Here is a 144,179-nt window from a genome sequence, read left to right on the forward strand (position 1 = left end):
AGGAAGAAGCCACTGCTCCAAAACCACCATAATAAAGCCAGACTACGGTTTGCATCTGCACATGGGTAAAAAGATCATACTTTTTGGAGAAATATCCTCTGGTCTGATGAAACAAAAATAGAACTGTTTGGCCATAATGACCATCATTATGTTTGTAGGAAAAAGGGGGTCGCTTGCAAGCCGAAGAACACCATCCCACCCATGAAGCACGGGGGTGGCAGCATCATGTTGTGGGGGTGCTTTGCTGCAGGACGGACTGGTGTACCTCACAAAATAGATGGCATAATGAGGATGGAAAATTATGTGGATATATTGAAGCAACATCACAGGAAGGCAAAAAAGATCAAAGACAACAACCACCCGAGCCACTGCCTGTTCACACCGCTACCATCCAGAAGGTGAGGTCAGTAAAGGTGCATCATAGCTGGGAGCGAGAGACTGAAGAACAGCTTCTATCTCAAGGCCATCAGACTGCTAAACAGCAATCACTAACTCAGAGAGGTTGCTGCCTACATGGGGACCCAATCACTGGCCACTTTAACAAATGGATCACTAGTCACTTTGATCAATGCCACTTTAAATAATGCCACTTTAATAATGTTTACATATCTTACATTACTCATATCATATGTATTTTATACCATCTATTGCACCTTGCCTATGCCGCTCGGCCATCGCTCATCCATATTATTATATGTACATATTCTCATTCACCCCTTTTAGATTTGTGTGTATTAGGTAATTGTTGGGGAATTGTTAGATATTACTGCACTGTCGGAGCCAGAAGCACAAGCATTTCGCTACACTCGCATTAACATTTGCTAACCATGTGTATGTGACCAATAAGATTTGATTTGAACTAACATTACATTTACGTTTTAGTAATTTAGCAGACGCTCTTATCTAGAGCGATTTACAGGAGCAATTAGTGTTAAGTGCCTCGCTCAAGGGCACATCTGCTCAGGGATTCAAACCAGGGACTTTTTGGTTACTGGTCCAATGCTCTTAAGCGCTAGGCTACATGCCACCTTCATTAGATGTAAGAAGTGCTTTATAAATACATTTGATTTATTGATTAGGGAGGGGAAACACAAAACTGACCTCAGATCAGTGTAAAAGGCAACTTCATCCTGCTTCTCCTTGTGTTTCTTTGGCAAAGAACAGCAGGACAATTCACTTTTATTATTATTTTTTTTACATTTTAGTCATTTAGAGCGACTTATAGTAGTGAATGCATCCATTTCATCCATTTGTACTGGCCCCCCATGGGAATCGAACCGACAACCCTGGCGTTGCACACACCATGCTGGCATTGCAAACACCATGCTCTACCAACTGAGCCACAGGGAAGGCCTAGCTGACAAAGCATTCACTTTAAGTTTCCTTTTTTGAGTATCCCTCCCCCGGTCCCCCTGCTCTTTGGTGTATCTATCTCACCACTTCTCCCCCCTGAGTACTTTGGAGTAGGATGAAGTTGACACTGGTCTAAGGTCAGTATGGTTAGCATTTGGGCAGAGCAAGGTAAACTAATCTGATTCGAGATCTGTTTATAGAGGAAACCTAAAAACTCACATCTCCCCACTTCCCTCTCACACAGAGCTCAAATTTAGGTGAGCTGTGGTCATTTCCCATTTGGAGATAAACTAGATTAGAAGACTGATTGAACATTACACCAAGGATGAGGTCTCAGTCATACATGCCCAAGGGCAGGCTATTCACAATGGTATGATATTGCTGATGTTGAGACAGTTTGCTTCTGTATTATCTTCTGACCTGTTATGAAGAGAGAAGGGGATATGGCCTCGATCACTGTGCATGCGAATAGGGCTCCTCAGACCCATGCCTATGGCAACTGATCTGGGATCAGTTCTACCTATTAAAGTTCTCACTATTGCCATTGTAGGCTAAAAAGCAAGTCGGATCCTGTTACAGGTATTGAAGGCAAGAAGCAACCACAAGACCTAGGGACCCTGGCATGTTGGTGCTGCTTTGCCCCTTGATGGTCAGTGGTTATAGATGTGCTTGGTCCCCCTGGCGTGTTGAAGGGCGCATGCCCACTGCGGTGACGCCGCAGCTCCATGTGTGTTGAGAAGCGCATTATTTGGCAACAGAGGCGGTAGCGTGGAGGGCAGAAAAAATACAGGGTATACCCTGAATAAAAAATAAATACATTGAATAATCGGAGCAGATTGTCACCATAAATACTAGTGGCCCTGTCTCTCGGCTGTGTGGCGTACAATTTGAGGTTGTTGTACCCAAAATTCGAATTCTTATTCCATATGAATCTCTAGTCTTACCTTAACTCTGTGTCCTTGATTCCTCAACCTCTTTCACAAAACGCAGGTTCCTCCCCTCGGACCTTCTCCTCCAATGTGTTTTGAGAAGGAGGTTGAGGAATCAAGGACACAAGGAATCAAGGAAAGACATTTGAGATTTACCTCATAGTTGTGCTACCACTGGGACACTGAAGAAGTGGGTAGAAGTACCCCCATACTGAAACAGGGTCATATAATATCATCCCCTAGTGGATTGAGAATTGGGCCAGTAACCCCAGAAACCCGCAGCGAAAGGTCGCTGGTTCGAATACCCGAGCCGTCAAGGTGAAACATCTTCCGTAATACTATGGCTACAGTTGTGGGGGCATAAACTGATCCTACATCTGTAGTTAGAGGCATCTTCTACCTCGAGCGGACATGAGCCAGTTACTGAGATCAGTCCTTCAGAGACTTGTCACATCATTCTCTGACTTGCAGGTAGAAAGTGCACTTCACCGCAGGTCTAGGATCTAAATCTTAACTGTTAGGGAGATGACAAGATATCTGAACCTGTATCAGAGTGTAGAGGCCACTTCTACCCCCTCAGACAGCTCCACTGAAAGGGCAGGAGAAAAACACAAATACCCCCACATAGAATCTGCTTCATCTCAATGCACATGTTTACCCCCCCAATGGTTTTTGAAAGAATAGATTGAAAAGAGGTGAGCTTGGGAAGAGAGGAATAGAGAGAGAAGGAGGAGGGGGGAGATATTCCAAGGCAATGCTGCGAGCGTGATACTAGCCACTGATACTTATTAGGTAATAGGTGTCTTAGCAAAGCTATGAGGAGGAAGCCACTTCCTGCCAAATAGTGAGTGGGGCTGATCGGGACTGGGACAGCTACTTTGTGCTTTGTTATAGTACTTAATGGGAATCATGTTGTTACTGGTGGCCATTACCTCATGCAGGGAGAGTAGAGAAGCCACAGTCCTGACCAGACCACAGTGAAAGAAACGCAGTGTGAATCTGAAATTAGGACGTGGTTCTTTGTTCTCATCGATTGATCATTATAATGTGTTGTGGTTGATGAATATTTAGCAGAGAGCATTCATTCACATTTTCACGTCTTTATGAAAGCCGCATAATGAATGTGGTCTGTTTTCTCACTAATGCTTACTGTAAATAGAAGAAAAACAGAGTGAGTTAGAGAGTGTGAGGGAGTCAGGGAACGTAAGGGGACTTATAAAAGGGAGCCATAGCATGAACAAACTTACATCACAAGCACAACACTTCCATTGTAGTACTACATTTACAAACTTACAAGTGTATGGGAAATAAAGTTGTACGACAGGGCAGCAGGTAGCTTAGCGGTTAAGGGCGTTGGGACAGTAACCGAACGGTCACTGGTCCGAATCTGTCGATGTGCCCTTGAGCAAGCCATTTAACGCTAATCGCTCCTGTAAGTCGCTCTGGATAAGATTATCTGCTAAATGACAAAACATGTAATGACACGATAGTGCTAGGAGGAGGGCTGAGAGTGTTAAAGAAACCCAGTTGCTGTCTGAAGAGAGTGGTATTCAGTCTTCGATGGATGGGTCGCTTCTCCGACTGCAGTAGGTAGTTTCTCACAGAGACCAGAACAAAGAAGCAACCTGAATGTCTGCAGTAGTCTTCTATATTAATATCCTACTCTTTGCTCCACTTCCTGGGGGGCTGTAGGCTTTTGTCTCTGCCTAATGCTACATAGATAAATCCCACCATTAAGTACTCTACGCAAACGGAGCAACGGAGTGTCATATATGGTTCATTACAGAATTTGAGCTGGACAAAAGTACATAAATTGTATGCTCCGTCACTGGGGTGGGCACAAAAGCATGGCACACACAATTGCCTCAAGGACTATAATGCTGGTTGTTCACAGGAAAGGAAAGACCAGGCAAACAGAGATGGCAGAGTGGAGAGGTCTGACATCATTCAGGCAAAGGGAGAACGGCCCCATTCACTGCATTATAAACAAGCAACAGGGCTTTTCTCTGACACTAGCAGACACAGGAACCTGTGAAGAGATGATAGAGATGTGTGTAGTAACTTAGGGCCAAAGATAAGACTTCCCTGCAGCTTACAGGATATATCAGGGGCCTTTTGTGCTCCAGGTATGAGTTACCCATAGGCACAGCCTAATCTATAACTAACATTACATTTACGTTTGAGTCATTTAGCAGACGCTCTTATCCAGAGCGATTCACAGGAGCAACTAGGGTTAAGTGCCTTGCTCAAGGGCACACAGATTGTTCACCTAGTCGGCTCAGGGATTCAAACCAGCAACCTTTTGGTTACAGGTCCAACGCTCTTAAGCGCTAGGCTACCTGACGCCTTCATTAAGGAGGGGAAACACAAAACTGACCTCAGATCAGTGTTTATGGCAACTTCATCCTGCTCCTCCTTTTGTGTCTTTTGGGATAAACAGCAGGACAGTTAGCTGATAAAGCATTCACTTTGAATTTCCCTTTTTGAGTATCCCTCCCCCGGTCCCCCTGCTCTTTGGTGTATCTATCTCACCACTTCTCCCCCCTGAGTACTTTGGAGTAGGATGAAGTTGACACTGGTCTAAGGTCAGTATGGTTAGCATTTGGGCAGAGCAAGGTAAACTAATCTGATCCAATATCTGTTTGTAGAGGAAACCTAAAAACTCACATCTCCCCACTTCCCTCTCACACAGAGCATGCATTTAGGTGAGCTGTGGTCATTTCCCATTTGGAGATAAACTAGATTAGAAGACTGATTGAACATTACACCAAGGATGAGGTCTCAGTCATACATGCCCAAGGGCAGGCTATTCACAATGGTATGATATTTCTGATGTTGTGACAGTTTGCTTCTGTATTATCTTCTGACCTGTTATGAAGAGAGAAGGGGATATGGCCTCGGTCACTGTGCATGCGAATAGGGCTCCTCAGACCCATGCCTATGGCAACTGATCTGGGATCAGTTCTACCTATTAAAGTTCTTACTATGGCCATTGTAGGCTAAAAAGCAAGTCGGATCCTGTTACAGGTATTGAAGGCAAGAAGCAACCACAAGACCTAGGGACCCTGGCATGTTGGTGCTGCTTTGCCCCTTGATGGTCAGTGGTTATAGATGTGTTGGCGTGTTGAAGGGCGCATGCCCACTGCGGTGACGCCGCAGCTCCATGTGTGTTGAGAAGCGCATTATTTGGCAACAGAGGCGGTAGCGGGGAGGGCAGAACAGATACAGGGTATACCCTGGATTAAAAAAAAATAAAAATACATCGAATAATTGCAGCAGATTGTCACCCTAAATACCTTGGACGAAGCGCAGTCGACGGATCGCTGTCGAATCGACCGAGTAAGTTGATTGAGGTGTTCCGAAGTTTTTTTGGGGGAAGTGGATTAAGGGAAGCCTTTTATTTGGACTTATCGAGAGCCAGCTCCTCTTCCTCCACCTATCTGTGACGATAGAGAAACTGATGGGCTGTTGAAAAGTAGCACTTCTCCGCAGAATGAAAGCGCTACGGTTGGGTACGGGCTTCATACAAGTTGCATCTCCAGGCTTTATTGTTATGCCCACACATAGTTTGACAATATGTCGTATTTTAATTTCACTTCGCCAATCTAATTTTAGAATGGGATCGATCGAACAGAGACTGTCAATCTGGATTGTCGAGTGTCTGGTCGTGGACTGGGAGTTCAAATTATTTTTAGAGCAGCACTTCGTTACATGGCTGGTTACTTAGTTATCTTTTTTGTCAACCCAGGTAGATGGCTTGCCAGTGCGAATATTCATTATCACGAACTACTTAACACGTGTAATACGTTATACTATTATTTAAATAGAGAGCGAATACGTTTAGCCAATTTTGGAGTTGACGTTTTCCTCTGGCCACATTCTCCTGAACGAAGGCAAGCTAGCCCTAGCTAACGTTCTAGTAGCTACTTGTTTCTTTACGCCTGCTTCGTTCGGTTAGTAACTTACTTGATTGGCTTGATCGGAGGTCCGGGTACCCGGTTGTTTATTTTCTAATACAAAAAACGTCGCTAACACAGCTCAATTTGAGCTTTTCATGTAACTTAAATGCACCACGTTGTGGTTTCGTGAACTGCGTGTTGGTGTTTCACTTTTTTGGGGCAAATAAATAACTGGACAGACAGGTACTGGTAGCTAGTAACGTTAAGTTAGCAAGGTGGCCCAATAATAATTCATTGGCATTGTTCATGCTAGCTGGCTGCTAGGTTATTTTCATGGTTGCGTGATGTATAAACATGTTGTGGTCGAGCGTGACGCCGGTCGGAATACAGCGTGGGCTTTAGTTTTTAAAGGGAGACTTTGGATGGTTTATGTGGGTTTAACCGTGGCGTAATGGTGGACGGGGTTTGAGCCCCTGCCCTAGTCGTGGCACTTAACCCTACAGGCTGCCAGTGTTCTACTGTATCAAAATAGTCCTTGGTAATCTTCCTACTTCTGCAACGACCATAGTCTTCCTCCTCTTAAAGCTGAACGCACACACATTTACACAAACTCACACACACTTTCTCTCCTGCCTAGCGGTATGAGTCGGCTGATGCAGTGCAAAAGTATCTGAACCAGTCACTGTACTGTAAGGCATGCACAGATTCAGTGAGTTGTGATCGGTTGTCAGTGACCGGTTCCTATACACCTCAGCTGTGTCCAGTTTTCTTTCGGCTGCTCGGAAAGTGCTTTTTTTATGTGCTTTTTTGTTCGCTTATGTCAGTTTTGGGCTCACTTTGGTTGGTGAACTATAGGCCAATCATGCAGAGGATTCTTGTAGCCAGAGAGTGTCAACTAAGAGTAGCCTCTGGTATGGGTCCTTAGTTTTTCCTGTTCAGATCACATAGTCAGGAAATACTCAGGCCCCTAGTTATGTGTAACCAAGTAGTACGCTACAGGTTCCTGTTTTTAACAATTAGCATATGAAAATGGTTTGCATGATAAGGCTATCTGCCTGCTGTACTGCTAACTGGTTTATCTTAGGGGTTCTAGAGTAATATAAAAGAAAGGTTCTGGAATGGTCAATCATTTGTTCGTCAGAGCAATAGCTTTGGGGGTTCTTTGCAATGTGTTATCACATGGTTGCATGAATAAGCACCCTAATGGAGGCAGAGATCTGTATACAATGACAAGATGCTCATGTTTCCGTCCCAACAATGGGAGTTGTTGTCTCAAAGGCAGGCGACAAGCAGGTTCAAAATAAGCCCATAGAAACGCATTGGGCTTATTTTGGACAGATTTTGGCGAGAGTCCAACCTCTTGCTTTGCCTCTTCCTCTCTGACGGGGGCTTCTTTAATCAAGAGGACCTTATAGAAAAGGGGGATATGCAACTTAAATGTGTCTTCCGCATTTAACCCAACCCCTCTGAATCAGAGAGGTGCGGGGGGCTGCTATAATCGGCATCCACGTCTTCGGGGCCCAGGGGACAGTGGGTTAACTGCCTTGCTCAAGGGCAGAACGATACATTTTTACCTTGTCAGCTCGAGATTCGATCCAGCAACCTTTCGGTTACTGGCCCAACGCTCTAACCACTAGGCTATTCACTATAATTATAGTTGTCCTCACATTGCCAGTGAGACATTCTGGGCACATTGTAATATGGACTTGGATGGAGAGTAGCAGAGTAAAGACTTTGTATCACCTGGCAGGCCTAAACAGGCTGACGTTTCAGGCAGTCTTTTCAAAGCGCTATTACACTAAAAGGGCATCATCAATTTCACAGTATTATTCCAACCTCATAGTCTGGAAATATATATCAAACACAGGACAATCACGTTTTTGACTGCACTGGGTCTTTATCAAGTTAGGAGCACAACATAACATTTCATATTTTTTCAATTAATTTAGATATAGCCTATGGGCATTTTCATGTAAAAGGACCCATGATCACCAAAATGTGAAGTTCATAGGAGCATATCAAAATGTGTGTAAAATGAATGCCAAGAGTATATATTTTTGGGAAATGAAGGCTTAGATACTTATTTTTAAGATGGAAAATGGTTGAAAAATGTAAGTAAAGGCTTTGATTTCTGAAGAAACCGATGGAAAAGGGTCTTAGAAAACATCTACCAGAAAAAGTCTTCAGAAATACATCAAAACACAATGTTGATAAAGACCCCTGCCACCTATTATCAACACTTTTTATATTTCGTTTTGGATAACATTTTTGCATTTCCAAAAACCCACTTATCTTTAAGATATTTTCTAATTTCTCTCCCTCATGAGGAGGGAGAATAATGAAAGTTCACAGAAGTATAAAGTTATGGTAGACTTATCAATTAGTTATAGTGATTTTACCAATATAAATTTTGTTTATGAAGTGATTAAAACTCATAATTCCCTTGTTGGGTCACCTGCTACTGTCCTCACTTCCATACTGTTATGTTCAGTTCATAACTTTTTTTCTTTGTCTTTCTGTCGTCTGGTGTTCAAACCAAGAGTGTTAAACCAGTCTGAGTCTGGAGTCGAGTCTGGACTCTCGCGCTCTCATTCATATATATATATATATATATATATATATATATATATATATATATACTCAGCAAAAAAAGAAACCTCTCACTGTCAACTGCATTTATTTTCAGCAAACTTAACATGTGTAAATATTTGTATGAACATAGGATTCAACAACTGAGAAACAAACTGAACAAGTTCCATAGACATGTGACTAACAGAAATGAAATAATGTGTCCCTGAACAAAGTGGGGGTCAAAAGCAAAAGTAACAGTCAGTATCTGGTGTGGCCACCAGCTGCATTAAGTACTGCAGTGCATCTCCCCCTCATGGACTGCACCAGATTTGCCAGTTCTTGCTGTGAGATGTTACCCCACTCTTTCACCAAGGCACCTGCAAGTTTCCAGACTTTTCTGGGGGTAATGGCCCAAGCCCTCATCCCCCGATCCAACAGGTCCCAGATGTGCTCAATGGGATTGAGATCCGGGCTCTTCACTGGCCATGGCAGAACACTGACATTCCTGTCTTGCAGGAAATCACGCACAGAACGAGCACTATGGCTGGTGGCATTGTCATGCTGGAGGGTCATGTCAGGATGAGCCTGCAGGAAGGGTACCACATGAGGGAGGAGGATGTCTTCCCTGTAACATTGAGATTGCCTGCAATGACAACAAGCTCAGTCTGATGATGCTGTGACACGCTGCCCCAGACCATGACGGACCCTCCACCTCCAAATCGATCCCACTCCAGAGTACAGGCCTCGGTGTAACACTCATTCCTTTGACGAAAAACGCGAATCCGACCATCACCCCTGGTGAGACAAAACTGCGACTCGTCAGTGAAGTGCACTTTTTGCCAGTCCTGTCTGGTCCGGCGACGGTGGGTTTGTGCCCAAAGGCAACGTTGTTGCCGGTGATGTCTGGTGAGGACCTTCCTTGCAACAGGCCTACAAGCCCTCAGTCCAGCCTCTCGCGGACAGTCTGAGCACTGATGGAAGGATTGTGCGTTCCTGGTGTAACTCGGGCAGTTGTTGTTGCCATCCTGTACCTGTCCCGCAGGTGTGATGTTCGGATGTACCGATCGTGTGCAGGTGTTGTTACACGTGGTCTGACACTGCGAGAACGATCAGCTGTCCGTCCTGTCTCCCTGTAGCGCTGTTTATGGTGTCTCACAGTACAGACATTGCAATTTATTGCCCTGGCCACATCTGCAGTCCTCATGCCTCCTTGCAGCATGCCTAAAGCACGTTCACGCAGATGAGCAGGGACCCTGGGCATCTTTCTGTTGGTGTTTTTCAGAGTCAGTAGAAAGGCCTCTTGAGTGTCCTAAGTTTTCATAACTGTGACCTTAATTGGCTACCGTCTGTAAGCTGTTAGTGTCTTAATAACCGTTCCACAGGTGCATGTTCATTAATTGTTAAAGGTTAATTGAACAAGCATGGAACACAGTGTTTAAACCCTTTACAATGAAGATCTGTGAAGTTATTTAGATGTTTATGAATTAACTTTGAAAGACAGAGTCCTGATAAAGGGATGTTTCTTTTTTTTGCTGAGTTTATATACACGGTACGAGTCTAAAGTTTGGACACACCTACTCATTCCAGGGTTTTTCTTAAATTTTTACTATTTTCTACATTTTAGAATAATAGTGAAAACATCAAAACTATGACATAACATATATGGAATCATGTAGTAGGCAAAGTGTTAAACAAATAAAAATATATTGTATATTCTTCAAATTAGCCACTCTTTGCCTTGACAGCTTTGCACACTCTTGGCATTCTCTCATGAGGAAGTCACCTGGAATGCATTTCAATTAACAAGTGTGTCTTGTTAAGTTCATTTGTGGAATTTCTTTATTTCCTTAATGCGTTTGAGCCAATCAGTTGTGTTGTACGGGTGGTATACAGAACATAGCCCTATTTGGTAAAAGACCAAGTCCATATTATGGCAAGAACAGCTCAATTAAGCAAAGAGAAACGGCAGTCCATCATTACTTTAAGACATGAAGGTCAGTCAATCTGGAACATTTCAAGAACTTTGAAAGTTTCTTCAAGTGCAGTCACAAAAACCATCAAGCGCTATGATGAAACTGGCTCTCATGAGGACCGCCACTGGAAAGGAAGACCCAGCGTCACCTGTGCTGTAGAGGATAAGTTCATTAGAGTTACCAGCCTCAGAAATTGCAGCCTAAATAAATGCTTTAAAGAGTTCAAGTAACAGACACATCTCAACATCAACTGTTCAGAAGAGACTGTGAATCAGGCCTTCATGGTTGAATTGCTGCAAAGAAACCACTACTAATGGACACCAATAATAATACGAGACTGTAGTAGGCCAAGAAACATGAGCAATGGAGATTAGACCAGAGGAAATCTGTCCTTTGGTCTGATGAGTCCAAATTTGAGATTTTTGGTTCCAAGTGCTGTGTCTATGAGATGCAGAGTAGGTGAACGGATGATCTCCGCATGTGTGGTTCCCACCTTGAAGCATGGAGGAGGTGCTTTGCTGGTGACACTGTTTGTGATTTTATTTAGAATTCAAGGCACACTTAATTAATAACCTCTTACATCTAGACGTTGTCCACGTATTCTAAGTCAGAGCCGTCCAGAGTACTGATGCTGGACGGGCGAGCAGGTGCGGGCAGTGATCGATTGAATAGCATGCATTTAGTTTTACCTGCGTTTAAGAGCAGTTGGAGGCCACGGAAGGAGAGTTGTATGGCATTGAAGCTCGTCTGGAGGTTAGTTAACACAGTGTCCATATATTCCAGCCTCTGACATTGCTCGTTCGGATATTTCTTAATTTCAGTAGAGCACAGTGCAGTACAGCACAGAAGGGTAGACTTTAGTACTTGTACTTACTGTATTGTACTGTACTCTACTCTACTCACGGTACAGTATGGTGCTGTACTGGTCTGTACTCAATACTGTGCTATCCAAACATCAATGATGGGTTTGGATTTGGTCCAGTCAATCTGTGGACGTTAACATCCAGGCCAGGGTGGACTGACCAAATGTCAACTATATTTCAACTCGGTTGGTACTCAGTGGGTGAGGATGCTGGTTACACTAAATGTAAAGAGAGGAGGCTCATGGGTAGGTGTCAGTAAGACCCAGGAGAGATGACACACAAGCATACACTACCGTTCAAAAGTTCGGGTCACTTAGAAATGTCTTTGTTTTCCATGAAAACATACATGAAATGAGTTGCAAAATTAATAGGAAATATAGTCAAGACATTGACAAGGTTATAAATAATGATTTTTAATTGAAATAATAATTGTGTCCTTCAAACTTTGCTATCATCAAAGAATCCTCCATTTGCAGAAATTACAGCCTTGCAGACCTTCGGCATTCTTAGTTGTCAATTTGTTGAGATAATCTGAAGAGATCACTCCATGCTTTCTGAAGCACCTCCCACAAATTGGATAGGCCTGATGGGCACTTCTTATCCTCTTACATCTAGACGTTCCGCTAGCGGAACACCGCTCCAATATCCAATGATTGGGCGTGGCGCGAAATACAAACTCCTCGAAAATTCTAAAACTTCCATTTTTCAAACATGACTATTTTACAGCATTTTAAAGACAAGACTCTCCTTTATCTAACCACACTGTCCGATTTCAAAAAGGCTTTACAACGAAAGCAAAACATTAGATTATGTCAGGAGAGTACCCAGCCAGAAATAATCAGACACCCATTTTTCAAGCTAGCATATAATGTCACAAAAAACAAAACCACAGCTAAATGCAGCACTAACCTTTGATGATCTTCATCAGATGACACTCCTAGGACATTATGTTATACAATACATGCATGTTTTGTTCAATCAAGTTCATATTTATATCAAAAACCAGCTTTTTACATTAGCATGTGACGTTCAGAACTAGCATTCCCACCGAACACTTCCGGTGAATTTACTAAATTACTCACGGTAAACGTTCACAAAAAACATAACAATTATTTTAAGAATTATAGATACAGAACTCCTTTATGCAATCGCGGTGTCCGATTTTAAAATAGCTTTTCGGTGAAAGCACATTTTGCAATATTCTGAGTAGATAGCTCGCCATCACGGGCTAGCTATTTTGACACCCACCAAGTTTGGTACTCACCAAACTCAGATTTACTATAAGAAAAATTGGATTACCTTTGCTGTTCTTCGTCAGAATGCACTCCCAGGACTTCTACTTCAACAACAAATGTTGGTTTGGTTCCAAATAATCCATAGTTATATCCAAATAGCGGAGTTTTGTTCGTGCGTTCAAGACACTATCCGAAGGGTGACGCGCGGACGCGTATCGTGACAAAATATTCCATTACCGTACTTCGAAGCATGTCAAACGCTGTTTAAAATCAATTTTTATGCGATTTTTCTCGTAAAATACCGATAATATTCCGACCGGGAGTCGTTGTTTTCATTCAAAGACTGATAATCTAAAAGGGGCCTTCACGTGCACGCGCGCGCCCGTCTCAATGTTCTCAGATCGACCACTATCCAAATGCGCTACTGTTTTTCAGCCATGGGCTGCAAAGTCATCATTCAACGTTGTGGCGCCTTCTGAGAGCCTATGGGAGCCTTAGAAAGTGTCACGTTACAGCAGAGATCCTTTGTTTTGGATAGAGATGACAAAGAAGGCCAAGAAATGGTCAGACAGGGTACTTCCTGTACAGAATCTTCTCAGGTTTTGGCCTGCCATTTGAGTTCTGTTATACTCACAGACACCATTCAAACAGTTTTAGAAACTTTGGAGTGTTTCTATCCAAAGCTACTAATTATATGCATATTCTAGTTTCTGGGCAGGAGTAATAACCAGATTAAATCGGGTACGTTTTTTATCCGGCCGTGAAAATACTGCCCCCTATCCATAACAAGTTAACCAGCATGACCACCACAGCATTCTGCATCCCATACGCCATCCCATCTGGTTTGCGCTTAGTCCCACTATCATTTGTTTTTCAACAGGACAATGACCCAACACACCTCCAGGCTGTGTACGGGCTATTTGACCATGAAGGAGAGCGATGGAGTGCTGCATCAGATTATCATTTTTTTTCACCTTTATTTAACCAGGTAGGCAAGTTGAGAACAAGTTCTCATTTATAATTACGACCTGGCCAAGATAAAGCAAAGCAGTTCGACATATACAACAACACAGAGTTACACATGGAGTAAAACAAACACAGTCAATAATACAGTAGAAAAATAAGTCTATATACAATGTCAGCAAATGAGGTGAGATAAGGGAGGTAAAGGCAAAAAAAAGGCCATGGTGGCGAAGTAAATACAATATAGCAAGTAAAATACTGGAATGGTAGATTTGCAGTGGAAGAAAGGGCAAAGTAGAAATAATGGGGTGCAAAGGAGCAAAATACATACGTACATACAGTAGGGGAAGAGGTAGTTGTTTGGGCTAGATTATAGATGGGCTATGTACAGGTGCAGTAATCTGTGAGCAGCTCTGACAGCTGGTGCTTAAAGCTAGTGAGGGAGATAAGTGTTTCCAGTTTCAGAGATTTTTGTAGTTCGTTCCAGTCATTGGCAGCAGAGAACTGGAAGGAGAGGCGGCCGAAGGAGGAATTGGCTTTGGGGGTGACCAGAGAGATATACCTGCTGGAGCGTGTGCTACAGGTGGGTGCTGCTATGGTGACCAGCAAGCTGAGATAAGGGGGGACTTTACCTAGCAGTGTCTTGTAGATGACCTGGAGCCAGTGGGTTTGGCGACGAGTATGAAGCGAGGGCCAGCCAACAAGAGCGTACAGGTCGCAGTGGTGAGTAGTATATGGGGCTTTGATGACAAAACAGATGGCACTGTGATGGACTGCATCCAATTTATTGAGTAGGGTATTGGAGGCTATTTTGTAAATGACATCGCCGAAGTCGAGGATCGGTGGGATGGTCAGTTTTACGAGGGTATGTTTGGCAGCATGAGTGAAGGATGATTTGTTGCGAAATAGGAAGCCAATTCTAGATTTAACTTTGGATTGGAGATGCTTGATGTGAGTCTGGAAGGAGAGTTTACAGTCTAACCAGACACCTAGGTATTTGTAGTTGTCCACATATTCTAAGTCAGAACCGTCCAGAGTAGTGATGCTGGACGGGCGGGAAGGTGCAGGCAGCGATCGGTTGAAGAGCATGCATTTAGTTTTACTTGTATTTAAGAGCAGTTGGAGGCCACGGAAGGAGAGTTGTATGGCATTGAAGCTTATCTGGAGGGTTGTTAACACAGTGTCCAAAGAAGGGCCAGAAGTATACAGAATGGTGTCATCTGCGTAGAGGTGGATCAGAGACTCACCAGCAGCAAGAGCGACGTCATTGATGTATTCAGAGAAGAGAGTCGGCCCAAGAATTGAACCCTGTGGCACCCCCATAGAGACTGCCAGAGGTCCGGACAACAGGCCCTTTGATTTGACACACTGAACTCTATCAGAGAAGTAGTTGGTGAACCAGGTGAGGCAATCATTTGAGAAACCAAGGCTATTGAGTCTGCCGATGAGGATGTGGTGATTGACAGAGTCGAAAGCCTTGGCCAGGTCAATGAATACGGCTGCACAGTATTGTTTCTTATCGATGGCAGTTAAGATATCGTTTAGGACCTGAGGTGCACCCATGACCAGCTCTGAAACCAGATTGCATAGCGGAGAAGGTGCGGTGGGATTTGAAATGGTCGGTAATCTGTTTGTTGACTTGGCTTTTGAAGACCTTAGAAAGGCAGGGTAGGATAGATATAGATCTGTAGCAGTTTGGGTCAAGAGTGTCCCCCCCTTTGAAGAGGGGGATGACCGCAGCTGCTTTCCAATCTTTGGGAATCTCAGACGACACAAAAGAGAGGTTGAACAGGCTAGTAATAGGGGTTGCAACAATTTCGGCAGATCATTTTAGAAAGAAAGGGTCCAGATTGTCGAGCCCGGCTGATTTGTAGGGGTCCAGATTTTGCAGCTCTTTCAGAACTTCAGCTGACTGGATTTGGGGGAAGGAGAAATGGGGAAGGCTTGGGCGAGTTGCTGTGGGGGGTGCAGTGCTGTTGACCGAGGTAGGGGTAGCCAGGTGGAAAGCATGGCCAGCCGTAGAGAAATGCTTATTGGAATTCTCAATTATAGTGGATTTATCGGCGGTAACAGTGTTTCCTAGCCTCAAAGCAGTGGGCAGCTGAGAGGAGGTGCTCTTATTCTCAATTATAGTGGATTTATCAGCGGTAACAGTGTTTCCTAGCCTCAAAGCAGTGGGCAGCTGAGAGGAGGTGCTCTTATTCTCCATGGACTTTACAGTGTCCCAGAACTTTTTTGAGTTTGTGTTGCAGGAAGCAAATTTCTGCTTGAAAAAGCTAGCCTTGGCTTTTCTAACTGCCTGTGTATATTGGTTTCTAACTTCCCTGAAAAGTTGCATATCACGGGGGCTGTTCGATGCTAATTCAGGATGTTTTTGTGTTGGTTAAGGGCAGTCAGGTCTGCAGAGAACCAAGGGTTATATCTGTTCCTGGTTCTAAATTTCTTGAATGGGGCATGCTTATTTAAGATGGTGAGGAAGGCATTTAAAAATAATAACCAGGCATCCTCTACTGACGGGATGAGGTCAATATCCTTCCAGGATACCCGGGCCAGGGCGATTAGAAAGGCCTGCTTGCTGAAGTGTTTCAGGGAGCGTTTGACAGTGATGAGTGGAGGTCGTTTGACCGCTGACCCATTACGGATGCAGGCAATGAGGCAGTGATCGCTGAGATCTTGGTTGAAAACAGCAGAGGTGTATTTAGAGGACAAGTTGGTTAGGATGATATATCTTTGAGGGTGCCCGTGTTCACGGCTTTGGTGTGGTACCTGGTAGGTTCATTGATAATTTGTGTGAGATTGAGGGCATCAAGCTTAGATTGTAGGATGGCTGGAGTGTTAAGCATGTCCCAGTTTAGGTCACCTAGCAACACGAGCTCTGAAGATAGATGGGGGGCAATCAGTTCACATATGGTGTCCAGAGCACAGCTGGTGGCAGAGGGTGGTCTATGGCAGAGGGTGGTCTGTAGCAGGCGGCAACGGTGAGAGACTTGTTTTTAGAGAGGTGGAATTTTAAAAGTAGAAGTTCAAATTCTTTGGGTACAGACCTGGATAGTAGGACAGAACTCTGCAGGCTATCTCTGCAGTAGATTGCAACACCGCCCCCTTTGGCTGTTCTATCTCGTCTGAAAATGTTGTCGTTTGGAATGGAGATTTCAGAGTTTTTGATGGTCTTCCTAAGCCAGGATTCAGACACGGCTAGGACATCCGGGTTGGCGGAGTGTGCTAAAGCAGTGAATAAAACAAACTTAGGGAGGAGGCTTCTAATGTTAACATGCATGAAACCAAGGCTATTACGGTTACATAAGTCATCAAAAGAGCGCCTGGGGAATAGGAGTGGAGCTAGGCACTGTAGGGCCTGGATTCACCTCTACATCGCCAGAGGAACAGATGAGGAGTAGGATAAGGGTACGGCTAAAAGCTATGAGAATTGGTCGTCAAGGACGTCCGGAACAGAGAGTAAACGGAGCAGGTTTCTGGGGGCGATAAAATAGCTTCAAGGTATAATGTACAGACAAAGGTATGGTAGGATGTGAATACAGTGATGGTAAACCTAGATATTGAGTGATGATGAGAGAGATATTGTCTCTAGAAACATCATTGAAACCAGGTGATGTCATCGCATGTGTGGGTGGTGGAACTGAAAGGTTGGATAAGGTATAGTGAGCAGGGCTAGAGGCTCTACAGTGAAATAAGCCAATAAACACTAACCAGAACAGCAATGGACAAGGCATATTGACATTAAGGAGAGGCATGCTTAGCCGAGTGATCATAAGGGTCCAGTGAGTAGTGAGGATTGGTTGGGGTCACGGCGATTCAGACAGCTAGCCGGGCCATGGGTAGCAAGCAGGCAGAAGATGGAGGGAGGTCTGTTTTTAGCCACCTCGTGCGTTTCCGTCGGTAGATTAGTGGGGTTCCGTGTGGTATAGGGGATCAATCCAATTGGCAAAATAGTTATAGTTATAGTGGCCCAAGAAAATTGTCCGATAGACCTATTCAGATAGCAGCCGATAAGACAGCTAACGATTAGCGGGCTGCAGATGGTCGTACAGGTTACGTCGCGACGGTGGGGCCAGTTGGATAACTCCCTCGCACAGATAACATCGGTAGTCCAGTTGTGAAGGCCCGGTGGGGCTCAGCATTGGCAGTAAAACGGGTCCGGATAGGTGATTGTTGCCCAGGAGTGGCTGATGGAACTCTTCAGCTGGCTAGCTCCGGAATAATGGATGTTTGCTCCAGGACCGACATTAGCCAATAGACACTCGGATAGTAGCTAGCTAGCTACAAGATGCAGGTGTAAATGTCCAGAGCTTGCGGTAGAAATCCGGGGATATGGAGAGAAAATAGATCCAGTATGCTCTGGTCTGAGTCGCGTTGTACAAAACTGCCGATAGCTTTTCGAGCTAAAGGATAGCTGATGACCACCAACCGTGGTTAGCTGAATACTAACGTTAGCCAGTGAACTGGCTAGCTTCTGTTGAGGATTTCAGATTTGAGGTAAATAATACTTTTTTTTTTTTTAATTGGTGAGGCGGGTTTCAGGGGAGAGTTTTGAAGTTGAGTTTTTAGAAAAAAAATATATTAAAAAGATATGCGAAGAAAATATGTAAATATATATACACGGGACACGACAAGGACAAAGGATGTCTGACTGCTATGCCATCTTGGATTGCCATCTGACCTCCACATTCACCTGACCTCAACTCAATTGAGATGGTTTGGGATGAGTTGGACTGCAGAGTGAAGGAAAAGCAGCCACAGGTGCTCAGCATATGTGGGAATTCCTTCTAGACTGTTGGAAAAGCATTCCAGGTGAAGCTGGTTGAGAGCATGCCAAGAGTGTGCAAAGCTGTCATCAAGGCAATGGGTGGCTACTTTGAAGAATCTCAAATATAAAATATATGTTCATTTAACACTTTTTTGGTTACTACATGGTTCCATATGTGTTATTTCATAGTGTTGATGTCTTCACTATTATTCTACAATGTAGAAAATAGTACAAATAAAGGAAAAACCATGGAATGAGTAGTTGTGTCCAAACTTTTGACTGTGTGTGTGTACATACACTAACGTTCAAAAGTTTGTTGTCACTTATTAATGTTCTTATTGTTTTGAAAGAAAAGCAAAAACAATATTTAGCCATTAAAATATCAAATTGATCAGAATTACAGTGTAGACATTGTTAATGTTGTAAATGACTATTGTCGTTGAAAACGGCAGATTTCTTTTTAATGGAATATCTACATTGGTTTACAGATGCCCATTATCAGCAACCAATACTCCCATGTTCCAATGGCATGTTGTTACCTAATCCAAGTTTATCATTTTAAAAGGCTAATTGAACATTAGAAAACCCTTTTGCAATTATGTTGGCACAGCTGAAAAGAAGCAAAAAACCTGGCTTTCTTTAGACTAGGTAAGTATCTGGAGCATCAGCATTTGTGGGTTCGATTACAGGCTCAAAATGGCCAGAAACAAAGACCTTTCTTCTGAAACTCATCAGTCTATTCTTGTTCTGAGAAATGAAGGCTATTCCATGTGAGAAATTGCCAAGAAACTGAAGATCTCGTACAACACTGTGTACTGTTCCCTTCCCAGAACAGCGCAAACTGGTTCTAACCAGAATAGAAAGAGGAGTGGGAGGCCCCGGTGCACAACTGAGCAAGAGGACAAGTACATTAGTGTCTAGTTTGAGAAACAGACGCCTCACAAGTCTTCAACTGGCAGCTTCATTAAATAGTACCCGCAAAACACCAGTCTCAACGTCAACAGTGAAGAAGCGACTTCGAGATGCTGGCCTTCTAGACAGAGTTGCAAAGAAAAAGCCATATCTCAGACTAGCCAATAAAAATAAAAGATTAAGATGCGCAAAAGAACACCGACACTGGACAGAGGAAGATTGGGAAAAAGTGTTATCGACAGACGAATCTAAGTTTGATGTGTTCGGATCACAAAGAAGAACATTCGTGAATTCAGAAAAAATGAAAAGATGCTGAAGGAGTGCGTGACGCCATCTGTCTAGCATGGTGGAGGCAATGTGATGGTCTGGGGTTGCTTTGGTGGTGGTAAAGTGGGAGATTTGAACAGGGTAAAAGGGATCTTGAAGAAGGAAGGCTATCACTCCATTTTGCAACGCCATGCCAAACCCTGTGGACGGTGCTTAATTGGAGCCAATTTCCTCCTACAACAGAACAATGATCCAAAGCACAGCGCCAAACTATGCAAGAACTATTTAGGGAAGAATCACCGGATCTCAACCCTATTGAGCTGTTGTGGGAGCAGCTTGACCGTATGGTACTTAACTTGTTATGGATAGGGGGCAGTATTTTCACGGCCGGATAAAAAAACGTACCCGATTTAATCTGGTTATTACTCCTGCCCAGAAACTAGAATATGCATATAATTAGTAGCTTTGGATAGAAACACTCAAGTTTCTAAAACTGTTTGAATGGTGTCTGTGAGTATAACAGAACTCAAATGGCAGGCCAAAACCTGAGAAGATTCTGTACAGGAAGTACCCTGTCTGACCATTTCTTGGCCTTCTTTGTCATCTCTATCCAAAACAAAGGATCTCTGCTGTAACGTGACACTTTCTAAGGCTCCCATAGGCTCTCAGAAGGCGCCACAACGTTGAATGATGACTTTGCAGCCCATGGCTGAAAAACAGTAGCGCATTTGGATAGTGGTCGATCTGAGAACAATGAGACGGGTGCGCGCGTGCACGTGAAGAGTCCATTTTAGATTATCAGTCTTTGAATGAAAACAACGACTCCCGGTCGGAATATTATCGGTATTTTACGAGAAAAATCGCATAAAAATTGATTTTAAACAGCGTTTGACATGCTTCGAAGTACGGTAATGGAATTTTTTGTCACGATACGCGTCCGCGCGTCACCCTTCGTTACCCTTCGGATAGTGTCTTGAACGCACGAACAAAACTCCGCTATTTGGATATAACTATGGATTATTTGGAACCAAACCAACATTTGTTGTTGAAGTAGAAGTCCTGGGAGTGCATTCTGACGAAGAACAGCAAAGGTAATCCAATTTTTCTTATAGTAAATCTGAGTTTGGTGAGTACCAAACTTGGTGGGTGTCAAAATAGCTAGCCCGTGATGGCGAGCTATCTACTCAGAATATTGCAAAATGTGCTTTCACCGAAAAGCTATTTTAAAATCGGACACCGCGATTGCATAAAGGAGTTCTATATCTATAATTCTTAAAATAATTATGTTTTTTGTGAACGTTTACCGTGAGTAATTTAGTAAATTCACCGGAAGTGTTCGGTGGGAATGCTAGTTCTGAACGTCACATGCTAATGTAAAAAGCTGGTTTTTGATATAAATATGAACTTGATTGAACAAAACATGCATGTATTGTATAACATAATGTCCTAGGAGTGTCATCTGATGAAGATCATCAAAGGTTAGTGCTGCATTTAGCTGTGGTTTTGTTTTTTATGACATTATATGCTAGCTTGAAAAATGGGTGTCTGATTATTTCTGGCTGGGTACTCTCCTGACATAATCTAATGTTTTGCTTTCGTTGTAAAGCCTTTTTGAAATCGGACAGTGTGGTTAGATAAAGGAGAGTCTTGTCTTTAAAATGCTGTAAAATAGTCATGTTTGAAAAATGGAAGTTTTAGAATTTTCGAGGAGTTTGTATTTCGCGCCACGCCCAATCATTGGATATTGGAGCGGTGTTCCGCTAGCGGAACGTCTAGATGTAAGAGGATAAGAAGTGCCCATCAGGCCTATCCAATTTGTGGGAGGTGCTTCAGAAAGCATGGAGTGATCTCTTCAGATTATCTCAACAAATTGACAACTAAGAATGCCGAAGGTCTGCAAGGCTGTAATTTCTGCAAATGGAGGATTCTTTGATGATAGCAAAGTTTGAAGGACACAATTATTATTTCAATTAAAAATCATTATTTATAACCTTGTCAATGTCTTGACTATATTTCCTATTAATTTTGCAACTCATTTCATGTATGTTTTCATGGAAAACAAAGACATTTCTAAGTGACCCGAACTTTTGAACGGTAGTGTATGCTTGTGTGTCATCTCTCCTGGGTCTTACTGACACCTACCCATGAGCCTCCTCTCTTTACATTTAGTGTAACCAGCATCCTCACCCACTGAGTACCAACCGAGTTGAAATATAGTTGACATTTGGTCAGTCCACCCTGGCCTGGATGTTAACGTCCACAGATTGACTGGACCAAATCCAAACCCATCATTGATGTTTGGATAGCACAGTATTGAGTACAGACCAGTACAGCACCATACTGTACCGTGAGTAGAGTAGAGTACAGTACAATACAGTAAGTACAAGTACTAAAGTCTACCCTTCTGTGCTGTACTGCACTGTGCTCTACTGAAATTAAGAAATATCCGAACGAGCAATGTCAGAGGCTGGAATATATGGACACTGTGTTAACTAACCTCCAGACGAGCTTCAATGCCATACAACTCTCCTTCCGTGGCCTCCAACTGCTCTTAAACGCAGGTAAAACTAAATGCATGCTATTCAATCGATCACTGCCCGCACCTGCTCGCCCGTCCAGCATCAGTACTCTGGACGGCTCTGACTTAGAATACGTGGACAACTACAAATACCTGGGTGTCTGGTTAGACTGTAAACTCTCCTTCCAGACTCACATTAAGCATCTCCAATCCAAAATGAAATCTAGAATCGGCTTCCTATTTCGCAACAAACCGTCCTTCACTCATGCTGCCAAACACACCCTCGTAAAACTGACCATCCTACCGATCCTTGACTTCGGTGATGTCATCTATAAAATACCCCCCAACACTCTACTCAACAAACTGGATGCAGTCTATCACAGTGCCATCCGTTTTGTCACCAAAGCCCCATACACTACCCACCATTGCGACCTGTACGCTCTCGTTGGTTGGCCCTCGCTTCATACTCGTCGCCAAACCCACTGGCTACAGGTTATCTACAAGTCTCTGCTAGGTAAGGCCCCGCCTTATCTCAGCTCACTGGTCACCATAGCAGCACCCACTCGTAGCACGAGCTCCAGCAGGTATATCTCACTGGTCACCCCCAAAGCCAATTCCTCCTTTGGTCGTCTTTCCTTCCAGTTCTCTGCTGCCAATGACTGGAACGAACTGCAAAAATCTCTGAAGCTGGAGACTCATATCTCCCTCACTAGCTTTAAGCACCAGCTGTCAGAGCAGCTCACAGATCAGTACACCTGTACATAGCCCATCTGTAAACAGCCCATCTATCTACCTACCTCATCCCCATACTGTATTTATTTATTTATCTTGATCCTTTGCACCCCAGTATCTCTACTTGCACATTCATCTTCTGCACATCTACCATTCCAGTGTTTTAATTGCTATATTGTAATTACTTTTCCACCATGGCCTATTTATTGCCTTAACTTACCTCATTTGCTCTCACTGTATATAGACTTTTTTGGTTTTCTTTTCTTGTACTGTATTATTGACTGCATGTTTGTTTAGTCCATGTGTAACTCTGTGTTGTTGTATGTGTCAAATTGCTACGCTTTATCTTGGCCAAGTCGCAGTTGCAAATGAGAACTTGTTCTCAACTAGACTACCTGGTTAAATAATGGTGAAATTAAAAAATTAAAAAAGAAAAAAGAAATATATGTACATATGATATATACTGCTCAAAAAAATAAAGGGAACACTTAAACAACACAATGTAACTCCAAGTCAATCACACTTCTGTGAAATCAAACTGTCCACTTAGGAAGCAACACTGATTGACAATAAATTTCACATGCTGTTGTGCAAATGGAACAGACAACAGGTGGAAATTATAGGCAATTAGCAAGACACCCCCAATAAAGGAGTGGTTCTGCAGGTGGTAACCACAGACCACTTCTCAGTTCCTATGCTTCCTGGCTGATGTTTTGGTCACTTTTGAATGCTGGCGGTGCTTTCACTCTAGTGGTAGCATGAGACGGAGTCTACAACCCACACAAGTGGCTCAGGTAGTGCAGCTCATACAGGATGGCACATCAATGCGAGCTGTGGCAAGAAGGTTTGCTGTGTCTGTCAGTGTAGTGTCCAGAGCATGGAGGCGCTACCAGGAGACAGGCCAGTACATCAGGAGATGTGGAGGAGGCCGTAGGAGGGCAACAACCCAGCAGCAGGACCGCTACCTCCGCCTTTGTGCATGGAGGAGCAGGAGAAGCACTGCCAGAGCCCTGCAAAATGACCTCCAGCAGGCCACAAATGTGCATGTGTCTGCTCAAACGGTCAGAAACAGACTCCATGAGGGTGGTATGAGGGCCCGACGTCCACAGGTGGGGGTTGTGCTTACAGCCCAACACCGTGCAGGACGTTTGGCATTTGCCAGAGAACACCAAGATTGCCAAATTCGCCACTGGCGCCCTGTGCTCTTCACAGATGAATGCAGGTTCACACTGAGCACGTGACAGACGTGACAGAGTCTGGAGACGCCGTGGAGAACGTTCTGCTGCCTGCAACATCCTCCAGCATGACTGGTTTGGCGGTGGGTCAGTCATGGTGTGGGGTGGCATTTCTTTGGGGGGCCGCACAGCCCTCCATGTGCTCGCCAGAGGTAGCCTGACTGCCATTAGGTACCGAGATGAGATCCTCAGACCCCTTGTGAGACCATATGCTGGTGCGGTTGGCCCTGGGTTCCTCCTAATGCAAGACAATGCTAGACCTCATGTGGCTGGAGTGTGTCAGCAGTTCCTGCAAGAGGAAGGCATTGATGCTATGGATTGGCCCGCCCCGCCCGTTCCCCAGACCTGAATCCAATTGAGCACATCTGGTACATCATGTCTCGCTCCATCCACCAACGCCACGTTGCACCACAGACTGTCCAGGAGTTGGCGGATGCTTTAGTCCATGTCTGGGAGGAGATCCCTCAGGAGACCATCCGCCACCTCATCAGGAGCATGCCCAGGCATTGTAGGGAGGTCATACAGGCATGTGGAGGCCACACACACTACTGAGCCTCATTTTGACTTGTTTTAAGGACATTACATCAAAGTTGGATCAGCCTGTAGTGTGGTTTTCCACTTTAATTTTGAGTGTGACTCCAAATCCAGACCTCCATGGGTTGATAAATTGGATTTCCATTGATTATTTTGGTGTGATTTTGTTGTCAGCACATTCAACTATGTAAAGAAAAAAGTATTTAATAAGATTGTTTCTTTCATTCAGATCTAGGATGTGTTGTTTAAGTGTTCCCTTTATTTTTTTGAGCAATATATATATATATATATATGTGTGTGTGTGTGTGTGTGTGTGTGTGTGTGTGTGTGTGTGTGTGTGTGTGTGTGTGTGTGTGTATATATATATATGTGTGTATGTATATGTGTGTATATATATGTGTGTATATATATATAGTAGATATATATATATATAGATATATTATATATGTGTGTGTGTATATATATATATATATATATATATATATATATATATATATATATAGTGGTGTGTTTTGTATGTAACATTATTAAAGTGACCAGTGTTCAATGACTAGAATACAGTGTATATACCTTGCGTTTGAAAAGTATTTAGACCAATTGAGATTTTCCACATTTTGTTATGTTACAGCCTTATTCTAAAATTGATTAAATTGTTCAGGGGAAAAAACTATCTACACACAATACCCTATGATGATGAAGCAAAAACAGTTTCATAAATTTTGGCAAATTTATTAAAAAGAAAAAACTGAAGGGCTTCCCGGGTGGTGCTTGAGGCATCACTACAGTCCCGGGTTTGATCCCAGGCTGTGTCACATTGCATTTCCTTGTCCCATTGTGCTCTAGCGACTCCTTGTGGCGGGCCGGGCACCTGCAAGCTTACTTCAGTCGCCAGCTGGATGGTGTTTCCTCCGACATGTTGGTGTGGCTGGGTTCCGGGTTAAGCGAGCAGTGTGTCAATTAGCAGTGGGGCCTATATTGTGCTATAGCTTGCAAAATAAACAAATGTGACTCTGGGTGACAAGATAAGGAAGACTGTTTTTTCCAACATTAGTACTGTTTTCCTCAAAACATTTATTCAAATCAAAGGAAATTTTATGTCACATGCGCTGAATACAACAGGTGTAGACCTTACAGTGAAACGCTTACTTAGAAGTCCTTAACCAACAATGCAGTTTTAAGAAAAATAAGTGTAAAGTTAAAATTTAAAATACCAAATAGTTAAAGAGCAACAGTAAAATAACAGTAGCGAGGCAATATACAGGGGGTAGCGATACCGAGTCAATGTGCGGGGGCACAGGTTAGTCGAGGTAATATGTACAGTTGAAGTCGGAAGTTTACATACACCTTAGCCAAATTCATTTAAACTCAGTTTTTGACAATTCCTGACATTTAATCCTAGCAAAAATTCCCTGTCTTAGGTCAGTTAGAATCACGCTTTATTTTAAGGATGTAAAATGTCAGAATAATAGTAGAGAATTTTTTATTTCAGCTTTTATTTCTTTCATCACGTCCCCAGTGGGTCAGAAGTTTACATACACTCAATTTGTATTTGGTAGCATTGATTTTAAATTATTTAACTTGGGTCAAACGTTTCAGGTAGCCTTCCACAAGCTTCCCCCAATAAGTTGGGTGAATTTTGGCCCATTCCTCCTGACAGAGCTGGTGTAACCAAGTCAGGTTTGTAGGCCTCCTTGCTCGCACACGCTTTTTCAGTTCTGCCCACACATTTTCTATAAGATTGAGGTCAGGGCTTTGTGATGGTCACTCCAATACCTTGATTTTGTTGTCCTTACGCCATTTTGCTAGAACTTTGGAAGTATGCTTGGGGTCATTGTCTATTTGGAAGACCCATTTGTGACCAATCTTTAACTTCCTGACTGATGTCTTGAGATGTTGCTTCAATATATCCACATAATGTTCCATCCTCATGATGCCATCTATTTTGTGAGGTGCACCAGTCCCTCCTGCAGGAAAGCACCCCCACAACATGATGCTGCCACCCCCGTGCTTCAAGTTTGGGATGGTATTCTTCGGCTTGCAGGCCTCCCCCTTTTTCCTTCAAACATAACGATGGTCATTATGGCCAAGCAGTTCTATTTTTGTTTCATCAGACCAGAGGACATTTCTCCAAAAAGTATGATCTTTGTCCCCATGTGCAGTTGCAAACCATAGTCTGGCTTTTTTATGGTGGTTTTGGAGCAGTGGCTTCTTCCTTGCTGAGCGGCCTTTCAGGTTATGTTGATATTGGACTCATTTTACTGTGGATATAGATACTTTTGTATCTATATCCTCCAGCATCTTCACAAGGTCATTTTCTGTTGTTTTGGGATTGATTTGCACTTTTCGCACCAAAGTACGTTCATCTCTAGGAGACAGAACGCGTCTCCTTCTTGAGCAGTATGACGGCTGCGTGGTCCAATGGTGTTTATACTTGTGTACTATTGTTTGTACAGGTGAACGTGGTACCTTCAGGCGTTTGGAAATTGCTCCTAAGGATGAACCAGATTTGTGGAGGTCTACAATTTTTTTTTCTGATGTCTTGGCTGATTTCTTTTGATTTTCCCATGATGTCAAGCAAAGATGCAGTGAGTTTGAAGGTAGGCCTTGAAATACATCCACAGGTACACATCCAATTGACCCAAATCAGTTAGCCTAATAGAAGCTTCTAAAGCCATGACATTATTTTTTGGAATTTTTCAAGTTGTTTAAAGGCACAGTCAACTTAGTGTATGTAAACTTCTGACCCACTGAAATTGTGATACAATGAATTAGAAGTGAAATATTCTGTCTGTAAACAATTGTTTGAAAAATTACGTGTGTCATGCACAAAGTAGATGTCCTAACTGACTTCCCAAAGCTGTAGTTTGTTAACAAGAAATTTGTGGAGTGGTTGAAAAACTAGTTTTAATGACTCCAATCTATGTGTATGTAACCTTCCGACTTCAACTGTAGGTAGAGTTAAAGTGACTATGCATAGATAATAACCGAGAGTAGCAGCAGCGTAAAAGAGTGAGTGGGAGGGCAAATGCAAATAATCTGGATAGCCATTTGATTAATTGTTCAGTAGTTTTATGGCTTAGGGGTAGAAGCTGTTAAGGAGTGCCTTGGACCTAGAATTGGTGCTCTGGTACTGCTTGCCGTGCGGTAGCAGAGAGAGTCTGGAGTCTTTGATAATTTTTAGGGCCTTCCTCTGACACCGCCCGGTATAGAGGTCCTGGATGGCAGGAAACTTGGCCCCAGTGATGTACTGGGCCGTACGCACTACCCTCTCTAGTGCCTTGAGGTCGGAGGCTAAGCAGTTGCCATACCAGGCAGTGATGCAACCAGTCAGGATGCTCTCGATGGTGCAGCTATAGAACCTTTTAAGGATCTGAGCACACATGCCAAGTCTTTTCAGTCTACTGAGGGGGGATAGGCTTTGTCGTGCCCTCTTCACGACTGCCTTGGTGTGTTTGGACCATGTTAGTTTGTTGGTGATGTCAACACCAAGGAACTTGAAGCTCTCAACCTGCTCCACGACAGCCCAGTCGATGAAAATGGGGGCGTGTTCGGTCGTCATTTTCCTGTTGTCCACACTGCCAGGTCTCTGACCACCTCCCTATAGGCTGTCTCATCGTTGTCGGTGATCAAGCCTACCACTGTTGTGTCGTCTGCAAACTTAATGATGGTGTTGGAGTCATGCCTGGCCATGCAGTCATGGGTGAACAGGGAGTGCAGGAGGGGACTAAGCACGCACCCCTGAGGGGCCCCCCTGTTATGGATTAGCATGGCAGATGTGTTGTTACCTACCCTTTTCACCTGGGGCCAGCCCGTCAGGAAGTCCAGGATCCAGTTGCAGAGGGAGGTGTTTAGTCCCCGGGTCCTTAGCTTCGTGATGAGCTTTGAGGGCACTATGGTGTTGAATGCTGAGCTGTAGTCAATGAATAGCATTCTCACATAGGTGTTCCTTTTGTCCAGGTGGGAAAGGGCAGTGTGGAGTGCAATAGAGATTGCATCATCTGTGGATCTGTTGGGGTTGTATAGAAATTGGAGTGGGTCTAGAGTTTCTGGGATAATGGTGTTGATGTGAGCCATGACCAGCCTTTCAAAGCACTTTATGGCTACAGACGTGAGTGCTACGGGTCGGCACTCATTTAGGCAGGTTACCTTAGTCCCTGTGCCCAAGAACACTATGTTGGTCTGCTTGAAACATGTTGGTATTACAGACCCAGTCAGGAACAGGTTGAAAATGTCAGTGAAGACACTTGCCTGATGGTCAGCGCATGCTCGGAGTACACGTCCTGGTAATCCATCTGGCCCCCCGGCCTTACATTGAGGGAAAAAAGTATTTGATCCCCTGCTTATTTTGTACGTTTGCCCACTGACAAAGAAATGATCAGTCCATCATTTTAATGATAGGTTTATTTGAACAGTGAGAGACAGAATAACAACAATTGATTTGCATTTTAATGAGGGGAAATAAGTATTTGACCCCTCTGCAAAACATGACTTAGTATTTGGTGGCAAAACCCTTGTTGGCAATCACAGAGGTCAGACGTTTCATGTAGTTGGCCACCAGGTTTGCACACATCTCAGGAGGGATTTTGTCCCACTCCTCTTTGCAGATCTTCTCCAAGTCATTAAGGTTTCGAGGCTGACGTTTGGCAACTCGAACCTTCAGCTCCCTCCACAGATTTTCTATGGGATTAAGGTCTGGAGACTGGCTAGGCCACTCCAGGACCTTAATGTGCTTCTTCTTGAGCCACTCCTTTGTTGCCTTGGCCGTGTGTTTTGGGTCATTGTCATGCTGGAATACCCATCCACGACCCATTTTCAATGCCCTGGCTGAGGGAAGGAGGTTCTCACCCAAGATTTGACGGTACATGGCCCCGTCCATCATCCCTTTGATGCGGTGAAGTTGTCCTTTCCCCTTAGCAGAAAAACACCCCCAAAACATAATGTTTCCACCTCCATGTTTGACGGTGGGGATGGTGTTCTTGGTGTCATAGGCAGCATTCCTCCTCCTCCAAACACGGCGTGTTGAGTCGATGCCAAAGAGCTCCATTTTGGTCTCATCTGACCACAACACTTTCACCCAGTTGTCCTCTGAATCATTCAGATGTTCATTGGCAAACTTCAGACGGGCATGTATATGTGCTTTCTTGAACAGGGGGACCTTGCGAGCACTGCAGGATTTCAGTCCTTCACGGCGTAGTGTGTTACCAATTGTTTTCTTGGTGACAATGGTCCCATCTGCCTTGAGATCATTGACAAGATCCTCCTGTGTAGTTCTGGGCTGATTCCTCACCGTTCTCATGATCATTGCAACTCCACGAGGTGAGATCTTGCATGGAGCCCCAGGCCGAGGGAGATTGACAGTTCTTTTGTGTTTCTTCCATTTGCGAATAATCGCACCAACTGTTGTCACCTTCTCACCAAGCTGCTTGGCGATGGTCTTGTAGCCCATTCCAGCCTTGTGTAGGTCTACAATCTTGTCCCTGACATCCTTGGAGAGCTCTTTGGTCTTGGCCATGGTGGAGAGTTTGGAATCTGATTGATTGATTGATTGCTTCTATGGACAGGTGTCTTTTATACAGGTAACAAGCTGAGATTAGGAGCACTGCCTTTAAGAGTGTGCTCCTAATCTCAGCTCGTTACCTGTATAAAAGACAACTGGGAGCCAGAAATCTTTCTGATTGAGAAGGGGTCAAATACTTATTTCCCTCATTAAAATGCAAATCAATTTATAACATTTTTGACATGTGTTTTTCTGGATTTTCTTGTTGTTATTCTGTCTCTCACTGTTCAAATAAACCTACCATTAAAATTATAGACTGATCATTTCTTTGTCAGTGGGTAAATGTACAAAATCAGCAGGGGATCAAATACTTTTTTCCCTCATTGTATGAATGATGAATGTTGACCTGTTTAAAGGTCTTACTCAGATCGGCTATGGAGAGCGTGACCACATAGTCGTCCGGAACAGCTGATGCTCTCATGTATGCCTCTCATGCATGCTTCAGTTTTGCTTGCCTCAACGCGAGCATAGAAGTAATTTAGCTGGTCTGGTAGGCTCGTGTCACTGGGCAGCTCAGTCTGTTATAGTTTGTAAATCCTGCCACATCCGACTAGCGTCTTCTTCTGAGGGCATAGCGGGATTTTTTTTTTAGAAGCGTCCGGGTTAGAGTCTCGCTCCTTGAAAGCGGCAGCTTTCATTGTGGATGTTGCATGTAATCCATGGCTTCTGGTTGGGGTATGTATGTACAGTCACTGTGGGGACGATGTCATCGATGCACTTATTGATGAAGCCAGTAACTGATGTGGTGTACTCCTTAATTTCATCAGAAGAATCCCGGATCATATTCCAGTCTGTGCTAGCAAAACAGTCCTGTATGAAGCATTGCTTCATCTGACCACTTCCTTATTGACCGAGTCACTGGTGCTTCCTGCTTTAGTTTTTGCTTGTAAGCAGGAATCAGGAGGATAGTAATATGGTCAGATTTGCCAAATGGTGGGAGAGCTTTGTACGTGTCTCTGTGTGAAGTAAAGGTGGTCTGGAGTTCCCTCTGGTTGCACATTTTAACATACTGGTAGAAATTAGGCAAAACGGATTTAAATTCCCCGGCCACTAGGAGCACCGCTTCTGGATGAGTGTTTTCCTGTTTGCTTATGGCCGTATCCACCTCATTGAATGCCAGCATCGGTTTGTGGTGGTAAATAGACAGCTACTAAGAATATAGATGAAATCGCTCTTGGTGAATAGTGTGGTCTACAGGTTATCATGAGATATTCTACTTTAGGTGAGCAAAAGCTCGAGACTTCCTTAGATTTTGTGCACCAGCTGTTGTTTGCAAATATTAATCGACCGCCTTCCCTTGTCTTACCAGAGGACACTGTTCTCTCTTGGCGAAAAGCTTAAAACATGCCAGCTGTATGTTATTCATGTCGTTGTTCAGCCACGACTTGAAGAAACATAAGACATTACAGTTTTTAATGTCCCGTTGGTAGGATATACGTGATCGTAGTTCGTCTATCATATTTTCCATGGATTGTACTTTGGCTAATAGGACCGATTAAATAAAGGAGTGGCAGTTAGCCTAGTGGTTAGAGCATTGGGCCAGTAATTGAAAGGTTGCTGGATCGAATCCCCGAGCTGACAAGGTACAAATCTGTCATTCTGCCCCTGAACAAGGCAGTTAACCCACTGTTCCCCGGTAGGCCATCATTGTAAATAAGAATTTGTTCTTAACTGACTTGCAAAGTTAAATAAAGGTTAAATATAAAAAAAAATTATAATAAAGGGAGATTACCCGCTCGCCGTCGGTTCCTTACAAGGCACCCAGACCTTTGCCCCCGATGTCTCTTTCTCCTATGAATGATGGGTATGAGGGCCCTGTCGGGCGTCTGAAGTAAATTCCTCCAGTACTGGGTGAGTAATCGCTGTCCTGATATCTAGAAGCTCTTTTCGGTCGTAAGACACCAGTTACACCAATGAGAAGTCCCACATTTGCATCAATACTGTTTGACCATTGCTGATGCGATCTTGATTTCCTTTGTGATGAGATTTTTGCTATGAGTGTATACATCTGGAAGTTCGAAGACCACATACCTCAAGTCCATTTGTTTTGTAACAGCCCACTGGTTTCCTCTGTCCCATTGTTTTTAACAGAATGCCCGTTCTCTTTCTCCTGATGTTGAGATCTGACAAGCTTCTCTGTACAGAATATTGCTGAGCTGCCGGTATATAAAAACTCATAGGTCTGTATGATTTTGTTTTTCTTTAGAATGTTTGATTTGCACAGGCACGATGGCGAGACTACAGCCTTCGTTGCCGACCCCAGTGTGGCCACTTGTGGAAAGAGAAACCATAGCATTGCACACAGTGTCCTCTGTTGTCTCTCCAGCTGACTCTGGAAGCTTTCAACCCTATCCTCTAGTGTGTGTAGCACACTGGGGTGTTTTTTTCCCCCTCACAAATATCACATGTTAATTTCCTCGTGCAATCTTTAATCAAGCATCCAAAGCAAATGCCTTTAGACCTCAGAAACTCTACCTTTTCTTTATGTGGCTTTAACATCCTTTTACATGCTACCTTAGTGTTGTTGCCAGAACAGAACATGCATGCTTTCTGCAGTGCAACTTTCTGACTTGCTTCCTTTTCACTTTGATGAGGTTTCTCTTTTTCAGTCACAGGAGTGACCAAGTGTAGCATAGCTTCCTGACTTCAGCTGAAGCTTTGGTTTGAGAGTTTGGGTTTTGGAGTTCTATTCCCAGTGAAAGGGTCTTGGATATCTGCCTCTCAATGAAAAGCACAAGGCGTCTGAAACAAGCTCGTTGGTTAGTTCATTCTTGAATATCACAGGCTACAGATCTCAAGTTTGAATGGTCATTTTAAAATGATTATTCTCATGTTTGAGGTGCTATTCATTTCATCCATAAATCCAATATGTTGTATAGCATTGCAGCATCCTTGCAAGAAAAGTGCGTATGCGTGAAGAGCTGACTTGCCTAGTTAAATTAAATAAATACAATTACCATCCTCAGTTTCAATGGCAGACCAGCCCAAATCTTTCTCCATGTAAGCAGTTGATATTCTCATTTCACTTCCAAAATGCTGTTCTAATAGCCTCCTAGCTTCCCTGTAACACACCCCAGCTTCCATATGATGACAGCTGCAGACCAGTTCTCTTGCTTGACCATTTGTATATTGCTCAAAGAAATAAAGCTTGACTTGACAGCTTTGCGGTCTATACTGTGCTCAAAGGCTCTTATGAATGACTGGAATTTCTCTGACAGGAAGTAGTGACAACCTTTGCTGCTTGACAATGAGTTCAGTCACTTTGCTTTGTCTGTGTAGAACAGCAGCAAATATAACCTGCTCAGAATTGTTTGGCATATTGGTGCCACCTGTTGGCAATGAAGATATATGCTGGTGGCTACTCCTAGGCCATACATCTTGACTGCGCTTTGGGTTCAGGCGAGGACTAGTGTACATTTCATCATCCTCTGGTGAGTTCTCCACAGAAGACGGATTGACCTTTTCCAGGGTTCTAAGAGGCCTCATTATTCTGGACTCCTCATGATATAAATTCATGCAAATCCTTTTGTGTCTTTGGTCCCATTTGTAAGGAATCTTCATGTTCTTCCAGAACTTTTACTTTGGCATTAGATGCTGCTATTTGGGCTTGCATTTCCAGGTTTTCCTTTTTGGCGTTTAGCTCAGCTAGTATTTCTGCTTCTGAGTGCTTCTGCCTTGGCCAAGAGAGCAGCTCTTGTCCTACTTGAAGTTGTGGAGGAAGTCTTTGAGGATCTCCTAGAGTTTTTTGACGCACTGTCATCAGCATCTATTTCAGGGTGATGTTCAGTGATCAGAGATTTTGCATAACCAACCCATTTATCCATACATTCATCAAACCTTATCATTTTTGGGTCAAACCAATCCATTTGATCCCCACCCGTCATCATCCGATAATAGAGCTTGAACGGATTTATGAAGCTGTATTTTTGTTTAAACATTTTTAAATTGATTTAACCTTTATTTAATCAGGAAGGGCTCATTGAGATTTGAAATCTCTTTTTCAAGAGCGTCCTGGCCAAGATAAGCAGCACCAAGTCATTACACAATTACAGACAGACAACATGAAAAACTACCGGTAATCTAGTAAAAAAAACTATAGAATTCACAAGAGTATAACAATAAAACAGCAAATTGAAAAACTTTGACAGGTCAGGGAATCAGCCTCAAAATCCTTCATCAATGATTTAAAAACACCAATCGGGACAAGTTCTTCCAGTTTAAAAGTATTTTATAAGGCATTCCAAGCTGATGGCGCGGAGTACATAAAAGCCCTTTTTACCAAGTTCAGTTCGGACATTTGGAACAGTTAGCAGGATAAAGTCCTGCGAACGAAGAAAGTACCCACCACATTTCTGAACAACAGAAAGGCCCAAATAAAATGGTACTTAACCCTAAATGGCTTTGTAAATAAATGTATACCAGTGACTGAGCCTACGATTGACTAGAGAAGGCCAGCCAACCCTGGTATATAAAGTGCAGTGGTGCGTAAGGGTTTTGCAGTTTAAAATAAATCTCAATGGGTGTCAATTGATCTCAAACACTGAGCGGAAGCATTCATATATAAAATATCCCCATAGTCTAGTATAGGCATAAATGTAGTTGATACTAGCCTCCTTCTGGCTTCAAAAGAAAAATAGGCCTTATTCCTAAAATAAAATCCCAACTTCAGATTTTAAAAATGTGTAAGTTGTTGAATATGCAATTTAAGAGGCCGTCATCAATTAAAATTCCAAGGTATATATGAGGTTACAGTCTCAATCTCATTGCCCTGACAGGTAGTAATAGGTGAAAGGTTCAGAGGTCTATTTCTTGCTTTAGAAAACACAATTAGTTTAGTTTTGTCATTATTGAGGATCAGCTTCAATTGACACAAGGTATGTTGAAGAGTATAGACGAGGCACAACAATAAATAACAGTATCATCAGCATAAAAGTGAAGTTGCGCATTTTGCAAAATGTTGTCTAAATTATTTATATAAATTCTGAATAAGAGGGGACCAAGTACAGAGCCCTGGGGCACACCATTACAGACAGACAATTTAACTGACATGTGCCCATCAAATTGAGTGCATTGAGTTCTATCAGACAGATAGCTAGCAAACCATGCAACTGCATGCTCCGAAATACCTACACTCGACAATCTCTGCCTCAGTATAGAATGAACAACTGTATCAAACGCCTTAGAGAGATCATTAATTCATTCAGTATACTTTTAAACCCATCTGCAAGAAAGTCACTTAGTCAACCTTGTCTTTATAAACCATGAGCGCATTTACAGTATATCACAAAAGTGAGTACACCCCTCACATTTTTGTAAATATTTGAGTATATCTTTTCATGTGATAACACTGAAGAAATTACACTTTGCTACAATGTAAAGTAGTGAGTGTACAGCTTGTATAACAGTGTACATTTGCTGTCCCCTCAAAATAACTCAACATACAGCCATTAATGTCTAAACCGCTGGCAACAAAAGTGAGTGCACCCCTAAGTGAAAATGTCCAAATTGGCAATTAAGGTCACAGTTATGAAAACTGAGGACACTCGAGGCCTTTCTACTGACTCTGAAAAACACCAAAAGAAAGATGTCCAGGGTCCCTGCTCATCTGCGTGAACGTGCCTTAGGCATGCTGCAACGAGGCATGAGGACTGCAGATGTGGCAAGGGCAATAAATTGCAATGTCCGTACTGTGAGACGCCTAAGACAGTGGTACAGGGAGACAGGGCGGACAGCTGATCGTCCTCGCAGTGGCAAACCACGTGTAACAACACCTGCACCGGATTGGTACAGCCGAACATCACACCTGCGGGACAGGTACAGGATGGCAACAACAACTGCCCGAGTTACACCAGGAATGCACAATCCTTCCATCAGTGCTCAGACTGCACGCAATAGGCTGAGATAGGCTGGACTGAGGGCTTGTAGACCTGTTGCAAGGCAGGTCCTCACCAGACATCACCGGCAACAACTTCGCCTATGGGCACAAACCCACCGTCGCCGGACCAGACAGGACTGGCAAAAGTGCTCTTCACTGACGAGTCGCGGTTTTGTCTCACCAGGGGTGATGGTCGGATTTGCTTTTAGTGTCGAAGGACTGAGTGTTACAACGAGGCCTGTACTCTGGAGCGGGATCGATTTTGGAGGTGGAGGGTCCGTCATGGTCTGGGGTGGTGTGTCACAGCATCATTGGACTGAGCTAGTTGTCATTGCAGGCAATCTCAACTCTGTGCGTTACAGGAAAGACATTCTTCTCCCTCATATGGTACCTTTCCTACAGACTCATCCTGACATGACCCTCCAGCATGACAATGCCACCAGCCAGACTGCTCGTTCTGTGCGTGATTTTCTGCAAGACAGGGATGTCAGTGTTCTGCCATGGCCAGCGAAGAGCCGGATCTCAATCCCATTGAGCACATCTGGGACCTGTTGGATTGGAGGGTGAGGGCTAGGGCCATTCCCCCCAGAAATGTCCTGGAACTTGCAGGTGCCTTGGTGGAAGAGTGTGGTAACATCTCACAGCAAGAACTGGCAAATCTGGTGCAGTCCATGAGGAGGACATGCACTGCTATACTTAATGCAGGTGGTGGCCACACCAGATACTGACTGTTTCTTTTGATTTTGACTCCCCCCTTTGTTCAGGGACACATTATTCCATTTCTGTTAGTCACATGGCTGTGGAACTTGTTCAGTTTATGTCTCAGTTGTTGAATCTGTTATGTTCATACAAATATTTACACATGTTAAGTTTGCTGAAATGTTACACAGTTGTCAGTGAGAGGGCATTTATTTTTTTGCTGAGTTTACTTGTCTATTTATGGAAAATCACATGATTAACTCTTTGGTCCTATCACAGTTAATTTACTTACTAATGGCACTGCCTACTCCAGAACAGGCGTTTTTTAAATCATATGAGCAAAAACTATTTCATTTTATTTGGAATGCTGAGCCAGACAAAATTTAACGTGCCTATTTATATAATGAATATGAGTTTGAGGGGGCTAAAGTGATTAAATATTAAAGCTTTAAACCTCGCACAAAGCTTCACTCATACATAAGTCATACTTAAACCCAAAATGGTTCTCCAGTAGATTATTAATCCTTTGTTCAAAAATTGCCTTTTTGCCTTTATACAGATTACAACTTCTCATTTCCAACTAATTGAAAATGAAATTTTGTTTAAAGTATCGCCCTTTCTTAAACAAGCCATTCAAAGCTGGTTACAATTTCAGTTTTATCCCCCAGAATAGAGAACAAATATTACAACAAATGTTATGGTTAAACTCAAATATACTGATTTAATAAAAATAATGTGAAATGTCAGAATAATAGTAGAGAGAATGATTTATTTCAGCTTTTATTTCTTTCATCACATTCCCAGTGGATCAGAAGTTTACATACACTCAATTAGTATTTGGTAGCATTGCCTTTAAATTGTTTAACGTGCGTCAAACGTTTTGGGTAGCCTTCCACAAGCTTCCCACAATAAGTTGGGTGAATTTGGCCCATTCCTCCTGAGAGAGCTGGTGTAGCCAAGTCAGGTTTGTAGGCCTCCTTGCTCGCACACGCTTTTTCAGTTCTGCCCACAAAATTTCTATAGGATTGAGGTCAGGGCTTTGTGATGGTCACTCCAATACCTTGACTTTGTTGTCCTTAAGCCATTTTGCCACAACTTTGGAAGTATGCTTGGGGTCATTGTCCATTTGGAAGACCAATTTGCAGCCAAGCTTTAACTTCCTGACTGATGTCTTGAGATATTGCTTCAATATATCCACATAATGTTCCATCCTCATGATGCCATCTATTTTGTGAAGTGCACCAGTCCCTCCTGCAGTAAAGCACCCACACAATATGAGGCTGCCACCCCCGTGCTTCACGGTTGGGATGGTGTTCTTTGGCTTGCAAGCCTCCCCCTTTTTCCTCCAAACATAACAATGGTCATTATTGCCAAACAGTTCTATTTTTGTTTCATCAGACCAGAGGACATTTCTCCATAAAGTACGATCTTTGTCCCCATGTGCAGTTGCAAACCATAGTCTGGCTTTTTTATGGTGGTTTTGGAGCAGTGGCTTCTTCCTTGCTGAGCGGCCTTTCAGGTTATGTCGATTATAGGACCCGTTTTACTGTGGATATAGATACTTTTGTACCTGTTTCCTCCGGCATATTCATGAGGTCCTTTACTGTTGTTCTGGGATTGATTTGCACTTTTCGCACCAAAGTATGTTCATCTCTAGGAGACAGAACGCGTCTCTTTCCTGAGCGGTATGACGACTGCGTGGTCCCATGGTGTTTATACTTTTATACTATGTTTGTACTGATGAATGTGGTACCTTCAGGCGTTTGGAAATTGCTCCCAAGGATGAACCAGACTTGTGGAGGTCTACAATTTTTTTCTGAGGTCTTTGCTGATTTCTTTTGATTTTCCCATGATGTCAAGCAAGAGGCACTGAGTTTGAAGGTAGGCCTTTAAATACATCCCCAGGTACACCTCCAATTGACTCAAATGATGTCAATTAGCCTCAGAAGATCAGAAGATTCTAAAGCTATGACATCATTTCCTTGAATTTCCCAAGCTGTTTAAAGGCACAGTCGACTTCTGACCCACTGGAATTGTGATACAGTAAATTATAAATTAAATAATCTGTCTGTAAACAGTTGTTGGAAAAATTACTTGTGTCATGCACAAAGTAGATGTCCTAACCGACTTGCCAAAACTATAGTTTGTTAACAAGAAATTTGTGGAGTGGTTTAAAAACGAGTTTTAATGACTCCAACCTAAGTATATGTAATCTTCCAACTTCAACTGTATCTTGTTTCTTGTCACAAGTTCTGGAATGGTTAAAAAATCACAACATGCATTTAAAATGAACCTTACAAATAGCAATGTTGGGTAATTTGGAAAGCCATAGTCAGTCCATAAATTATATAATTAAACTCATAGGGAAGGTTTTCATGTTTAGCTCATAATCTGTGGATACTGTACGATTTTAGAAAGATTATGTAAAACATCACAGCACAATTGAAAAATATATGGCACATGGAAACCGAACGAGGGTGGTCTATGGTGATAGGTGGGATGGGCTGAGGGTTGGGATTAGAGAGCTTATGTTTGGTAAAGTATTATTGTTATGTGACTGCTTTATATAAAAGTACTATGTATGCAAAATGTATGTACATATATGTAGCAAAAAAAGCAGTAAAAAATCTAAAAGATATTTCTCCTCCGAAGTGGGGGTTGGTGGAGGGGTTAATAATACAAATAATAAATAAACAGCATTTGCAAAAATGTATTTATTACATGTAGTTATCAAACCCGTAAACACACAATCTATTTATCGCTAGCTTTTACGATCACAAGCCCTTTGTTCATTCATACATCCCGCGTTGGCATTCCATTATTTGATGCGCTCCGTGCGCTTTGTTTCACAATAGCCATTTGCTGGCGTGCGAAATCTATAGAGCATACATTTTCCAACTTGATGTAGTGGCTTCCAAGTCTAAATTAGCCACTGCCATAACAATAGTTGATTTAAGTTTTAACGCACCTTTTTGTTCCTTTGTTCTCCTTTACATCCAGGGTTCCGTAGTTTGCCACATGTCTTCATTCATATATAAATTAAACTTTCAAGAACAATGCAATGTCTTTTGTACATCAGTGTGTTATGTGTAAAGGATAATATGAAATGTAGTGGTTGGAAATTGTGTAGCCTCCAACCATTGCTAGTACCCCCCAGCTTCCCAAACTACCTCCCTTATATTGACTTTTGCTTCCCAGTAGAGTGGGCCGGTTCAAGAGGTGGCTCAGGTAAATGGCTCTGGTAAATAAGTGACCATAATATGGGATGCTCATCTAAATAATAATGCATATCCTTCAAATTAATCATAAATTATAAGTCTTCTTTGAAGGGCCTTTTGACTCCTGCAATCTATGTTTCCATATTTCCAAGTTCTATTCTTGAAGATCAAGGGGTATTCAATCAGTTGGAATGACTGGAAATCAGATTTTTTTTTAATGTAAAGATATAGCCTAATCGAATTAATAGGCTTATCTGTAGTAGAAAGCAATATGTTAGGAAAAAGCCAGAACTGAGCAATTCCCAGCTGCAAAGTCATAATGGGTATATTGTAAAAATTCTGAAAACAAAAATGTGCTTTTTGGTATCAATTTAAGGTTAGGGTTAAGCATTAGGGTTAACAGTGGGGTTAAGGTTAGGTTTTAAAAAATCTGATTTTATGACTTGGGGCAGCGCAAGCTAGTGACCATGATGAAAAACACTAACCTGCGCCTCTTCAGGGGAAACTAATTTAAAAGTAACTTAAAGTAATCAGATTATGTTACTGAGTTTGGGTAATCCAAAATTTACGTTACTGATTTCAATTTTGGACAGGTAACTAGTAACTCTAACAGATTACGTTTATAAAGTAACCTACCCAACCCTGCCATTATGTACATTTTATAATGCAAATGTGATGATGCCAGCAATTCAAATTCTAGACTCTGTGTAGTTTGCTTGCAGCATATAGAGAGATGCTCAAGTAAACCATTGAATTGCACAGTTCTGAAAAATCCTATCTGTCAGCTATCAGTGTAGAATGTTGAAGTAGCTTAGAGGGAGGTACTGTAGCTCATCAATGCTCAATGACACCATACAGTCACAGGACTGACTAAAGGCGTCTCCATGCTTCCCAATCGAATGAGTTTGTGCATATACAGTGGATTTAAAAAGTCTACACACCCCTGTTAAAATGCCAGGTTTTTGTTATGTAAAATAATGAGACAAAGATGACCATGTCAGAACTTTTTCCACCTTTTAATGTGACCTATAACGTGAACAATTCAATTGAAAAACAAACTGAAATCTTTGAGGGGGAAAAATAAAAAATAAAAACCTTACAATAACCTGGTTGCATAAGTGTGCACACCCTCTTATAACTGGGGATGTGGCTGTGTTCAGAATTAACCAATCACATTCAAACTCATGTTAAATAGAAGTCATTACACACCTGCCATCATTTAAAGTGACTCTGATTAATCACAAATAAAGTTCAGCTGTTCTAGTAGGATTTTCCTGACATTTTCTTAGTTGCATCTCAGAGCAAAAGCCATGGTCCGCAGAGAGCTTCCAAAGCATCAGAGGGATCTCATTGTTGAAAGATATCAGTCAGGAGAAGGGTACAAAAGAATTTCCAAAGCATTACATATACCATGGAACACAGTGAAGACAGTCATCATCAAGTGGAGAAAATATGGCACCCCAGAGACATTACCAAGAACTGAATGTCCCTCCAAAATTTTTGAAAAGACGAGAAGAAAACTGGTCAGGGAGGCTTCCAAGAGGCCTACAGCAACAAAGGAACTGCAGGAATTTCTGGCAAGTACTGGCTGTGTGCTACATGTGACAACAATCTCCCATTTTCTTCATATGAATGGGGTAGGGTGACAAGACGGAAGCCTTTTCTTACAATGAAAAACATCCAAGCCCGGCTGAAGTTTGCAAAAACAAACATCAAGTCCCCCAAAAGCACGTGGGAAAATGTGTTATGGTCTGATGAAACCAAGGTTGAACTTTTTGGCCATAATTCCGAAAGGTATGTTTGGCGCAAAAACAACACTGCACATCACCCAAAGAACTCCATACCCACAGTGAAGCATGGTGGTGGCAGCATCATGCTTTGGGGCTGTTTTTCTTTAGCTGGAACCGGGGCCTTAGTCAGGGTGGAGGGAATTATGAACAGATCCAAATACCAGGCAATTTTGGCACAAAACCTTCAGGCGTCCGTTAGAAAGCTGAAGATGAAGAGGACGTTCACCTTTCAGCACGACAACGACCCAAAGCACACATCCAAATCCACGAAAACATTGCTTCACCAGAAGAAGATTAACATTTTGCAATGGCCCAGCCAGAGCCCAGACCTGAATCCAATTGAACATCTCTGGGGTGATCTGAAGAGGGCTGTGCACAGGGGATGTCCTCGCAATCTGACAGATTTGGAGCGCTTTTGCAAAGAAGAGTGGGCAAATATTGCCACATCAAGATGTGCCATGCTAATAGACTCCTACCCAAAAAGACTGAGTGCTGTAATAAAATCAAAAGGTGCTTCAACAATGTATTAGTTTAAGGGTGTGCACACTTATGCAACCAGGTTACTGTGAGTTTTTTTTATTATTTTTTATTTTTCCCCCTCAAAGATTCCAGTTTGTTTTTCAATTGAATTGTTCACGTTATAGGTCACATTAAAGGTGGAAAAAGTTCTGACATGATTTATCTCTGTCTCATTATTTTACATCACAAAAACCTGGCATTTTAACAGGGGTGTGTAGACTTTTTATATCCACTGTATTATGACATTTTGTGACGTTTTTGTTTGTTTTGGACTTTGGTATGGGTTTTTTCAGCTATCCGGGCACATTACATTTTTTCTTGAGGCAAGCCAAAGTCTACGCCCCTTCATCGGTGATTGGTCAACAGTAGGGACCCTTCAATCAAGTCTTTCTTGTCATTCAAGGAGATGACTAGTTTTCATCCAAAAAACATGTGATTGTGAAATGCAGCACCAGACATCTTAGTTAGAGGTAAAATTGTGCGACTGAGATCTCCTCCGCAGAAATGTCAAAATTGATGACATTTCTTGAGTTATATTAAATTAATTTGGACTGTTTTGAGGAAGAGTATACTGGGTATGGCATCTCAAAATGGACAAACAGTACTATTGCCACTTTTTTCAAATTTTTCAAGCAAAGGTCTTTTAAGGGAGTATGCGAGCACACTGAAGCATGCTGATGCCTTAAGACTCGGAAGATCTGCCGCTCACACTCAGTACGTAAAACCCCATCTCATCTGTTAGCCAATTAATTAGGCAGAAAGGGTTATTAAGACTGTCTTCATATGTGACAAAAAATGTCTGTCTTTTTGTCTGTCATTATAGGCCTAAAATCTAGTCTGAAAGAGAAGATTAGACATATGGTTTAATACATAGAGAAGGTTCTCAGTCCCCCCCCCCCCCCCCCCCCCCCGGTGTGTTTGTAATTTTTAAAGATCGCATGTGTTTTAGGGGAGCCTTATTTTGGCAAAATGCCAGGCCCAACCATGATTCTAGAGCTATCATAATGTGTGGCTCTGTCTGCATAGATCCATTGAGATGGATCGAATTCCGCAGTGTGGATAGAAAAATATCTTCTCACCAGGGTTAAGGTCTGTATTGGTGAGTAAACAGCAGGCTGAAGACTGATGTGGCTGCAGATGACCGCTGCTGAGATTGAGTTTTTGCTGATTATCTGATCTTGGATAATCAGCAACATCATTGCAAGCATACCTACAGTGAGGGAAAAAAGTATTTGATCCCCTGCTGATTTTGTACGTTTGCCCACTGACAAAGAAATGATCAGTCTATAATTTTAATGGTAGGTTTATTTGAACAGTGAGAAACAGAATAACGACAAAAGAATCCAGAAAAACACATGTCAAAAAAGTTATATAATGATTTGCATTTTAATGAGGGAAATAAGTATTTGACCCCTCTGCAAAACATGACCCTTGTTGGCAATCACGGAGGTCAGACGTTTCTTGAAGTTGGCCACCAGGTTTGCACGCATCTCTGGAGGGATTTTGTCCCACTCCTCTTTGCAGATCTTCTCCAAGTCATTAAGGTTTCGAGACTGACGTTTGTCAACTCGAACCTTCAGCTCCCTCCACAGATTTTCTATGGGATTAAGGTCTGGAGACTGGCTAGGCCACACCGGGACCTTAATGTGCTTCTTCTTGAGCCACTATTTGTTGCCTTGGCCGTGTGTTTTGGGTCATTGTCATGCTGGAATACCCATCCACGACCCATTTTCAATGCCCTGGCTGAGGGAAGGAGGTTCTCACCCAAGATTTGACGGTACATGGCCCCGTCCATCGTCCTTTTGATGTGGTGAAGTTGTCCTGTCCCCTTAGCAGAAAAACACCCCCAAAGCATAATGTTTCCACCTCCATGTTTGACGGTAGGGATGGTGTTCTTGGGGTCATAGGCAGCATTCCTCCTCCTCCAAACACGGCGAGTTGAGTTGATGCCAAAGAGCTCCATTTTGGTCTCATCTGACCACAACACTTTCACCCAGTTGTCCTCTGAATCATTCAGATGTTCATTGGCAAACTTCAGACGGGCATGTATATGTGCTTTCTTGAGCAGGGGGACCTTGCGGGCGCTGCAGGATTTCAGTCCTTCACGGTGTAGTGTGTTACCAATTGTTTTCTTGGTGACTATGGTCCCAGCTGCCTTGAGATCATTGACAAGATCCTCCCGTGTAGTTCTGGGCTGATTCCTCACCGTTCTCATGATCATTGCAACTCCACGAGGTGAGATCTTGCATGGAGCCCCAGGCCGAGGGAGATTGACAGTTCTTTTGTGTTTCTTCCATTTGCGAATAATCGCACTAACTGTTGTCACCTTCTCACCAAGCTGCTTGGCGATGGTCTTGTAGCCCATTCCAGCCTTGTGTAGGTCTACAATCTTGTCCCTGACATCCTTGGAGAGCTCTTTGGTCTTGGCCATGGTGGAGAGTTTGGAATCTGATTGGTTGATAGCTTCTGTGGACAGGTGTCTTTTATACAGGTAACAAGCTGAGATTAGGAGCACTCCCTTTAAGAGTGTGCTCCTAATCTCAGCTCGTTACCTGTATAAAAGACACCTGGGAGCCAGAAATCTTTCTGATTGAGAGGGGGTCAAATACTTATTTCCCTCATTAAAATGCAAATAAATTTATAACATTTTTGACATGTGTTTTTCTGGATTTTTTTGTTGTTATTCTGTCTCTCACTGTTCAAATAAACCTACCATTAAAATTATAGACTGATCATTTTTTTGTCAGTGGGCAAACGTACAAAATCAGTAGGGGATCAAATACTTTTTCCCCTCACTGTACATCTGTATCCAATTGTTGGAATCAACCTGTCAAGTAGCCTTTTTCCTGTTTTCTCCATGTTGTGTGTTGATGATTACCTAAAGTTGATACTTGGATATCATGAAAAAATTATATAGATATGATACTCAATAAAACAAAACTTGCTTTATTTATCTTCAACATCTTGTATACAATTAGGCCTAGTTGGACAGGGATGTACAGAGATTGGGTGAATAGCAGAGTAAACAAAAATAGTATAATTTGGTCAGGATGGACAAGATGTCACGGAGACAAAGGACTGAAATGCCACAAAACAAACAGATGCAGTGATGCAGACGGAGACACTGTGTTAACTCCTATTGGTCGGTGGTGCTTGTGCAGACACCCTCAGCGGAATCGGCAAAAGTATGGTTTTCAGGGAAAAAGGAAGAGACCCTGTAACGCAACTTCTGCTTTTGGACGTGCCTCGCTGTTTACAGTCCCCGGTGAAACATATTGCAGCTAGCGACGGCACATTTGCAAACTGGCTCCCAAAAGTTGTTTCCATCCTGAATTGTGACACTCCATCTTAACTCCTCCTCCACATTTACTGGATTGGTTGAACAATGCAGAAGGTTACCTCCCCCGACCAGTTTTTTTCCCCTCGTCATGACCAGAATGTGGGCGTGTAGTTTCAGGCATTTCATATCAATCAAATTGTATTTGTCACATGTGCTGAATACAACAGTGAAATGCTTACTTACAAGCCCTTATCCAACAATGCAGTTTTAAGAAAAATAAGTGAAGTATTTACTAAAATATAAACTGAAGTAAAAAAAAAAAATATATATATAATATATATATATATATATATATATATATATTTTTTTTTATATATATATTTTTTTTTATATATATATATATAATAAAAAATTGAAGGAAATAGAAAAATAACTTTGGGGTAGAAGCTGTTAACCTCTCTCGGGTATGTGGGACGAAATCGTCCCACCTAGTCAACAGCCAGTGGAATCGAGTGGCGCGAAATACAAAAACCTTAAAAATGCTATAACTTCAATTTCTCAAACATATTACTATTTTACACCATTTTAAAGATAAGACTCTCATTAATCCAACCACATTGTCCGATTTCAAAAAGGCTTTACAGCGAAAGCAAAACATTAGATTATGTCAGGAGAGTACCAAGCCAAAAATAATCACAGCCATTTTTCAAGCTAGCATACATGTCACAAAAACCAAAACCACAGCTAAATGCAGCACTACCCTTTGATGATCTTCATCAGATGACACTCCTAGGACATTATGTTATACAATACATGCATGTTTTGTTCAATCAAGTTCATATTTATATCAAAAAACAGCTTTTTACATTAGCATGTGACGTTCAGAACTAGCATACACACCGAAAACTTCCAGTGAAATTACTAAATTACTCACGATAAACGTTGACAAAATACATAACAATTATTTAAAGAATTATAGATGCAGAACTCCTTTATGCAATCACGGTGTCAGATTTTAAAATAGCTTTTCGGCAAAAGCACATTTTGCAATATTCTTAGTAGATAGCTCGGCCATCAAGGCTAGCTAAACAGACACTCGCCAACATCGAGGCTCAGTAAACTCAGAATTACTAGTAGAAACATTTTATTACCTTTGCTGTTCTTCGTCAGAATGCACTCCCACGACTTCTACCTCAACCACAAATGTTGTTTTGGTTCAAAATAATCCATGGTTATGTTCAAATATCCTCCGTTTTGTTCGTGTGTTCAGGTCCCTATCCGAAGGGTGACGCGCGGACGCATGTCGTGACAAAAAAATTCAAAATATTCCATTACCGTACTTAGAAGCATGTCAAACGCTGTTTAAAATCAATTTTTATGCTATTTTTCTCATAAAATAGCGATAATATTCTAACCGGGCGACGTTGTTTTCGTTCAAAGGCTGAAAGAAAAACATGGCCACTTCTCGGGGCCGCGCATCTCCTGTCTCTGAGCCACCAGCCTGACCACTCACAAACAGCGCTCCTATACGTAGCCCAGAGACAGCAGAGATCTCATTCCACTTTCTGGCGCCTTCAGAGAGCCTATGGGAGCCTTAGAAATTGTCACGTTACAGCAGAGATGCTGTATTTTCGACAGAGATGCCACAGAAGCACAAGAAATGGTCAGAGAGGGCACTTCCTGTATGGAATCATTCAAACAGTTTTATAAACTTTAGAGTGTTTTCTATCCAAATCTACCAATTATATGCATATTCAAAAGAGTAGTAACCAGTTTAAATCGGGTACGTTTTTTATCCGGCCGTGAAAATACTGCCCCCTAGCCCTAAGAAGTTAAGAAGCCTTTTGGACCTAGACTTGGTAGCAGAGAGAACAGTCTATGATTAGGGTGGCTGGAGATTTTGGCAATTTTTGGGGTCTTCCTCTGACCCTGCCTGGTATAGAGGTCCTGGATGGCAGAAAGTTTGGCCCCAGTGAAGTACTGGTCTGTACACACTACCCTCTGTAGTGCCTTGCGGTCGGAGGCCGAGCAGTTGCCATACCAGGCGATGATGCAACTAGTCATCTGATCTAGGGACCCATGCCAAATCTTTTCAGTCTCCTGAGGGGGAATAGGCTTTGTTGTGCCCTCTTCACGACTGTCTTGGTGTGTTTGGACCATGTTAGTTCGTTGGTGATGTCGACACCAAGTATCTTGGAAGGTCTCAACCTGCTCCACTACAGCCCCGTTGATGAGAATGGGGGCATGCTCGGCCCTCCTTTTCCTGTAGTCCACGATTATCTCCTCTGTCTTGATCACATTGAGGGAGAGGTTGCTATCCTGGCACTACACTGCCAGGTCTCTGACCTCTCAGCCTATAGGCTGTCTCATCATTGTCGGTGATCAGGCCTACCACTGTTGTGTCATCGGCAAAATTAATGATGGTGTTGGAGTCGTGTCTGGCCATGCAGCCATGGGTGAACAGGGAGTACAGGAGGGGACTGAGCACGCACCCCCGAGGGGACCTCATGTTGAGATCAACGTGGTGGATGTGTTGTTACCTACCCTTACCACCTGGGGGCGGCCCGTCAGGACATCCAGGATCCAGTTGCAGAGGGAGGTGTTTAGTCCCAGGGTCCTTAGCTTACAGATGAGCTTTGAGGGCACTATGGTGTTGAACACTGAGCTGTAGTCAATGAGATAGCAAAAGCTCAGGTTGCCCAGGCCGGCGGAGATACAATCTTCGGCAAAATCATTCGCAAGGAGATTCCTGCAAAAATATTATTTGAAGATGAAATACATAGGTGTTCCTTTTGTCCAGGTGGGAAAGAGCAGTGTGGAGTGCAATAGAGACTGTTCCCCGGAGCAAAGCAGTTAACCCACTGTTCCCCGGGCCCCGAAGACGTGGATGTCGATTATGGTAGCCCCCCGCACCTCTCTGATTTAGAGGGGTTGGACTAAATGCGGAAGACACATTTCAGTTTAATGCATTCAGTTGTGCAACTGACCAGGTATCCCCCTTTCCCTTTCCTGTGTGTAGCGAAGGGGGAGAGCTTTCTGATGGATCTATCATCTTGGTGGATGTGTGTGAGCTGCCATAGAGATGTAACCTGATACCTGTCTGCCATTAAGTCGTTCAGATCCTGACTTTCCCTGTTAAAAAGCTGAACTGCCCTTGGACCGGCTGCTGATCGGGTCAACTTCCACTACACTCTATGGACAGTGACACTGCACTTTTCACTGTAACAATAGGATCAAGTAGCCTTTAAACCAGGGGTGGGAAAGGAACTAAATATACTTTAAAATGACTGAAATCAAACTGTGTAGGAATGATAATGGACCTACGTTCATAGACAGTCAGGGAGCATCGAAAATGAGTTTAAGACACTAATCTAATCGAAAGTTAGTTTTGCGTTTTCTGCCCTAATAGATGAGTTTAGGATTTGAGGAGGGTGAGCTGATCCTAGACCTGTGCCTTGTAGGCCCTACTGCCTAGTGCCTTCAGAAAAGTTCTACCCAGAGTTGTAGTCTTGACCGCAGCAGACATGAGTGTGCTTCAGTATTTTGGGCGTTTTATTCCTCCCTCCCTCTCTCTTTTTCTTCTTCCCTCATCTTCCCGGCAGACGTGTGTTTTGGAATGCTACCTCCCTCAACCCCCCCTTCTTTCCCCCTTCCTCTCGTCTCTCCCTCACTCCCTATCCCTTATACAAGCGTCTGTTAGTGTAGAAACAGAGTTTCCGTTCCAGCCCTCAAAGGGTTAAAAACTGCTTCAGCCTCTCGCACGCACGCACGCACGCACGCACGCACGCACGCACGCACGCACACACACACACACACACACACACACACACACACACACACAATCACTCGCCAACCGGTTTAGACTGGTTCTTAGAAAAAGTGCTTTGTGTCTCCCTATGAATCCTGGGAAGGGTCATGTGTGCCTCAGTGATGTCAGAGGTTGAAAAAAAAAAAAACTTGAGTCAGCTTTCTTTTATCAGATGAGATGTGTGAGCATGTGTGTGTGGCCCAGGTACAGTAATGAGTGTGGCAGTGTGTGCTGCATATTTGCCGCCATTACTACCCTATTCTGAGAAAAGGAAAAAGGAGGGTGGTGAAAGGGTTAATGTGGCGTTTTTTTTTTTCCGAAGCCGTAGCTTCCTGCCGTGCGTCACTGGGCAGACAAGGGGCCTGAGTAAGTGAGTGTTCTGTTTATTTATGGAGGACAGCAGTGGGACCCCAGTCCACATGTGTGACGCAGGACACTACTCCTTACTGTACTGTCTGTCTGTTTCTTAGTATGACTGTGATTAGTCTCGGAGTACCTCCTACAGCCAGTCTAGTCTTGTCTCAGTCTTGTCAAGTCTCTCAACATCTTGTTTCCTGGCACCTCCTCTGTCTGTCGGTTTCCCTATCTGTGTGTGTGTGTGTGTGTGTGTGTGTGTGTGTGTGTGTGTGTGTGTGTGTGTGTGTGTGTGTGTGTGTGTGTGTGTGTGTGTGTGTGTGTGTGTGTGTGTGTGTGTGTGTGTGTGTGTGTGTGTGTGTGTGTGTGTGTGTGTACAGGAGGTAGGGATTAAGACCCGCTAGCATCTGGGTAGTGGGCACCAAGGTGGTCATGTGTGTTCCAATCACATAGCCATCGGTCCCATTGACAAACAAGGGAGAGGAGAGAGGGAGAACTAGCTACTGTAAGTCTGTCTCCATTCTGTCCCACAGGACAACTTCTGGTGCCCACTTAGCTAGCTTAATAGAGAGGGACTGAATCTGGTGCCCACTTAGCTAGCTTAATAGAGAGGGACTGAATCTGGTGCCCACTTAGCTAGCTTAATAGAGAGGGACTGAATCTGGTGCCCACTTAGCTAGCTTAATAGAGAGGGTCTGAATCTGGTGCCCACTTAGCTAGCTTAATAGAGAGGGACTGACTCTGGCGTTGTTTTTTGCCTCTGTCCGTAGTAAATGCTTCAAGGTCAACTGCGCTTTATCTCTAAAAATGGATTCAAGGTCAGCTATGCCTGACCAAGTTCTATAGACTTTATGTTTTACAACTGATTTGAGGTCAGCTATACCCATCCTGGTCCAAGGCTATATGCTTTACTGTCTATTGACGTCAGCTTTGTCTATTCAAGTGAATGTCTGACCAAGTCTTCTTCTTCTGTCTCTTTGTAGGGGGATGTCTGAGGAGGCTGTTCGCCAGACGCGCAGTCAGAAGAGGGCACTAGGGAGAGAAGTCCCTCTCACTGAGTCTGACCGCAAGAAGCCCAAACTAGACCGGGCAGAGACTGGAGTTCCAGACCAGGATGATGAGAGCTCAACTAAACCGGAACCACAACCCGAAACCACAAAAGATGACCTAGACCAGTTTAAACATGTGGTCAAGCCTGAGAAGGCACCAGAACTATCCAAGTTAAAATTATCGCTAGTGTTACCATCCCAACCAGCAAAGGAGCCAGAGCGGGACCGGGCCTCGAAACGGTCAGATCCGAGCTTAGACTACCGGCCTGAGAGGAATGACCACAGCGACCAGGTCAGGGTGAAGAGTGAGGTGCCTCTAGATGGGCGGAACAGGACCGTGAAGTCGGAACCGATGGTGGCTAGTGGTATGATGGCGACAACGGAGGTGAAGGCTACCATTAAAGTGGAGGTCCAGACAGGAGAGCAGGTGCTGGACATGAGCACCTCTAGAGGGTGAGACCACACACTATTTATTATCCTGAAAACTGATGTGAGATCAGCTCCTTTTACTGTATTTCTAGTACCATTTACTCTATGCCATTCAAAACTGGCTTGAGGTCAGTTTCCCTGACTACTCAAGTAGTTTCAAGAAGGCAGTTAGTTTTAGAAGTCTTTAAAACCTGTTTGGTGTGTGGGGGGGGCATACTGTGAGATCAATGAGAGTACGTTTTTAAGATTTTGTAATTGTAGTCTAAATAGCTTTTATTGAACAGAGTACCTACTATTGGGGGGGGTGCAGTTTTTTTATATTTTTTTTTTCGAAAAAAAACTGTCCTTCAAAACTTCCAGTGTCTGGCCCTCCCTCCATTTCCCCTGTCACCACCTGAACCCTAAAACTCCCCTCCACAAAATGAAGCCTGTGTGTCACAAACCGGTTCCAACCAGCCGTTGCCATGGTTTCCACTGTGGAAGGAAGGGGGGGGGGGGGGGGCGTGAGAGGCAGGGTCACGTGATGATGCCTGAGTGGAGGGTCATGTGACCTGCTTTGGATGAGTGATTAACCCACAGGAAGTGGTAATGGGGCGACACACACACTCTCAAGGTGCTAAGCCCTGAGGAGGAGAAGGCTGCGTATTGTAATGCCCACTTCTGAGGATTGACAATCTGTCTCATTAGAGTTCATCATTTACTCTACATTTAACTTTCATTTTCCAATCTAAACTGGGTTATTCATATCCATAAAGGTTTACAGCAATCCACATTTCATTGATGCTGATCAAACTCAAACAGAATGTCATTAGACTAGCGGCAACTGGCAAGCCCACAAAATATTTTGGACCCACGAACATACAACAGATATAAACTGGTAGCCTTCCAATACAAACACTGCTACTCCTTAACAAATCAAATCAAATGTATTTGTCACGTGCCAAATACAATGGGTGTAGAATTGACCATGAAATGCTTACTTATGAGCCCTTTTCCAACAATGCAGAGTTAAGATTTATGACAATTTGCAACAACAAGAAAAAAGATAGTAACACAATAAAATAACAATAACGAGACTATATACAAGGAGTACTTGTACCGAGTCAATGTGCTGGGGTTATGAGGTAATTGAGGTAATACTGTGTGTACATGTAGGTAGGGGTAAAAGTGACTAGGCAATCAGGATAGATAATAAACAGTAGCAGCAGCGTAATGAATAATGGCGCTGGAGGGGATGGCCGCCGTTTTACGGGCTCCTAACCAACTGTGCTATTTTGTTTGTTTTTTCGCATTGTTTAACTCATTTTGTACATAATGTTGCTGCTACCGGCCCTTATGACTGAAAAGAGCTTCTGGACATCAGAACAGTGATTACTCTCCTCGAACTGGACGAAGATTCTTTCTTTAATGAGTCCGACGTGAAGGATCTACTGCTTCCCGAGACCAGGCCCAAATCCCCGTCATTAGCTTGAAGAAATGACGGGAATACAGGGGGCGGGGTGCCTTGTGAGAATTAATTGGCGAGTGGGTAAACCGCCTTTACCATCCGTTCTAATGTGCAATGTGCAATCACTGGAAAATAAAAGTGGATGATCTTCGATCGGGACTATACTACCAACGGGACATTAAAAACTGTAATATCTTATGTTTCACCGAGTCGTGGCTGAACGACTACACAGAGAATATAGAGCTAGCTAGGTTTTCCGTGCATCGGCAGGACAGAGCAGCTTCGTCTGGAAAGACGAGGGGCAGGAGTGTGTGGCTATTTGTCAATAACAGCTGGTGCGCGATGTCTAATATGGAATAAGTCTTGAGGTATTGCTCGCCTGAGGTAGAGTACCTCATGATAAGCTGTAGTCTACACAATCTACCAAGAGAGTTTTCATCAATATTATTCATAGCCATCGATCTACCACCACAAACCGATACTGGCACTAAGACCGCACTCAACGAGCTGTATAAGGCCATAAGAAAATGCTCATCCAGAAGCGGTGCTCCTAGTGGCCGGGGACTTTAATGCAGGCAAACTTAAATCCGTTTAACCTCATTTCTACCAGCATGTCACGTGCAACCAGAGGAAAAAAACAGAGACGCATACAAAGCTCTCCCTCGCCCTCCATTTGGCAAATCTGACCATGATTCTATCCTCCTGATTCCTGCTTACAAGCAAAACTAAAGCAAGAAATACCAGTGACTCGCTCAATATGGAAGTGGTCAGATGGATGCTACGCTACAGGACTCGTATGCTAGCACAGACTGGAATATGTTCCGGGATTTATCCAATGGCATTGAGGAGTATACTACCTCAGTCACCGGCTTCATCAATAAGTGCATTGACAACGTCGTCCTCACAGTGACCGTACGTACATATCCCAACCAGAAGCCATGGATTACAGGCAACATCTGCACCGAGCTAAAGGCTAGAGCTGCCGCTTATAAGAAATCCCGCTATGCCCTCAGACGAACCATCAAACGGGCAAAGCGTCAATACAGGAATAAGATTGAATCCTACTATACCGGCTCTGACACTCGGCAGCTGTGGCAGGGCTTGCAAACTATTACGGACTACAAAGGGAAACCCAGCTGCGAGCTGCCCAGTGATGCAAGCCTACCAGACCAGCTAAATACCTTTTTTTATGCTCGCTTCTAGGCAAGCAACACTGAAGCATGCATGAGAGCACCAGCTGTTCCAGATAACTGTGTGATCACGCTCTCCGTAGCCGATGTGAGCAAGACCTTTTAAACAGGTTAACATTCACAAGACCGCAGGGCCAGATGGATTACCAGGACTTGTACTCAGAGCATACGCACACCAACTGGCAAGTGTCTTCACTGACATTTTCAACCTCTCCCTGACCGAGTCTAATACCTGTTTCAAGCAGACCACCATAGTCCCTGTCCTCAAGAAAGCGAAGGTAACCTGCCTAAATGACTTCTACCCCGTAGCACTCACGTCGGTAGCCATGAAGTGCTTTGAAAGGCTGGTCATGGCTCATATCAACATCATCATCCCGGTAACCCTAGACCCACTCCAATTCACATACTGCCCCAACAGATCCACAGATGACGCAATCTCTATCGCACTCCATCCACACAGCCCTTTCCCACCTGGACAAAAGGAACACCTATGTGAGAATGCTATTCATTGACTACAGCTCAGCTTCAAAACCATAGTGCCCACCACCCTCTGCACCTGGATCCTGGACTTCCTGACGGGCCACCCCCAGGTGGTAAGGGTAGGCAACAACACATCTGCCATGCTGATCCTCAACACTGGTGCCCTTCAGGGTTGCGTGCTCAGTCCCCTCCTACACTCCCTTTTCACGACTCCAACACCATCATTAAGTTTGCCAATGACACAACAGTGGTAGGCCTGATCACCGACAATGATGAGACAGTATATAGGGAGTAGGTCTGAGACCTGGCAGTGTGGTGCCAGGATAACAACCGCTCCCTCATATGAGCAAGACAAAGGAGCTGATCGTGGACTACAGGAAAAGGAGGGCTGAACAGGCCCCCATTAACATCGACGGGGCTGCAGTGGAGCGGGTCAAGAATTTGAAGTTCCTTGGCGTCCACATCACCAACAAACTATCATGGTCCAAACACACCAAGACAGTCGTGAAGATGGCACATATTTTCACCTTCAGGAGACTGAAAAGATTTGGCACGGGTCCCCAGATCCTCAAAGTTCTACAGCTGCACCACCGAGAGCATCCTGACCGGTTGCATCACCGCCTGGTATGGCAACTGCTCGGCATCTGACTGTAAGGCGCTACAGAGGCTAGTGCGTACGGCCTAGTACATCGCTTGGCCCCAGCTTCCTGACATCCAAGACCTATATACCAGGCGGTGTCAGAGGAAGGCCCAAAATATTTTCAAAGACTCCTGTCAACCAAGTCAAGGACTGTTCTTTCTGCTTTCTCACAGCAAGCAGTACCAGAGCACCAAGTCTTGGTCCAAAAGGCTCCTTAATAGCTTCTACCCCCAAGCCCCATAAGACTGCTGAACAATTAATCAGATGGCCACCTGCACTATTTACATTGACCCCCCCCCCCCCCCCCCCCCCCCCCGTTTTATTATCTATGCATAGTTGCTTTACCCCTACCTACATGTACAAATGACCTTGACTAACCTGTACCCCCGCACAATGACTCTGTACCGGTACCCCCTGTATATAGCCTCCACATTGACTCTGTACCGGTACCCCCTGTATATAACCTCCACATTAACTCTGTACCTTAACACCCTATATATAGCCTCCACATTGACTCTGTACCGGTACCTCCTGTATATAGCCTCCACATTGACCTTGTACCAGTACCCCCTGTATATAGCCTCCACATTGACTCTGTACCAGTACCCCCTGTATATAGCCTCCACATTGACTCTGTACCATAACACCCTGTATATAGCCTCCACATTGACTCTGTACCGTAACACCCAGTATATAGTCTCCACATTGACTCTGTACCGTAACACCCTGTATATAGCCTCCACATTGACTCTGTACCGTAACACCCTGTATATAGCCTCCACATTGACTCTGTACCGTAACACCCTGTATATATCCTTGTTGTTGTTGTTTTGTTACTTTTTATTGAATCTTTTACTTTAGTTTATTTAGTAAATATTTTCTTAACCAACAATGCAGTTCAAGAAGTAGAGAAAACGGCTTGTAAGGTAGCATTTCACGGTATGGTCTAAAACTGGATAATTGATCCTCCTTTCTCAATATCCTCACCTATTCCCCCATCCCAAAAACCTTTTTTTCATTAACACTCAATGACTTGATAATGTGCAACACATACAGTGCATTCAGAAAGTATTCAGACCCCTTCCCTTTTTCCACATTTTGTTACGTTACAGCCTTATTCTAACGTATCAATTTACTTTTTCCTTCATCAATCTACACACAAAATCCAATAAAGAGAAAGTGAAAACAGATCGTTAGTCATTTTTGCACATTTATTAAAAATAAAAAACAGGTACCTTATTTGCATAAGTATTCACACCGTTTTATATGAGACTCGAAATTGAACTCGGGTGCATCCTGTTTCCATTGATCATCCTTTGATGTATCTACAACTTGGAGTCCACCTGTGGTAAATTCTATTGATTGGACCTGATTTGGAAAGGCTATATAAGGTCCCACAGTTGACAGTGCATGTCAGAGCAAAAACCAAGCCATGAAGTCGAAGGAATTGTCTGTAGAGCTCAGAGACAGGATTGTGTTGAGGTACAGATCTGGGGAAGGGTAACAAAACATTCCTGCAGCATTGAAGGTCCCCAAGAACACAGTGGCCTCCATCATTCTAAAAAATGGAAGACGTTTGGAACCCCCAAGACTCTTCCTAGAGCTGGCCGCCCTGCCAAACTGAGCAATCAGAGGAGAAGGGCCTTGGTCAGGGAGGTGACCAAGAACCCGATGGTCACTCTGACAGAGCTCCAGAGTTCCTCTGTGGAGATGGGAGAACTTTTCAGAAGGACAACCATCTCTGCAGCACTCCACCAACCAGGCCTTTATGGTAGAGTGGCCAGATGGAAGCCACTCCTCAGTAAAATGCATATGACAGCCCGCTTGGAGTTTGCCAAAAGACACCTAAAGGACTCTTAGACCATGAGAAACAAGATTCTCTGGTTTGATGAAAACAAGATTGAACTCTTTGGCCTGAATACCAAACATCTCGTCTGGAGGAAACCTGGCACTATCCCTACGGTGAAGCATGGTGGTGGCAGCATCATGCTGTGGGGATGTTTATCAGTGGCAAGGACTGGGAGACTAGTTATGATAGAGAAAAAGATGAATGGCGTAAAGTACAGAGAGATCCTTGATGAAAACCTGTTCCAGAGCGCTCAGGACCAGTGCCAAGTATGTAGCATCATATCCAAGAAGACTCGAGGCTGTAATTTCTGCTAAAGGTGCACCAACAAAGTACTGAGTAAAGGGTCTGAATACTTATGTAATATTTCAGTTTATTTATTTTTATTAATTAGCAAACATTTCTAAAAACCTGTTTTTGCTTTGTCATTATAGGGTATTCTGTGTAGAATTAATCACTCTTTTCTTCTTCGATTAGCACTTTAAAGAGGGAGAAGTGTCCCCTGTCCCCAGACGATGATGTCATTGTCCTGTCGGATAATGACTCCTGCAGTCCGCCGATGAATGGCTTGAACCACCTCAAGGAGCTGGACACAGACCTACTTATGGTTAGTGAAAGAATTATTCCAGTACCCTGCCCTGAACTTTAGTCACTGTTTCTAGCCGGTTACCACCCGGTACTTAATCCTGCACCTTAGAGACTGATGCCTCATAGTCATTGAACACTGGTCCCTTTAATGTTACATCGTTTTTTTACCCACTTCATATGTACAGTGCATTCGGAAAGTATTCAGACCCCTTCCCTTTTTCCACATTTTGTTACGTTCCAGCCTTATTCTAAAATTGATTAAATCGTTTTTTCCCCTCATCAATCTACACACAATACCTCATAATGACAATTTTTGCAAATATATTACAAATAACAAACTGAAATATACCATTTACTTAAGTATTCAGACCCTTTACTAAGTACTTTGTTGAAGCACCTTTGGCAGTGATTATGGCTTTGAGTCTTCTTGGGTATGACACTACAAGCTTGGCACTAGTGATGCACCAATATGACGTTTTTGGCCGATATCCAATATTTTCCTTGCCAAAAAAAATGATACCGATATTTAAACTTTTAGCGGCCTTTTAAGCATTCTAGTACAGTTTAACTAGTTAACGCACACACATGGACACAGCGGTCTAAGGCACTGCATTTCAGTGCAAGAGGCGTCACTACAGTCCCTGGTTCAAATCCCGGTTGTATCACATCCGGCCGTTATTGAGAGTCCCGTAGTGCGGCGCACAATTGGTCCAGCATCGTCCGGGTTTGGCCGGGGTAGACCGTCATTGTAAATAAGAATTTGTTCTTAACTGACTTGCCTAGTTAAATAAAGGTTACACACACACCACACTGACCAAAAGCTATTTTGTTAGGATTTACGTATGTCCCAATTACCAGTAAAACATAATCAAAACCTATTTCTTTCACTTACTTGCTGTGCTGTTTCGTTGTTCATTTGTTCAGTCGTTTCATTCTCAACCAGGTTTTCATCAAACATGTCAAGCAGGGAAGCTCTGTCTGTCCGTGGCGCCTCTTCCTCGGTGCGCACTGTCACTGTGTCCGTTTCCATCTTGTCCAGCTGTGTATGTAACATTTCACGTAAACCCTGTTTCTTGTCTGCATCGAAATAGCGGTCCTTGTACATAGCATCGAGCATGGTTCACAGCCTGTGTCGGCAGTTTTGTTGAGCAGGCGTTTCAATGCCATGACAGAGGGTATCACGTCTGCGGCAGGCACAGTTGATGAGCTTATTTCTCCAGTCAGTTGTTCGAATGGAGCTAACTAGTGTGTTCATGTTTCCAAGTTTCAAACATGTTCTCAAATGCCATTTAAATGGCAGCAGCGGTATGACAACCAGCACATTCATGAGCATGCAATATGACTTTCCTCAGTACGAAATCCTCTACGACCCACTGTGCTGTCAGACTCCGCATGCTCATGGGGCTGATATCACTGGTCCAAGTGTCAGTCGTGATGCTAATAGCAGTGACGCTGTTACTGTGTAACTCCAGTAGGGCAACATCTGAAAAATAGCACACTTGGTCACCCACGACAGAGAATGGTTGATTGTCAAGGGCAATGAATTCCATTATCTTGAAGTTAATGGATTTCGCCATTGAGTTGTCTCGCTGAAATGTTCTTACTCTTTCAAATGACTACTGGACTTGTTGACTGCTCGATCCACACAGCAGACATTGTGGGCTAGGTTAGGAATGCTGTGTTGCATGTGTAGTGCAAAATGTTATGTGGCATCATTACGTCATGTACCTACGTTATTTAGGTCTGCATGTCAGCTTTGACATTGGTTTTGCACATCGCCGTCAACTAGACATCGGGCCGATACCAATGTTGGCATTGTTAGCTAATATTGGCCGATTCCGATATGTTCACCGATATATCGTGCATCCCTACTTGGCACACCTGTATTTGGGGAGTTTCTCCCATTCTTCTCTGCAGATCTTCTCAAGCTCTGTTAGGTTGGTTGGGGAGCGTCGCTGCACAGCTATTTTCAGTTCTCCAGAGATGTTCGATCAGGTTCAAGTCCAGGATCAGGCTGGGCCACTCAAGGACATTTAGAGACTTGTCCCGAAGCCACTCCTGCGTTGTCTTGGCTGTGTGCTTAGGGTTGTTGTTCTGTTGGAATGTGAACCTTCGTCCAGTCTGAGGTCCTGAGCGCTCTGGAGCAGGTTTTCATCAAGGATCTCTCTGTACTTTGCGCCGTTCATCTTTCCCTCGATCCTGACTAGTCTCCCAGTCCCTGCCGCTGAAAAGCATCCCTACAGCATGATGTGCTTCACCATAGGGATGGTGCCAGGTTTCCTCCTGAAGTGATGCTTGGCATTCAGGCCAAAGAGTTCAATCTTGGTTTCATCAGACCAGAGAATCTTGTTACTCATGGTCAGAGTCCTTTTAGGAGCTTTTTGACAAACTCCAAGCGGGCTGTCATATGCATTTTACTGAGGAGTGGCTTCTGTCTGGCCACTCTACCATAAAGGCCTGATTGGTGGAGTGCTGCAGAGATGGTTGTCCTTCTGGAAGGTTCTCCCATCTCCTCATAGGAACTCTGGAGCTCTGTCAGAGTGACCATCGGGTACTTGGTCATCTCGCTGACCAAGGCCCTTCAACCCCCGATTGCTCAATTTGGCCGGGCTGCCAGCTCTAGGAAGAATCTTGGTGGTTACAAACTTCTTCCATTTAAGAATGATGGAGGCCACTGTGTTCTTATGGACCTTCAATGCTGCATAAATGGTACCCTTTCGACTACCTCATGGCTTGATTTTTGCTCTGACATGCACTGTCAACTGTTGGACCTTATATAGACTGGGACCTTATTTTGACAGGTGTGTGTGCCTTTCCAAATCATGTCCAATCATTTGAATGTACCACAGGTGGATTCCGATCAACTTGTAGAAAAATCTCAAGGATAGTTAATGGAAACAGGATGCACCTGAGCTCAATTTCAAGTCTCATAGCAAAGGGTCTGAATACTTATAGAAATAAGGTATTTCTATTTTTATTTTTAATAAATTGGCAGAACTTTCTAGAAACCTGTTTTCACTTTGTCTTTATGGGGTATTGTGTGTAGATTGATGAGGAAAACATTTAATCCATTTTAGAATAAGGTTGTAATGGGAAAAGTCAAGAGGTCTGAACTTTCTGAATGCACTGTATTCTAGATGAGGCTCATGCTATGTAACTACTGCTGTATACACCTTTTCTATTCATACACTGAGACTAAACGTAGTGTAGTAAATGTAAATCCGGGACACTCAAATTAGTATGATATGTTACTTTATGGTATGGTTACATAAGATAGAATGTTACTTAAGGCAAGGTATAACGCGAAGGTCTTGCAACCCAAAGGCTGCGTGTTCGAATCTCGTCACAGACAACTTTTGCATTTTAGGTAATTAACAACTTTGCAACTACTTAATACTTTTTAGCTATTTCTCTCTGTCTGCTGTACTGGCCTTTCTCATGCTGGTCTCGCGCTCTCTCTCTCTCTCTCTGGTCTAATTGGTCTTTATCTGGTCTCTGTGTGTAGAAGACCAGTCCAGAGGACAGGGATCGCATCATAAAGCAGTTGAAAGAGGAGCTGAGGCAGGAGGAGGCCAAGCTGGTGCTGCTGAAGAAACTACGACAGAGCCAGATACAGAAGGACACACTGCAGAAGGTATGGATGCATATAGCCAAGGTGAGTTGTCGTGATGAGGTATCCCTGCCTGTGACATAAAATCAGTGTCACCCTCTGCCCAAGAAGGAATTTGGTTTCCCAAAGCGGAAAACTGGAGTTCAGATCCCAGTTCTCTTGCTCTCTCTCTCACACACACACACACACACACACACACACACACACACACACACACACACACACACACACACACACACACACACACACACACACACACACAAACACAAACACAAACACACACACACACACGCGATACAGAAAAAGCCACACAGGTAAACACAAATACATTCACCCAGATGCATACTTCCTCAAACGTACAAATGGACACACACATACCCAGCTCATTCTATCCATCTCTGTCTTGTTCCACAGCCCTCAGTATTGTTAGGTTCTGCAGCTCCTCCATCTCTGATCCGGGGATCCATTACAGCCAGCAAAGGCTCCCAGCAGGTCAGACATCTCTCTCACACAAACAAGCTTGTATGCACACACAGGTTTTTTATGTTTACCATGTTTCTGTTCATTTCATAATTTACTTTAAGTCCTAAGACTTTATTTCATCCCCAGGTGGGGTCAAGTAGGAGTTCAGGCACAGTCATTCCTCCTCCTCTGGTGAGGGGCGGGCAGCAGATCTCCTCCAAACATGGCTCCCACAACTCCCAGATCATCATGCCACCCCTAGTTAGAGGGGCACAGGTAAGAGAGACCACAATCTACCTGCCAAACTGGTCATCAGATGATATCAATACTCACTACTAATGACTGACTTTTGTGTTTTTGACTACACTCACCTGTTTTTTCTTTTCTCTCTCTCTTTTTGTCTCGGTCTCTCTCATTCCCCCTTATCTCTCCACCCTCCCTCACATATTGCTGCTGTGTCCCTCATCCTCTTCTGTCCCATGAGCATGACTGTCCGATGCTCTCTTCTATATGCACTCTCTCTCTGTCCAATGTTGGCCCTCTTTATCCCTTCCCTGTCCCTCTTCTCCTCCTCGGTCCAATCTTTCCCAATTCTCTCCCCTGACCCCCTTTGTAGCCAATTGCTGTGTCTCCTCAGCAGATCCAGTCTCTCCGGCAGCAGCAACAGCAGCAACTGTCAGGGTCTGGCTCTGGAGGCTCTGGCCCCCCTCCCCTGCTGCTGGCCTCCAGGGCCAACGTACCCGGCACCCAGGCCCAGAGAGGCCTCATGCAGTCTGGCCTCATCAGGGTGGGAAACGTCAACAATACCAGCCTGCTGGTCAACATCTCACAGGTGGGTCAGAGGCAGGGCTCGAATTTATTAGATTTTTTTATCGAATCAAATACAGCCTATATGAATTCTAGCTACTTCTGAATCACATGTTGTGCTCTCACCTAATATGTAACCCTGTAAATAGATTTGTTTATCATAAAAACCTAAAATGTTGATATAAATACCTGTCATTGAAATTAAAAAGTAATTTGTGGAATATTAGGTTTCTACATTATTTAAAAGCACTATTTTCCTATTGAGATGCATTGCATTGTAAATTATACACTGCCTCTTTTAAGAGCATCACGTTTGTGATGATAATAATAACAACTAGATGTTTTTTTCCATTAATGAAAATTGTGACTTCCTTCAGTATTTTTGTGGCAGTGGATGTAATAGCCTGAACATGTGAAAATTGCTTTGGTGTCTCCAGCTTGAACAGTTCAAGAGTTAGGGAAGGGAAAGGGAGATACCTAGTCCTTGACCAACTGAATGCATTCAACTGAAATGTGTCTTCCACATTTAACCCAACCCCTCTGAATCAGAGAGGTGCGGGGGGCTGCCTTAATCTACTGTTGGTGGGAAATTTTTATGCTAATTTATATAGTTATAGTTGATTAACGTTTTAAAGAATTTGAAGTTAGTATAGCCTGAACATGTGCAAGTTGGTTTGGTGTATCTAGCTTGAACGGTTCAGGAGTTACTGTTGGTACGTTACTTTATGCTAATTTATGCAAATGTTTTTGTATGTAGTTGATAGAGATTCGAAAGACCTTGAAGTTAGCATAGCCTGAATGTTTTGAAGATGGTCTTTGTAGCTTAATTGGCCAAGGAGCAGAACCATTTGTATTCCTATGGTTCTCATTCAAACCCACAATGTCTGCTGTGTTTATGCACATTTTAAATGGTTATAGTTCCAAAAGTATATATAAACTCGGCAAAAAAAGAAACGTCCTCTCACTGTCAACTGCGTTTATTTTCAGCAAACTTAACATGTGTAAATATTTGTATGAACATAACAAGATTCAACAACTGAGACATAAACTGAACAAGTTTATGTGACTAATAGAAATGGAATAATGTGTCCCTGAACAAAGGGGGGGGTCAAAATCAAAAGTAACAGTCAGTATCTGGTGTGGCCACCAGCTGCATTAAGTACTGCAGTGCATCTCATGGACTGCACCAGATTTGCCAGTTCTTGCTGTGAGATGTTACCCCACTCTTCCACCAAGGCACCTGCAAGTTCCCGGACATTTCTGGGGGGAATTGCCCTAGCCCAGACGTGCTCAATGGGATTGAGATCCGGGCTCTTCGCTGGCCTTGGCAGAACACTGACATTCCTGTCTTGCAGGAAATCACGCACAGAACGAGCAGTATGGCTGGTGGCATTGTCATGCTGGAGGGTCATGTCAGGATGAGCCTGCAGGAAGGGTACCACATGAGGGAGGAGGATGTCTTCCCTGTAACGCACAGCGTTGAGATTGCCTGCAATGACAACAAGCTCAGTCTGATGATGCTGTGACACACCGCTCCAGACCATGACGGACCCTCCACCTCCAAATTGATGTAACACTCATTCCTTTGACGATAAACGCAAATCCGACCATCACCCCTGGTGAGACAAAACCGTGACTCGTCAGTGAAGAGCACTTTTTTCCAGTCCTGTCTGGTCCAGTGACGGTGGGTTTGTGCCCATAGGCGACATTGTTGCCGGTGATGTCTGGTGAGGACCTGCTTTACAACAGGCCTACAACAGGCCTCTGTCAGCCTATTGAGGACAGTCTGAGCACTGATGGAGGGATTGTGCGTTCCTGGTGTAACTCGGGCAATTGTAGTTGCCATCCTGTACCTGTCCCGCACGTGTGATGTTCGGATGTACCAATCCTGTGCAGGTGTTGTTACACGTGGTCTGCCACTGCGAGGACCATCAGCTGTCCGTCCTGTCTCCCTGTAGCGTTGTCTTAGGCATCTCACAGTACGGACATTGCAATTTATTGCCCTGGCCACATCTGCAGTACTCATGCCTCCTTGCAGCATACCTAACAGGCTGACCACACCACTCACGTTGCAAAATACATTTTGAAATCTATGTTATTTAAATATTGCGCCCGCCAACGAGCGTCTGCGTTGCTAAGGGCTAAAATAGAATTCAGTTATTTTTCTGATGCAGATCGCGCTGCAAGTCCTGCCTCTCCCATCTCCTCATTGGTTTATAGAAGCAGGTACCCACGTGCCATCTCCTCATTGGTTATACCCATGTGGGTGACTGAAAGACGAACGAGGTCAGTGGCGGTAATTCACCTAATTTATGAAAGTTGCCAATCGCAATATAAAGTCAAGAGAAGAAAAGGCCTGGAAGGAAGAGAGATGACTAGAAACGATTTGGTTGACCGTTTTATGTGTTGATTAATTGGCGGAATAGAGGACCTTGTGTATTTCAGGTAAAATAACAACTCAATGTTTATATCCCAGGACAAATTAGCTAGCAACAGCAAGCTAGCTAAATAGGACAAATTAGTTAGCAAGTGCAAGCTAACTAGCTAAATTGCCATAAATGTTTAATGCTTTTCGACCTGTCCCCAAATTAATATAATTGGTTCAGAGTTTGTTTTGATATTTTAACCTGCGTGTCGTGATCGCGTTTGGTGTGGGGGGACAAAATAAATGTATGCCCGATGCCCGATGGCGCACGCGCGCAGCCGGTTTGGGTTCCGTGTAAGGCACGTTCTCGCAGATGAGCAGGGACCCTGGGCATCTTTCTGTTGGTGTTTTTCAGAGTCAGTAGAAAGGCCTCTTTAGTGTCCTAAGTTTTCATTGACTACCGTCTGTAAGCTGTTAGTGTCTTAACGACCGTTCCACGGGTGCATGTTCATTAATTGTTTATGGTTCATTGAACAAGCATGGGAAACAGTGTTTAAACCCTTCACAATGAAGATCTGTGAAGTTATTTGGATTTTTATGAATTATCTTTGAAAGACAGGGATGTTTTTTTTTTTTTGCTGAGTTTACTATCAAAAATCTTTTGACAAGCAATCTAAGTAGCATCTGTATGAACATCTCAATGTTGGTTTGGAGTTGATAGTTTAGATGGTGAAAGAGGAGAGATCTAGAATTTGATTTTTGATTTTTACATTCTAGTCTATGGCCCTTTTTTGCCATTGAAATGCATTGGTATCCATAACAATGGCTCCGTTTGTGCTGCTCAATGACGAGACATGAGAGTGCTGTTAGCTGGCGTTAGCTAGCAAGTTTTCATCACTCTAAACAGTGACAAACAGCTGTAACTTTTGATTGGTAAAAGATAATTATGTTCTGATTCCAGATTTGAATAGCAGTGAAGTAGAACAAGATGCATACATTTTTGTCTAATTTGTTTGGAAAGTGGTCAAATGTCTTTTTAAAAAAAAAAATTATATATATATATAAAAAGTTAGAGGAAATGTAATTGACCTGGTTAGTAAAACAGCTATATGATATATTTGTGTTACAATTTCAGATTTGAATATAAGAGAAGTAGAGGAAGATTTCAAATGCCTTTTGTCTAACTTGTTGGGAAAGTGGTCAAAGTTCTGATTTGTGTCCAAATTTACATTATTGCATTCACAGCGAATGGAATGTTGGAAGTCATGATGTCACAATGGAAGCTTTAGAATATTGAAGAAATCCCATAAAAGTGGATGAAGTTTTTAGTAGTTTAATAAGTATAGATAGTATCAAAAAGTTGTATGCAAGCACACTATTCCAGACCAGTCTGTACATTTTAAAGTTTGAATGGCATTTCTAATTTAAACGCCGTAAGGGGAGTAGTGTTCCTAAGAAAAATAATAATAATAACTACATTGTAATTGTACATGAAGTACAATTGGTGGGACAACTCTTTTAAAAGTGTTTTTGTTGTAATGGAAGAAATTCTAAGTGTTTTAGTTAAGCCAAGCAGTCAGATATTGTCAAAGTTAAATATTGGTAATTGGTCTGATTACTTTGATAGACCACACTGTCAACCTTATTACTTTGGATTGGGGGGCAGTTCAATCACAAAAATGTCTAAACTACCGTTGTTGCGGGTGAAAACTGAAAAATATTCTGTCAGACGGATTATTTAACTTATAATTCAGACGGATTATTTAACTTATAATTCACTGTATCACAATTCCAGTGGTTCAGAAGTGTACATACACTAAGTTGACTGAGCCTTTAAACAGCTTGGAAAATGTCAGAAAATTATATCATGGCTTTAGAAGCTTCTGATAGGCTAATTGACATAATTTGAGTCAATTTGAGTCAATTGGAGGTGGATCTGTGAATGTATTTCAAGGCCTACCTTCAATCTCAGGGCCTCTTTGCTTGACATCATGGGAAAATCAAAAGAAATCAGCCAAGACCTCAGAAAAAATAATTGTAGACCACCACAGGTCTGGTTCATCCTTGGGAGCAATTTCCAAACGCCTGAAGGTACCAAGTTCATCTGTACAAACAAGAGTACACAAGTATAAACACCATGGAACCACGCAGCTATCATACCATTCAGGAAGGAGATGCGTTCTGTCTCCTAGAGTTGAACGTACTTTGGTGCGAAAAGTGCAAATCAATCCCAGAACAACAGCAAAGGACCTTGTGAAGATGATGGAGGAAACAGGTACAAAAATATCCATATCCACAGTAAAATGAGTCCTATATCGACATAACCTGAAAGGCCGCTCAGCAAGAAGGAAGCGACTGCTCCAAAACTGCCATAAAAAAGCCAGACTACGGTTTGCAACTGCGCATGGGGACAAAGATTGTACTTTTTGGAGAAATGTCCTCTGGTCTGATGAAACAATAATATAACTGTTTGGCCATAATGACCATCATTATGTTTGGAGGAAAAAGGGGGAGGCTTGCAAGCCGAAGAACACCATCCCAACTGTGAAGCACGGGGGTGGCAGCATCATGTCGTGTGGGTACTTTGCTGCAGGAGGGACTGGTGCACTTCACAAAATAGATGGCATGATGAAGGATGAAGAATGAAAATTATGTGGATATATTGAAGCAACATTTCAAGACCTCAGTCAGGAAGTTAAAGATTGGTCGCAAATGGGTCTTCCAAATGGACAATGACCCCAAGCATACTTCCAAAGTTGTGGCAAAATGGCTTACGGACAACAAAGTCAAGGTATTGGAGTGGCCATCACAGGACAACAAATCTCTGACCTCAAATTTGTGGGCAGAACTGAAAAAGTGTGTGCGAGCAAGGAGGCCTACAAACCTTACGCAGTTACACCAGCTCTGTCAGGAGGAATGGGCCAAAATTCAGCCAACTTATTGTGGGAAGCTTGTGTAAGGCTACCCAAAACGTTTGACCCAAATTAAGCAATTTAAAGGCAATGCTACCAATACTAATTGAGTATATGTAAACTTCTGACCCACTGGGAATGTGATGAAAGAAATAAAAGCTGAAATAAATCACTCTACTATTATTCTGACATTTCACATTCTTAAAATAAAGTGGTGATCCTAACTCACCTAAGACAGGGAATTTTTACTAGGATTAAATGTCAGGAATTGTAAAAAACTGAGTTTCAATGTATTTGGCTAAGGTGTATGTAAACGTCTGACTTCAACTGTATACTGAGATCATGTGACACTTAGATTGCACACAGGTGAACTTTATTAAACTAATTATGTGACTTCTGAAGGTAATTGGTTGCACCAGATCTTATTTAAGGGCTTCATAGCAAATGGGGTGAATACATATGCACGCACCACTTTGCCATTTTTTTGTTGTTGTTGAATTTTTCGAAACAAGTCATTTTTTCCCCGTTTCACTTCACTAATTTGGACTATTTTGTGTTTGTCCATTACATGATATCCAAATAAAAATCTATTTAAATTACAGGTTGTAATGCATCAAAATTGGAAAAAAGCTAAGGGAATGAATACTTTTGCAAGGCACTGTACTGAAAAGTAAATTTCCTGGAGAAAATGTGTGCTTGCTAGCTTGTTTTGAAATAAGTCATAGTAGTGGTAGTGTCTGCAGTAGTAATGGTGGTGACTGGTTATAGTTATAGTAGTGGTAGTGTCTGCAGTAGTAATGGTGGTGGTTGGTTATAGTTATAGTAGTGGTAGTGTCTGCAGTAGTAATGGTGGTGACTGGTTATAGTTATAGTAGTGGTAGTGTCTGCAGTAGTAATGGTGGTGGTTGGTTATAGTAGTGGTAGTGTCTGCAGTAGTAATGGTGGTGACTGGTTATAGTTATAGTAGTGGTAGTGTCTGCAGTAGTAATGGTGGTGGTTGGTTATAGTTATAGTAGTGGTAGTGTCTGCAGTAGTAATAGTGGTGACTGGTTATAGTAGTGGTAGTGTCTACAGTAGTAATGGTGGTGGTTGGTTATAGTTATAGTAGTGGTAGTGTCTGATGTAGTAATGGTGGTGACTGGTTTTAGTTATAGTAGTGGTAGTGTCTGCAGTAGTAATGGTGGTGACTGGTTATAGTTATAGTAGTGGTAGTGTCTGCAGTAGTAATGGTGGTGACTGGTTATAGTTATAGTAGTGGTAGTGTCTACAGTAGTAATGGTGGTGACTGGTTATAGTTATAGTAGTGGTAGTGTCTACAGTAGTAATGGTGGTGACTGGTTATAGTAGTGGTAGTGTCTACAGTAGTAATGGTGGTGACTGGTTATAGTTATAGTAGTGGTAGTGTCTACAGTAGTAATGGTGGTGACTGGTTATAGTTATAGTAGTGGTAGTGTCTGCAGTAGTAATGGTGGTGACTGGTTATAGTAGTGGTAGTGTCTACAGTAGTAATGGTGGTGACTGGTTATAGTAGTGGTGGTGACTGGTTATAGTTACAGTAGTGGTAGTGTCTACAGTAGTAATGGTGGTGGTTGGTTATAGTTATAGTAGTGGTAGTGTCTGCAGTAGTAATGGTGGTGACTGGTTATAGTTATAGTAGTGGTAGTGTCTGCAGTAGTAATGGTGGTGACTGGTTATAGTTATAGTAGTGGTAGTGTCTGCAGTAGTAATGGTGGTGACTGGTTATAGTAGTGGTAGTGTCTACAGTAGTAATGGTGGTGACTGGTTATAGTAGTGGTGGTGACTGGTTATAGTTATAGTAGTGATAGTGTCTACAGTAGTAATGGTGGTGGTTGGTTATAGTTATAGTAGTGGTAGTGTCTACAGTAGTAATGGTGGTGATTGGTTATAGTTATAGTAGTGGTAGTGTCTACAGTAGTAATGGTGGTGACTGGTTATAGTTATAGTAGTGGTAGTGACTGGTTATAGTTATAGTAGTGGTAGTGTCTGCAGTAGTAATGGAGGTGACTGGTTATAGTTATAGTAGTGGTAGTGTCTGCAGTAGTAATGGTGGTGACTGGTTATAGTTATAGTAGTGGTAGTGTCTACAGTAGTAATGGTGGTGACTGGTTATAGTTATAGTAGTGATGGTGTCTGCAGTAGTAATGGTGGTGGTTGGTTATAGTAGTGGTAGTGTCTGCAGTAGTAATGGTGGTGACTGGTTATAGTTATAATAGTGGTAGTGTCTGCAGTAGTAATGGTGGTGACTGGTTATAGTAGTGGTAGTGTCTGCAGTAGTAATGGTGGTGGTTGGTTATAGTTATAGTAGTGGTAGTGTCTGCAGTCGTAATGGTGGTGGTTGGTTATAGTAGTGGTAGTGTCTACAGTAGTAATGGTGGTGGTTGGTTATAGTAGTGGTAGTGTCTACAGTAGTAATGGTGGTGACTGGTTATAGTTATAGTAGTGGTAGTGTCTACAGTAGTAATGGTGGTGGTTGGTTATAGTAGTGGTAGTGTCTACAGTAGTAATGGTGGTGGTTGGTTATAGTTGTGGTAGTGTCTACAGTAGTAGTGGTAGTGACTGGTTATAGTTATAGTAGTGGTAGTGTCTACAGAATTAATGGTGGTGGTTGGTTATAGTTGTGGTAGTGTCTACAGTAGTAATGGTGGTGGTTGGTTATAGTAGTGGTAGTGTCTACAGTAGTAATGGTGGTGGTTGGTTATAGTTGTGGTAGTGTCTACAGTAGTAGTGGTAGTGACTGGTTATAGTTATAGTAGTTGTAGTGTCTACAGTAGTAATGGTGGTGGTTGGTTATAGTTATAGTAGTGGTAGTGTCTACAGTAGTAATGGTGTTGGTTGGTTAAAGTAGTGGTAGTGTCTGCAGTAGTAATGGTGTGTGACTGGTTATAGTTATAGTAATGGTAGTGTCTACAGTAGTAATGGTAGTGGTTGGTTATAGTTATAATAGTGGTAGTGTCTACAGTAGTAATGGTGGTGACTGGTTATAGTAATGGTGGTGACTGGTTATAGTAGTGGTAGTGTCTGCAGTAGTAATGGTGGTGACTGGTTATAGTAGTGGTAGTGTCTGCAGTAGTAATGGTGGTGACTGGTTATAGTTATAGTAGTGGTAGTGTCTGCAGTAGTAATGGTGGTGGTTGGTTATAGTTATAGTGCTGGTAGTGTCTACAGTACTAATGGTGGTGACTGGTTATAGTAGTGGTAGTGTCTACAGTAGTCATGGTGGTGGTTGGTTATCGTTATAGTAGTGGTAGTGTCTACAGTACTAATGGTGGTGACTGGTTATAGTAATGGTGGTGACTGGTTATAGTAATGGTGGTGACTGGTTATAGTAATGGTGGTGACTGGTTATAGTAATGGTGGTGACTGGTTATAGTAATGGTGGTGACAGGTTATAGTAGTGGTAGTGTCTGCAGTAGTAATGGTGGTGACTGGTTATAGTTATAGTAGTGGTAGTGTCTACAGTAGTCATGGTGGTGGTTGGTTATAGTATTGGGAGTGTCTACAGTACTAATGGTGGTGACTGGTTATAGTAGTGGTAGTGTCTGCAGTAGTAATGGTGGTGGTTGGTTATAGTTATAGTAGTGGTAGTGTCTACAGTAGTAATGGTGGTGGTTGGTTATAGTTATAGTAGTGGTAGTGACTACAGTAGTAATGGTGGTGACTGGTTATAGTTATAGTAGTGGTAGTGTCTACAGTACTAATGGTGGTGACTGGTTATAGTAGTGGTAGTGTCTACAGTACTAATGGTGGTGGTTGGTTATAGTAGTGGTAGTGTCTACAGTACTAATGGTGGTGACTGGTTATAGTAGTGGTAGTGTCTGCTGTAGTAATGGTGGTGGTTGGTTATAGTTATAGTAGTGGTAGTGTCTACAGTAGTAGTGGTTGGTTATAGTAGTTGTAGTGTCTACAGTAGTAATGGTAGTGGTTGGTTATTGTAGTGGTAGTGACTGCAGTAGTAATGGTGGTGACTGGTTATAGTTATAGTAGTGGTTGTGTCTGCAGTAGTAATGGTCGTGACTGGTTATAGTTATAGTAGTGGTAGTGTCTGCAGTAGTAATGGTGGTGACTGGGTATAGTTATAGTAGTGATAGTGTCTGCAGTAGTAATGGTGGTGACTGGTTATAGTTATAGTAGTGGTAGTGTCTACAGTAGTAATGGTGGTGACTGGTTATAGTTATAGTTATAGTAGTGGTAGTGTCATTACATTACATTACATTTAAGTCATTTAGCAGACGCTCTTATCCAGAGCGACTTACAAATTGGTGCATTCACCTTATGATATCTAGTGGAACAACCACTTTACAATAGTGCATCAAATCTTTTAAGGGGGGGGGGGGGTTAGAAGGATTACTTTATCCTATCCTAGGTATTCCTTAAAGAGGTGGGGTTTCAGGTGTCTCCGGAAGGTGGTGACTGACTCCGCTGTCCTGGCGTCGTGAGGGAGCTTGTTCCACCATTGGGGTGCCAGAGCAGCGAACAGTTTTGACTGGGCTGAGCGGGAACTGTGCTTCCTCAGAGGTAGGGGGGCCAGCAGGCCAGAGGTGGATGAACGCAGTGCCCTTGTTTGGGTGTAGGGCCTGAAGGTATGGAGGTGCCGTTCCCTTCACAGCTCCGTAGGCAATCACCATGGTCTTGTAGCGGATGCGAGCTTCAACTGGAAGCCAGTGGAGAAAGCGGAGGAGCGGGGTGACGTGAGAGAACTTGGGAAGGTTGAACACCAGACGGGCTGCGGCGTTCTGGATGAGTTGTAGGGGTTTAATGGCACAGGCAGGGAGCCCAGCCAACAGCGAGTTGCAGTAATCCAGACGGGAGATGACAAGTGCCTGGATTAGGACCTGCGCCGCTTCCTGTGTGAGGCAGGGTCGTACTCTGCGAATGTTGTAGAGCATGAACCTACAGGATCGGGTCACCGCCTTGATGTTAGTGGAGAATGACAGGGTGTTGTCCAGGATCACGCCCAGGTTCTTAGCACTCTGGGAGGAGGACACAAGGGAGTTGTCAACCGTGATGGTGAGATCATGGAACGGGCAGTCCTTCCCCGGGAGGAAGAGCAGCTCCGTCTTGCCGAGGTTTAGCTTGAGCTGGTGATCTGTCATCCACACTGATATGTCTGACAGACATGCAGAGATGCGATTCGCCGCCTGGTTATCAGAAGGGGGAAAGGAGAAGATTAATTGTGTGTCGTCTGCATAGCAATGATAGGAGAGACCATGTGAAGATATGACAGAGCCAAGTGACTTGGTGTATAGCGAGAATAGGAGAGGGCCTAGAACAGAGCCCTGGGGGACACCAGTGGTGAGAGCGCATGGTGCGGAGACAGATTCTCGCCACGCCACCTGGTAGGAGCGACCTGTCAGGTAGGACGCAATCCAAGCGTGGGCCGCGCCGGAGATGCCCAACTCGGAGAGGGTGGAGAGGAGGATCTGATGGTTCACAGTATCAAAGGCAGCAGATAGGTCTAGAAGGATGAGAGCAGAGGAGAGAGAGTTAGCTTTAGCAGTGCGGAGAGCCTCCGTGACACAGAGAAGAGCAGTCTCAGTTGAATGCCCAGTCTTGAAACCTGACTGATTAGGATCAAGAAGGTCATTCTGAGAGAGATAGCAGGAGAGCTGGCCAAGGACGGCACGTTCAAGAGTTTTGGAGAGAAAAGAAAGAAGGGATACTGGTCTGTAGTTGTTGACATCGGAGGGATTGAGTGTAGGTTTTTTCAGAAGGGGTGCAACTCTCGCTCTCTTGAAGACGGAAGGGACGTAGCCAGCGGTCAAGGATGAGTTGATGAGCGAGGTGAGGAAGGGGAGAAGGTCTCCGGAAATGGTCTGGAGAAGAGAGGAGGGGATAGGGTCAAGTGGGCAGGTTGTTGGGCGGTGTGTCCACAGTAGTAATGGTGGTGACTGGTTATAGTTATAGTAATGGTGGTGACTGGTTATAGTAGTGGTAGTGTCTGCAGTAGTAATGGTGGTGACTGGTTATAGTAGTGGTAGTGTCTGCAGTAGTAATGGTGGTGACTGGTTATAGTTGTGGTAGTGTCTGCAGTAGTAATGGTGGTGGTTGGTTATAGTTATAGTGGTGGTAGTGTCTACAGTAGTAATGGTGGTGACTGGTTATAGTTATAGTAATGGTGGTGACTGGTTATAGTAGTGGTAGTGTCTGCAGTAGTAATGGTGGTGACTGGTTATAGTAGTGATAGTGTCTACAGTACTAATGGTGGTGGTTGGTTATAGTAGTGGTAGTGTCTACAGTACTAATGGTGGTGGTTGGTTATAGTAGTGGTAGTGTCTACAGTAGTAATGGTGGTGGTTGGTTATAGTAGTGGTAGTGTCTACAGTAGTAATGGTGGTGGTTGGTTATAGTTATAGTAGTGGTAGTGACTGGTTATAGTAGTGGTAGTGTCTACAGTACTAATGGTGGTCACTGGTTATAGTAGTGGTAGTGTCTACAGTACTAATTGTGGTGACTGGTTATAGTAGTGGTAGTGTCTACAGTACTAATGGTGGTGGTTGGTTATAGTTATAGTAGTGGTAGTGACTGCAGTAGTAATGGTGGTGGTTGGTTATAGTTATAGTAGTGGTAGTGTCTGCAGTAGTAATGGTGGTGGTTGGTTATAGTAGTGGTAGTGTCTGCAGTAGTAATGGTGGTTGGTTATGGTAGCGGTAGTGTCTACAGTAGTAACGGTGGTGACTGGTTATAGTAGTGGTAGTGTCTACAGTAGTAGTGGTTGGTTATAGTAGTGGTAGTGTCTACAGTAGTAATGGTAGTGGTTGGTTATAGTTATAGTAGTGGTTGTGTCTGCAGTAGTAATGGTGGTGACTGGTTATAGTAGTGGTAGTGTCTACAGTAGTAATGGTGGTGGTTGGTTATAGTTACAGTAGTGGTAGTGTCTACAGTAGTAATGGTGGTGACTGGTTATAGTTATAGTAGTGGTAGTGTCTACAGTAGTAATGGTGGTGACTGGTTATAGTAGTGGTAGTGTCTACAGTAGTAATGGTAGTGACTGGTTATAGTTGTGGTAGTGTCTGCAGTAGTAATGGTGGTGGTTGGTTATAGTTATAGTAGTTGTAGTGTCTACAGTAGTAATGGTGGTGACTGGTTATAGTTATAGTAGTGGTAGTGTCTACAGTAGTAATGGTGGTGACTGGTTATAGTTATTGTAGTGATAGTTTCTACAGTAGTAATGGTGGTGACTGGTTATAGTTATAGTAGTGGTAGTGTCTGCAGTAGTAATGGTGGTGACTGGTTATAGTTATAGTAGTTGTAGTGTCTGTAGTAGTAATGGTGGTGACTGGTTATAGTAGTGGTAGTGTCTACAGTAGTAATGGTGGTGGTTGGTTATAGTTATAATAGTGGTAGTGTGCAGTAGTAATGGTGGTGACTGGTTATAGTAGTGGTAGTGTCTGCAGTAGTAATGGTGGTGACTGGTTATAGTAGTGGTAGTGTCTGCAGTAGTAATGGTGGTGACTGGTTATAGTTGTGGTAGTGTCTGCAGTAGTAATGGTGGTGGTTGGTTATAGTTATAGTGGTGGTAGTGTCTACAGTAGTAATGGTGGTGACTGGTTATAGTTATAGTAATGGTGGTGACTGGTTATAGTAGTGGTAGTGTCTGCAGTAGTAATGGTGGTGACTGGTTATAGTAGTGATAGTGTCTACAGTACTAATGGTGGTGGTTGGTTATAGTAGTGGTAGTGTCTACAGTACTAATGGTGGTGGTTGGTTATAGTAGTGGTAGTGTCTACAGTAGTAATGGTGGTGGTTGGTTATAGTAGTGGTAGTGTCTACAGTAGTAATGGTGGTGGTTGGTTATAGTTATAGTAGTGGTAGTGACTGGTTATAGTAGTGGTAGTGTCTACAGTACTAATGGTGGTCACTGGTTATAGTAGTGGTAGTGTCTACAGTACTAATTGTGGTGACTGGTTATAGTAGTGGTAGTGTCTACAGTACTAATGGTGGTGGTTGGTTATAGTTATAGTAGTGGTAGTGACTGCAGTAGTAATGGTGGTGGTTGGTTATAGTTATAGTAGTGGTAGTGTCTGCAGTAGTAATGGTGGTGGTTGGTTATAGTAGTGGTAGTGTCTGCAGTAGTAATGGTGGTTGGTTATGGTAGCGGTAGTGTCTACAGTAGTAACGGTGGTGACTGGTTATAGTAGTGGTAGTGTCTACAGTAGTAGTGGTTGGTTATAGTAGTGGTAGTGTCTACAGTAGTAATGGTAGTGGTTGGTTATAGTTATAGTAGTGGTTGTGTCTGCAGTAGTAATGGTGGTGACTGGTTATAGTAGTGGTAGTGTCTACAGTAGTAATGGTGGTGGTTGGTTATAGTTATAGTAGTGGTAGTGTCTACAGTAGTAATGGTGGTGACTGGTTATAGTTATAGTAGTGGTAGTGTCTACAGTAGTAATGGTGGTGACTGGTTATAGTAGTGGTAGTGTCTACAGTAGTAATGGTGGTTGGTTATGGTAGCGGTAGTGTCTACAGTAGTAACGGTGGTGACTGGTTATAGTAGTGGTAGTGTCTACAGTAGTAGTGGTTGGTTATAGTAGTGGTAGTGTCTACAGTAGTAATGGTAGTGGTTGGTTATAGTTATAGTAGTGGTTGTGTCTGCAGTAGTAATGGTGGTGACTGGTTATAGTAGTGGTAGTGTCTACAGTAGTAATGGTGGTGGTTGGTTATAGTTATAGTAGTGGTAGTGTCTACAGTAGTAATGGTGGTGACTGGTTATAGTTATAGTAGTGGTAGTGTCTACAGTAGTAATGGTGGTGACTGGTTATAGTAGTGGTAGTGTCTACAGTAGTAATGGTAGTGACTGGTTATAGTTGTGGTAGTGTCTGCAGTAGTAATGGTGGTGGTTGGTTATAGTTATAGTAGTTGTAGTGTCTACAGTAGTAATGGTGGTGACTGGTTATAGTTATAGTAGTGGTAGTGTCTACAGTAGTAATGGTGGTGACTGGTTATAGTTATTGTAGTGATAGTTTCTACAGTAGTAATGGTGGTGACTGGTTATAGTTATAGTAGTGGTAGTGTCTGCAGTAGTAATGGTGGTGACTGGTTATAGTTATAGTAGTGGTAGTGTCTGTAGTAGTAATGGTGGTGACTGGTTATAGTAGTGGTAGTGTCTACAGTAGTAATGGTGGTGGTTGGTTATAGTTATAATAGTGGTAGTGTGCAGTAGTAATGGTGGTGACTGGTTATAGTAGTGGTAGTGTCTGCAGTAGTAATGGTGGTGACTGGTTATAGTAGTGGTAGTGTCTGCAGTAGTAATGGTGGTGGTTGGTTATAGTTATAGTGGTGGTAGTGTCTACAGTAGTAATGGTGGTGACTGGTTATAGTTATAGTAATGGTGGTGACTGGTTATAGTAGTGGTAGTGTCTGCAGTAGTAATGGTGGTGACTGGTTATAGTAGTGATAGTGTCTACAGTACTAATGGTGGTGGTTGGTTATAGTAGTGGTAGTGTCTACAGTACTAATGGTGGTGGTTGGTTATAGTAGTGGTAGTGTCTACAGTAGTAATGGTGGTGGTTGGTTATAGTAGTGGTAGTGTCTACAGTAGTAATGGTGGTGGTTGGTTATAGTTATAGTAGTGGTAGTGACTGGTTATAGTAGTGGTAGTGTCTACAGTACTAATGGTGGTCACTGGTTATAGTAGTGGTAGTGTCTACAGTACTAATTGTGGTGACTGGTTATAGTAGTGGTAGTGTCTACAGTACTAATGGTGGTGGTTGGTTATAGTTATAGTAGTGGTAGTGACTGCAGTAGTAATGGTGGTGGTTGGTTATAGTTATAGTAGTGGTAGTGTCTGCAGTAGTAATGGTGGTGGTTGGTTATAGTAGTGGTAGTGTCTGCAGTAGTAATGGTGGTTGGTTATGGTAGCGGTAGTGTCTACAGTAGTAACGGTGGTGACTGGTTATAGTAGTGGTAGTGTCTACAGTAGTAGTGGTTGGTTATAGTAGTGGTAGTGTCTACAGTAGTAATGGTAGTGGTTGGTTATAGTTATAGTAGTGGTTGTGTCTGCAGTAGTAATGGTGGTGACTGGTTATAGTAGTGGTAGTGTCTACAGTAGTAATGGTGGTGGTTGGTTATAGTTATAGTAGTGGTAGTGTCTACAGTAGTAATGGTGGTGACTGGTTATAGTTATAGTAGTGGTAGTGTCTACAGTAGTAATGGTGGTGACTGGTTATAGTAGTGGTAGTGTCTACAGTAGTAATGGTAGTGACTGGTTATAGTTGTGGTAGTGTCTGCAGTAGTAATGGTGGTGGTTGGTTATAGTTATAGTAGTTGTAGTGTCTACAGTAGTAATGGTGGTGACTGGTTATAGTTATAGTAGTGGTAGTGTCTACAGTAGTAATGGTGGTGACTGGTTATAGTTATTGTAGTGATAGTTTCTACAGTAGTAATGGTGGTGACTGGTTATAGTTATAGTAGTGGTAGTGTCTGCAGTAGTAATGGTGGTGACTGGTTATAGTTATAGTAGTGGTAGTGTCTGTAGTAGTAATGGTGGTGACTGGTTATAGTAGTGGTAGTGTCTACAGTAGTAATGGTGGTGGTTGGTTATAGTTATAATAGTGGTAGTGTGCAGTAGTAATGGTGGTGACTGGTTATAGTTATAGTAGTGGTAGTGTCTTCAGTAGTAATGGTGGTGACTGGTTATAGTTATAGTAGTGGTAGTGTCTGCAGTAGTAATGGTGGTGACTGGTTATAGTTATAGTAGTGGTAGTGTCTGCAGTAGTAATGGTGGTGACTGGTTATAGTTATAGTAGTGGTAGTGTCTGCAGTAGTCATGATGGTGGTTGGTTATAGTTATAATAGTGGTAGTGTCTGCAGTAGTAATGGTGGTGACTGGTTATAGTAGTGATAGTGTCTGCAGTAGTAATGGTGGTGACTGGTTATAGTTATAGTAGTGGTAGTGTCTACAGTAGTAATGGTGGTGGTTGGTTATAGTATTGGTAGTGTCTGCAGTAGTAATGGTGGTGACTGGTTATAGTTATAGTAGTGGTAGTGTCTGCAGTAGTAATGGTAGTGACTGGTTATAGTTATAGTAGTGGTAGTGTCTGCAGTAGTAATGTTGGTGACTGGTTATAGTTGAAGAAGTAGGTGGATTGAGAAAAGATTGGTTGATAGGATAGCTTGAACATGTGAAAGTTGGTTTGGTGGCTCTATCTTGAACTGTTCAAGAGTTAGAATTATTGTTGCTGGCTATTATGCTAATTTCTGCACACTTAAGTAGTTATAATTTGTTGTGCAGACCAGAGCTAGTGTGACCCAGAGCTAGCAAGAACCAGAGCAGGCAAGCTATGCCCAGGGCCAGAGCTGTCGTTGTGGTCAGTAGTTGTATGGTTAGCAGTTATATGGTCAGCAGTTGAGGTCAATAGATATGTGGTTGTGTTGCAGGTTCTTTGGGCCCTACTGTGTGGATGTGGTCAGTAGTTCTGTTGTGTGGTTCAGTAGTTTTGTGGTCAGGAATTTGTGGTCAGTAGTTCTGTTGTGGTCATTGGTTGTGTGGTTCAGTAGTTGTTTGGCTGTGGTCAGTTGTTTTAGTAAGTAGTTGTGTGGTTGTAGTCAGTATTTGTGTGGTTGTGGTTTAGTTGTTGTGGACAATAGTAGTCAATAATTGTGGTCAGTAGTTGTGTGGTTGTGGTCAGTAGTTGGTAATATGTGTGTGGTTCAGTAGTTGTGTGGTTGTGGTCAGTAGTTTTGGTAATATGTGTGTGGTTCAGTAGTTGTGGTTAGTGTTTAAACTACAGTTATTGCGTGTGAAAACTGAAAGAATTGTGATGAGAAAGTGATCTGGTGAAATATGAAGCAAGTGAACAGCTTGGACAGCTTGGACAGCTTCTCTAGCCAATCAGAGCAGCAGGATCAACATACAGCCCGTCCTTGTCTTTACAAACAGGCAAACTAGTCAGTTGATTTATTTAGAGCATGGGGCATGATCCAGAGAAGGAGGACGATGTGCTGTTGCCTTGGCTGCCTCACCCTCTTCACCCTTGTCATACATTTTTGTCTTCGCTGCCATATGTGCTCCTCTGCGTCCGTGAGTATCCATAACAATGGCTTTGTTTGGGCTACTCAATGATGAGACATGAGAAAGCTGTTAGCTGATGTTAGCTAGCTACTTTTTATTGCAAAAAATGTGTTACTGTGGTTACTAAAACAGCTGCATTGTTAGATTGGTAACATATTTTTGTTCTGACATCAGATTTAAATAGCAAAGAAGTAGACAAAATTGTCATACCCTCTAACTTTTGGTCTAACCTGTTGGGAAAGTGGTCAAAACTTCAGTTGTTTATAAAAAAGTTGATAAAACAACTCTAGTTAGGTTGTATGTAAGCTCACTGGTCCTGACCAGTCTACATGTTTTAAAATTTAGCTTGTTATAATTTTTTTTTAGTTGTGGTCAGTTGGTATAGTCAGTAGTTGTGTTGTGGTCAGTAGTTATGTGGTTGTAATTAGCAGTTGTGTGGTTGTGGTCACTAGATATGATCAGAAATTGTGTGGTCAGTGGTTGTATGGTTGTGGTCAGTGGTTGTGTGGTTGAGGTCAGTAGTTGTGTGGTTGAGGTCAGTAGTTGTGTGGTTGAGGTCAGTAGTTGTGTGGTTGAGGTCAGTAGTTGTGTGGTTGAGGTCAGTAGTTGTGTGGTCAGTACTTGTGTGGTTGTGGTCTGTAGTTGTGTGGTTGTGGTCTGTAGTTGTGTGGATGAGGTCAGTAGTTGTGTGGTTGAAGTCAGTAGTTGTGTGGTTGAAGTCAGTAGTTGTGTGGTTGAAGTCAGTAGTTGTGTGGTTGAAGTCAGTAGTTGTGTGGTTGAGGTCAGTAGTTGTGTGGTTGAGGTCAGTAGTTGTGTGGTTGAGGTCAGTAGTTGTGTGGTTGAGGTCAGTGGTTGTGTGGTTGAGGTCAGTGGTTGTGTGGTTGAGGTCAGTGGTTGTGTGGTTGGGGTCAGTAGTTGTGTGGTTGGGGTCAGTAGTTGTGGTCAGTAGATGTCTGGTTTAGTAGTTGATGTCAGTAGTTGTGTGGCTGTGGTCAGTAGGTTAGGTCAGGAGTTGTGGTCAGTAGGTTAGGTCAGTATCGTCTTTGTGGTCAGTAGGTTAGGTCAGGAGTTGTGGTCAATAGGGTAGGTCAGTAGTTGTGGTCAGTAGTTGTGGTCAGTAGGTTAGGTCAGTAGTTTTGTCTTTGTGGTCAGTAGTAGTTGTGTGGTCAGTAGTTTTGTCTTTGTGGTCAGTAGGTTAGGTCAGTAGTTTTGTGGTTGTGGTCAGTTTTGTGGTTGTGTGGTTGGGGTCAGTGGTTGTGTGGTTGGGGTCAGTGGTTGTGTGGTTGGGGTCAGTAGTTGTGTGGTTGGGGTCAGTATATGGGGTCAGTAGTTGTGTTGCTGTGGTCAGTAGTTGGGGTCAGTAGTTGTGTGGCTGGGGTCAGTAGGTTAGGTCAGTAGTTGTGGTCAGTAGTTGTGGTCAATAGGTTAGGTCAGTAGTTGTGGTCAATCGGTTAGGTCAGTAGTTGTGGTCAGTAGCTTAGGTCAGTAGTTTTGTCTTTGTGGTCAGTAGGTTAGGTCAGGAGTTGTGGTCAATAGGTTAGGTCAGTAGTTGTGGTCAGTAGTTTTGTCTTTGTGGTCAGTCGGTTAGGTCAGTAGTTGTGGTCAGTAGGTTAGGTCAGTAGTAGTTGTGTGGTCAGTAGTTTTGTCTTTGTGGTCAGTAGGTTAGGTCAGTAGTTTTGTGGTTATGGTCAGTTTTGTGGTCAGTAATTGTGGTGATTAGATGTGTGGTCAGTAGTTGTGTGGTTGTGGTCAGTAATTGTGGTCAGTAATTGTGGTGATTAGATGTGTGGTCAGTAGTTGTGTGGTTGTGGTCAGTAGTTGTGTGGTCAGTAGTTGTGTGGTTGTGGTCAATAATTGTGGTGATTAGATGTGTGGTCAGTAGTTGTGTGGTTGTGGTCAGTAGTTGTGGTCAGTTGATGTCTGGTTCAGTAGTTGATGTCAGTAGTTGTGTGGCTGTGGTCAGTAGGTTAGGTCAGGAGTTGTGGTCAGGAGTTGTGGTCAATAGTTTTGTCTTTGTGGTCAGTAGGTTAGGTCAGTAGTTGTGGTCAGTAGGTTAGGTCAGTAGTTTTGTGCTTGTGGTCAGTAGTTGTGTGGTCAGTAGTTGTGGTCAGTAGTTGTTGGGTCAGTAGTTGTGTGGTTGTGGTCAGTGGTTGTGGTCAGTAGTTGTGGTCAGTAGTTTTGGTTAATAGTTGTGTGGTTCAGTAGTTGTGTGGTCAGTGGTTTTGGTCAGTAGTTGTGTGGAAGTGGTCAGTAGTTGTTGGGCTGTGGTTGTGTGGATGGGGTCAGTGGTTGTGTGGATGGGGTCAGTGGTTGTGTGGATGGGGTCAGTGGTTGTGTGGATGGGGTCAGTGGTTGTGTGGTTGGGGTCAGTAGTTGTGTGGTTGGGGTCAGTAGTTGTGGTCAGTTGATGTCTGGTTCAGTAGTTGATGTCAGTAGTTGTGTGGCTGTGGTCAGTAGGTTAGGTCAGGAGTTGTGGTCAGTAGTTGTGGTCAGTAGGTTAGGTCAGTAGTTGTGGTCAGTAGGTTAGGTCAGTAGTTGTGGTCAGTAGGTTAGGTCAGTAGTTTTGTCTTTGTGGTCAGTAGGTTAGGTCCGGAGTTGTGGTCAATAGGTTAGGTCAGTAGTTGTGGTCAGTAGTTTTGTCTTTGTGGTCAGTAGGTTAGTTCAGTAGTTGTGGTCAGTAGGTTAGGTCAGTAGTTTTGTCTTTGTGGTCAGTATTAGTTGTGTAGTCAGTAGTTTTGTCTTTGTGGTCAGTAGTTGTGGTCAGTAGGTTAGGTCAGTAGTTTTGTGGTTGTGGTCAGTTTTGTGGTCAGTAGTTGTTGTGTGGTCAGTAGTTGTGTGGTTGTGGTCAGTAATTGTGGTGATTAGATGTGTGGTCAGTAATTGTGGTGATTAGATGTGTGGTTGTGGTCAGTAATTGTGGTGATTAGATGTGTGGTCAGTAGTTGTGTGGTTGTGGTCAGTATTTGTGTGGAAGTGGTCAGTAGTTGTTGGGTCAGTAGTGTTGTGGTTGTGGTCAGTAGTTGTGTGGTCAGTAATTGTGGTGATTAGATGTGTGGTCAGTAGTTGTGTGGTTGTGGTCAGTAATTGTGGTGATTAGATGTGTGGTCAGTAGTTGTGTGGTTGTGGTCAGTGGTTGTGGTCAGTATTTGTGTGGAAGTGGTCAGTAGTTGTTGGGTCAGTAGTTTTGTGGTTGTGGTCAGTTTTGTGGTTGTGGTCAGTAGTTGTGTGGTCAGTAATTGTGGTGATTAGATGTGTGGTCAGTAGTTGTGGTTGTTGGGTCAGTAGTTGTGTGGTTGTTGTGTGGTCAGTAGTTGTGTGGTTGTGGTCAGTAGTTGTGGTGATTAGATGTGTCAGTAGTTGTGTGGTTGTGGTCAGTAATTGTGGTGATTAGATGTGTGGTTAGTGGTTGTGGTCTGGTTGTGGTTGTGGTGATTAGATGTGTGGTCAGTAGTTGTGGTTGTTGGGTCAGTAGTTGTGTGGTTGTTGTGTGGTCAGTAGTTGTGTGGTTGTGGTCAGTAATTGTGTGGTCAGTATTTGTGTGGTTGTGGTCAGTAATTGTGGTGATTAGATGTGTGGTCAGTAGTTGTGTTGTTGAGGTCAGTAGTTGTGTGGTCAGTAGTTGTGTGGTTGTGGTCAGTAATTGTGGTGACTAGTTGTGTGGTCAGTAGTTGTGTGGTTGTGGTCCGCAATTGTGGTGATTAGATGTGTGGTCAGTAGTTGTGTGGTTGTGGTCAGTAATTGTGGTGATTAGATGTGTGGTCAGTAGTTGTGTTGTTGTGGTTGTGTGGTCAGTAGTTGTGTGGTCAGTAGTTGTGTGGTTGTGGTCAGTAATTGTGGTGATTAGTTGTGTGGTCAGTAGTTGTGTGGCTGTGGTCAGTAATTGTGGTGATTGATTAGATTTGTGGTCAGTAGTTGTGTGGTTGTGGTCAGTGGTTGTGGTGACTAGTTGTGTGGTCAGTAGTTGTGTGGTTGTGGTCAGTAATTGTGGTGATTCGATTTGTGGTCAGTAGTTGTGTGGTCAGTAGTTGTGTGGTTGTGGTCCGTAATTGTGGTGATTAGATGTGTGTTCAGTAGTTGTGTGGTCAGTAGTTGTGTGGTCAGTAGTTGTGTGGTCAGTAGTTGTGTGGTCAGTAGTTGTGCGGTTGTGGTCAGTAATTGTGGTGATTAGATGTGTGTTCAGTAGTTGTGTGGTCAGTAGTTGTGTGGTTGTGGTCAGTAGTTGTGTGGTTCAGTAGTTGTGAGAGGTTATTTATTAGATAGAATTATAGCTAGTTATCAGTAGGTCTACATACGAACCTATTCTACATAGTTCTTCAACTAACACAAAAATACTTTTAAAGAGCTGTCATCACTAGATGCACCATCATATTTCTCTCCCCAAATAATAGCCTAATACTTTCTAATCATCACTACAGACCCGGGGACGATCCCGGGCTGTATCACAACCGGCCGTAATTTGGAGTCCCATAAGGCGGTGCACAATTGGCCCAGTGTCGTTCGGGTTTGGCCGGGGAAGGCTGTCATTGTAAATAGGAATTTGACTTGCCTGGTTAAATAAAGGTTAAATAAAATAAAAAGATCTTACCCCCTTCTTTCTCCGTCTCAACCCCTTTTCATTCCTCTCTCCCCCAGGCCACCCCAACTAACATGAAGGTTCCTTCTATGACGTCCCAGTCTGGAAACAGCAGTGTGTCTGTGGTCAATGTGAACGACTCTCCTGCCGCCTGTCAGGCCGCAGCTAAGCTAGCCCTGCGTAAGCAGCTGGAGAAGACCCTTCTGGAGATCCCTCCTCCCAAACTTCCCACCCCAGAGCTAAACTTCCTGCCCTCGGCAGCCAACAACGAGTTCATCTACCTGGTGGGCCTGGAAGATGTGGTGCAGAACCTGCTGGACTCCATGATGAGAGGTACTATACATATTATGCTTGTGTAAACACTATATAACACTATACCATCAGAGGTGGCAGAGGTGCAAACACTACATACAGTATTCCATCATATTACGTACAATTAATTTACACAATAATATCACTATCACTTTCTTACCCCCACCCCTCCCCCTGCTGCGCTATCCTTTTTGTTTCCCCCAGCTAAAACAGGGAAGCCCCCAGTCAAGCCCTCCATCAAAGAACCCTTCACCTGCGCCCAGTGCATCACCGATTTTACCTGCCGTTGGAGGCAAGACAAGGCCAAGGGCGGGACCATCCTCTGTGCAGATTGCATGTCCTCCAATCAGAAGAAGGCCCTGAAGGCCGAGCACACCAATAGGCTGAAGGCTGCGTTTGTCAAGGCCCTGCAGCAGGAACAGGAGATAGAGCAGCAGATCCTCCAGCAGGCTGCCTCCCCCATCTCTCACACCCCCTCCTCCTCTTTCTCCTCCTCATCCACCTCTCTGTCGGTGAAGGCGGAGCATCTAGTGTCCCAGCAGCTGAAACAGGCTCAGGCCCAGGCTAGGGCCTCCTCTCTGCATCACCAGCACCATCACCAACAGCACAACAGAGGACAGAGCATTGCACGCCACCACTCCACCAACATCAAACAGGTAGGGGTGACACACTACTCATCAGTTCCCTGAAACTGTCACATCATAACCTGTGCCACTCCAGGCCCTGTCACATTCAATTAGATATAGACGGTTATAATATTCACGTACATATGGTTCCCTTTTTCATTTTTTGAACAACTACAATACAAAATCAATACAAATGGCTGCTTAATACAAATGGCTACTCCCATCAGTGGGTGTTCTGATCAGTGGTTACGCTCGCCCCCACCCGCCTGAGATGCTGGCAGGGCGAAGCCCCCAGCTTGAAGGGATTTTCCAAGGGCTGGACCAAGACCCGCCGACGCCCGGGCAGGCATGGAAGCAAGTGCACCCATAACCACCAGGACCGGCACACACTTCGCTCACAGCGTGAAACGAAAACACAAAACATACATAACTAAACGCACCCCCACCATCACCCCTGATTAGAGGACCTCAAACCTTTACACTGTGCATGTGTGTATGTATTTATCCCATCACTCATTCATTCCAACATTCAGCCACAGATCACCCAATCTTTCCCATTAGATTAGCATTCTACCATTTCCTCTTGCAATACATCCCTACATTCTACCATGTGTCTCACTAGGGACTTGAACCTCCCCATCTGCAATAGCCCAATGGTTCCCTTGGCTTGTGTTGTATGTTCTTGTCACACAGACCTTGTCACTCAATCTTCTTTTTCCTTCTCCCCCCCCTCCCTTCCACCTCAGGGCCAGCTCTCCCGTGGCGGTGTCCCATCTGTGGGGGTGTCCCACTCTTTTTCCTCCTCTCAGCTGCAGAGTGCAGTGGCCGCTGCAGGCTTGGTCAGCCGGCCAGGTAAGCATGCCTATGTACGCTTGGCTGCCCAGGGTTCAAAGGGCAGCTCCAGTGGGAACAGCAGCAGTGGTAGCGCCCAAGCCACTGCATGGAGGAAGCAGAACAACATCAACACAGGTAGACTAATACCGTCTCGGACCCCAACCTACCACCACACCTCACTTACTTACACACACACCCCCCCCAACCTCTACCTCTACACCCTGAACTTTTGTCCTGTCCAAAAAATATCCCGTAGCCCCTTTTACTCGTCACCTCCACCGTGGTGTTTGCAGGTCTCAATGAATAAGTACAAGTATTTAAGCAATATGGCTGGAGCTCCTTTACGCCCATCAGAGGGTTAGATGGATCACAATATTGCTTACACCTGCGTAAGAGGCCAGGGATTGTTTTTGGACTAGGCATCTGACTGCTCTTCGTGTCCCCAATGCTCTGTTTCCTTCTTTCTGCTTCAGTCCCTCTGGTGGCTGGCATTCTCCTTTGACTCCATGGCTAGCTCACCTCCCCAATAGTAGAGTTAGTCCATGATTTCCCTGCTATGATATCAATGTTATTTGTGTGTGTGTGTGTGTGTGTTTTATTCTGCTCAGTGCACCCTCCCATTCAGAGACTGACCCCTCTCCCCTCTTTCTCTCCAGGTGTGACCATGGCCTATGTGAACCCCAACCTGCCAGTCCATAAGACCTCGTCCACAGTGGACGCCCGCCAGAGAGAGTACCTCCTGGACATGATCCCCTCACGCTCCATCTCCCAGACAGCTAACACGTGGAAATAATAATCTCATACTCATTATCAATAACCTTTTACCAATAGCTACTGTTGTCAATGCAAACAATGCAATCTACAGTTAAGGAAACGCAGTCTTCAAACATTTTTTTTCTCCTTTTTTTTGCCGAGTGTTTTTGTTTCTCTTATGTTATTTTTCATGTCTATTGTTTCTTATGAAGTTCACCGATGTTTGGTCAGTGTGCATAAACAGCGATTTACTTCGAAGAAAAAAAATAAATGTGCCTAAAGGGCTTCCTTCCATATGTTCGTCAGCCATGATGTCTGCGAGTTCATGATGGTTTGAGAATGTTGCTTTTCTCTCAACAACTCATGAGATGGCGTTCTGCCAACTGTGCGTTGATATCCGACCATGAAAACGATGTATGGAGCTTTACCTATTGGACGGAACAATGAGCCTTGGCCTTCTGTCATCATAGACTCAGCAATGGGATGCAGAAAAACTGTCGAGGTGTGTTCAAGATTAAATGACTGACTAGCTTGAACTGTTTGCCTTATATTCAAGAGTACCCTAAAAATAGATATATGACAAAAAATATGATCAAAAAACATCCTCTTTAAATTAGAAGTTAGCTTTTTACAACCAAATCTCTATTTTCGATGTAAATTGCATGTTATAGAAGGGTCCACACACTTTTTGCGATTTCCCTTTAAAAAAGTTGTACTTACCAGAACCAGCGATTCACTTCCTCATGTTCATTGTGCAGTACGTGGGCTCTGAAAAAACATGAACAAATGCTTCAAAAACACCTAAATACAGAAACACTCTCAGTATAGTGATGCAGGTCTTTAGATGTTGTACACATGCAATTGTGTCATTCCAAACTTTATATTCCATTTTGTATAACATCTAAAGACCTGCATCACAATAGAGCATTTCAGTTTCTAAAAGGGTGTTTTTGGAGCATTTGTTCATGTCTTTTCCGAGCCCCCATTATGGCACAACGAGGATGAGGAAGTGAATGGCTATTTGGGGTAAGTTTCTCAAAAACAAGTGAAACTGAAAAAAAAGTGTCTAGACCTTTCTATAACATGCTATTTGCTTACAGAAAAGGAAAATTCTCCTTTTAAAGAAAAACCGAGCAGTGAAGTTTTCAGTGCATAAACTCAGTAACAGTTGATTTAGATTTGTTGGGTATTTACAGTAAGTTATTGGTTATTTTTGGGGGACTGATGTATAAATGAACAATTCCTGTTATGGTTTTAAAAACTGAACAATTAATACTAGCCTCATCATACACATTTGTTGTCTTTTTTAAGTAAAGATTTTTTTCCCCCACCATGTATGTTATTCAGCTATTTACAGAGTTTGACAGAGCTTTCACATAAGCAGAACAAGTAGAGAGGATCTCTTTATTATATGTTTGTCTGTAGCCTCTGCTTTGGTTTTACATTATTTAATTCCGAGTTGTCCCTTCATGTGTAATAACATGTCTGTAAAGAGAACTAGTGGCATAATAAAGACTGTTTGAATTACATGCAAACAAAGTTTCAGTGGAAGACATAAGATTCTAGACTCACAGGAGTCATATCCCAGATCATTTTACAAAATGTTTACATTGCTGTCACCTGCTTAGGTACATTTCAAGTTTAGGTTTTTGGTTGCCATGTCATGAAGCTTGGTTACGTACAGCAACTTTTTGGTGAAGTTTGAGGATGTACAAAAGACAGAGGAGAGAATAAACATGTCTTATATTGAAATCACTCATTGATTTTGTATGCTTGGCATCAGGACCAATAACTTGTATCCCAGACAGGCCTGTGGTGATGTAATTGGGTTTACTACAGTGCTGCTGTAGGCTCCTTTTACTTCCTCAAGTAGTCTCATACTCGCTTTTCAGTTTTGTTCTCTTCTACTGTAATTCTCTTCTGTAAAAGTTCCATAGGCCTGCTATGTGGTTTATAAATGAATGAACATCTGTGTTTGGGTTTCTGTCTACTGCTGTCAAAATTGTTTAGGAAATCATTTTCAGTGCGAGTTCAGATGCCATCGCTGAGAAATATGAAAAACATGACACCTAGCGCAAGAACTGAAGTTGGGCCACAGAACCACTACACAACACTGACCGCCAGCAGCCACCCTGTTACTTAGGTTAGCTTGGGCTCTTCACTGTCAAACGTAACCCTCCCATCCCTTCATGGAAACTGATTGTCCAATTTGTTTGGTTTAATGTTTCCCAGCTCCAAGAAGTACCAATAAAAAGACGAAGTAATTTGAACCCTTCCATTTAGTGGCAATGTGTCATTAAATTGTTGATTCTGCCAGTCATAGTATTATTTTTCAGGACTTTACTTTCCATGACACTTTTGCTTGTCCGGGTGCGAAGGAGCCCATTCTCCTGTGGTTTGTCGCGCTAGACTAGAAGTAGATTAATATGAGTGTAACAGAAGTTCAACATTCACCTTCTGCTACCCTTTCTGTCAAGCAGTTTGCGTACAATTTGATGTATACGTTCAATAAATCCAACGTATGCGCCACACAGAACAGACCGCACTGCAACTGCCTCTGCAACGCAACACTGAAAGGCAAACGGATGTACTTCTGGTGTTCGTAAACGCAATACATTGTGGGTGTGATCGAGGAGTAACCTTCTACGAAAAAGTCACTTCCGGTCGTAGCTGTATACCACGGAGTGAAAACCTCTCCGGTCTGTTTTGGAGAAGGGAAGGAGTGGAAGATGGCGGCGTCCAAGGTGAAGCAGGACATGCCTCCTCCGGGAGGTTATGGACCTGTCGATTATAAGAGAAACCTCCCGAAACGGGGCCTTTCTGGTCAGTATACTAGTTACAGTTGGAATGGGCGAAGTTCTGAGTAGGTCATTTTACAGTCAAACAATTACGCCAATGCTAGTGGCTAACAAGTTTAATATTTTAGCTATTTATTCTACACATTAAATAGTTGTTACCATGTTTATTATCCCACTATTGTACTTTATTAATATGGAAACCGATGTAGCGAAGTGTAGTTGCTACCAACTATAGTTGGTTCGTTTAGCTTGCTAGCTTAGCTGACAAACGAATCAGTTGCCTACCTTTATGGTGAGGTCTAATCAGTGAAACATCTTGTACATGTTACCCCATGTTAGTCGTTTGAAAATTAGGGTTGTGTTGGCTTTATTAGAATGTATGCCATGCATGGCGCAGTAATGTAAACGATTAACAGATCAGTCCAAGTTCAATGTAACAGATCTAACAACAAAACACTAGTAGCTAGGTGTCCATCCAATTGGCGAAAGACTTTTATGCGAAATTTCAAAACTCATCATAAAAACAGTGTGCATTTTCCCATCAGAGATGCGTTTCCATCAAATTGACTTGTTGCGGATAAAAGTATTTGCATGATGAAGTAGTGCACATAAAACATACATTTTGCGGTTAAATTCCCATATACCGAATAAAACAATAGAAGTAAAATGAGTTTCCATCGAATTTTAAATGGTGAGTGTGCCCACTCTGGTATATTGGCATATGCGCTGTAGCCAACAGCTCGCAGATACAATGCAGGTAGGATAGCCTACATCAGGTATTCGCAAACCGTTTCACTCAGGCCCCCCTTCCAGCATTGGGGAACATCTTGTGCCCCATCCGTCTATTTCTATGAGCACAAACACTGTTCATGACAGTTTGCCTAATTTAAGTTTGTGACAAAACTAGTAAGTATAGTGTAGAGAATCATTGTACAATATAAACCGATGTGAAATATGTTTTCCATAACCAAAAATATTAGATTTTCAGCTGTTTGAAGCTGGTGTACAAAACAAAGTAAAATAGGAAAAAATGAATCTTAAGCATGGGAAGCATAGAAATAGCACACATAAAATATATCTACGGCTCCTTAGACTTGCTTTCAATGTGAGTAACATCTATAACTCACATTTCTGTGTGAATTTGGTCAGGTCACCCAAAAAGTTACATATTGCAGCTTTAAAGCTAATTTTCTTAAATTCTACACATTTTGCCATGTCTAATATGTATTAATGTGATATTTGAGTGCCTCAAACATTACAACAAAAGGCCTGTTGACATTTTTTTTTTTTTATCCGATATGTACTTTACTCGCATAAAGGTTGGATGGAAACCTGATTAGTAACTTGCATTAGTGGTCAAATTGGTTGTGGTGATTCTTATCTTGCTGAAATAAATGGCTGACAATTAATATACATTCTTATTTTCAGGGTATAGCATGCTCACCATTGGAGTTGGTGTCATGTGTTTCGGTTATTGGAGACTCTTCAAATGGAACAGGGAGAGGAGGCAAGAATTTCCATAATCCAGTTAATGTCACTGATTCATTGTACCAATTCAGATCATTGTGATGAGTTATTGTTGGTCAATGTCCTTATGTTATGTTCTGCTGGTGTGTTGTAGGCGGTTGCAGATTGAGGAGCTGGAAGCGAGGATAGCTCTTCTGCCTTTGCTGCAAGCAGAGCAGGACCGGAGGTAAGAGGGAGAGAGTCAAAGGCTACTTCAACAGGGGTAAAGGTGATGTGCCAATTTTGCCAATGAACAGTGTTGGGGGTAACACATTACATAATCAGATTACTGTAGGGAGTGAAGTAAAGCATTCTTTTTCCTAATTAAGTAATATTATTACAGTCTGTCCAGCTATTTGGCTTATAGTACATATGGCTAATTAAGCAGCTGATATGATAGTGCAGCACTTGTAGACTAGCACAGGGAAGCAGCGCCACAGATGAAAGGAGGAACTAGTGATCAAACCTGAGTTAGTAAGTAGCCTATCTTTGTTAAACGTTATGAGCAATGTGTAATACATTACTGTAGATAATTAAGCAGCCCATTATTAGAGCTGCACTTGTAGACTAGCACAGGAAAGCAGCACCACAGATGAAAGGAGAAACTAGTGATCAAACCTGAGTAAGTAGCCTATCTTTTACGACTCGGGGAAACCATGCCGTTTAGGCTACCGATGAAATAAGTTACGATGAACTTCACAGGGTGGTGAAAGTGCATGGTTATGAGCTTGATGCTCCTTTCCAATAAATATCAAGGGTTTTATTCTGGTGACATGATGGTCGATGTTTGACTACCGTTTGGGAAAAATATAAATATATTTAATACATACAGTGGCTTCCGAAAGTATTCACCCCCCCTTGGCATTTTCCCTATTTTGTTGCCTTACAACCTGGAATTAAAATTGATTTTTTTTGGGGGGGGGGGGGTTGTTGTATCATTTGATTTACACAACATGCCTACCACTGAAGATGCAAAAATATTGTTTATTGTGAAACAAGACAAACAGAACTTGAGCATGCATAACTATTCACCCCCCCAAAGTCATTACTTGGTAGAGCCACCTTTTGCAGCAATTACAGCTGCAAGTCTCTTTGGGTATGTCTCTATAAGCTTGGCACATCTAACCACTGGGATTTTTACCCATTCTTCAAGGCAAAACTGCTCCAGCTCCTTCAAGTTGGATGGGTTCTGCTGGTGTACAGCAATCTTTAAGTCATACCACAGATTCTCAATTGGATTGAGGTTGGGCTTTGACTAGGCCATTCCAATACATTTAAATGTTGCCCCTTAAACCACTCAAGTGTTGCTTTAGCTGTATGCTTAGGGTCATTGTCCTGCTGGAAGGTGAACCTCCGCCCCAGTCTCAAATCTCTGGAAGACTGAAACAGGTGTCCTTCAAGAATGTCCCTGTATTTTGTGCCATCTATCATTCCTTCAATTCAGTTTCCCAGTCTCTGCCGATGGAAAAACATCCCCACAGCAGGATGGGGGTGTTGAGTTTGCACCAGACACAACGTTTTCCTTGATGGCCAAAAAGCTCAATTTTAGTCTCATCTGACCAGAGTGCCTTCTTCCATATGTTTGGGGAGTGTTTCCTTTTGGGAAACACCAAACATGTTTGCTTATTTTTTTCTTTAAGCAATGGCTTTTTTCTGGCCACTCTTCAGTAAAGCCCAGCTCTATGGAGTGTACGGCTTAAAGTGGTTTTATAGACAGATACTCTAATTCTGCTGTGGAGCTTTGCAGCTCCTATAGGGTTATCTTTGGTCTCTTTATTCAGAGAGGCAACAATGTCCTCCTTGCCTGGTCTGAGTTTTGGTGGGCGGCCCTCTTGGCAGGTTTGTTGAGGTGCCATATTCTTTCCATTTTTTAATAACGGATTTAATGGTGCTTCGTGGGATGTTCAAAGTTTCTGATATTTTTTTATAACCCAACCCTGATCTGTACTCCACAACTTTGTCCCTGACCTGTTTGGAGAGCTCCTTGGTCTTCATGGTGCTGCTTGCTTGGTGATGCACCTTGCTTAGTGGTGTTGCAGACTCTGGGGCCTTTCAGAACAGGTGTGTATATATACTGAGATTATGTGACGCTTAGATTGCACACAAGTGGACTTTATTTAACTAATTATGTAACTTCTGAAGGTAATTGGTTGCACCAGATCTTATTTAGGGGCTTCATAGCAAAGGGGTGAATACATATGGACGCACCAATTTTCAGTTTTACATTTTTATTTTTTATTATTTGAAACAAGTTATTTTTTTCACTTCAGCAATTTGGACTATTTTGTGTATGTCCATTACATGAAATCCAAATAAAAATACATTTAAATTACAGGTTGTAATGCAACAAAATAGGAAAACCGCCAAGGGGGATGAATACTTTTTCAAGGCACTGTAATAATGTCATCATGTAGACTAGCCTACCTGCACATACCTGCAGTTTATCTGCGAGCTATTGACTAGAGCTACAACTAGTATAACTAGCTCTGTGATAGGTCTATCAGTAGTTAATACAGTATAACTAGCTCTGTGATAGGTCTATCAGTAGTTAATACAAGACCGGAGTAGGCACATTTACTATTTAAGTGTTTGTGACAAAATTATCAGTACAGATAAAAATGCGAGGGAAGCACATTGAGCATTTTATTCGTTACATAAAAAATGTAAGTGGGAAAAGTACTTTTTTTTGTGGACTACATCACGCAATTTATTTATTTTTGATCCGCAGTAAGTCAGTTTAATGGAAACAACACTGTTGGGAAAATGTGAATATTTTCTTCATGCAGAATTTAGAATATTCACATGAACATCTGTCGTCAATTGAATGGAAACCTAGTTACTGCCCATGAATTATCTGTTTTAGGAGCTCTGAATTTAGCTCATTTATTTTATTTTTTTCTCTAGGCAACTACGGATGCTGAGGGAGAATCTGGAGGAGGAAGCAGTTGTAATGAAAGATGTCCCAGGCTGGAAGGTAAAGAGAAGCTTGATTCTATTTCAGTCTAGACAGACAAACATCTGTTTTATTTGTCAATTGTCATGAAGCAGCAAATGGTAGTTCAAAATGTTCTAGAATATGCACTAAAATGGAAGCAAGAAAAGGAAATAACTCTGCAATGCTGCTTATTCTACGGTGATGATGAATACTAAGCTCCTATTTGTTTCCGTCTAGGTGGGCGAGAATGTCTTCCACACAGATCGCTGGGTGGCCCCCCTCACAGAGGAGCTGTTTAACCTTCGACCCCATGAAGAGCTTCTCCACAAGCGCTTTGGCTTCCTGTGGTACGTGTAGGCGCCCCCCAGTCCAACTGTGTCACTCCAGTACACCTCAGCTACCATACCAGCCACAGCCAGTACCCTTTTGACCGGAGTCCACAACTCCACACAGCTTGTAAATGTTCTATATTAAAGTGATATTTTCTGTACACCATTTTCTGTCGGTTTTGTTTATTTTAATTACTGAAGGAATATTACAGGATCTTGAATGTATTCTATTCTTCAGCCAGGCCTACATGGTTATGTCATCGAGTTCCTGCTTTTTTTTTTTACCTCCAGGTTAGTGAAAGTGTGTAGTCTACCCAACATGTAAGCACATTTTCAAAGCACAAGCCTGAATTCTTCCCTTATAACAATATGCAATAGAATAGGCAAACATGTTGTCAATGCAATGTGGATTGCCTTTATTAACAATGGCTGTCTGTGCAGCCCCGAACACAGCCTTCCAGCCCTCATGGACAGAGTGATTCTGTTGAGCGGTGCCAAACAGGCTACTCTTCAGACTCCTTTGAGCCTTGTTGGGGAATTTCAACCAAATAAAGTTGTTTTCCTTTTAGCCTGCTATTCAGTGAGATGCAGTCAGGTTAAATTGCTCTTCATTGTGCTGGCACCTGTTACAACAGGAAGCCTGACTGTGCAGCGGTCAGTGGAGGCAAGGACCATCACCAAGCCTATTCAGGAGTGCTCTATATAAAAGAATGCCCAGCCGCATGATAGAAATGTGTTGTGTAGAACAGACATGCCTCTGTCATGTGGAGAACTGTGTCTGTCAACTACACATTACTTCTCTATTTGCAACCAAAATCCAGTACAAACAGGCCAACATGTCTGATCTTAAGTCAGTTGTGCATGTTATTTATTATTCTGTTATGGTTAAGATTGGGGCAAGAGGTAGGGAACTAGTCTATCTGCCCAATATAAAACAAAAATAGCATAAATAGGAAAGTATACCAGTTTCATTTGAGGATCAGTATGTTGACAGCTGTGGAAGGGAAGGTTTTTCGGGCGGTTGAGGGGCAGCTCTCGGGGAACTGTGGGGGAATCTTGAATGGTTGGCCTGGTGGTTGGGAGCTTGGGCCGGTGGCCGATAGGTCGCTGGTTCGTGTCCCCAATTTGACTTGGCTGGAGATCTGTCGACGTGCCCTTGGGTGGGGCGCTTGACCCTGGTTGCTCCTGTGGGTTGCTCTGGATGAGAGTGTCTGTTAGATGACTGAATGTAATGTAAATGTTGAGCGGCTTCACTGCAGGTAGATGTCCCCCAAAAAAGGTTTGGGGCAAGAAACGTGGATCCTGATTCAGTGGTAATGTCTTCAGCAATTATTTTGTCCCATTCAACAAAGGGGGCCAACACTTGTCACTACACCCAGACTATGTTCAAAACATGCTTATTTTATTTCATAATATACATCATTTAAAACGGCCAAGTTCTATTCACAACGGTAATCAGTTGGTAAGAGACAGACATTCCGTAAATACTAGGAATAGATTGTCCACCATCTATGCGTTACCCAGACAGAAAAGAGAAATAGGCAAAAGAACATTTCGATTTAGAGCAATAAAGAAATTGAATAAATTAACTGAGCAAATCAGAAACCTTTCAATATATAAATTTAAACATTATTTTAAAACAATTTAAATATAATACACAGAAATGTTGTGGGATTACAGTAGATGAAGAATTCATATTTTTTAGATTGATTACTTATTGGTTTATTACGTTAGTATATGAACCATCAGATCCTCCTCTCCACCCTCTCCGAGTTGGGCATCTCCGGCGCGGCCCACGCTTGGATTGCGTCCTACCTGACAGGTCGCTCCTACCAGGTGGCGTGGCGAGAATCTGTCTCCGCACCATGCGCTCTCACCACTGGTGTCCCCCAGGGCTCTGTTCTAGGCCCTCTCCTATTCTCGCTATACACCAAGTCACTTGGCTCTGTCATATCTTCACATGGTCTCTCCTATCATTGCTATGCAGACGACACACAATTAATCTTCTCCTTTCCCCCTTCTGATAACCAGGCGGCGAATCGCATCTCTGCATGTCTGTCAGACATATCAGTGTGGATGACAGATCACCAGCTCAAGCTAAACCTCGGCAAGACGGAGCTGCTCTTCCTCCCGGGGAAGGACTGCCCGTTCCATGATCTCGCCATTACGGTTGACAACTCCCTTGTGTCCTCCTCCCAGAGTGCTAAGAACCTTGGCGTGATCCTGGACAACACCCTGTCATTCTCCACTAACATCAAGGCGGTGACCCGATCCTGTAGGTTCATGCTCTACAACATTCGCAGAGTACGACCCTGCCTCACACAGGAAGCGGCGCAGGTCCTAATCCAGGCACTTGTCATCTCCCGTCTGGATTACTGCAACTCGCTGTTGGCTGGGCTCCCTGCCTGTGCCATTAAACCCCTACAACTCATCCAGAACGCCGCAGCCCGTCTGGTGTTCAACCTTCCCAAGTTCTCTCACGTCACCCCGCTCCTCCGCTTTCTCCACTGGCTTCCAGTTGAAGCTCGCATCCGCTACAAGACCATGGTGATTGCCTACGGAGCTGTGAAGGGAACGGCACCTCCATACCTTCAGGCTCTGATCAGGCCCTACACCCAAACAAGGGCACTGCGTTCATCCACCTCTGGCCTGCTGGCCCCCCTACCTCTGAGGAAGCACAGTTCCCGCTCAGCCCAGTCAAAACTGTTCGCTGCTCTGGCACCCCAATGGTGGAACAAGCTCCCTCACGACGCCAGGATAGCGGAGTCAGTCACCACCTTCCGGAGACACCTGAAACCCCACCTCTTTAAGGAATACCTAGGATAGGATAAAGTAATCCTTCTAACCCCCCCCCCTTAAAAGATTTAGATGCACTATTGTAAAGTGGTTGTTCCACTGGATATCATAAGGTGAATGCACCAATTTGTAAGTCGCTCTGGATAAGAGCGTCTGCTAAATGACTTAAATGTAATGTAAATGTAAATGTATATTATGTATGTTTGTAATAGTGTGTTATATGTGAAATTGTGTTCGTATATAAATTGTATTTTAATATTTAAGGACTCTTGGAAGATTAGTCCAAATGGGGACTAAAATAGATCCAAATCAAATCAAACACTGAAAGAAAAACTGTGACAGATGAAGAGACTTGCCCTTTCCTTATTCCTTTCAGCCTCTTGCTGTCTCTGGATGACACCTTCTGTTGGAAACACTGCTTCATTATGTGTGCAGATGGAGTGAGAGGCCTCAATGCTTTGATTTTTATGTCCAGTTCATCGGTGGGAGCTTGAAAATTGGTTACTAGGTCCCTGCATCTGGCACACACCCATATACCCCTCCCAGCTGCTTTGCATTCCAGTGGTGTGTTACCCTTTACTTTAGCTTAGTTAGATTGAGATGTTTACTTTGAACGAATCAGATTCACCCATATTGAGTCCTGAAAGGGCATCACTCACACAGGAGGTGTGCATCACTGTGAGTTTGAGAGACGAGACAAACAAAAATACCAATTTGTGACAGATTCTGAAGATGACCTGGAGGAAATGCCCAGAAAGCCTCTCAGGTGAGACTGAACACCGTCTCACTCATGTAGCTACTCTTAAGGCATTCTTGTCAATGGATCATGTTTTTTCATGTGTAGTGTTTGAGGAAGTTCTCTCTCCTTCCAGAAGGCTGAAAATTAGTGTTTCCACATATGATTTGCTGTCATTCTCTCAAAATTCTCACATTACTGTTACAAGTATTGATGTAAATATTCTTGTAGAAATTGTGACAGACCGGTGTCAGATTGATCGTATGTTATGAATAATCCCGCTATGTGACATTTGAGGATTACTGTGGCCCCATAGGGATTAGTAGAGGGGTTGGGAGGTCTTTACCTGCTTTTAGATGTTCTCTTTTAAATCAGACCATCAATCTAATTGAAATTTAGTAGTGTTTAAAATATTTCCTCATAGAATTCCTAACCAATCCTCTAAATCCCATAAAAGAGCAAATGTAGTGCATCAGATGAAGAAAAGATTTAGAGAAACCAGTTGCAGCAGTCCAGCCCTCCATGCCACACTCCCCCTCATTTCCCCTACCCACCACCAGTTTCCAATCTGGGGCAAAGAGGCAGTGCTAGACACCCTCCAGCATCACTCATTCATAATGGATATACACTGAGTATACAAAACGTTAAGGACACTTGCTCTTTCCATGACATAGACTATCCAGGTGAAAGCTATAATCCCTTATTGATGTCACCTGTTAAATCCACTTCAATCAGTATAGATCAGGGTTCCCCAACTGGCTGCCTGCTGGTGGTTTTATTTTGCCCCCATGTTTTCTGAGCTCCCCAAAGTTTTTTGGTTTCTTTCAATGTTGGATATAAAAAATTGAACGCCAGGAATTCAGCTGTTCCCAAGCGGAAATCTGTTTCCAAGTATTTCCATGCATAATAGGGAGATCATATACAAATGTAAGCAAGGTTTGAAATAATGTTTCCCTGCTGTAGATGAAGGGGAGGAGACATGTTAAAGAAGGATTTTAAAGCCTTGAGACATGGAGTGTCTATGTGTGCCATTCAGAGGGTGAATGGGTAAGAAAAAATACTTAAGTGCCTTTGAACGGGGTATGGTAGTAGGTGCCAGGCGTACTGGTTTGAGTGTGTCAAGAACTGCAACACTGCTGGGTTTTTCACGATCAACAGTTTCCCTTGTGTATCAAGAATGGTCCACCACCCAAAGGACATCCAGCCAACTTGACACAACTGTGGGAAGCATTGGAGTCAACATGGGCCAACATCCCTGTGGGACGCTTTCGATACCTTGCAGTCCATGCCCCAACAAATTGATGCTGTTCTAAGGGCAGAAGGGGGTGCAACTCAATATTAGGAAATTGTTCATAATGTTTTGTACACTCATTGTATATGCTGTTAATAGAGCTGTGTATTAGAGTAGGATGCACTGAAAGTTCAGCTCCTTGCTTCCTGATCTCACACAGTGGCCATTGATTAGACAGCAGAGGGTAGTGCATACTGCCCAGTACATCACTGGGGCCAAGCTTCCTGCCATCCAGGACCTCTATACCAGGTGTCAGAGGAAGGCCCTAAAAACTGTTCTCTCTGCTACCACACGGCAAGCGGTACCAGAGCGCCACGTCTAGGTCCAAAAGTCTTCTTAACAGCTTCTACCCCCAAGCCATAAGACTCCTGAACAGCTAATCAAAGGGCTACCCAGACCCCTCTTTTACACTGCTGCTACTCTCTGTTTATAGTCTATGCATAGTCACTTTAACTCTACCTACATGTACATTTACCTCGACTAACCGGTGCCCCCGCACACCGACTCTACCGGTACCCTCTATATAGCCTCGTTATTGTTATTTTACTGCTGTTAATTATTTGTTACTTTTATTTAGGTATTTTTCTTAAAAGTGCACTGTTGGTTAAGGGCTTGTAAGTAAGCATTTCACTTACACTGAATTTGGTGCATGTGACAAATAAAATTTGATTTGATTTACTGTAACACCCTCCTCTAGAGTTTTACCCCCTAAAGGACACTTTTAAGTGATCTCTATTTCTCCAACTATTCCTCCTGATGTCAGTAATGAGGAGGCAGCAGAGTTGCTGGGAGAGTATCCCTTTGGACCGCAGCAGCTGATGGAGATCTGGGGCCATGCCTGTGCCATCGCTATCAACAAGGTCTGTGCTCTCCCTTCTTAGGGTAGTTTTGAACTAGGGAATTAAATTCTCATGTACAGGCCTTCCCCCTGATTTCCCTGAAGAGGCATCCTACAGTCTTGGTGATCTGTGGTCCCAGTCAGAACGGCTGTATTGGTCTGGCCTGCGCTTACGCATGTTTGTGAGTAACCTGCCAGTGGAGTGTTTTTCTGAACTAACTAAAAGGTACTTCCTTGACACCAAGTCCCTCTTCTTCTCCACTTATCTGTCTTTGTGTCAGGACTATATACCCACGGTGTGCTACCCTAAACGCTCGATTCTTGCCCTGCACCGGGACTTTACAGCCGTGTGAGAGAACTGACATCCCTTTCCTCTCATTTCTCCCCGCAGAGGTAAGGGAACTACTATGAATCAATGAATGCTAACCAAGGTTCAGTCCTACAGCAGCATCTTGCTCTCCCTCAGACACAGAGGCATCCCCATCGCCAGCGTGGACATCCCCTCATGTGACCACAACGTATACACACACTTGGATGAAAGCATCAATAATAAAATGCTTGATATGATATGCACCTGCAGGATTACCAGGGGCTAAAAACCTATCCAAGGTTAGTGTTATTTGATAGGGTTGGACTGATGATGCCGTAATGTGTTATTTTACTGCCAGTACAGTATAAGATAAGACATATGATATTGTTGGATAATGGCGCCGGAGGGGATGGCTGCCGTTTTACGGGCTTCTAACCAACTGTGCTATTTTGTTTGTTTTTTCGCATTGTTTGTAACTCATTTTGTACATAATGTTGCTGCTACCGGCTCTTATGACTGAAAAGAGCTCCTGGGCATCAGAACAGTGATTACTCACCTCGAACAGGACAGAGATTCTTTCTTTAATGAGTCCGACGTGAAGGATCTACTGCTTCCCGAGACCAGGCCCAAATCCCTGTCATCAGCATGAGGAAAGGGGGGAGGAGGGGCCGGGGTGCCTTGTAAGAATTTTCCGATGAGTAGGTAAACCACCACTTCCCTCCGTATTATTGGCCAACGTGCAATCATTGGAAAACAAATTGGACGATATATGATTAAGACTATCCTACCAACGGGACATTAAATACTGTAATATCTTATGTTTCACTGAGATGTGGCTGAATGACGACACGGATAATATAGAGCTGGCTGGCTTCTCCATGCATCGGCAGGACAGAGCAGCTATGTCTGGTAAAATGAGGGGCAGGGGTGTGTGTCTATTTGTCAATAACTGCTGTGCGCAATGTCTAATATTAAAGAAATCTCGAGGTATTGCTCCCCTGAGGTAGAATACCTCATGATAAGCTGTAGACCACACTATCTACCAAGAGAGTTCTCATCTATATTATTCGTAGCCGTCTATTTACCACCACAAACCGATGCTGGCACTAAGACCGCACTCATTGAGCTGTATAAGGCCATAAGAAAACAAGAAAATGTTCATCCAGAAGCGGTGCTCCTAGTGGCCAGTGGACTTTAATGCAGGCAAACTTAAATCCGCTTAACCTCATTTCTACCAGCATGTCACGTGCAACCAGAGGGAAGAAAACTCTAGATCACCTTTACTCCACACACAGAGACGCATACAAAGCTCTCCCTCACCCTCCATTTGGCAAATCTGACCAGAATTCTATCATCCTGATTCCTGCTTACAAGCAAAAACTAAAGCAGGAAGTACCAGTGACTCGCTCAATACGGAAGTGGTCAGTTGACGCGAAAGCTACGCTACAGGACTGTTTTGCTAGCACACATTGGAATATGCTCCGGGATTCATCCATGAGTATACCACCTTGGTCACCAGCTACATCAATAAGTGCATCCGAACGTCGTCCTCACAGTGACCGTACGTACATTTCCCAACCAGAAGCCATGGATTACAGGCAACATTAGCAAAAGCTAAAGGCTAGAGCTGCCGCTTTCAAGGAGCGGGACACTAATCCGGATGCTTATAAGAAATCCCGCTATGCCCTCAGACAAACCATCAAACAGGCAAAGCGTCAATACAAAATTTTGAATCCTACTACACCGGCTCTGACGCTTGTCAGATGTTGCAGGGCTTGAAAAACAGACTACAAAGGGAAACCCAGCCGCGAGAGCTGCCAAGTGACGCGAGCCTACCAGATGAGCTAAATGCCTTTTATGCTCGCTTTGAGGCAAGCAACACTGAAGCATGCATGAGAGCACCAGCTGTTCCGAACGACCTACATGTTTCAAACAGACCACCATGTCCCTGTGCCCAAGAAAGCGAAGGTAACCTGCCTAAATAATTACCGACCCATAGCACTCACGTCTGTAGCCATGAAGCGCTTTGAAAGGCTGGTCATGGCTCACATCAACACCATCATGCCGGAAACCCTAGACTAACTCCAATTCGCATACCGCCCCAACAGATCCACAGATGACCCAATCCCACTCCACTCTGCCCTTTCCCACCTGGACAAAAGGAACACCTATGTGAGAATGCTGTTCATTGACTACAGCTCGGTGTTCAACACCATAGTGCCCACAAAGCGCATCACTAAGCTAAGGATCCTGGAACTAAACACCTCCCTCGGCAACTGGATCCTGGACATCCTGACGGGCCACCCACAGGTGGTAAGTGTAGGCAACAACACATCTGCCACGCTGATCCTCAACACTGGGGACCCTCAGTGGTGTGTACTTAGTCCCCTTCTGTATTCCCTGTTAACCCACAACTGTGTGGCCAAACACGACTCCAACACCATCATTAAGTTTGCTGACGACACAACAGTGGTAGGCCTGATCACCGAGAACAATGAGACAGCATATAGAGAGGAGGTTAGAGACCTGGCAGTGTGGTGCAAGGACGACAACCTCTCCCTAATATGAGCAAGACAAAGGAGCTGATTGTGGACTATAGGAAAAGGAGGGCCGAACAGACCCCCATTAACATCGATGGGGCTGTAGTGGAGCGGGTCAAGAGTTTCAAGTTCCTTGGTGTCCACATCACCAACAAACTATCACGGTCCAAACACACCAAGACCTTTGTGAAGATGGCACTACAACACCTTTTCCCCCTTAGGAGACAGAAAACATTTAACATGGGTCCCTTGATCCTCAAAAGGTTTTACAGCTGCACCATCGAGAGCATCCTGACCGGTTGCATCACAGCCTGGTATGGCAACTGCTCGGCATCCGACCATAAGGCACTACAGAGGGTAGTGCGTATGGCCCAGTACATCACTGGGGCCAAGCTTCCTGACATTCAGGACCTATATACTAAGCGGTGTAAGGCCCCAAAAATTGTCCAGTCACCCAAGAGACTCCAGTCACCCAAGTCATACTGTTCTCTCTGCTACCGCACGGCCAAGTCTAGGACTAAAAGGCTCTTTAACAGCCTCTACGCCCAAGCCATAAGACTGCTGAACAATTAATAAAAATGTATTTATAGTGTAATTTTCCCTTCACTTTAGTTTATCTTAACTCTTTCTTGAACTGCATTGTTGGTTAAGGACTTGTAAGTCAGCCTTTCACGGTAAGGTCTACACCCGTTGTATTTGATTCTCTAATTTGTGTGATTTCAGGGGGACGAGGCCAATGTCGACTGTATAAACCCGACAGTGCTTATCTCCCTCATGGCACCAAAGAAGTGTGCTGTCAGTTTCAGTGGGACACATTACCTGGTGAGACCAGTGCTTAATGTGAGCCAGATCCTGTTCATCTCTGTTTTGGACCGTTTCGTTCAGGAACCCATTTGCCAGGATCCGGTACCTTTCCTGACATGAGACATTTTCACTGTTTGCAATGTAAAAATAAAGCAATCAGTTCATTAAATTGCTTTTCTGTAATTGTTCTGGCTGCCCCCTAAAAAAAAAAAAAACTGTGCCTTATATTCTAAGAATTGATTTGTGTTGGGCTGGCCCATGGTTTGCGCAGCGCAACATTGTAGCCTATATAGACCAACGTGTGGCCAGAGAGAAGTGCACCTGTATCTACCACAGAACTACAATGACATTTCTCTCTAGCGTTGCACTTGATTCTGTAAGGAAAATGATAGCCGTGGGAAGGGTGCTGGAGGTGCCGCAGCACCTCTGATAATTGAATTACATTTGCCAAAGTTATAATTACTGTCAACCAAATCAGGCCTTTCATGACATTTCAAATACAATTGTGGGAAAAGAGAAGACGAATCTGTCTGTAGGCCAAGTAATCAACTTCCAAATAGACCTGAGTGAAGAGAACTGTTTTACAAAGTAAAATGAGAAGCTTTAGGCAAGAGCGCATTGGCTGTCAGTGAAACTGGAAAGGTTTTTAGGGTTATCATTTGCTCATATTGTACAATGTGTGTCTCCACAGACCTAGGCTATTGATTGATTCAAGACAAGGCTGTTTTCATTGATCTCAGATTGTCAGTGTCAAAGTAGCCTGTCATTTCGATCATTTGTGAGGTATTAAAATATTCTCGTCATCTGAATTGTGTGAAATCAAAGATGTTCCCCATGTGTGCAACTTCTGCAAGCACCTCTTTATACCAGTACGCAAAAGCGATAATGCATGCAACGCTCTATACGCGATTTCTTTCATGCGTTCCGGTACCTTAGAGCTCCCTAGGTCACCCCCCTTTCGGGCTCGCCTCCCAATTTACAAATGATGCACTGGGTGGGACGCACCTTGCCCTATGATAAATGCTCTAGAGTACTGCAGCACACTGTCTGAGCTGGGATAACCAAACATTGCTTGCTGTCTTTCAGGGGTTTTAACTGAACATTAATTCAATGTCTAATTGAAAGACTCAAGAGGTTTGACCCCATCATCTATTTCCTTTGAGAAATAATTGGATAGGTAAGCAATATGGGATTGGGCACTTAATGATTTGCACCTTTATTGAAGATTCTTGAATTCACAATACATCATGTACAAACACATCACATAAAAACTACTAGTTGAACACATGCTCCAACATGTTTCAAGAGCCATGAACACATGCAACACAACTGAGCTGTGAAATGTTGAAACTCAAATTAAAACAGAAGCGCATTTGTTTATTCTGTAACAAATCAGTATAGGTGATTTTCGCTAACGGCAGATTCCTAAATAAGGGGCAGCTTGTAGGACCTTAATTGTTAATGATCATTCGTTGGGTTTTTATTTAAAAACATTTACACAAAAATCTTCAGACTAATGCAGATTTCTGGCCTGGTGTAGACTCCACTTCTGCACACACTCACATCAACTCCATACACTGGACCTGAGACCAAGGAATGAAAGAAACCAATTATAATCAATGTATTGTCAGAGTATTAGAAGTGGCGGCTTAACGGATACACTTAAAGGCTCAACGTAATATTTTTTGCATTGACATTTAAAAAAAAGTCCTTAATATCTGCAGTAATATGTTTCAATACTTTTACATTCTAATGAATAATTGCCTTTAACTGTGGAGCCCTCTGATTTCACAACCAAAGCGGGTCTGTCTCTTGTTATCAAATTGGAAGGCCGCACCATCCCCCTCTTCAGTCACTCAGAGGCATGGGCATTTCGAGCAAGCGTTCAAAAGATATCACTGCCATTTCCTGGTAACCAAAATCCTACATTAGCCTAATTTCAGTTTGTGACAAAAGCAAGCAAGCGTAAAGAATCATTGTACCAGCTAAATTGCTGCATCTTTTCAATAACAAAAAAATTATATGTTCAGCTGTTAGACAAAACCAAAAGCAGAAGACTAAAAAGTGAGTCTCCAACGAGGTTGTGGGGGAGGGGAACACTTGTATTCAGTGGATACAATTCACCCTAGCTTCCACCAGAAGGCAATGTCAACCGTAGACAATTCCTGCCTTAGAGCGGAAATGCTTGTTTAGGTTCCACCCCCGAAGAATGACGCAGGCCACTAATACACTGAACAATAAAATGCAACATGTAGTGTTGGTCCCATAAGCTAAAATAAGAGATCCCATACATACAAAAAGCTTCTCAAATGTTGTGCACAAATTGGTTTATATGCCTGTTAGTGAGCCTTTCTCCTTTGCCAAGAAAATCCATCCACCTGACAGGTGGCATATCAAGAAGTGGATTAAACATGATCATTACACAGATGCATGCACATTGTGCTGGGGACAATAAAAGGCCACTAAAATATGCAGTTTTGTCCACTAGACCTGTTGCGAGAGAATTTAATAGCAGCAGCCTGATCAACTCTGTTGCCTATTATGGAAGCAAATGGTGGTCACACGAGATACTGACTGAAGATACCCATTTGAGAAACATCAAACGGGGAACCTATTGGCTAGGCTGTCAACCACATTTCAAGCCAGTTATGAGAGTCAAGTCAAAAATCATGACAGCTGTGAAGGAAAAATGTCGGTGTAATTTTATAAATTCCGACAATCTGTTTGTATGACATGGTGGGCTCTGTCAGTAAAATGTATTATGCAGGAAAAGGCAGTGGAAACTTAACCATTATATTAATATTTGGCATAAGTAAGAGTCACATGATGATATGGTGTGTGGTCCTCCCACTACGACTCAAACCATGCAGTTTATTAGGCTACAGATGAAGTTAACTTCACAGGGTGGTGAAAATGAGCAGTAATGAGCTTGATGCTGCTTTCCTATAAATACAGAGCATCTTACTCTGGTGAAATTATGCTTGACTTTAACAAATAAATATATTCTCGCTCTTATCCATAATAATCTCATAACGTAGACTAGCCAATCCTCACAGCCTACCTGCACTGTATCTGCTAGCAGTTGGCTAGAGTGCAGGTGCCAAGACCAGAGGGGGCACATTTGCTATTTAACGCAACAGTTTGTAACAAAACTAAATTGGTAGAGTTGAAAATGCGATATGGGTACATGAACACTTGAGCAAAAAAGTACATTGTGCGCATTACGTCATCATGCACTGATATTCATCCGCAACAAATCCATTTGGTGGGACAACACGCATTTTCTTTGATTATAGAATATTTGTTGTCAATTCAATGGATATGTAGCTAGTACGGCTAGCTAGCATGCTAACCACGGCTAGCCATCTTGTTAACCTTAATTGTTGACCTTTAATTTCTCCCCACACCGTATTACGATTGGCTAGGCTGTTTCTAATCTCACGGGACAGATTAAACCGCGAGAATCTGTCAAGCCTTATGTAGAATTGTGATTACAAGCAGCAGCAATGTGGTTTGTCATTGATTATTTGGACGAATCAGGACTGGGCGAAGGCGGTGCTTAAACGGGTGTGGTGATTTTCAAGCCTGTGTGCAGATGAAGTTTCCACAACCAGTCAAAATTGTCTATATTTTAAGTCATGAACAGAAATGACCTTTTTGCCCATGATAAACAGTTGAAACTTGCAGAAGGAAGGGGTTTGGCCTTGAGTATCCTTTCACGAAAGAGGAGCCTAAGCTTCCTTCACACAACGGTTAATCAACTGTTAACGGCATTCCCCAGACAAACAAAATTAAACTTTCGCACGAATTTCCCTTCTGGGTAGTGGAGATTAGGCTGGTTCTGGAGCTGGATTTGTCAATCATAATAGGGAAACTTTGCAACAGATGGAAACCAATATCTTTGACTTTGCCATCTATTTATTGTTATTTCCAAATGTTTTGCATCTTCCATAAGTATTAATAATAGATTGGATTAATATTGTACTTTTCTACCAACTGAGGTAATCAGAAAGCACTTCACATAGTAAGGGGGAAACTCACCTCATCCACCAATGCACGGCAACCATTGTGCCAGAACGCCCACCACAGTTATCAGATGGAGGTGAGGAGTGACGCCAATTAGGAATGAGGGAGATGATTAGGTTACAACGATGGAATGGTGGCAGGTTAAGAATTTAACCCTGGGGCCGTGGCTAACACCCCTACTTTTACATTTAAGTGCCATGGGATTTTTTAATGACGACAAGAGTCAGGACAACTGCCGGTAAAATGGTGCAAATACAAGTTTGCAATCCCCATTTTAATTTGTGCCATGGCTCAGGCATGAGTTCTACATTGTATGTAATACAAATCTAACAGCACAACAAAAGTTACAAATTCCTAGAATTTTTTCGCAGATGCCTGTTCATTGTAGGATAGATGTGGTATAGCTGCACCAAAGCTGTGAGTCGCATAGTGAAGCAAAACCATTTGTCTTTCAGGTCAAAAATTATAATAGAAAGAGGGGCAAAAACATATTCGCTACCCCCTGTTTTAATTTGCTCCATGGCTCAGGCAACCAAGTGTCGCCTACGACAAAAAGCTGTTTGGATTAGTCGCAAAGAATTTAAGGTGTTTCTTTCTGATTAATAAAGCATGCTGGTGAGTGGGAACATTCAAATAAAACCCAGCACTGAAAATAAAGACAAAAGTACTAGCACATATCAAATAGTAAAGCACGGCATTGTCACTGAAAAGACAGACAAGTGAATTTCCGATCGTGGGCCTTTAAACAAAACAAAAAAATACTTTACGGGAACAAGAGACACAAACCTGGTAAATTTAGCTGCGGCAGTAACTGCAATTCCAGCTCATCACCATCTGACACACTGGAGAGTTCAGGACAGGTAAGTCTCCAGAGGGTAAATTCATCCTAACGAAAAGACATTCATGAGATTAGAACAGAAGCTCACAAAAACAGCAATACTTTGGCAAGCAACCGTTTCATTACATGTTCATCTACCCAGACTTTATACACAATGCTTAGAACCACACTATAAAAGAGGGAGGGGGGGAGTGGTTGCAAAAATCAGGCCTGAAGGAGGGGACAATTGAGCCAGTTGAGGTGATCAGAGAATTTCTGATGGACATGATGCAAACGTAATCGGACTGAGGCCAGGTGAATGGTAATTTTGCCACGGCACATTTCAAGAGGGGGGGGGGCAGTTGTTTTCTATGTGGATTTAAGAGTAGTTCTGAAATTCAGAAGTGGCCAAGGAACATTGGACTGTGGCAATCTTTGCAGCTGAGGGGGACAATGGATAACATATTTCTGGAAATAAAATGAGAACTCAGTTTGAAGGATGTGAGCAGGAGAGCAAAAGGAGTTTACCTCACGTGAACTGGCCTATCGATTCTCCACAAATGAACTAGGCAAGAGAGCAGCTTTCACTTCTGACGAGCACTTGTTGGTAGGCGCAACACTTCATTCTCCAAGGACTTGTAGGCATTTTCTGTAGCTGAGCAATGGAGCATTAACAGGACCACCACCATCTACTCCCCACTATTAGGCCCCACTTAAGTCATGGAAGATTAGTCAACCCAATAGGGGCTGAAATGTACCCCTCAATTGTCATATGCATGTCTCTTAGCACTGTTTGACAAACTATTGAAACATACCAAGTTATACTGAACTGCCAATTTGGCAACTGCCATTGACTCCAACTAGAGGATTGTATGACCATTTACCAACCACTGCTTTGCCCTGCGGTGGCAAGCCAGTAGAAAATGAGAACAATACTTGAGTGAAATTTTGCTTTGAGGAAACTGGAAAAGTGCATTGATTATACTTTACCAGTACCCCACTCACTGTTAACCACTTATAAAAGGCAAACACCACACTTGCATCAGTGGCAACATAAGCCACCAGAGAAGCATCACTTAAATAGGCCAAAGACCAGACAAATACTGGAACCATGTCACTTCCTATGAATCTCTGTAAAATTTCAAAGTTCTTGTTCTCACTTTTTTTCTCAAGTTTAAACCATAGAAATTAGCTCTAAAGCCCCACATAAGGGAAACAAGCCAACGCTATGAAGATAACCTAACGATTAAGATCACTGACAATAAACCAGCCAATTCCCCCATAAGCATGTTCAAGGCACAAGAAAGTATTTTCAACAAATCGTTTTAATAGGCTCCATGAAGCCAAAATAATCTTCAATGTTGATGATACAAAGAACAGAAAGTACAAAATCGTTCCCAGATGGAATATTATTGGGCAAGAAGTAACATTGATGTTGATCTTTGTGTTCAGTCCATTATAACAAGCACATTTAAAATGCAGGCATTGAGCAGAGCAAAACAACAAAATACCGTGAGCAGACTGTAGCATGCTGCAATTTGCAACCTCATGAAGTTTCACCAGTCTGAAAGGAATTCACTCTTTTTGGAAACTGAACACACAGGACCCTCAGCTATTTTAAGAACCTCAATTGTATAGATAAAGGTTGTCAAAGGAATAATTTTATTTCTCGCTCAGTTTAAAACTTGGCAGGAGGTAGGTCGACATTGTCGTTTAAAACAAAGGAAAACAAGAAGGTAAACAAGCCTCATTGATATCCACAATACCAATATCAAGGATTTAAATGGACATGTCAGTGCTGATAGGGACAGGGAGTAGAATGTAAAGAACAGTGGGCGTTTATATACAAACAGCCATGTGAAGCAACGTTTTGGTTTTTACAGCACCAACAAGTCAGACATTATGCTTTATCAATTTAACTAAATGCCATTAAGAGCAAATTGAGATGCATCCTTTAGAGATTATTAACTTTTTAAACATGGTTTGTAAATTAATGGCCAAACCTCATGGCTAAATTGAAAGACGCTCGAGCTACTTAAACACAGAATAGGACTACAAAAATCAGGTCAACATGTGGACAAATTTCTTGAGGAGCTTTTTAAATACAGCCAGCCAAGGGATGATCTTGAATCAGGGGTGGATTTTTACTCGTGTGCAGCTGAGGACAAGAATTGGGCACACAGGTAAAGACACTGAGTTTAGGAAACAAGTTTCACGAACATTAGAGCTTGATAACATCCCCAGTTACCCACTAAACCAGAGTTCTCCAAACAATATTCCTGGAGAGCTACCCCCCTGTAGGTTCACTCCAACCAGTTGTAACTAACTAATTATTAGAGTCAGGTGTGCTAGATTAGGGTTGGAGCAAAAACTTACAGGATAGTAGCTCTCCAGGAAAAGGGTTGAGAGCCTTGCACTAAACAGTCCCAAATAGTTACAGGGAGGGGAGGGAGGGGGGGGGGGGTGTCATCTTCCTGTATAAACTGTGCTGGTGTAAGATCAAGGAAATGTATGATCCTGTAGATTGGTATGAATGACTTCAAAGTAGGAGGGAAGGTACACCGAAGAGAACTAGATCTCATCCTAAACTATTCAGCAGCAGCCTAGTAAAAGATTCAAGTCCAGAACCTTGGAATGAGGAAGTGGTCTAACGCAGCCTAGGCCTATGAAGCAAGAAACAAATACATTAGCACATACCTTAACTGTCGTAGCTGTCTCTATAGGAACCTCCAGAGCGATCCCCGTAGCCTCCCTGGCCCCTAACATTGGAAGGGAAAAAATATAGGTAAGGTCCCTGTTCATTAGTGCTTTGAGGTCAGTTCGGTTTCAGCACAAATATTAAAAAAATAATCACTGGTTAAAATATTTAACATGAAATGTCTTTAGCAGAATTTTTTTTATATATATCCCAAAGCCAAACATTCAATTGTTTGGCAGGTCCACATTGCCTCGACAATAGAAAGTTACTATGAAATAAGATAACAGGTGTATATTACGTAGTTTGATGACTTAAAGTAATAGTCCCGTCTCTGCTCCCCCTCATGTGTGCATCCAACCTAACATGCAGGCATGAAAGTGTAGGCCTATCCATCCAGAGAGCTGTACACAATGACGTGATTATCATATCTATGCCCCAACAATAGGTGATCCCATAAATACGCATTGTGCTTGTTTTTGGCGGGTGTGAAACCTTGCTTTTAAACCCCTTCCGCCGAGCTGGGGGGGGGGGAGAAACCCAGTCGAGCAGTCTTTGCATTTAATTACCACGCCGTACCAGGCTGAAAACGTGCTTAATGAAAACCTCAACTCCCTTCAGCCCAGCGTCCCACAGTTCTTGACATCAAGAACTGGGGGAAAGGGGGCACGTTGGGCTTAAAAACTGAGCTAAGTGGAATTTATAACATCAGTTAATCGTTCACCACTACAGTTCATTGTAAAGGATGTAAGAGGGGAATGTCAACAAACACCAATTTAGGAAATGTGTAATCAGACGTCTCGCCTCACCTATTGTCTCTGTATCCTCCGCCACCAGAAGAGTACCCTCCGCCACCGCCGCTCCTGTATCCACCGCCACCCCCGTAACTCCGGTCTCCACCCCCATAGCTGCGGTCTCCACCACCACCATAGCTCCTCTCACCATATCCCCTGTCACCGCCACCATATCCTCCACCACCTGGGAACAAACACCACAAGACTTCAAAAACAAACTCACGGTTAAAGCAAACTCACACCGAAATGTAACTACGGCTAAGAGGGAGGGCAAGACAAAACGCTAATGGATGATGGGGAGCACACCATCTTGCAGATTGCCTGCCCATACCTCGCGAGTAAACTCGCCCACCTCTTCCTCTCCCACCTCCATAGCCACCTCCACCACCATATCCGCCACCGCCTCTGGAACCTCTGAATCCACCGCCGCCTCCGCCTCCTGAGCGACCGCCACCCTTGCCGGCTTCATCCACACGAATGGTTCTGCCATCAACAGACTGTAAGGGACAGGAGAGTTACTCAGCATGGGTCATAAACATGCGACCTTTCATATTGGGATTATGACTTAACCGGATTAATAAGTTACCTGGCTAACTTCGATATGATAAACCAGAAATAAATTGATGGTTCATTAAGCTACACCTCGATGTATTCCTAGTTATTTAGTCAGTTATGTCATTAAGTTCATTTAAACAAAAGTAATTATAATACTTGGTAAATATAAGTAGTGATACCGATATACCTTGCCGTTCATTCCCTCCAATGCGTCCTTCGCGTCCTCGGCATTATCGTACTTCACGAAGCCGAATCCACGAGACCTTCCCGTTTCTTTGTCCCTGATGACATCAACTGTGCGAGAGAAACGGAAATTAAACATTTCGGTTATGAATAATATTTCTGGAAGTAGCCAGCTAGCACTTAACAAATAAAATAAATATGTCTAGAACGCACCTTTTGCGATGTTTCCATACTTGGCGAAAGCTTCTGCCAGAGATTCCTCTGTGGTGTCGAAGCTCAGGCCTCCCACGAAAAGTTTTCCTTCGTCGGACATGATTCTTTGTCTGCAAGGGATAAATCCGGATCAAGTAAAAGCAGCTACTTATTTACATTGTGTACACGATACTTGTTAGGAGTTGTAAACGCAAGTCACGTCGTGTGCGGGAGCTATTGTCCGACACAATGCGCACAGAATTAGCCAGATAGCTAGCGTTAGGCCAACCAAGGTGATGTGGTTAGCTAGCTGTACATAGTTAACCGAATTCAGGCAAAAAACAAATTCAAATGTTATTTGGCATAACGTGTTAAGGTTTGGACAACAGATTAAGCCCAGTAAATGAGTCTGGCTAAATGCGTGTTGGGGGTGGAAGCAGGCCAAGAATATAAGCGCCATTTTGCACCACGTTGGCCTGCTTCGCCACTTGGTGCTAAGCTAACTGGCTAAAGGCGGATGCAGCAATCTTTACAATGAAGTTCATAACTAGCGTAGGTACATACATTTAATTATATATTTGCAAGAAAGTGAAACACCCGCCGTGTGTTTAATAGATGTTTCTTTCGCCCGTACAAATGTTCACAGCTTAAGTAAACTGGCAAATTGCTGCGTGTGAAGAATAGCTACTATAGCTAATGTTAGATAACAGCTAAAGCCGCATTCCAACCATGTTTATTCACAATAAATAAAGTCTGGTAATGTACACATTAACTATTACTTAGAATACCTAAAGAATAATAACAAAATAGTATATTGAGATAAATACGAACTTATATAAAATGCACCTTTTTACAGCCCGAACGCGAAGAGCTGGTGCTTGAAGAGGCACGTCGTCGCAGAACAAATGGAAGGTCGTACTCTCTGCGAGGAGTGCTGGCTAAGTATTTAAAATGGGGGGCGGGATCTTGTCTTATTTCAATATGGACACATCTTTTTGGCGGTAACCTTCTATTGAAAATGTCCTGATCAAACGAATTGATGAAATTATAACAGCTATTCAATAATAATGAGTTTGCTATTTATCAATTAAGCAGACACTAGTTTTATTTAGGCAACTTTTCAAAACATTTGTACTAAAGTGGAAAAGAGACAAATAATGATAATTGTGTCCATGTATCTATCCCACAGTCCACTTTTTCTGCAAGCATGGGACCTTTTCCTGCATATAGCACATAAGCTTTTTTAGTTGTCTCCATGTGTGTGATGGGGATTTAGCCTACAGAAGACAATATACAAAATTCAGCCATATAAATCTCTGTCTTGCCTACTCTAAGATCCTCTATATCACCTTCTTTATTTTGCCTTTTTGAGGGGGAATATTACATTGGAAAGATGAAGAGATTGATCAGTGGCGACCCATCATTCAGGGCAGGTGGGCTTGCCTGTTTTGCATGTTATTTTGGCATTAATACGAGTCACATAAGTTTGCAAACATTTTTTTTTTAAATGTAAAAAATCATTGGGTTAATAAAGCTGCATACAAACATGTTCTCTTTTTTGCTTTCTTGAGTAAGGCAGCTCCAAAATGCAGTTGTTTCAGCCTAGCTCAGTGCTTTCTGTGGTGGTGGGGCAGCCAGCGGAAAATACAGAGCGTAGGGGATGGTAATGTTTTCTAGTTGCGCTATGATTGGCTCAGTGTTCTGTCACTCATGGGAACACTACGTCACCGCCAAATCTAAGGGTAGAGCTTGAAAATTCAAGCCCCTTGGGTGCTGCCATAGAGTTACATTAGAAGTGCCCATCCAAGAAGGCTCAAGGTTATTGACCACAGATAAAATAATGTCAAATCACGTTATATCTACAGTAGCTTTGATTGGGCTGATCATGTCAGCATCATACTTTCAAAATCTTAGCTAGCAGTCATCATCATGAATCAAGTCGACAATGTACTGGCAAGTCCTTTTTAATCCTCGTGATATGAAGAGAAATAATGAAGAGAAATTCTAGATAAAACGTATCAATGCTCATCGACCATTGGACATAAACATTACACAACAAGTTGGAAAACGCAAATTCAACAATGAGTGGTTTGGAAGGAATCAGTGGCTAACTGCAAGCTTGGCAAAACAATCACTAGCCTGCTATTCAGTGGAGTGGGTGTGTGGTCCCAGGTCTGGGTTTAAGGGTATATTTTCCAAGCTTAAAATGATAAACATTCAACATTGGCCATGCTGACAATCCAGCATGATTTCTGCCGCGCTCAAAACAACCGTTAACTCTGGAACTGGGAAATCTGACTTCAGTGAGTTTAAGACAACTGGGAACTCGGGGAAAAAACGAGGTCTGAATGGGAAAATAAGTTTTGAACGGTCATCCAACTTGGAATTATAAGTTGGGAACTCAGGCCTCTTTCTAAAGCTACGGCTTGAAGATCACTGACGTCATCATGATTCAACATTGTTTCTTTCAGAGTTCGAAGTTGTTTTGATAGCACCATAAATCCAGAGAATTCCAGACTTTGATGACAAAGTTTGATGACAAAATTTGCCCACGAAGGACCTCTGTGCCACCTTCCTGTTCAAGTGAGCAAAGCACAACAAGGTGAGTCTTGTATGTTGCTGCATAAATGATGTAATATGCCAGGGAGATTTGTATACCGTAGCTTAGAAAGTAATACTAAGTGTATGTTGTGTAGTAAGCTGTTTGTAGCCCATTCCCCTCTTAATTTCACCTACTGTTCTGACTTGGTGGTGCACATGTAGCTTATAACCTGTTTTAGAGAAATGTAATCATTGAATATTGTAAGAGCTTTCATTGTCTGCTTAAATGACCCCTTTATTTATCCTATGGTTCTGACTTAGTGTACAGGGAGAATTCGGTCACTGTACATTTCAAAAGTGCTGAACAAATAGTTATATTGACTACGTGGTAAGGTGTTGGGACTGCTGTTGGGACTCTGCTGTTGGGACAACTTTATGTAGGCCCTAACAGTTTGTGGGCATCGTTTGTCATCTTTATACTGCAATTAATGTATTGTTTAGTGTTGTGTAGTGGCTTTGCTGGCATGCATCCCAAATGAGTTTTGTTTGTTTGCACCACCAAGATTTACATGCTAAAATCCCCACTGGAAGAGATAAGTTGGTTTTGTTTGGAAGTGTAAAAGGTTCTACACCCCACCAGGGAAGGTTGGTCCCTTCAGGTTCATGACTGTACTTTGGGTAAGTGTCCCTACAGGGGTGACAGTTGGTTGTTGGTGAAAGATCTACCCCTCCCATCTTGAACAACAAAGACGGGACCATCCCCCACATCACTGAATACAATGTGAGACACACTGGGGTGGATGGCTGTCCCATTCACAGTCAACTTTTGATTGTGTGAATGGAAATGAGACAATGCTGTCCATGTGGCCAAGATATCGGCATTTACATTAACAACAAAACCTCCACAGAATATACAGTAAATGTAAAGTTGTTGGGGTTAAGGGCAGGTTATAGGTGGAACATGTTGAAGTATTTAAATCCATCTGAATAATCTATCGAACCCTTTACATGTGGAATGTGGAACTTTTCCATTCCTTTCTCTTTTCACAAAGTACATGATCAAAGTGTTCCTCTCAATACCCCAAATGGTGCAACAGGGTCATCTGCTGGCAGACAGTATGAAAAGCTGGTCTTTAGATGTCCTCAACCTTTCTTTAACTTCCTCCTCCCTCCCCCTTCCTGTATGGCTTCTAGTTTTACACATTTTTTTTTTTAATTCTCTGTTATAACATAATAACATTGTATTTAAAATAATAGCCAAATGTTATCCTCACCCATCCGAATGAGCTATTTGATGAGGAAACAGTTTACTGAGACCAGAAGAGTAATGAGATACAATATAAATATTCTATTTAATGTAGCTGAGGGACAAACAAATACCAACTCAATCATTTTGAGTCAATGATGTGATGATAAAGTAAGCAATCCTGATGGAAATCTGCGCCCATATTCATAGTGTCTCAGAGTAGAAGTGCTGATCTAGGATCAGGTCCCCGCTGTTCATATAATTTTATTCTAGATCAGCATATTATGAATACTGGTCTAGATTGTTCAAATCTATCCAGAGACATTAAATGCATCACAAACATATCCACTGTTTAATGAATCAAATATAAAATCTAAATCTAATTTTATTTGTCACATGCTTCGTAGACAACAGGTGTAGACTAACAGTGTATTGTCGCTGTCCAGCCAGACTCTTCAGCCATCAGACATCATCGCAGGGAGGTAACCCAAGCTCATCATGCAACAACCAAAGGATCAAGGTAAAACCCCAACCTTCCTTCAGCATCTAGATGTAGAGGGCAGCCCATAGAACACGCTGGAGACTAGGTCATGGTGCTCAAGCTCTAGAGACTCTAGGTACCGTAATTTCCGGACTATTAAGAGCACCTGAATATAAGCCGCACCCACTGAATTAAAAAAAGATATATATTTTGAACATAAATAAGCCGCACATGTCTATAAGCCGCAGGTGCCTACCGGTACATTGAAACAAATGAACTTTACACAGGCTTTAACGAAATACGGCTTGTAACAAAAATAAATAGGCTTTAACGAAACACGGCTTGTAACAAAAAAAACAAATTAGCAGTAAGCTTTAGTTGTCTTTTTGCACTGAGTCAATTCCTCACGCTGCTGTTTCCAACGTCTTATCATCGACTCATTAAGACCAAGCTCCCGTGCAGCAGCTCTATTTCCTTTTCCAACAGCCAGATCAATCGCCTTCAACTTGAAAGCTGCATCATATGCATTTCTCTGTGTCTTTGCCATGATGAGGGTGACAAAATGACTACCGTAATCAGAATGATGGGAAGTTTGAGAGCGCTCGATTTAATCTAAACAGTAAACAAAAAAGTTGTTTGACCTTAACCCGTTCGGCAATTTCATTGGTCTAATGAAAGCTTCATGCCGCCAAAAAACTGAGCACGTCACAGAATGTGTTTTTTTGGAGAAAAAACATTTGAAAGCGGGAAAAATCCATATATTAGCCGCGTCATTGTTTAAGCCGCGAGGTTCAAAGCCTGGGAAAAAAGTTGCGGCTTATAGTCCGGAATTTACGGTAATCAAACCTGACATCAGCTAGTGCTGAAGCTGCCATGTCACAACGCACGAGTTCTAGGCATTCAAGTCACTCTAACCTGTCATCAGCTAGTGCTGCAGCCACCAAGGCTTGTGCTAACGCAGAGGCAGCACGCGCACTGGCTTCTTATACTATACGTGAAGCGGATATCGTTAGAGAACAAGCCTGCATAGAAGAAGGTCAGCAAAGGCTTATGGCTGAAGTAGCTGCCCTGGCAGCTAGAAGGAAAGCAGAGGTAAAAGTACATTTGCATGTTCTCAAACAGGAGAAAGCTGCCATAGCGGAAGCTGAGGTTCTGGAAGCAGCCGCCGAAGATGAAAACATGGAGTCACATCGTCTGATAGAAACACAGATGACACCTCTCAGCACAGCTCAACGCATCAGTGAGTATGTACAATCGCACACAACCATGTACACTGCTCCATCTCATCATGACCCAAGGTCATTGGAGGTCCATCCAGCAGTGGTCAACGTTGATACAGCCAGATGCTACAAAACTGAACCAGTCCTCCGATTTGACAAACTAAGTGGTCATGAGCAGAGGTCTACCTGTCAGTCCTTCAGGTAACCAGCAGAACGGCAACATATTCCCCCCTCTCCAGAACACCATTAAAAGCTACAGAGGAGAGAAAATGTCTGTAGGACATCCCACAACATTGGGCAGTCCAACCAAGCTCACCTGCCGTCTCCTCAGCCACAACCACGGCCTGTAACTGCCCTCAGAGAGGATCCTCCTGATTCATCAGGAGCTACAGATGTAACTAAATACCTGATACGCCGTGAAATGGTGAGTTCCGGACTACTGAAGTATGATGACCATCCAGAAAACTACTGGGCATGGAAATCATCCTTTCTTAGCAACACCAAATATCTAAATCTGACAGCCGGAGAAGAGCTGGACCTACTCTCCAAATAGCTTAGACCCGAGTCATCTGAGCAGGACAAGAGGATCAGATCGGTGCACGTCCACAAAGCAACAGCAGGGCTCACGGTGGTATGGCAGAGATTTGAAGACTTTCCGAATAAGTGCTTCTAGAGCTGGAGGCAGCTAAAGCTGGTGGACACGTGTCAGGCCTCTCGTATCTGGACACATCTTGTGGTGTCAGTCCAATCATATAGAAGCTTCCCTACAGCCTACAAGAAAGATAGATCTCACAAGCGTCAAAATACAAGGAAGATCATCGGGTTGCATTCCCACCGTTCTCCTTCTTCGCCAGTCTTATTGTCAACCAAGCGAGGACCCGCAACGATCCAAGCTTCAGCTTCCTAAACATAGGAGGTTAAAGCTCCACAAAGACTGAAAAATCACCAGAGAAGCACAACAGAGAACACAGAACTCCAGTGTCCGTACAGAAGACAGACGTTTCATCTGTCTAAAGCTAACCAGGCTCATCCCTCAGGAAAGACATTTGAGGACCTCAACAAGCAGTGTCCCTTACACAACAAGCCTCACCCTCTGAGAAAATGCTGCAGCTTCAGGAGCAAGGCACTGGATGAACGCAAGTCTTATCTCAAGGACAATCACATCTGTTTCAGATACTGTGCTTCAACCAAACATCTCGCAAAAGACTGAGACAGTAGTGCAGTGCAAAGTGTGCGACAATGATGGACATCCATCTGCATTGCATCCGGGGCCATCCCCATGGAGAACAGAGAACTCCGCAGCCAACTAAGACCATGGCGGGGAGCAAAGAGAAAGGGCAACACCTGCAGTAACCTCAAAGTGCACTGAGATCTGTGGAGAGGCAGTCAGCTCTAGATCGTGTTCCAAGATATGCTTAGTCAAAGTGTATCCCGCAGGTCACAGAGAGAAGGCAGTCAGAATATATGCATTCTTAGATGAACAGAGCAACAAGTTGTTAGCCAGAACTGAGCTCTTCGACCTCTTTGCTGTCAGAGGAGGTTCCGCTCCCTACACTCTGAAGACATGTTCAGGCGTTATGGAGACATCTGGGAGAAGAGCAAGCAACTACATTGTGGAGTCATTCAAAGGAAAAACACAGCTTATACTTCCCATTCTCATAGAATGTGACATGATGCCCGATGATAGATCAGAGATTCCCTCACCTGAAATTGCACGTCATCACCCTTATCTGATGCCTGTTGTAGACAAGATTCCAGCACTCAACACGGGTTCAGCAACCCTTCTCCTGCTCGGGAAGAGACATACCAAGAGTGCACAAAGTCAGAGAGCAATACAACGGGTCTCAAAACGCACCCTACACACAATGCCTTGACCTCGAATGTGTCATCATCGGTGATGTATGTCTGAACGTATCTCATAAGCCAGCTAAAGTTAGCATTTACAGAACAAATGAGACTGAATAACACAACTTCAGGAAGCTCAGCGTTGCATAGAGGGCGCTGTCCCAGCTGGAGATACGGACGACTTTGGATGCAAAGTGTTTGAAAGAACACAAAACGATGACAGTTTTTGACTCCAGTGTTAAGCATGAAGGTGTCTCCCTCAACAATGTCCTCTTCAGTGGACCAGACCTGAAAAACACTCCTCGGAGTCCTCATCTGATTCCGAAAAGAACGTATTGCAGTCACAGCTGATGTGCAACAGATGTTCTACTGCTTCTTTGTCAGAGAAGACCTCCGAGATTACCTGAGGTTCCTGTGGGATGAAGACCACGACCTTAGCATTGATATAACAGGATGAAAGTACATGTGTTTGGCAACATCCCCTCTCCAGCTGTGGCCATCTACGGACTGAGGTGGGCAGAAGGGTGAAGAAGAGCACAGCACAGATGCAAAACAGTTTGTCATGAGGAACTTCTATGTGGACAATGGATTTACCTCATTCTCCAGTGATGAAGAAGCAATTGACATCCTGAAAAAAACAACAGAAATGTTAGTCATGTCAAACTTGAGGCTGCACAAGATAGCCTCCAACAGCAGCAAAGTCATGGAAGTATTTCTTCCAGAGGATCGTGCAAAAGATCTCAAAGATTTCGATCTAGGGTTAGAACCAGCGAAGCTTATGCATCAGTTGGAATCTGGAAACAGACAGCTTCACCTTTCATGTATCCCGAGAAGAGAAGACGTTCACAAGACGAGGTGTCCTATCCACGGTCAACAGCCTAGATCTTTTGTAGCACCTATCACTATGCAATGCAAGGCTCTAATGAGAGAAATCTCTACTGAACATGAACAATGTGAATGGGACACCCCTCTACCAGAAGAGAAAGAGATGCAGTGGAAAATGTGGAAAGACTCACCGATTGAACTCGAACAGCTCACCATCCGAAGGCCCTATGTCCCTGTCTCCTTGTCTTCCATGCAGCGAAGAGAACTGTGCGTCTTCTCAGATTCATCCACATCAGCTGTAGCTTACCTCAGAGTGGTCGATGTCGAAGGAAGAAGTCATGTTGGGTTCATCATGGGAAAGTCCCGACTGGCTCGCAAGTCACAACCTTCGCTACTGAAGTCCAACTTGGCCCACACAGGTTTGAACAGTTCTCCAGCTGGAAGTCGCTCACCCAAGCAATCACAAAACTACTCCAAATGGCCAAATCCTTCTCCAGGGCTCCAAACAGTGACAAGGGCAACCATCTTAAACAAGCCAAAACCACCATAATCAGATGGTGCTCTTCCATGCCGTCCCTAGGAGGGGTGCGTCCCTTGAGTGGGTTGAGTCACTGACGTGATCTTCCTGTCTGGGTTGGCGACCCCCTTGGGTTGTGCCGTGGCAGAGATCTTTGTGGGCTATACTCGGCCTTGTCTCAGGATGGTAAGTTGGTGGTTGAAGCTTTCCCTTTAGTGGTGTGGGGGCTGTGCTTTGGCAAAGTGGGTGGTGTTATATCCTGTCTGTTTGGCCCTGTCCGGAGGTATCGTCGGACGGGGCCACAGTGTCTCCCAACCCCTCCTGTCTCAGCCTCCAGTATTTATGCTGCAGTAGTTTATGTGTCGGGGGGCTAGGGTCAGTCTGTTACAGTGGGGGGGAAAAGTATTTGATCCCCTGCTGATTTTGTACATTTGCCCACTGACAAAGAAACGATCAGTCTATAATTTTAATGGTAGGTTTATTTGAACAGTGAGAGACAGAATAACAACAAAAAAATCCAGAAAAACGAATGTAAAAAATGTTATAAAAGGATGCTGCCTATTTTAATGAGGGAAATAAGTATTTGACCCTTCTGCAAAACATGACTTAGTACTTGGTGGCAAAACCCTTGTTGGCAATCACAGAGGTAAGATGTTTCTTGTAGTTGGCCACCAGGTTTGCACACATCTCAGGAGGGATTTTGTCCCACTCCTCTTTGCAGATATTCTCCAAGTCATTAAGGTTTCAAGGCTGACGTTTGGCAACTCGAACCTTCAGCTCCCTCCACAGATTTTCTATGGAATTAAGGTCTGGAGACTGGCTAGGCCACTCCAGGACCTTAATGTTCTTCTTCTTGAGCCACTCCTTTGTTGCCTTGGCCGTGTGTTTTGGGTCATTGTCATGCTGGAATACCCATCCACGACCCATTTTCAATGCCCTGGCTGAGGGAAGGAGGTTCTCACCCAAGATTTGACGGTACATGGCCCCGTCCATCGTCCCTTTGATGCGGTGAAGTTGTCATGTCCCCTTAGCAGAAAAACACCCCCAAAGCATAATGTTTCCATCTCCATGTTTGACGGTGGAGATGGTGTTCTTGGGGTCATAGGCAGCATTCCTCCTCCTCCAAACACGGCGAGTTCAGTTGATGCCAAAGAGCTCCATTTTGGTCTCATCTGACCACAACACTTTCACCAAGTTGTTCTCTGAGTCATTCAGATGTTCATTGGCAAACTTCAGACGGGCATGTATATGTATTCTTGAGCAGGGGGGACCTTGCGGGCGCTGCAGGATTTCAGTCCTTCACGGCGTAGTGTGTTACCAATTGTTTTCTTGGTGACTATGGTCCCAGCTGCCTTGAGATCATTGACAAGATCCTCCCTTGTAGTTCTGGGCTGATTCCTCACCGTTCTCATGATCATTGCAACTCCACGAGGTGAGATCTTGCATGGAGCCCCAGGAATAGGGATATTGACAGTTCTTTTGTGTTTCTTCCATTTGCGAATAATCGCACCAAATGTTGTCACCTTCTCACCAAGCTGCTTGGCGATGGTCTTGTAGCCCATTCCAGCCTTGTGTAGGTCTACAATCTTGTCCCTGACATCCTTGGAGAGCTCTTTGGTCTTGGCAATGGTGGAAAGTTTGGAATCTGATTGATTGATTGCTTATTTTTTACAAGTAACAAGCTGCGGTTAGGAGCACTCCCTTTAAGAGTGTGCTCCTAATCTCAGCTCGTTACCTGTATAAAAGACACCTGGGAGCCAGAAATATTTCTGATTGAGAGGGGGTCAAATACTTATTTCCCTCATTAAAATGCAAAACAATTTATAACTTTTTTGACATGTGTTTTTCTGGATATTTTTGTTGTTATTCTGTCTCTCACTGTTCAAATAAACCTACCATTAAAATTATACACTGATCCTTTCTTTGTCAGTGGGCAAACGTACAAAGTCAGCAGGGGATCAAATACTTTTCCCCCCCACTGTATATCTGGTGTATTTCTCCTGTCTTATCCGGTGTCCTGTGTGAATTTAAGTATGCTCTCTCTAATTCTTTCTTTCTCTCTCTCGGAGGACCTGAGCCCTAGGACCATGCCTCAGGACTACCTGGCCTGATGACTCCTTGCTGTCCCCAGTCCACCTGGCCGTGCTGCTGCTCCAGTTTCAACTGTTCTGCCTGCTGCTATGGAACCCTGACCTTTTCACCGGACGTGCTACCTGTCCCAGACCTGCTGTTTTCAACTCTCTAGAGACAGCAGGAGCGATAGAGATACTCTGAATGGTCAGCTATGAAAAGCCAACTGACATTTACTCCTGAGGTGCTAACCTGTTGCACCCTCAACAACCACTGTGATTATTATTTTTTGACCTTGCTGGTCATCTATGAACATTTGAACATCTTGGCCATGTTCTGTTATAATCTCCACCCGGCACAGCCAGAAGAGGACTGGCCACCCCTCATAGCTGTTTCCTCTCTAGGTTTCTTCCTAGGTTCTGGCCTTTCTAGGGAGTTTTTCCTAGCCACCGTGCTTCTGCACCTGCATTGCTTGCTGTTTGGGGTTTTAGGCTGGGTTTCAATACAGCACTTTGAGATATCAGCTGATGTAAGAAGGGCTTTATAAATACATTTGATTTGATTTAATGTGTACAGCAAGAAGTCTTCAAAGAAGAAATCAAGTGCCTCGCCAAAAGAGAAGAGGTCACCAAACACAGTCCACTAAAGAAGCTGGACCCTATCATCGATAAGGACAGGTTAATAAGAATCGGAGGTCACACATCTGATATGTCATGGGAAGAGAAACACCCTCTCATCATGCCCAAGAACCACCACATCACCATTCTGTTGGTGAGGAAATACCATGAGCAAGTTGCACATCAGGATCGTCACTTCACTGAAGGCACAGTCCGGTCAGCTGGATTGTGGATCATTGGAAGTAAAAGACTGGTATCCAGCATAATCCATAACTGTGTGATCTGCAGAAAACTTAGAGGAAAACTAGAAGAGAAAAAGATGTCAGACTACCTGCAGATAGACTTGCCTCTGATCCTCCGTTCACTCATGTTGGACTGGACATCTTTGGACCCTGGAGCATCACCTCCCCTCGGACCAGAAGAGGCAGCGCTGAAAGTCAACGCTGGGCCGTCCTGTTCTCCTGCATGAGTACAAGAGCAGTCCACATCAAATTGATAGAATCTATGTCTACCCCCAGATTCATCAATGCTTCGAGAAGATTCTTCTCTATCCGAGGACCTGCAAAGCAACTACGCTTGGATCGTGGCACAAACTTCATCGGAGCCTGCAAGAGCTGAAGATCAGAACAGATGACTCTGAGATGAGTAATTATCGGATGAATCTCGAAACATATTCCAGTCTGTGCTAGCAAAACAGTCCTGTAGATTAGCATCCGCATCATCGGACCACTACCGAGTTGAGCTTGTCACTGGTACTTCCTGTTTGAGTTTTTGCTTGTAGGAATCAGGAGGATAGAGTTATGGTCAGATTTGCCAAATGGAGGGCGAGGGAGAGCTTTGTATGCATCTCTGTGAGTGGAGTCAAGATGATCTAGAGTTCATTTTTTTCATCTAGTTGCACCAGCCTGGTCTCAGACTATATATAACATAGTAAATGTATGTCCGGGACACTTAAATTAGTATGAAATATAACATTTGGTATGGTTACATAAGACACAAGGTTACTTAAGGCAAATACAAAAGTAGGATGGTTGGTCGGGGTGGATGGGTGAGCGTACAACGCAAACGTCTAGCAACCCAAAGTTTGTGTGTTCGAATCTCATCACGGACAACTTTAGCTAATTAGCAACTATTCAACTACTTACTACTTTTTAGCTACTTTGCAACTACTTAGCATGTTAGCTAACCCTAACCGTAACCCTTTTAGCTAACCCTACCCCTAATCCTTTAACCTAACTCCTAAATTTAACCCTAACCTTAAGTCTAACCCCTAACCCTAATCCCTATCATTAGCCAGCTAGCTAAAGTTAGCATTCACCAACTAGCTACCTAGCTAATGTTAGCCACAACAAATTAGAATTTGTAACATATCATAATTTTTGCAAATTCTTAATATATTGTACCTTTGCAAATTTGAAACAGATGTTACGAATTACAATTTGTATATCATACAAAATGGATGATGGACATCCACAATTGAATACATACCATACGAAACTTAACATATACTAAATGGAGTGTCTCGGATTTACATACAGAATAATATGAAATGCTCTGAGACCAGGTTGGTTGCACAGGTGACATGTTGGTAGAAATTAGGTAAAACGGATTTCAGTTATCCTGCATTAATATCACCAGCCACAAGGAGCGCTGCCTCTGGATAAGCATTTTTTTGTTGGCTTAAGGCCCTATATAGCTCGTTGAATACGGTCTTAGTGCCAGCATAGGTTTGTGGTGGTACTGTAAATAGTATGGTCTACAGCTTATCATGAGGTATTCTTACTCAGGCGAGTAGAACCTCGAGGCTTCCTTAATACCTGTATTAGAGATTGCGTACCAGCTGTTGTTAACAAAGAGACACACACCCCCACCCTTGAGTTTACGAGACGCTGCCGTTCTGTCCTGCCGATGCATAGAAAAAACAGCTAGATTTATATTAAACATGTCCTCGTTCAGCCACGACTTCGTGAAGCATAGGGTATTACAGTTCTTGAGGTGCCGTTGATAGGATAGTCTTGAACAGAGCTCATCTAGTTTGTTCTCCAGTGATTGTATATTCGCCAATAAAACAGAGGGCGGTTTGTTCACTCACCTTACCTCTACCTATGTCATCGTATTTTCATCTTCCAAGTGTCAGGGATTAACATTTACATTTTAGTCATTTATTAGACGCACTTATCCAGAGCGACTTACAGTAGTGAATGCATACATTTCATACATTTTTTTCCCCCCGTACTGGTCTCCCATGGGAATCGAACCCACAACCCTGGCGTTGCAAATACCATGCTCTACCAACTGAGCCACACGGGATGGCATGTTGTTGCACTTCACATTTTGTTTTGGGTGTCTGTAGTGTGCAAACCACAGTGGAGGCCTAGAGGGAAGGTCCTTTGGCCAGACAAAGACAATTCAGTTCATGCTGCCATGCTTGGATGTGCTAGAGGCTTGTCTGTGCTTGAGAAGATAATGTGAGCGTGAGGCCAGAGGGAGGCGAGGGAGAGGACCACACACACACACACACACACACACACACACACACACACACACACACACACACACACACACACACACACACACACACACACACACACACACACACACTATTAGCCTGAAGCCCCCGTCTGTCCATCTCGGCCTACCACCCCAGCTGTCTCAGTCTAGTGATACCGATAGGCTGGCCCTCTCACATTCTCCACTACTAAAAAAACATGCTTCTGCTGTTGTCAAGAAAATCCTTTGATGCTTGAGGAAAGAGGACGCTGCAGAGAGATTCTTCTTTTCCAATAGAGGCCATTTTGAAATGGAAGTAAAAGAGTACACAGTGGTATTGTTTCTGATTGTCATTCTTTTCAGTGGACTCTTTACGGACATATTCAGTCTCTTCCTATCCCAGTCTGCTGTCCCCACTTGCTTCAAGATATCCACCATTGTTCCTGTACCCAAGAAAGCAAAGGTAACTGAGCTAAATGACTATCGCCCTGTAGCACTCACTTCTGCCATTATGAAGTGCTTTGATAGGCTAGTATCACCTCCACCTTACCTGACACCCTTGACCCACTTCAATTTTAACATACCGCCCCAATAGATCCACAGAGGAAGCAATCGCCATCGAACCGCACTCCTATCCCATCTGGACAAGAGGAATACCCATGTAAGAATGCTGTTCATTGACTATAGCTCAGCCTTCAACACCATAGTACCCTCCAAGCTCATCATAAAGCTCGAGGGCCTTGGTCTGAACCCCGCCCTGTGCAATTGGGTCCTGGACTTCCTGACGGGCGTCCCCCAGGTGGTGAAGGTAGGAAACAACACCTCCACTACGCTGATCCTCAACACAGGGGCCCCACAAGGGTGTGTGCTCAGACCCCTCCTGTACTCCCTGTTCACCAATGACTGCATGGCTACGCAGATGACAACAGTAGTAGGCCTGATTACCAACAATTACGAGACAGCCTACAGGGAGGAGGTGTGTGAAAAATAACCTCTCCCTCAACGTCAACAAAACGAAGGATCTGATCATGGACTTCAGGACACACATAGGGAGCACGCCCCCATCCACATCAACGGGCCGCAGTGGAGAAGGTGAAAAGCTTCAAGTACCTTGGCGTACACGTCACTGACAATCTGCAATGGTCCACCCACACAGACAGTGTGGTAAAGAAGGCACAACAGCGCCTCTTCAACCTCAAGAGGCTAAAGAAATTTGGCTTGGCCCCTTAGACCCCCAGAAATAATTGAAAGCATCTTGTCGGGCTGTATCACCGCCTGGTACGGCAACTGCACCGCCCGCAACCGCAGGGCTCTCCAGAGGGTGGTGCGGTCTGCCCAATGTATCATCGGGGCACACTGCCTGCCCTCCAGGACACCTACAACACCCGATGTCACAGGAAGGCCAAAACGATCATCAAGGACAACAACCACCCGAGCCACTGCCTGTTCACCCCGCTATCATCCAGAAGGCGAGGTCAGTACAGGTGCATCAAAGCTGAGACCGAGAGACAAAAACAGCTTCTATCTCAAGGCCATCAGACTGTTAAATAGCCATCACTAGCCGGCTACCAGCCGGTTACTCAACCCTGCACCTTAGAGGCTGCAACCCTATATAGATACTGTAGACATGGAATCACTGGTCACTTTAATAACTGATCACTAGTCACTTTAATAATGTTACATACTGTTCAATTTCTTTTCATATGTATATACTGTGTTCTATTCTACTGTATTTTAGTCAATGCCACTCAGACATTGCTCATCCTAATATTTATATATTTCTTAATTCCATTCCTTTACTTTTAGATTTGAGTGTATTGTTGTGAAATGTTAGATACTACTGCACTGTTGGAGCTAGGAGCACAAGTGTTTCATTACACTGGCAATAACATCTGCTAAATATGTGTATGTGACCAATAACATTTGATGTGATTATTATTTTTGTCAATATGCTCCAGTTGGATAATAGTATGGCTAATTGAGGCAATTTAGTGTTGACCTACAAACCCGATATAGTAAAACTACTAAAACTGTTCTGTATTTTGTCCTAGAATGATAGTTCTACACAACCTTGACCACTGCTATCAAGGTGTCCCAAAAAACAGACAATGCCTTCACATAACAAACTTGACCAGATTTACAGATCCTATATCCACATTTTTATGTCAAGAGAGTAGGCCTTAATATGCACGAATAAGTAAATATATATTTTTTATGAATTGCCAACTTTGTGGTACAACTGTTTATTAGAAACAATAAATACGTAGCAAAATCAGGAGCCCATGTTGTATTATAGTCATGTAAACATGAATCTTAGTGGCAGAGCTAAAGTTGATGTCTGAAATTGTGCATAAGCTGCTGTTTAGCCGTAATCAGGATATTTTCAACTAACCTTTACTTTGCAATACTTTCTTCTTTAACTTCTGTGGCTAGTTGCAGGTAGAACTCCATAAACCAGAGAATATTCAGAAAAATACTTGTATCGAGTGAGAAATGCCTCTTGCACGTGTATAGATCTTTGTTTTGGTTGCACTGTGTGATACGGCCACGTCGCATAGAAACGACTAGTTCCTGCAAAGATGTTGGGAAATGCAAGATGTCTGGCAGATAAAATGGCAAGGGATCCTCACTTGGTGCAAAAGGTGGATTTAATATCGTTCTGAATATTCTCAGATTTTTGGAGTATCACCTGCAACTAGGTTGCTAGTTTGAATCCCTGAGCTGACAAGGTAAAAATATGTTGTTCTGCCCCTGAACAAGGCAGTTAACCGACTGCTCCTAGGCCCTCATTGTTCCTAACTGACTTGCCTAGTTAAATAAAGGTAAAATAAAAAAAACTGGACATGGGTGTTTATTAGAGACAAGTTTCTTACGAATCAAGAACAAAGAAAGTATCGCCAATTAAAGGTTTGTTGAAAAATGAGTGCCAGTGCTTTTCACTACCTCCGCTGTAACGGGTATGGAAGTACGGAGTACATTATTTCATATTTGCAACTTGTATTTTACTCTTATTTTGACAGACAGTGGTTGTTTCTGGATCAGTCCACTGACTAGTCTAGACAATATGTTGCTGACCATTTAATTGCACAGGGTTGGTAGGGATTCATTTTGATTACAGGAGGCAGTTTCTAGCATTCCATTATACTCAGGTATAAATCTGTATTAGATAGTATAGGTTGTATAGGCAATATTGCAGATACCTGTATTATTGAAGATAGCTTATATCTTATTGAGCAGGTATGGCAGTGAGGTGGTGTTCCTTTGGGTTTGTGTTGTTGGTAGTGTTTGCATGTTGTTCTGATGCACAGCGTAACTTGAGGTTTCCTTCATACAACAACCCCCAACCCCAAAATACAGACTCCACGCCTCGGCAGCCCCAGTGGCAACAACTGCAGACTCCCCAGAGGCAAGAGCCCCAGTGGACACAGCTGCAGACTCCCCAGAGGCAAGAGCCCCAGTGGACACAGCTGCAGACTCCCCAGAGGCAAGAGCCCCAGTGGACACAGCTGCAGACTCCCCAGAGGCAAGAGCCCCAGTGGCCACAGCTGCAGACTCCCCAGAGGCAAGAGCCCCAGTGGCCACAGCTGCAGACTCCCCAGAGGCAAGAGCCCCAGTGGCCACAGCTGCAGACTCCCCAGAGGCAAGAGCCCCAGTGGCCACAGCTGCAGACTCCCCAGAGGCCAGAGCCCCAGTGGCCACAGCTGCAGACTCCCCAGAGATGAGAGCCCCAAAAGCAGACTCCCAAGAGGCCAGAGCCCCAGTGGCCACAGCTGCAGACTCCCCAGAGGCCAGAGCCCCAGTGGCCACAGCTGCAGACTCCCCAGAGATGAGAGCCCCAAAAACAGACTCCCCAGAGGCCAGAGCCCCAGTGGCCACAGCTGCAGACTCCCCAGAGGCCAGAGCCCCAGTGGCCACAGCTGTAGACTCCCCAGAGATGAGAGCCCCAAAAGCAGACTCCAAAGAGGCCAGAGCCCCAGTGCCCACAGCAGCAGACTCCTCAGAGGCCAGTGATCCAGGGGCCACAGCTACAGACTCCCCAGAGGCCAGAGCCCCAGTGCCCACAGCTGCAGACTCCCCAGAGGTCAGAACCCCAGTGGCCAGCAGTAACCAAAACTCCAGATCAGAGATGTCAAGTACAGGTTCAGGATACAGTGCAATGTGGAACCCCAGACATTGCTCCATCTCAATGTCAGACTATCGACTGCTGCTTCAATGGACAGCAGTGTTACTATGGAAAGGCAGGTGAGTGTCTGATATTGTTTCTGTCTTGTAATGCTCGGATAATATTGTAATGCTCAAAAACATTCACTTTTTCCTCTCTTTGTGCAGTGTACCAGGGATGCTCAGTTTGTGGTGGTGGTGGCCAGGGATGCCACTTCGCCTAAAATAGACATCGATTCCATCAGTCTGTTGGGGGTAAATGACAGCCCCTGCAGTCCTGTTGGCATCACTTTAGCCTTTGCCATATACCAGTTCCCTGTCACTGCCTGTGGCACCACTCTAAAGGTGAGTAGAGATAATATAAATGTTATACACTGGCTCAGTATTAACTGTGGACTCTCCCCTGCAGGAAGAAAGTGGCTATGTGGTTTATGAGAACAGGATGGCATCTTCCTATAACGTGGGGATGGGACCTCGAGGCTCTATCACCAGGGACAGCCATTTTGAGTGAGTCTTCTCTCTGTACGATTGAATTTACTTTATTGATTCCCCAGAGGGAATTCAGAACATCCCAGGCGTGTAAGGACTTAGATTTAGCTTAAGTAGTGATACAGTATGCTTAAAGATCCTATTGTATCACTGCTTTCTTCTCCCTATCTAGGCTGCTGTTCCAGTGTAAGTACTCTGCCACTGCAGTAGAGGCTCTGGTTATTGAGGTGTATCTAATACAGATTTATACCTGAGTATAATGGAATGCTAGAAACTGCCTCCTGTAATCAAAATGAATCCCTACCAACCCTGTGCAATTAAATGGTCAGCAACATATTGTCTAGACTAGTCAGTGGACTGATCCAGAAACAACCACTGTCTGTCAAAATAAGAGTAAAATACAAGTTGCAAATATAGATCGCAACAAGGAAACAAAAACCAGCTTCAGTGCAGAAAAATTGTTCAACTTCCATTGGAAGAACACAGCTTATATACCTTGAGATATATGATGTAATACATCACTATGTGTGTACGTGTTCCTGTGTGTCCTCAGTCCTTGTACTACGACCTTCAGCGATTAGCTGATGCCGATTACTATCATCAGTGAACAAGAGAAATGTAAAATCTTTCCAAATATTCAGTCGACACCTTGAGTGTATGTCTGGAGACTAAATAATGTGAATCATGTGGGTTACAGAGACTCTGACTATGTTATGCATTATGTCAATCACACACACAATCTAAATACAGTATTTCTTGGTCGACTCATGTCAACGTCTCTGCGCATTAGTGGTGGGGTAGCCTAAATAAATACAACAGATAGGCCTAATTAAAAGAACGGTAATGAAGGAAATAAAAAATGCTGGGCAAAGCATTATCCAGACCTCGTGGCTGAGCACAGTGGAGGCTCCTCAGAAGAGCAAGGGGAGGACCATCCTCTTCAGTGAATTTCATAAAAATAGTGAATAATTTAAAAAGTTATCCTTTTTAGACAAAACTATAATCAATATATTCACATCACCAAATAATTGATTAAAACACACTGTTTGCAATGAAGGTCTACAGTAGCCTCAACAGCACTCTGTATGGTAGCACCATGGTGCAGCCTGAGGACAGCTAGTTTCTTCCTCCTCTAGGTACATTGACTTCAATACAAAACCTAGGAGGCTCATGGTTCTCACCCCCTTCCATAGACTTACACAGTTTTATTTTTTACCATTATTTAACTAGGCAAGTCAGTTAAGAACAAATTCTTATTTTCAATGACAGCCTAGGAACAGTGGGTTAACTGCCTTGTTCAGGGGCAGAATGAGAGATTTTTACCTTGTCAGCTCAGGGATTCAATCTTGTAACCTTTACGGTTTCCAGTCCAACGCTCTAACCACTAGGCAACCTGCCGCAGTAATTATAACAACTTCCGGAGGATGTCCTCCAACCTATCAGAGCTCTTGCAGCATGAACTGACACTTTGTGTGTAAGACAGTTACATGACCTACAGCAAGGTTAAGCAAGTTAATCTTTCCGACATTTTCGGACCACTAAACCACTATTGATTTAGAACCACAGAGAGTTACCACAAGTCGCAAAGAAATCAGCAGCTGCCTCCACTATTCCAGCACCATTTCAACATCATCAAATCACCTATGCTTAGTCTAATTCAGTGACAACTAAAAGATACCAAAAACAATTTGTCCAATCAACATAAGCTAAATATGATGTGGCTGTCCATGGTTCTGATTTCTCTGTTGCGCGCACGTATGTGTGTGCATGCACGCAAGTAGAAAAACATTGTTGACTCATCCAAAGTGTAGAGAATTGCCAATGCCATCCTCTCTTTCATTCTGTCATACAGTACACACTTTTATTTTTAGTTGTCCTAGGCTACCTAGCTAAAATGCTTGCTCGCTAGCCTAACTTCCATTCATGTGCAACGTTAGCTAGTTAACATTAGCCTTCTACATCTAGCTATCGCACATATTGAACTTCCATCCTCTCAGGCCAGGGGCACAACAATGTATGAATTAATGGTTGGATCAGAATCTCCATTATAATCATTGACCAGTACAGAGAATTAAGTAAAACCAAGTCCAAATCATCATCTCCATCCATGGATTATTTAGGAAACAGACAGTTTTAGCTAGCTAGCCATCAGAGGGCAACAACACAACGAGATGCAAAAATTAAAGCTGTTTCTGTTAATGATGTATGCTGTCAAAGTGATTTGATAGGAGAGACGCCAAATCCAAGCTTTTTTTCCCCTGCCAGGACCATTCACAGTTGAGCTTGCTCAGTTTAGCTCAACGCTGATTGGCAAATTTTGTATACGTTTTTTGTCAATGGCGGCCAAATGCTAACTGGTTTCCCTTCATTCAATGCTACGGGTGGCAACAATGTCATACTTGTTTGGACCAGACAGTATCAGATAGACGGCCTACACATAGAGAGACAGCGGGCCGCTGTTTTGCTCGCTCTGATGCTTTCTCCTGTGAGATACATTCAGTCTTTTGCGAATTGAAGGAACATTATGAAACACAGAGAGACCAAAGATGATTCATTTGTATGTGTTTTTTTATTTTGGGGGGGAAGCCTGGCTTCCCTTGGCATCCATGAATACACGCTACTGCTGAAAGCATAAGCTACAGCTAGCTAACACTGCCGTGCATAAAAGCGAGCGAGCGAGCGAGCGAGCAAGAGCTATATTTCGTAGTTTATTTTATTTTTTACTTTCACTTTCTTAGCTAGTGAATGCAACAAGCTAGTTTAGCCTACTCAAACACCCGGTTCAAACAGAGAGGGATGCTATGTTAGCTAGCTGGCTATGGCTGTCCAACACAGGAACTCTTCCAATTCAAGGTTAGCTTTTGGTTTTATGAATTTATTGTGCCCGGGGTGTAACTGCTAAACTGCTTACTGTACACTGTACTGCATGATTGTAGCGGGTTTACTAATGCGTTAGTTCTAGTAGCTATGTTGACTATGATGTTAATATGGTGACTATGATGTAGGCTATATGTAGTGGTTAGCGGTTATGGTATGACGGTTTGGCTTGGAATGTTTTCTTTTGCCTGGTCACAGACAGCTGATATGTTGTGCACTGAAGTCCACAAACGATAGGAAAAGGTGAGAGGTGGAGCAAACATATGCAAGAAGCAGTTATATATACAACGAGCAAAGTGATCATGCTGTTTATATGTGTGGCTGGCTACTAATCCTGTGTTTGCGTGTGATCAGAGGTCTATTCATTCTGTTGAAAAGCGTTTCTTAAACGGAAGGAAATGGAACGAAACGAGGATAAACATACCTACATTTGTCCAATAGAAACTCTCGTTTTGTGACTGTAGGAGTAATGATTACAACCTAGATAGGCTAGATGCAGGCAAGAGTGTTCAAGGTGGTATTTAATGTGTCACTGTCTGTCACCTTGAACACTCGACCTGTGCACCTACGCTGTAAACTTTAATTTGTAGGTTAGGTTGTAGCAACCTCATGATGGGTATAAGCCCCACAAACTGGGGGCTCAGCTTCCGGCAGGGCAGGCGAAGCAGGAGGTTCCTGGTAGAAAGCCAGACGTGATCACCAGGATGGAACACAGGAGCCTCACTGCGGTGGCGGGCCGCCTGCTCCTTTTGGCGGCGGAACCTCTCTTCTACCGCAGGAGCTTCGTTCTGGCTCGGGGTCCATGGAGCCAGGGCCAGCTGGTACCCCAGAACGTACTGGAAGGGAGACAGCCCGGTGTAGGAGTGATGAAGGGAATTCTGGGCGTACTCCACCCAGGGAAGGAACCGGGCCCACTCCCCCTGCTGGTCCTGGCAGTGACTCCTAAGGAACATCCCCAGCTCCTGGTTCATCCACTCCACCTGCCCGTTGGACTAAGGCCGGTACCCGGAAGTGAGGCTGACCGTGACCCCCAGCTTCTCCATGAAGGCTCTCCATACCCGTGACGTGAATTGAGGGTCACTGTCGGAGACGATGTCCTCCGGAAGGCCATAGTGCCGGAAGACCTGCTATAACAGTGCCTTAGCGACCTGGAGAGCGGTAGGGAGACCAGAGAGGGGAATAAGACGACAGGATTTAGAGAATCTGTCCACAACAACCATAATAGTAGTGTAACCATCAGAAGAGGGGAGATCAGTGATGAAATCAATGGACAGATGAGACCAAGGCTGCTGAGGCACAGGAAGGGGAAGGAGTTTCCCTGCTGGAGCTTGCCGTGGTATTTGGTTTGGGCACATACGGAGCAGGGGTTGACGTAGCGAGCGACGTCCTGCGCCAAGGTGGGTCACCAGTACAGCGGAGATGGATTGAATGGTGCGGGTGATAGGTCAACAGCTGATCCCTTACCCCGTGGGAATGTAGGTGCGCTCCAGAGGGCAGGTAGCAGGCACGGGTTCCCTCTCGAGAGCCTGGTGGATGTCCATGTCTACGTCCCAAAGCACAGGGGCAACGATTTGGGAGGTTGGAATGATGGGGGCACTCAGGACAAGAACCTCTCCCAACTCGTGGAGACGGGACAGGGCATCGGCCTTGATGTTCTTTAAGTCTGGGTGATATGACAGAGTGAAGTTGAATCTAGTCAAGAAAACGGCCCACCTTGCTTGGTGCAGGTACAGCTGCCTCGCTGTCCGTATGTACTCCAGGTTCCCGATGGTCAGTGAGGATGAGAAATGGGTCCTGGCGCCCTCCAGCCAGTGTATCCACTCCTCTAGTGCCAACTTCACCGTCAGGAGATCCCAGTCGCTGACGTCATAGTTCCTCTCTGCAAGAGACAGTTTTTTTAGTATGCACATGGATACAATTTTTGTGGGTTACCTTGGCATTGTGACAGGACAGCCCCCATGCCTACTTCGGAGGCGTCCACCTCCACCACAAAGGGCAGCGTAGGATCTGGGTGTTTCAGCAACGGGTCGGAGGTGAAACGTCTCTTCAGGAGAGAGGTGAGGCGAGAGGTGAGAGGAGAGGTGATTGAGCTGAAGTTCTTAATAAAGCAGCGGTAGAAGTTAGCAAACCCCAAAAATCATTGTAGTCCCTTTATAGTGGTTGGGACTGGCCATGACCTGACTGCCTCGACCTTCCTTTCATCCATAACCACTCCTTGCGGGGAAGGAGACAGCGGCCTGATGGAACTGGCACTTCTCCATCTTGACGTACAGGTGATTCTCAAGGAGGCGTTCCAGGACTACCCGGAAGTGGGCGATGTGATCCTCCAAGGTGGCCGAGTAAATTAGGATGTCGTCGATATACACGACTACCTGACGCCCAAGCATGTCCCGGAAAACATTGTTCACGAATGCCTGGAACACAGACAGAGCATTGGCTAATCCATAAGGCATCACCAAGTACTTCCATTCATCCCCCTCCAGGATGCGGATCAGGTTTTAGGCACTCCGCAGGTCCAGTTCAGTAAAAAAACGGGCCCCACGGAGCTGTTCGATAGCGGCCGGCACCAACGGGAGAGGGTAGCGGTACTTGGTGGTGATGGAATTAAGACCTCTGTAGTCAATGCATGGACGTAGACCACCCTCCTTCTTGGCCACAAGAAGAAGCCTGCCAATGCAGGAGAGGTGGATGGGCGGATGAAACCCTGTTGGAGAGCCTCCTGGATGTACTCCTCCATAGCCTTGGTTTCAGCAAACAATGGGGGTAGGCATGGCTGCGTGGAGGCGCAGAGTCTGCTAGCAGGTCGATGGCACGGTCCCAGGGGCGATGAGGAGGGAGACAGGTGGCGTGGCTCTTGGAGAAAACCTCCCGGAGATGGTGGGGTCGTGGCGTTGGAGCCACAGGAAGCCGAGGATGACTTTGTGTATGTGTGCCTTGATGATGAGGAAGGGAAGGCTTTCTTGGTGCAGGGATCCCACGGTGATGGTGAGTAGTGCTGTGATGTGTGTGATTGTCCCAGATCCTAGTGGTTGATTATCCAGCGCTTGAACCAGAAAGGAGAGTGGGTATGAGATTAAGGGAGGAAGCAAGGGCCAGGTCAATACAATTCCCCGTGGCACCGGTATCCATTAGAGCTGTAGAAACAACACAAAGGACAGCCAGCTAGTGAACTCTGTACTAAAACGGGTTTTGCAGAAAGTGATGATTATGGAATACTCACACTTACCCCAGGAGACGGATGATCACGGGGCCGTCCCTCTGCTCTAGTGGACCCCGGGTTGGGACGTAGTGTACACCGTTGAAGCTGGTGCCCCTCCTGACCACAATAGGGACAGAGCCTCAGCTGTCTCCGACGGTGTCGCTCAGCCGCAGGGAGGCGTTTGGCCCCTAACTCCATGGGGTCAGGCTCTGAATCAGAATGGTCAATGAAGGAGGGAGGGAGACGATGGGGGTACCGACGCTCCCGAAGAAGGCTATCCAGACAGATGGCCATCGTGATGAGTGTGTCCAAGGAGAGGGTGTCTTCTCGTTATGCCAACTCTGTTTGGACCTCATCGCGCAATCTTCTTCTGAATAAGGTGCGGAACGCAGGTTCATTCCATCCATTGGATGCTTCCACTGTATGGAAGGTGAGGAAGTATTCCACAGCAGTCTGGCCATCTGGCCGTAGTTGGAGTAGGCGCATACCCCCCTCTCTGCTCTTCAGTGGATGATCGAAGACTCCTCTGAACATAGCCATGAACCTCTCATAGGAACCCAGCTCCTCCTCTCCTCTCTCCCAGACAGCCATAACCCACTCCAAAGCCCGTCCGGAAAGCAGGGAAATAACCGTGGATCTAGACATTGAAGAATTCGGAGGACCTCATCCATTGCCGTTCCCAGTTGCGCCAGATGGTTGTGTTGTTGGCGAAGTAAATCTTCCTGTTCGTCGACCATCTGGGAGATGTCTCGGTTGGCTGCTGCTTCCATTTTGTGAGGCAGTATTCTCTAACGAAGACGCAGGGAGTCAGGAAGCAGGTGCAGAACGGTGAGTTTATTGTAAACGAACATAGAGACAATACAAGAACAAGAGTAACATGAACATAGAAACAATACTGCCTGATGGGTGATACAATGGACTGCTAAAAAAAGGGGAAGTAATCAGGGAAGTGATGAATTCCAGGTGTGCCTGATGATGAGGCACTGGTGTGCGTAATGATGGTTGAGTCGAGTGCCGAAGTGGGGGAGCGGGAGTAAACGTGACACAGAAGTCTAATGTACTGTATGTCAGACTTCATTTGAAAGTTTGAGTTCCAAAGTATGAGACTAAAAAATAAGGTCCATTGTTTCGATGTGCATACATCAATGTTTTGAAATACTATCTTACTGTAAGCCATTTACCTCTGCTCTATGATGCTCTTGCAGGTGAGCATGTTGGAGAAACTGCTGTGAGGCAAAATGAATCACATGTTAAAACCTCTTAAGGGTCAGATGCCTAAAATGACATACCCAAATCTAACTGCCTGTAGCTCATGACCTGAAGCAAGGATATGCATATTCTTGATACCATTTGAAAGGAAACACTTTGAAGTGTGTGGAAATGTGAAATGAATGTAGGAGAAAATAACACATTAGATCTGGTAAAAGATAATACCAAAAAAACATGCGTTTTCAATTTTTATTTTTGTCATCATCTTTGAAATGCAAGAGAAAGGCCATTATATGACTTAGGACTCTAGGTGCAATTTAGAGTTTGGCCACTAGATGCCAGCAGTGTATGCAAAGTTTTAGACTGATCCAATGATCCATTGCATTAAAACATCTAATCAAATCAAATGATATTAGTCACATGCGCCGAATACAACAGGTTACAGTGAAATGCTTACTTACGAGCCCATAACCAACAATGCAATTTAAAAAAAATACAGATAAGAATAAGAAATAAAAGTAACAAGTAATTAAAGAGCAGCAGTAAAATAACAATAGCGAGACTATATACAGGGGGGTACTGGTACAGAGTCAATGTGCGGGGGCACCGTTTAGTTGAGGTAATATGTACATGTAGGTAGAGTTATTAAAGTGACTATTGTCACGGCTCCTCCTCTGCAGTGCAGGGGCAGTTCCTCCTGCAGGCAGAGGAGGGTCATGAGGGTATAAAACTGAGGGTATAAAACTGCTCCACTACTGTCTCTCCCTGCTCCTCCAGGTATGATCCTGTTTTGTTTGTTCCTTTGTAGTTTTACGTAGTTTCCACTCAGTCATGTTCACACACACACACACACACACATATTCACTCATCCATGCACCTTACATACACCCTACATTATGACATTCCCACACCTCATTCCTTTTTCTTTGTTTAGAGTTAATAGTTTTCTTTACAATAAAGAACTTTTTGAATTGGCCTATACCTGTTGTTGATGTTCCCTCACTTTTGCCACAGGCTATGAGCTGGCCTGTGACAAGTGGGGGCTTGTCCGTAAGTTAAAGTTGATTGTACTTTAGTCTTTAGTATTTTAGTTTACTTTAACATTTTGTCATTGTTGGTTAAGGTCTTGTCTAGATTGTCTTTGCTTTATTATTGATATGTTTGTTTTTGTAATTTGGCTTATTTGACTTGTTTTAAAGTTAACTTGGGTTAGTTTAGTTCAGATTGCCAAATCTTTTGTTTGAGGGGATGTTTTGGTTGGGCCAATATTGTTGGAGAGAGCGTTGAGAGCCATGTGTTCTTTTGGTTCAGTTAGTTTGGTAGCTAAATTTGGTTAGCAATTCACTCTGGGTTTTTGTTCAAGTGGGAGTCCTCTCCTGTTCAGGCTTATCAGCGAGTGTCAATGGGAGGCTCGTGTTGTTTTTGTTTTAGGTGGCAGTGAACGTGGGTAGAGCTTCCCTTTTCCCCAACATCGGCTCGGGAGCACCTCCGTGGTTATGGGGCGGCCGCCAGTTCCTGGTTGTATTTTCCACTCCGCTGGTTTTGTGTGCATAAAACCCCACCACATGTGACTGCACGAAGACCAGGGCCAGTTAGTTAGTTGTTTTTGGAGGATAGTGGGGTGTGGCTCCTGTCCTTGAACCCAGACTGACAGCAGGTGAGTTGTGTATTTTTTTTTGAGCATTTGTAATAGTTGTATTGGTTGAGGAAAATGTCTTCCATTCTGAGTGGTTTTGTTCAAGCTCCTTCAGAGGTAGCCTTAGAGTTGTGTACTAAGGCGCAGTTAATTGAAATTGCTGAACATTATCAGATTGAGATTGTTGATAAAGAAATTAAAGAGACTGTTTAAGCTAAATTAAAGCATGGTCTTAGGGAAATAGGTGTTTTTCGGGGTCAGTCTGCTAGTTGTGAAGGTACAAGTTTTCAGTCTAGCCCTTCATTAACTTTTGAGCTGTTGCAAATGCAGTTGGACGAATATCATTGCCGATGCTCTGTCCCGTGCTCCTTTAGCCTAGTTTGTTTTCTCTCTGCTGACCCCTGCGGGCTGTCTGCACCTCTTTCCTCTTAATTTGCTCCCCAGGTACCAGGGCTGCTGAGTTTGAGGACGGACAGTCAGCTAGGGGACACGGGGCTACTACTAGCAGCCAGGACTGGTATCTGTTTTTTTTTTTGGGGGGGGGGGGGGGGGGATTTTGGATTGTTTTGAATATGTTGGGTCGTAATTTGGATTGAGGGTGGGACCCTCATTTTAAGGAGGGGGGGTGTCATGTCTCCTCCTCTGCAGTGGGCCTTCCCTGTAGCTCAGTTGGTAGAGCATGGTGTTTGCAACACATGGTGTTTGCAACGCCAGGGTTGTGGGTTTGATTCCCACGGGGGGCCAGCACAGGAAAAAAATGTATGAAATGTATGCAGTCACTACTGTAAGTCGCTCTGGATAAGAGCGTCTGCTAAATTACTAAAATGTAAATGTAATGCAGTGCAGGGGCGGTTCCTCCTGCAGGCAGAGAAGGGTCATTAGTGATTGGAGCTGGTGTGATTGGAGCCACCTGGGCTCAGGGTATAAAACTGCTCCACTACCCTCTCTCCCTGCTCCTCCAGGTATGATCCTGTTTTGTTTGTTCCTTTGCGACGTGTTTCCACTCAGTCATGTTCACACACACATATTCACGCATCCATGCACCTTACATACACCCTACATTATGACATTTCCACACCTCATTCCTTTTTCTTTGTTTAGAGTTAATAGTTTTGTTTACAATAAAGAACTTTTTGAATTGGCCTATACCTGTTGTTGATGTCCCCTCATTTTTGCCACAGGCTATGAGCCGGCCTGTGACACTATGCATAGATGATAACAACAGAGTAGCAGCAGTGTAAAAGGGGGGAATGCAAATAGTTTGGGTAGCCATTTGTTCATGAGTCTTATGGCCTGGGGGCAGAAGCTGTTTAGAAGCCTCTTGGACCTAGACTTGGCGCTCCGGTACCGCTTGACGTCCGGTAGCAGAGAAGTCTATGACTAGGGTGGCTGGTGTCTTTGACAATTTGTAGGGCCTTCCTCTGACACCGCCTAGTATACAGGTCCTGGATGGCAGGAAGCTTGGCCCCAGTGATGTACTGGTCCGTTCGCACTACCCTCTGTCGTGCCTTGCGGTCGGAGGCCGAGCAGTTGCCATACCAGGCAGTGATGCAACCAGTCAGGATGCTCTCGATGGTGTAGCTGTAGACCCTTTTGCGGATCTGAGGACCCATGCCAAATATTTTCAGTCTCCTGAGGGGGAATAGGTTTTTTCATGCCCTCTTTATGACTGTCATGGTGTATTTGGATCATGTTAGTTTGTTGGTGATGTGGACACCAAGGAACTTGACGCTCTCAACCTGCTCCAATGCAGCCCCGTCGATGAGAATGGGGCGTGCTCGGTCGTCTCTTTCCTGTAGTCCACAATCATCTCCTTTGTCTTGATCACGTTGAGGGAGAGGTTGTTGTCCTGGCACCAGACGGCCAGGTGTCTGACCTCCTCCCTATTGGCTGTCTCGTTGTTGTCGGTGATCAGGCCTACCACTGTGTCATCGGCAAACTTAATGATGGTGTTGGAGTCGTGCCTGGCCGTGCAGTCATGAGTGAACAGGGAGTACAAGAGGGGACTGAGCATGCACCCCTGAGGGGCCCCTGTGTTGTGGATCAGTGTGGTGGATGTGTTGTTACCTACCCTTACCACCTGGGGGCGGCCCGTCAGGAAGTCCAGGATCCAGTTGCAGAGGGAGGTGTTTAGCCAGGGTCCTTAGCTTATTGATGAGCTTTGAGGGCACTATGGTGTTGAACGCTGAGCTGTAGTCAATGAAGAGCATTCTCACATAGGTGTTCCTTTTGTCCAGGTGGGAAAGGGCAGTGTGGAGTAGTGATGGGCAATCCTGCTCTTTTCAGTGGGCTCGTTCGGCTCAGCTCATCAAAAATAGTCGGCTCTTTTCACTCCCAAACAGCTCTTTAAAAATACATTTTGTATTTTTTCAAGTCAAAAAGATTGCGATAGTTTTACTATGATAGGTGTTATAACAATTCTAATTAAATTATTAAATGAAATCATATTCTACCTGAACCACAATGTATTAAAAAATGCATTGGTTTGTTATGAAAAAGAAGGCTATTAAATATTTGCATTTAAAGTATAACTTTTTAATGTATATAAACAAAGTGCATAAATCTGACCATTCAAAACGAATACAATCTGAACAATATAATAGAATATTGCACCATATCAAAGAAAAATAATTAACAATTTGCAAAACTGCAGCATCCCACAAATTTAAATAAATGTAAAAAAAGCAGGATGCTATTACACATGTGCATTTAAAGTATAACTTTTTATTTTATATAAAGTGCATATAAATGTAACAATTCAAAACGAATACAATCTGAACAGCATAATAGAATATTGCTCCATATCAAAGAAAAATAATTAACAATGTGCAAAACTGCAGCATCACGTAAAACATTAAACGGGTCCCTCTTTTCTCTCCTTTATTGCCATGTTATAACCAGCAGCACACAGCAATGCTGACCATATTTAGCTTTTATGAGAGGTTTGCATTCAGAAATGCAAGCTGCCTCACTTTCGAGGGGCTGATGCTGTTTCTCTTCTCTCAGTAATTATTTGTCCTGTTTTCGAGAAGACCCTCTCAGAGGGAACGGATGTGGCCACTATGCAGAGTCTCCCTGTCATGACTTTAGTAAGGCGTGGGTAGACAGTATAGAATAACTATCTTCAAAGTAATGACCCGGGACGTCGGGCTTGAGATGAAAGCTTCTTTTAGTAATAACACTTGTTCACGTTACATTTAACAACTTTAGATTCTATAAAACAAAAGTAAGTTGCTAGCGAAATGTCAGGATAACCACTTGTCACTTGTACATAACTGGCGCGTTCTCGCTCTACCTCCTGTCGCAAGGCATTCTGGAACTTGCAGTCAAAAGCGTAATTCAATACTAACCAATACAACAAAGTATGTATGTAGTTCTCAATCTCCAACACACAAATTCTAATACAATGACATATGTAAATAACTGTAAAGAAAATATCTGTAGATACAGCTCAATGAATTAACTTAAACATTAACTTTGTAACACATTAAAGTTACAACAGACAAAGGCCTTGCTCTTCCACCAGCTTAGAGGAACTGCAGGATCTGCAGGAGCTCCTCCAAATAGGACCGCACCTCCATTATGGCATCTGCTGAGGGATTCCTTCATGCTGCATCCCCAGTTGCTCTCTCGTCAAACAGCATCTATTCGTTCTTTGAATTAGTTCATTCTATTCATTTAAATATTTCAATTATTCATATCTTAATTTTATAAATAGATAAATAGATTTGGCTCTTCTGTTATGCAAGCCGGCTCCCAACGTTCACCTACAAGAGCTGGCTCTTAGAGCCGACTCCTTCGCGAACATCCC

General features: G+C 43.5%; 3 protein-coding genes across 19 annotated transcripts; 2 read left to right on the top strand and 1 right to left on the bottom strand.

Annotated features, from left to right (window-relative positions):
- Positions 1–5,415: 5,415 nt before the first annotated feature.
- LOC106600556 (transcriptional repressor p66-alpha) lies at positions 5,416–88,774 on the top strand. Of its 7 annotated transcripts, none has more exons than XM_045714892.2 (11): positions 5,416–5,621; positions 50,833–51,351; positions 57,408–57,537; positions 61,024–61,173; positions 61,543–61,620; positions 61,738–61,866; positions 62,207–62,422; positions 84,335–84,608; positions 84,792–85,243; positions 85,960–86,182; positions 86,704–88,774. In XM_045714892.2, the coding sequence occupies exons 2-11, from the start codon at positions 50,837–50,839 to the stop codon at positions 86,838–86,840; spliced, it is 2,304 nt and encodes a 767-aa protein (XP_045570848.1). In that variant the 5' UTR covers positions 5,416–5,621; positions 50,833–50,836; the 3' UTR covers positions 86,841–88,774. The 7 variants fall into 7 exon arrangements, with proteins under 7 accessions (XP_045570848.1, XP_082829665.1, XP_045570844.2 ...); XM_082973539.1 differs by lacking the exon at positions 5,416–5,621 and adding an exon at positions 49,661–49,865 and having other exon boundaries at positions 85,960–86,065; XM_045714888.2 differs by lacking the exon at positions 5,416–5,621 and adding an exon at positions 49,662–49,865.
- A 632-nt stretch (positions 88,775–89,406) lies between these two features.
- On the top strand, positions 89,407–94,534 carry LOC106600555 (NADH dehydrogenase [ubiquinone] 1 alpha subcomplex subunit 13). Its single transcript, XM_014192003.3, has 5 exons — positions 89,407–89,623; positions 91,027–91,105; positions 91,220–91,291; positions 94,009–94,078; positions 94,277–94,534. The coding sequence occupies exons 1-5, from the start codon at positions 89,530–89,532 to the stop codon at positions 94,394–94,396; spliced, it is 435 nt and encodes a 144-aa protein (XP_014047478.1). The 5' UTR covers positions 89,407–89,529; the 3' UTR covers positions 94,397–94,534.
- A 10,336-nt stretch (positions 94,535–104,870) lies between these two features.
- Positions 104,871–113,926, bottom strand: LOC106600554 (cold-inducible RNA-binding protein B). Of its 11 annotated transcripts, none has more exons than XR_001327836.2 (8): positions 113,792–113,926; positions 112,967–113,076; positions 112,758–112,864; positions 112,347–112,512; positions 112,031–112,199; positions 111,224–111,285; positions 108,496–108,595; positions 104,871–105,266 (listed from the first exon to the last, which is right to left on the bottom strand). XR_001327836.2 is itself a non-coding variant. In XM_014192002.3 (7 exons), the coding sequence occupies exons 2-6, from the start codon at positions 113,064–113,066 to the stop codon at positions 111,225–111,227; spliced, it is 555 nt and encodes a 184-aa protein (XP_014047477.1). In that variant the 5' UTR covers positions 113,067–113,076; positions 113,792–113,926; the 3' UTR covers positions 109,834–110,684; position 111,224. The 11 variants fall into 11 exon arrangements, 6 of the variants coding, with proteins under 6 accessions (XP_014047477.1, XP_014047475.1, XP_014047474.1 ...); XR_014391910.1 differs by having other exon boundaries at positions 111,224–111,289; XR_006769141.2 differs by lacking the exons at positions 104,871–105,266; positions 108,496–108,595 and adding an exon at positions 109,834–110,684 and having other exon boundaries at positions 111,224–111,289; positions 112,383–112,512.
- Positions 113,927–144,179: the final 30,253 nt, after the last annotated feature.

The sequence above is a fragment of the Salmo salar genome, chromosome 03 (assembly GCF_965601325.2).
Source record: "Salmo salar chromosome 03, fSalSal1, whole genome shotgun sequence".
Lineage (NCBI taxonomy): Eukaryota > Metazoa > Chordata > Actinopteri > Salmoniformes > Salmonidae > Salmo > Salmo salar.

What these genes read in the sequence shown, in the direction of transcription:
- LOC106600556 (XM_045714888.2), top strand. Translation starts at nt 49,708, where the DNA reads ATGAGTGTGGCAGTGTGTGCTGCATATTTGCCGCCATTACTACCCTAT. An exon ending in GACATGAGCACCTCTAGAGG is followed by an intron (nt 51,352 to 57,407) that starts GTGAGACCACAC and finishes TTCTTCGATTAG; the next exon opens with CACTTTAAAGAGGGAGAAGT. An exon ending in TATGGATGCATATAGCCAAG is followed by an intron (nt 61,174 to 61,542) that starts GTGAGTTGTCGT and finishes CTTGTTCCACAG; the next exon opens with CCCTCAGTATTGTTAGGTTC.
- LOC106600555 (XM_014192003.3), top strand. Translation starts at nt 89,530, where the DNA reads ATGGCGGCGTCCAAGGTGAAGCAGGACATGCCTCCTCCGGGAGGTTAT. An exon ending in AAATGGAACAGGGAGAGGAG is followed by an intron (nt 91,106 to 91,219) that starts GCAAGAATTTCC and finishes GGTGTGTTGTAG; the next exon opens with GCGGTTGCAGATTGAGGAGC. An exon ending in AAGATGTCCCAGGCTGGAAG is followed by an intron (nt 94,079 to 94,276) that starts GTAAAGAGAAGC and finishes GTTTCCGTCTAG; the next exon opens with GTGGGCGAGAATGTCTTCCA.
- LOC106600554 (XM_014191997.3), bottom strand. Translation starts at nt 113,066, where the DNA reads ATGTCCGACGAAGGAAAACTTTTCGTGGGAGGCCTGAGCTTCGACACC. An exon ending in GTATGGAAACATCGCAAAAG is followed by an intron (nt 112,865 to 112,966) that starts GTGCGTTCTAGA and finishes TCTCTCGCACAG; the next exon opens with TTGATGTCATCAGGGACAAA. An exon ending in TGGGCGAGTTTACTCGCGAG is followed by an intron (nt 112,200 to 112,346) that starts GTATGGGCAGGC and finishes GTTTGTTCCCAG; the next exon opens with GTGGTGGAGGATATGGTGGC.